The sequence below is a fragment of the Sinohyriopsis cumingii genome, chromosome 18 (assembly GCF_028554795.1).
Source record: "Sinohyriopsis cumingii isolate HCF-2022 chromosome 18, ASM2855479v2, whole genome shotgun sequence".
Classification (NCBI taxonomy): domain Eukaryota; kingdom Metazoa; phylum Mollusca; class Bivalvia; order Unionida; family Unionidae; genus Sinohyriopsis; species Sinohyriopsis cumingii.
The window spans coordinates 13,209,729-13,353,907 of NC_142978.1; the positions used below are offsets into that span (position 1 = coordinate 13,209,729).

Consider the following 144,179-nt stretch of genomic DNA (forward strand, 5'->3'; position numbering starts at 1 on the left):
AGGGCCTTTGGGTTTAGGTTAATGTATTCATTAACATAAATGGTACCGCATTGGTCTTCTTCTTGTCCTTAGGCTACGTCTCACTGTTGGTCCGTAAATCAGCACTCTTTTCAGGCATCCTTGTCTTTCAACGTAGATCCTACGTATCCACAGGCTGGTGTTTGTCCTGTGGACAATGGTCCACTTGGATCGGACATACATGAGCATGTCCGTCCTAAACATCATGGAAGACACAAGCATAGAAGATTGCACATCGGTCCACATCTTGAAGCGACGAGAACAAGTGAATCAATGCAGTGAACTGCGCTTATTTATAGGTACAGGAAGGATTGAAACGGATTGAATTCATTCACCAATCCGAACACGCGTTACAAAATTCAGTCAGCTCGCATCCAATCCGAAGAGAGCAGTCTGTGACGTCACGTGGTCTATATAGATTCGTTAGCGCTTGTGTGCAGTCAATCTATGCGACAGTGATTCAACATGACGGAAACTCAGAAAACGATCCATTGGGGTGCACCAGCAGGGGAGACTGCCCAAGGGAACCCGGACTTACTTTCAGAAGAGGTACATTGGGATTTTGTGGATTTTCTTACCTCGCAAGAATTTGTTCCGGAACCTTCGTTACCTTCTTCATTACCGCAAGTGGAGAATTTTAGACAGAGACAGAAAGAAGAACTGGAGAAATTTATGCAACGACAAAAGGAAGCGGAACAAGCTTTTCTCCTACAGCAACAGCAACAGCAACAAGAAGAGGTAAGAAAAAAACAACAGCAACAACAGCAAGAAGAAGTAGCAGCAAAGAAACAAGAGGGTGAAAATCAAACGGCTACGGTACTGTTGGACATTTTAGCGGAGTTAAGAAGTCTGAAACAAATGTATCAGACTTCTTTATCACGACCGAAGAGAATACGACCTTCCCGAGCTAAACACGCCAACCCTGTGACTAAGCCTGTCGTACCACCCTTAGTGATTTCAACCCAATCATCAGAAGTAGGCCTTGGCCGTGGCAAAGGCTTAAGGCAGTTAAAGTTGATTGGTTAAACTCACTCCTACACCATAAAGAAAAAAGGCCCTTTTCAGGGCCACCCACATTTCTCGAAAAGAAATACAATTTCAATTTGCCAATAACTCAAAAATAAACCCCACCCATTTTACCCTTATAGTACGTGTCTGTGTATGAGTCCGTGAGTGTAGCTTCTTATTTTAAAATCAAAACTCAAAGACACTTACCTTATATCATTCATGTATTCTTTTATCCATTTTTACAATCCAATTCACAATTCACCACAGAACACTTTAAAAAGTTCTTACACTTCTTCTTTCTCCTTATTTAGTCTCTCTGTTTTTTCAATTTCTTCACCGTTTTTTCCTCATTTTCTTCCTTTCTTCTTTTCTTCTCCTGTTTCTTTTCCTCTTTTAAATAGAATTGTCTTCTTTCTTCCTCTTCTTCCTCTGAAGAATCCCTCTCTTCTTTCGAAGAATCCCTCTCTTCTTCTGAAGAATCCTTCTTTTCTTCTGACTCCTCTTGTTTCTTTTTTGGGCAATCTGGAGACCAATGTCCTTTTTCTTTACAATAATAACAGGTATCTTGACTTTTGTCTTTTCTAGCCCCTGTTTTTTTTTTTTGACGGTCTGGACACTCTGAAGACCAATGCCCTTTCTTCTGACAGATATAGCAAGTATCTTGACTTTTATCTCGAAAGGAAGGAGAGTAGTCCGTCGGCTGGTCTGAAGAGAATTTTCTAATGACCCCTCGCAAAGCTCTGACGAAACGTTCCATCTGGGTAGTCTCTTCCATCGTTGTGCTCGGCTTGAGAGTGAAATGAATAGTGAAAGGACAAGACACACACCCTTTTTATATACGCTGGTTTGCCAAGACTATAAATTAGTCTATGGTGTTTAAACTTGAGTCATTTGACGTTTTGCACTCAAGATGAAACGATCCCATTCATTCGAGAAGAAAGAAGAAGAAGAAGAAAGTAAGAGGCAGAAACGTGATCTATCGCCTCGTACCAGGGCTGAAATCTTGGCACAAATTCATGCCAGTGATTTTGAAGAGGACATGAGTGAACCAGAATCCGAACCCTCTAAACCAAGTTCACCACCCTTAGTCAACCCTGAAAAGTACTATTCCATTCGAGAGACGGAAAAGCGCTCCTCTAGAAAATTTAGAACCACGGCTTACACCTACACGGTGAAGTTTAAAGATTTCAAGGCCGACGTACCCTTGGAGAAAGCAGAAGGGTTCATCACCGAGATGTGGGATTCTTTGCTCACCGCACTCAAGCGACAATGTCAAGCCAAAGAAGACGATCGCTTGACACTATCCATAGATCACGACGGTTTGAAATCCCCTGTTTGGATCGAGTTTAGCAGACCCGCAGAACTGACCCCTTCCAAAGTCATGGACAAGATACAACAGGTGCAACAATCTAATGACCAGTTTGACATCACCGATGGTAAAGCCACACTGAAAATGGCCCACGTCTCTTCTCCTCAAGGAACTGGATGCAAAAAGATGTTATTGGTGGACGACCTTCGCAACACCAAAAAGAGTCTCGTCCGAATTAACAACCCTCAAGACCAGATGTGTTTAGCCCGTGCCATCGTGGTGGGACGAACCTATGCCAACAAGAACGACACGGTAGAATGGAAAAGAACCTGGAAAACTATTCAACGATGCGATCGAGCCAAACAACGAAACGAAGCAGAACTCCTGTTACAACAAGCCGGACTGTCCAAAGACACACCCTGTGGCATTCCTGAGATGCAAAAATTGCAAGATGCCCTAGCTCCACGCTACACCTTGAAAGTGCACCCTCAAGAAATGCGTGGAACTCTGTTGTTTCGAGGCCAAGATTTTAAGGACGGAAAATACATTCATGTCTATCATCACGATGACCATTTCGATACCATTACCAGTATCACTGGATTCCTGGGATACGGTTATTATTGTGAGAAATGTGACTATGGTTATAACAATCGAGAGCAACACAAGCATTGTGGAATAAAATGCCCAGGATGTTTGGCCTCTCCACCCTGTCTGAGCGAAGGACCAGTGCCTTGTTCGACTTGTTTGCGCACGTTTGTCAGTCCTACCTGTTACCAACAACATCTGAAAACGCAAGGTTCACAGCAGAAATGTGCTTGTCAACTCTTGAGATTGTGCCCTACGTGTAGACAAGGCATACGTACCAATAGTACCAAGGCACACGTATGTTCAGGAAAAAAAAAATGTCACATTTGTCACCGCATCGTGGACTTGGAACACCAATGCTACGTGCAAAAATACCAACCCCCACCAGAGAAAGAGGACGGTCACAAGAAGAAAGGCAATTTCATCTTTTTCGATTTCGAATGTATGCAAGAGACCGGCATTCACATTCCTAATTTCTGCGTGGCTCATCGAGCGTGCGAGAAGTGCATTCAAGAACCTATCTTCAGTCATTCCCCTCACTGCAGCAAGATTCCCGGAGGGCGTGAAAAAATCTTTCGGGGACCAAACACGTTAGCCGATTTTGCCCAATGGGTCTTAGACCCCATCGACAAGACGTGGAGCCAAGAGGACATCGAACGTTACGGAGATTGTCATCGTCATGCCACGGTGATGGCTCACAATTTCTCCGGATACGATGGACAGTTTCTTTTGAGGTACTATGCGGAACAAGGCACCGAGCGTCCTAAAGTCACTTTGAACGGAGCCAAAATCATTTTCATGCAAGTGGGACAAGTACAGTTTAAAGATTCGATGAGTTACTTGGCCATGCCTTTGAGTCGAATGCCTAAAACGTTTGGAATGACAGAAATGGCTAAAGGGTACTTTCCACACTTTTTCAATACGGAAGCCAATCAACATGCCGTTCTACCCCATTTGCCTGAGGCTCACTATTACGACCCCGACAACATGCGTACCGAACAACGAGAAGCTTTCTACGCTTGGTACCAGGCTCATGCCTCCGACCCTTTCGACTTTCAGGAAGAAATGCTAAAGTATTGTCGTTCCGACGTGGACATTTTACGACGTTGCTGTGGAAAATTTCGAGAACTGTTCATGGAACACGGAGGGGTCGATCCTTTGAAAGAAGCTTGCACCATTGCCAAAGCGTGTTCCTTAGTGTACCGCCAACGATTCATGCCTGAAAACACCGTGGCTGTCATCAGTCCTCAAACGACCCACTATGTCAAGCGTCAATACTCTGTCAAAGCCCTACGTTGGTTACATTACTTGTGCGACAAGGAAGACAAATGGATTCAGCATGCCCGCAACGGAGGAGGCGAAAAGACCATCGGAACGTATTCGGTAGATGGCTGGGACTTAGAAAACCCCAAGATCGTGTACGAGTTTAACGGTTGCTTATTTCACGGATGTCCCGTCTGTTACCCTGACCGTGACACTAAAAATCAGTTTTTGCAACGAACCATGGAAGACTTGTACCAGGACACTTGTCAGCGACGCCTAAAGTTAGAACAGCAAGGATACCAAGTGGTGGAAATGTGGGAACACGAGTACGATCACCGTTTGAAAACCGATCCCGAGTTTAAACGCCTCGTGGAAAGTTACCAGTTCATGGACCCGCTGAACCCGAGGGATAGTTTGTACGGAGGAAGGACCAATGCCACCTGTTTGCTGTACCAAGCCGACGAAGAGAAAGGAGAAGAAATCAAATACTTGGACGTGTGTTCGCTGTATCCCTACGTGTGCAAATATTGTCGCTTTCCTGTAGGGCACCCGCAATTGTTGACGGAACACATTGACCTGAAAAACATTCGACAATACGAAGGCTTGATCAAGTGTAAAGTTTTGCCTCCCACGAACCTATACCATCCCGTCTTACCTCACCATTGTCAAGGCAAACTGATGTTTCCCGTGTGCCGTACTTGTGCCGAAACGTGCAACCAGGACCAACCTTGCCATCACAGCCAGGAAGAACGTGCCTTGACGGGAACCTGGGTCAGCGTGGAATTGTTCAAAGCTCTGGACATGGGATACCAACTGTTAGAAGTGTACGAAATTTGCCACTTTCCCAAGACACAACAGTACCACAAGGGTGACCCTACTCAGAAAGGCATTTTCGCCGACTACGTGGATGCCTTTTTGAAACTGAAACAAGAAGCCAGCGGCTATCCTTCCTGGTGTCACACTCCCGAAGACCAAATACAATTCAAAGAGAAATACTACGCACAAGAAGGCATCTCTTTAGACCACATCGAAAAAAACGAAGGCAGGCGATCGTTTGCCAAAGTGATGTTAAATTGCTTGTGGGGTAAAATGGCACAACGACCGTGTTTACCCAAGACGGAATATTTGACAGAACCTTCCCGCTACTTCCAGATGATTCACGACAAAACCAAATACATGAAACACGTGGACGTCGTTCGAGAGGATTTGATCTTGATCAATTACGAAGAAGATCTGGACTTTGTACAAGACGACCCTTTTGGAAATGTCATCATTGCGGCTTACGTGACAGCTCATGCTCGCTTAAAATTGTACGAAGCTTTAGAACTGTTAGAAGAACGCGTCCTGTACTTTGACACGGACAGTTGCATTTACATCCATCACCCGATTCAACAGCACCCTGACATCGAAGGAGACCGTTTAGGAGCCTGGACAGACGAGCATCCCGACGACAAGATTCTAAGTTTCGTCAGTGGTGGTCCCAAAAATTACGGCTACGAATACCGGGACAAACAAGGAGAAGTGCACACGACGTGCAAAGTGAAAGGACTGACTCTGAATCATCGTACCAGTCGAGTGGTCAACTTTGGGGTATTGAAAGAAGCCTTGCAATCGGGAGAGGATGGAAACTTTAAAGTGACCACCTATCAACCGAACAAGATTGTACGTTTACCCACTCACCACATCGTCAGTCGACCCTTGGAAAAAGTCTATCAAATTGTATACCAGAAGCGAGTGCGACTTCCCAATCTATTCACCTTACCGTACGGTCACGTCGGTATTGGTCTGTATATGAAAAGGAACCCTAGGCAAGATCGATAGTTCATTGTTCATTGAAGTAACTTACCATGTCGTTGACGAAGAAGAAACCAGATTGGTTAGGAGTCAAATGTTGGACATCACCGAGACCAGGGTTTTGAGGCTTGGACACAAGAGGTGGCCTAGTATGCACGAGAGTTATTCAAGGAAAAAAGTTACTTTTCAACCTGTGTTAGTGACGGTGCCAGAAGAACCCGTCACCCAGGACAGGACTGTCGTGGACAGGCCTGAAAGACCCTTTCGGGAGGACAATTGTGTGACCTTACCCCTACTATAGAACTGGTTAGAACTTTACCCAAAACATGTTGTACAGACACTTGTGTTTATTCCACGTTCATGGTTATCATGTGCCTTTTATTCTTGTACTTAAGCCTTTGGCTTTTATGCATTTTTGTCTTTCGTATTTATGTTTGAAACATTCAATAAACGTGTTCTGAAAAAGTATATAAACTCTTGTCTTGTTTGTTTTTCGTGTCACAAGTGACATTTCTCACACCATGGCTACCTCTGCTGTCTCTGCTCCCTCTTCCTCTACTGTCAAAGTCATCGACGAACACTTAGATCGTGCCAGTTGGGAGGCTTTGTATCTTCGCCATCCCTTTAACATGCTCATTGCTGGACCTAGCGGTTCAGGCAAAACCGAATTCGTCAAACGTTTGATCGAACATAAACATCATTTGATCGATCGACCCCCTCAACGAATTGTGTGGTGTTACAAAGAGTGGCAATCGGCGTACAGCCTCTTGCGAGAAAGTCAAGGCGATTCCATCGTGTTTGTGGAAGGCATTCCTAAAGAAGACGACGGCATCGTCTCTGACTCCCGTCTAACCCATTTGGTCATTTTCGACGACATGTTAGGAGAAGACGAAGAAGAAATTAAACTGTGGTTCACGCGCAAAGGGCATCACCGTAATGCCAGTGTCGTTTACATCACCCAAAATTTGTTTCAACAAAGTAAAGCCCATCGCACCATCAGTCTCAATGCGCATTACGTGGTCTTGTTTAAAAGCCCTCGAGATAAATCGCAAGTGCAAGTCTTAGCCAAACAGTTAGGAACGCCTTGGCTGACTCAGGCGTACGACGATGCCACTCAAACGCCACACGCCTATTTACTCGTCGATTTGAAACCTACGACTCCCGAGGATTTGCGATTTCGTACCCACTTGTTTCACCACTGGTGCCAAGACGGAGGGCCTGTCCTGTACACGTCTCCGTCCTCGACTTCATTTCACTCCCCATAAAAAAATCTATAAAAACCTCAGACCCTTTTTCGTCTGTCTCACATAGTGCGAAAATGACGTCCCTTCAGTCGCATCTTCCCGTCAAATTGATTCGTGCCTTGTATGGCATCAGTCGAGAAAAAAATCCACAAACACGAGCTCGTGTCTTAGAAGCTAGTCTCAAAGAAGTCTTACGATGGTTCACGGTGACGGCACGTCAATTACTCCAAAGAATCATTCAGATTCCTCATCAAACCAAACGCTTTTTCGATCGAAACAAAGTCGCTTTGGTCCAACTGGCCGATCCCCGCATCGACACTCAAACCAAAAAACAAATAATTTTGAAACCTGGAGGGAGCGGTACTCTAGGAGGGGTCATCATTCGCTCACTCTTAAGATGGGATCCTAATGCCCCCAAAGTTATACCCAAGACAAAAGTCCAACGAAGCCCCAAGAAGAAAAAGACCAGGTCCCCAAGGATAACTTCTCCAGTGGCAGGACCCTCCTCTGACCAGACACCACCACCACCCCGGAAAAAGAAAAGAAGCCCCCAGAAAAAGAAAAGTCCACAGAAAACTAGTCGCAAGAGAGGCACTTCGGCCAGGACGCAACCTTACACTCGCAAACCACGACCTGCCACGGCAGTGACTGCGTCTCTGGCAGTTTCACGTTTGTCCACTTCTCCGTTAATGACACCCAGAACTGAAGAGTACTTGGAGACGTTGATCACACCAAGAACTTCTCCGTTGATGACCCCCAAAAGAACTTCCCCAGTGGCAGGACCTTCCAATTTAGTGGCAGTGGCTGCTGCTCACAAAGTACCTTCTCCCAAAATCAAAGTTCAAGAAAGATCGGGCATGTTACAAAGTTTACTGGATTTGTCCAAGCCAGAACTGGCTCGATTTAGTCCGTTACGTACCCCTGCACGACGTGTCATGCCTGTCCTCAAACTAATACGACGTAAAGACAATCAGTGGCGACGCGTTCCAGTATAAAAAAGGCCTGTGACCAAGTCGGGTATCAGTGTTTTTTGGTGCTCCTGAAGACTCAAAGATGTCACCCTCCAGAAAACCCCAAGGAAAGAAAAGGAAAGGACTGCCACCACGTTTAGCCAAACATGGGGACATGTTATCTGTCCTGTCCAAAGCTTCTCCACCCCTACGAAAAAAACTCATTCAAACAGCCTCCAAAGAGGTCATCGATACCGTGTGCGAATGTTGTTTGAACGTTTTGAAAGGCACTATCCCTTTGTCCAAACACCAGAAACAATGTTTAGGCAAACATCGTCACGTTCTTCGCCAAATGGTTCAAAAGAAAATTCCCATTCGTCAAAAAAAGAAGATGTTAGTGCAACGTGGAGGTATTTTACCTCTCTTGTTAGGCCCCATACTGAAAGGAGTCTTGGGAACCATGTTGGGAGGACTGGTGGGAGCAAGATAAAAAGGCCTCGGAAGTCCCAAGATCTCAGAATTGACCCCTGACAACCCCATGGAAGGACGAAAACTAGCTTTAGTGCCTTACAAACGATGGATGGAATACCATCGGTGGCAAGAACAACACACCCCGCAATTACCTCCCAATCCCCATTTGAGCGAGATGTCCCAGTTACAACACGAATTGCAGTCCTTGATGGATCGCCAAGATTTGTCCGAAACAGAAAAATCGCAAAAGTACGGTCAACTCTTGCAACGACTGCAACTCTTTCACCAGAAAGCTTTAGACGAAACAGCTCTACCCACTCTGAAAGATTTTAAGACCTTGATGAAAAGTCCACCACCATCACCAGTACCAGTACCAGTACCACCAGTACCCGTGACCAAGACAGAAAAAGGAGAAGAAGAGGAAGGGTTTCAAACTCCACCAGAAAAAGTACGCAAGTTAACAACACCACCTACCTCCAGAATTGGATGGATTAAAAAGATGATGGCCACCCCTTCTTCCTCACAAGAGAAAAAGAAAGTGAAGACAGAAGTGAAGACAGAAGTGAAACAAGAACCGATATCCCCCGCTCAGACATCCTTCTCCTCTTCGACACCTATTGCTGGCCGCACACGCAAAGCATTGCAATCCAAGAAAATACCCCAAGAAAAAAAGAGTAGCATCCTCCAAGAGTGGGTGTCTTATTAACACACCAACCAACACAAAAAAATGGAAAAAGTCTTAGCCAGCATTTACTACGATCCCTCCCATCCTGCAGGTTACGCAGGAGTTCAAAAATTGTATCGTGCTGCCAAAACGCAACTGAAAAGTCTCCGTTTACCTCAAGTGCAACGATGGTTACAAGAACAAGCTACCTACACTTTACACAAACCCATTCGACGCAAGTTTGCCAGAAGTCGCACCCGAGTGGAAGGCATCGATCATCAATGGCAAGCCGATTTAGCCGATGTCTCTCATTTGGCCAGCTACAATCGTGGCTACAAATATTTGTTTTGTGTCATCGACGTCTTTTCCAAATTTGCCTGGGTCGTGCCCTTGACTTCCAAATCGAGCAGCGAGTTAGTGCGAGCCCTGCAACGGGTGTTGAAACAAAGCGGTCGTCACCCTCTTCGATGGCAAACGGACAAAGGCACCGAATTTCTGAACCAAGCTTTCCAAAAAGAATTAAAGAAACGTGACATTCATTTTTTTACCACCGAGAATCCCGAAACCAAAGCCAGCATCGTGGAACGTTTTCAACGCACTTTGAAAGAACGCATGTGGAAATATTTTACGCATCACCACACTCTGAAGTACATCGACATCTTACCGCACCTGGTGCAAGCGTACAACCAATCTTACCATCGAAGCATCGGACGTGCCCCGCAAGACGTGACTCCCGACAACGAAGTGTTGGTGTTTGAGCACCTGTTTGGTACGTCCCCGACGAGGGCTGTCCCCAAGAAAAGTGGAGAGTTGGCCGTAGGAGATTGGGTGCGCATTGGCAAAACCAAACGCACTTTCGACAAAGGTTACTTACCTAACTGGACGACCGAACTGTTTCGCGTCACTGGACGAGTGCATGGCCGTCATCCTGCCGTCTATAAATTGGAAGACATGAACGGAGATGTGCTCAAAGGCACGTTTTATTTGCCCGAGTTACAACGTGTCACCAAAAAAGAAGACGACGTGTACGACATCGAAAGCATTCTCGAACGCAGAACCCGTAAAGTGGGCAAACGACGTGTCAAAGAAGTCAAAGTACGTTGGAAAGGATATCCACCCAGTTTTGATTCTTGGATCGACGCTTCGCAAGTCATCGACTATAAAAAGAAGTGACCATCATGCCCTTTCACACACGAGACGCAGCTACGTCGACCACTCCTCCTTCACCTAGTTCTTCTGTGCAAGATTTACAAAAACAACCCTTGTGGGTGTGGTGTGGAGAACGTGTGCCTAAAACGCAAATCGTCTTTTTCTGCCAAATCTTCGTGGTGTATTGTGTCATCGGGGCAGCCATCGCCAATTTGAGTTTGCAACAAGGAGACAAACAATTGTGGACCATTTTATTGAGCAGTTGCATCGGTTACCTGCTTCCTAATCCCTCCCTGAAATTCACCTCGAACGGGAACCCCGGGAACCTTGTGTCCAGTGCCAGTGCCAGTCACCACTTCAATCACAACCAGAACCCCATTTTAGACGGAGACACGCCTCTGACGTCCAGTAACCCCTCGGACAGCCACAGAACTCTGGAATTATGAGTCACCAAAACCAATTTTACTTAACCTTACCCAGTGACAGTTCCATGGAGGTGTTTCCCAAGAACACGTTGTGCTGTTACACGGCCAAATTACCTCAAGCCATCCAGTTAGATCACGAAGCCCATTGGGAAGTGGCTTTAGTAGAAATGATTCACCCGACCCAAGTCCTCAATGTCCTTCCCAATCAAAATTTTTTTGATGTGGAAGTTCATGACGAGCAAATGCAACAGTGGATGGATAGCAATGTCAAGTATGACAAGAAAACCCGTACACAAAAGTACACCACCTATCACTTGTTCATTCCCCCAGGCTATTATTTTAGTGGTCAACATTTGGTGAGCACCATAACCTCCAGGTTTAATGTCGTGTTTCTGAAAGCTTTGGAGCATGTCAACAAAAATGTCACCATGGAGTACCACAAAGCAGCTCGTCGCTTCTTGATGAAATTTGAACGGAGTAAAATCCTGTCCATTTTATTTTGTCCTGAATTGTTTGACATGTTGGGCGGAGACATGGACATGAGAAAGACCATGATCAAGAAAAACGAATTACCCATCGTTTACGACAACGAGTCTTTTAGCAAGTTATTTCGTGCCCCGGTAGAACTGAACCAAGGACTGAATTTGATGTTCGTGTATTCCGATGTGGTGGAGTACAACGTGGTGGGACACACCTCCGTACCGTTACTGCGTGTCATTCCTTTCAAAGTGGATTCTGCCACGAACACTGACGAGGAAGGTGGAAACACTTACCACGTCCACCGCGAATTTGTCCATCCTCACTATTTGCCTGTCAGTAAGTCGTATTTGGACACGGTCAACATTGCTATAAAAGGAGATCTGGGACAAAATATTCCATTCACCAAAGGAAAAGTCACGGTGAAACTCCATTTTCGAAAACGGTTCTCTCACGACTCTTAAGTCATGTATCCAGTGTACCGAGGGGTTGCTCGACAGCGAGGACACGGTTTAGGAGATATGTTAAAATCGGCCTTTCGTTCGGTGGCCCCGGTGTTGAAACCGATGGTGACACGCGGATTGCACGCCTTGAAAGATGCGGCACTGACACAAGGCAAAGAATTTCTCCAAAATGTCATCATCGACAAACAAAACCCTAAAGAAGCCTTCATGAGGGCAGGCAAAAATGTCTTGCTGCAAACGGGCAAAGACATTTTAGGCCAACGAGAAACACCTATAAATGCCCTGCACGCTACCGAGTCAGGCATTCAGCAAGGACAAGGCAGAAAGAGACGACGAAGAAAACACCCTTTCACCAGACTTCAAGCGAGAAAGGCCAAGAAAAGAAGAACCATTCGAGACTTAGACGTTTTCGATTATTGAGAAAAGAGACAAAAAAATGATGCACCGAGAATCTTGCGCTTGTTCCAAGACGGAACTGGATCTGTTTGCCATGCCCCCCACGATGATGACGATGCAAGAATCCCAGTGGGTGGAATTTCACCCCGTCTCCTCACTGACCGATTCCGCTCCCATCGAGTTTGAAATCAAAGGACAGCCCGAAGATTACATCGATCTGAATAGCAGTTACTTGTACCTGAAAGTCAAAATTCTAGATAAGACTGGAGGTGCTATAGACGATGAAGCAGTAGCTCCCGTCAACAATTTCATGCATTCCTTGTTCAGTGGAGTGGACTTGTATTTGAATAACAAACTGGTCAGTAGCAGCATGGATACTTACCCTTATCGTGCCTACCTGGAAAATCTCTTGACGTACGGAATAGATACCAAGAACACTCATCTCAATGCCTGTGTGGTATGGGAAGCTGACGAACCTACCAAGTTTGAAATATTGGAAACTGATGAAAAGAAAGACAACAATGATGGATTTGTAGAACGAAGAAAGAGAATCACGGGAGCCGACACAAGTTTACAACTGATGGATCGTTTGCATTTGGACATGTGGTTGCAAGAAAAGTATTTGCTGAACGGGGTGGATGTCCGCCTGAGACTGAATCGTAGCAGTGCCGCTTTCCATTTGATGGCTGATAGTGAGGGTTACAAAACCAAAATCCTAGAAGCCAGACTCTACGTACGCCGTGTGGAAGTGTTACCTAAAGTGGGAAACGACATCAGTCAGACGTTGAGCAGAACGACCTCCAAGTATCCCATACGACGCGTGGAAGTGAAAACCTTCACCATTCCCAAGGGACAGCGATCCATGATCGAAGATCATCTGTTCCAAGGACAGTTACCCAAACGTTTGATCGTTGGTATCGTCGAGAATACAGCCTTCAACGGAGCTGCCGAAAAAAATCCTTTCTACTTTCAACACTTTGGTGTGTCCAAAATCGAAGTCAGTCGCGATGGCAAGACCTTGTGTACCCGACCTTTCGAACCTGACTTTAAAAAGAAGAATTACTTGAGATCGTACTTGTCCTTGTACGAAGCCACCGGACAGTTAGGAACCAATACCAGTCACGGTATTACGTACGAGGATTATGCAGGAGGCTACGCTTTGTGGGCTTTCGATTTCACTCCAGACCAAGGCAGCGACGAGGGACATTTCCACCCTATAAAATCCGGCCAGATTCGTGTGGAAATTCAGTTTAAAGACCGAGACCCTGATGAAACGGTGAACGTCATCCTGTATGCAGAATTCGATAATACCATAGAAATCAACAGTTTGAGAGAAGTCATCCTAGATTACTAGAAACCATGGAAGACTGTTATCCCTCTTTACCTAGTGGAGAAACTTTTAGTGTTGCATTGTTGTTAAAAAATGTTAGAGTTGTTGTTGTTTAGTGTTAAGTGATTTTTGAATAAAAAATGTTGTGTTTTGAAAAAATTGTTTGATGTTATATTGTTGGATTATTGTTAAAAATGTTAGAGTTGTTGTTTAGTGTTAAGTGATTTTTGAATAAAAAATGTTGTGTTTTGAAAAAAATGCCTTTGTCTTTTGTTTAGCTATAAGAATGTTGGATTGATGCTCTTTCATTTCTTACTATCCCTCTCATGACACTCACTGAACGTTGCGACTCAAAAACCGTGTGGGGGATGTTTTCCTTCACGTCCGCGCTTTGACTTTAAGAACCGGGGCAGTTTCCAGTCTAACCATCCATTGTCGACTCATCCTCCTAAGAAGATGTGCTCCAAACTAGCTAAACTCAACGAAGCCTACGTGAATTTGCATAGGGTCAGACACAGTCTGATACCGAAGCCAGAAGAAATAGAGAATGTGAGAATGTTAAAAATCACTGAAGACCTGATAGAAGAGCTCTTCAGAGAAGAAATGAACAGGGAAAAAGAAGAATGGACAGAGAAGTACAGACTTCAGAGACAGCAGCAACAACAACAACAAGAGCAGCAGCAGCAACCTGAAGCTGACAGAGGCTTTGTCGATTGTCGTATCGACACCAAAGAGTTCTTCTTCTCTTTCCGAAGAAGCAGACCTATCGCCAGAAAGTCTATCCTCAGAGGACATCGCATTCTTAGAAACTAAAAAGAATGCCATAGCAAACAAAAAAACAGCCCTTTTCAGGGCTACCCAATACTCTAGAAAAGAAATAACAATCGATTTGCCAATGTGTGTAGGTAGAGTAGTGTGAAAATAAACACTAACTCTTTTTTAAAAAAATGTGAGGGTATGTGTTTGTGTGTTTGTGTTTGTAAGTGGTTAAGTAAGTTGGTATGGATAGTAGATTAAAATGATGTCTTTTTTTTTTTTGGTGTTTGAGGTGTAAATTTGGGGTTAGATTGGATTGCTTTGCGTATGTGGATAGTCTATTGAAGTGATTTATAAAAAATTTTAAAATAGTGATGGGTAGCATAAAAAGTGAGTGAGTGTTTCTTTTAGGTCCGCGCGTTGTTTTATGGTCATGATGTAGGTAAGATCAATTTTATGTTTTTAGGGGATGTTTTCGTTCACGTCCGCGCTTTCACTATAAATTGAAACTCGTTCGGCAGTCCAGCTACCCTTGTTGATTGATCAACACCAAAAATGAACACGAGACTGGAGAAACTGTTGGAACTTCATGTGCATCTGGAATATGCCAGGCGCATATTAAATGAACTGGCCGCGGAAGCCATTGTGGAGGAGGGAAGGATAAGAGAGGAGGAGGAAAGAAGAAACAAAGAAGAGGAGGAGAGAAGATATAAAGAAGAGGAAAGAAGATACAAAGAGGAGGAGAGAAGATGCAAAGAAGAGGAGGAGGAGGAAAAGGAGAGAAGAAGAAGAAATTTCAGAATCCCAGAGAGCGAAAATTGGGATTCTGAAGCGACATATCCTGCCTCTGCTCTCTCCCCTCAAAAGGTAAAAAGTAATTGGGGGATAAGATGTGTATGCCGCGCCAGGCCTGGAAGGTGCCACCATTAACCAGGTGTCCATGAAGTTCCAAACAAAAAAAAACAGCCCTTTTCAGGGCTACCCAATACTCTAGAAAAGAAATAACGATCGATTTGCCAATGTGTGTAGGTAGAGTAGTGTGATTATAAACACTAACTCTTTTTTAAGATAGTGTGAGGGTATGTGTTTGTGTGTTGGTGCTTGTAAGAGCTCAGGTATGTTTGTGGGAATAGTAGATTATGGGTTTCTTTATTGTTTCTTAGCGTAGGTGAAGAGTATAGTTAGGGTTCTGTAAGCGCTCACGTACGATTGTGTGGATAGTAGATTATGGATTAGTTTATTGTTCTTAGCGTATGTGTTTGTGTGTTTGTGTTTGTGTGTTTGTGTTTGTGTTTGTACCCGCTCACGTACGATTGTGTGAATAGTAGATTATGGATTTGTTTATTGTTCTTAGCGTATGTGAAGAGTATAGTTTGGGTTTTGTAAGCGCTCACGTAAGATTGTGTGGATAGTAGATTATGGATTTTGTTTATTGTTTCTTAGCGTATGTGAAGAGTATAGTTTGGGTTTTTATTATATGAAATGAAAAAGTAGGGGGATGTTTTCCTTCACGTTCGCGCGTTGTTTGGTCATGATCTAGGTAAGATCAATTTTACGTTTTAGGGGGATGTTTTCCTTCACGTACGCGCTTTAAGTATAAGAACCCATAGTATTCGTCGTTCAAACCATTCTGCAAAGAATAAAAAAAGAAGATGGCTTCTAACCAAATGGACAAAATACAAACATTACAAGACGTTTTAGACAACTTAGGAATGATGGAGCAGATGTTGATAAGACTGGTTGAAGACCATTATTCCTATAGTCCCCATCGTGTAAAGATGGAAATTAATAACTTAAAAAAGGTAAAGGACAAGATTAGTGGTGTCATGAAAGAGATAAAGGAGGAGAAGGAGGATGAAGAGGAAAGAATAAGAATAAGCAAATGGAACGAAAAGATTGAAAAAGAAGAAGAAAATGAGAAGAGGAAGAAAGAAGAGGAGGAAGAGAAGAAGAAGAAAGAAGAGCAGGAGAAAAAGAAAGAGAAGAAGAGAAAGAATGTTGGAGATAAAATAAGAACTTGGTGGAGAAAAAGAAGAAATTAGAAGCAGAAGAAGAAAACCCACAGGCCCTTTTCAGGGCCAGCCATATTTCTCGAAAAGAGATAGCCTTTCCATTGCCTACCCCTTTTTTAAATTTAAATTTAAATTTAAATTTAAAAAAAAAAATCCCAAAAGCCCGAACTCTATTCCCCATGTTAATTTCCCCTTGTCGCTAGACAGACCCACACTATAGTTCCATGTTAAATTCCCCTTGTCGCTAGAGTGACCCACGATTTATTCCCATGTTAATTTCCCTTGTCGCTAATCTGACCCACGATTTTTCGCCATGTTAAATTTCCATTGTCGCTAATCTGACCCAGGGGTCTCTGTAATGCTAATTCCCATTGTCGCTAATCTATCCCCATTTACTACTCCTACAGTGAACAATATCCCAAGGGTGAAACAAACCCCAACTGACTACACACACACAAACACACACACACACACAAATGAGCGCAAAATAACTAAAACGTTTCCTTGACGGAGTTTTCTTTACAGTCAGATGGTTAAAAGGATCCCCTGGAAATGATTACAATGCAAGCGCTTCCGGGAAATTTGCTCCCTGGTCTCCCACTGGGGACACCATTCCACGGAACCATTATCCACCTCTTTGAGATGGAGATAAAAGAAATAAAAATAATTCCTGATTTTATTAAAAGAATTTACAGATTTCATATTTATTTTAAATTGATACAAATGTTAAATAATTAGAAATTTCACTGTTAGAGCAAATAACAATATAATTCTCCAATTCGAAACCATTTCATACAAATAACAATGATTGTAATTAATTAATTTAATTAAAATGACACTAGATACAGATTTTAAGCATTATTCTTGAAAAAATGAAGCAACAATTGTATATCAGAAACCAACTATATAAAATGGCTATAAATAGATCATGCTGACATTACATACTTTGGATTTATTAAATAGGACAGTAGGTAATGGAAATCTGCAGTGCTTGTAGTGATTGTGTTACCCACCATAAAATCGTTTAACAAAAGAAAGAATCAATATCATAATTCGATCTTAATTTTATGTATTGGGAACATTTGATACACACATGCAGGAGCTTCAAAATGATTTGCCTCCTGTTTTCCCACTAGAGACATCATTCCACGGAACCATTAATTACCTCTTTGCGATGTAGATAAAAGAAATTTAAAAAATTCCTGACTTTTTAAAATACTTTACCGATTTCATATTTACTTTAAATTTATACACATGTTAAATGATAAGAAATTCCACTGTTAGGGCAAATAACAAGATAATTCAGCAATTCGAAACCATTTCATACAAATAACAATCGGTTTTACTTAATTAAATTAATTGAAATGACACTTGATACAGATGTTAAGTATTATTCATGAACAAAATGAAGCAACAATTGTATATCACAAAACCGACTGTATAAATTGGCTATAAACAGATGATGCTGACAGAACATACTTTGGATTTATTAAACTCGATAGTAAGTAATGGAAATATACAGCAGTTGTAGCGATTTTGTCGCCCACCATAAAAACCGTTAGCAAAAGAAAGAAGCAATATCAAAATTCAATCTCAATTTTATGCATTGGGAACATTGGAATCACAGACTATCAGTTGTGTCATCACTAGAAATTGTTAGTGAATCTTTTAAAAATGCATTGATAATATACTATATGAATGTAAGAAATAAAAAAAAAACACTCATGTGTTTTCATAATATTTTAGCGATATCTATCTATAATTCCAGTCAATGACACATTAGGTTCGACAACATTACTTCTTCGAACCAATTCACATTATTTCGATTTCTTTGAGTTAATTCTCATATAATTAGTCAGACACCAATCATCACATTCTTTACGGCTGTATTTAGTACACCATCCATGTCTTCAAAGTTGCTTGAGAAGGTACATAATATTGTGTCATCTGTATACATATCCACGTCACTAGACCGAATCGTCTAATGTCGATCATTAATATAGAACAAAAGCACAATAAACATAGATCCCTGTAGCACAGCATGAAAACCTGTCTTAAGTGTTGATAAATTGGACCCAATCCAAACTTGATTAGTTCTCTTATTTAGGTATGACGCGAACCAGAGACGCATAACATCTTGACGTCTCTGCAGTCTAAAGTTTATGTATGAGTGGTCGATTGTTCACATCATCAATTAGCTTAATTTCATCTTCACTATTTCAGCCGTTTCATCGTTAATTTAAGCAGGACAGTGATACAGGAGTGGGAGACCTAAACTCAATTTAAAGGTCGATAAATCAGTACAGAGCTACATGTAAACGTGTTTCTCAAAATTGTTTTGAAACTGATGAAAGTACAAATATTGGTCAGGAGTTGTCACAGTGAGAAGCTGTACCTGCTTTATGAAAGATGTTCACCCTGGCCACATATGGAACATCGGGACAGATACTAGAGCTTAAGGCAAAGTTCATTATATGAGTACGTCATAAAGCGATGATGGAAGAACCCGTTTTGAGCATATTCAACCTTGCATTATCACGACTACTTGATTTCGTTACGTTCAATTCAATCACATCATTAAGGATTTTGTCGACAGTTACTTAAGGGAAATTAAATGTAGAATACTGCAATGCAAGCTCTCTTCAAAAAATCAGATATCATTTTAACTTAAAAAGCCAATTTAGCAGTGTTACTAACGATTGATATGCCTTTTCAATAGTGCAAGCAGGACCGTAGAGAGCGATCACGGGACCTGGGGTAAGAGACACCCAGGCCTCTCCTAGTGCTTGTTCAAACAAATCCCCGGTTACCCTCTCCCGCCCACCCACCCCAACTTTATATATATTGATTGATTGCTTTCTTGTTCTAATTAGCGATATCATTGTACATTTTGACGGCCTGTTGATTCTATAGAGCGCTGTATTCAAAATATCGCTTGCAAGCTAATTCTAAATAATGCTCTCGTTATAAAGATTGTATTGCATCCTTACTATAATCTGCGATATCATTATAAATGTATGTTGCTGTCTACTTCTAATTAGCGTTATCAGTATGAATATCAATTCTAATTTGCGATATCATTATAATTAGATATCGCAGTGATAATTCGAATTAGCGCAGTAAATATGCATAATATGTTGCTTTCTATTTCTAATTAGCACAGTCATTATAAATATCATATATAACTTATATATATTGAGATTTTTATCTTCGTAAACATCTGTTGCATGCTAATTCTAACTAGCGCGATCATGGTAAATATGTATTGTATTATTTCCTAATTAACACTGTATTTATGAATATGTGGTGCACTTTAAGTCTAATTAATGCTATGATTAACAATATATCATCCGCGCTAATTTTAATAAACGCTGTCATTAAAAGTATATGTGGCATGATAATTCTATTTAGCCTTATTATTATAAATATATATTGGGTTATAAATCTAACAAACCGCTATATTTTTTAAGCTGTATTCCATGAGAATTCTAATTGGCGCTATCATTATAACAAAAAAATTACCAGTATTTATGTTGATGTTAGATTTATTTATTTCAGCTTGCCAGTTATCACTTTTATATACTGGTCATTTTGATAGTAACTATGACCACCTGGAAGCTTAAGGGGTCTTCCCGTAAAGTAATAATCGGATGTCCTTTTGATTCACCCCATGCCACCAGTTTCCTTCGGGTCAGGCAAGTAAGTCAAGCATTTAGATCTGCTCTACCCTCATTTAAACAAATGCAATTTTTAACTCAACATTTGAAGATAATTGATAAACAGACCTTATTTATCGAATGATTGAGCCATACTTTTGAGGAACTATGGATGTACTTATTCATCACTATGTACAATGAAACCCGATGAAAGCACATATTTTAAATAAACTGGGATCCTTCCTGCTCGGGTCACCCCAGTAATTCAGCCATTAGCAACACATCCTGTGTACGTTGCTCTTCATTTGAAAAGACATTTAAAAAAAAAATAGTTTTAGTACGGGTGGGGTTCGAACCCACGCGGACATGCGTCCATTGGATCTTAAGTCCAACGCCTTAACCACTCGGCCACCGTACTGTCATGCCTAGGAAACTGGAGTGCAATAGTGAGTGACCAAAGTCGCCAAATAGAATCATTGTTCTGCATGACTAAATCAGTGTATGATTTACTAATTAAGAAGTAAATTGTTGCCACACAATTTAAAGCAAATCAACCTTTAGCTCAAGATTTAACAACAGTTGGTACTCAAACCTTGCTTAATCGCAAAAGCGTAAAACGACTGAGCCGTAATTTTGTGGAACTATGGATGTCCTATTCATCTCTATGTATAATCCTGATGTATGTCCTTATTTGCAATAAAGTAGCATGCTTCTTGCTTTATAGATGAATTCGGATCATTCCTGTAAGTCATCCATTACTAGAACAGAAAAACAAAACTAAATTGTGTTAGTACGGGTGGGGTTCGAACCCACGCGGACATGCGTCCATTGGATCTTAAGTCCAACGCCTTAACCACTCGGCCACCGTACTGTCATATCTTCTCGCCTCTTAAAAAAAGACACTAGATATAAGCATTAGATTTTATACATAAATGAGCTGTAAATATATGATAGGTGACAAATGTACAAGGTAAAGTCAATGTACGGAACTGTCATCATTTATGCATTCGAGCCTATGTCAGTTACAAATACTAATATGTACTAACGTCCGGAATATAGACTGAATAACACTAAGTCCAATATTGTATATTAAATTGAAAAACATCCATTGTAAAATCCTAAAAATACGCATTTCTCCCATCACGGCAGCCAATGTATATATTTAAAAAGAAAAATGAATTTTCCAAGTTTTCAACCACATAAAATGGAGAAAAAACCGAGATAAACAAGGAAAGAAATATATATTTCTTATTGACAATACAAACCTACAGTGAACAATATCCCAAGGGTGAAACAAACCCCAACTGACTACACACACACACACACACACACACACACACACAAATGAGCGCAAAATAACTAAAACGTTTCCTTGACGGAGTTTTCTTTACAGTCAGATGGTTAAAAGGATCCCCTGGAAATGATTACAATGCAAGCGCTTCCGGGAAATTTGCTCCCTGGTCTCCCACTGGGGACACCATTCCACGGAACCATTATCCACCTCTTTGAGATGGAGATAAAAGAAATAAAAATAATTCCTGATTTTATTAAAAGAATTTACAGATTTCATATTTATTTTAAATTGATACAAATGTTAAATAATTAGAAATTTCACTGTTAGAGCAAATAACAATATAATTCTCCAATTCGAAACCATTTCATACAAATAACAATGATTGTAATTAATTAATTTAATTAAAATGACACTAGATACAGATTTTAAGCATTATTCTTGAAAAAATGAAGCAACAATTGTATATCAGAAACCAACTATATAAAATGGCTATAAATAGATCATGCTGACATTACATACTTTGGATTTATTAAATAGGACAGTAGGTAATGGAAATCTGCAGTGCTTGTAGTGATTGTGTTACCCACCATAAAATCGTTTAACAAAAGAAAGAATCAATATCATAATTCGATCTTAATTTTATGTATTGGGAACATTTGATACACACATGCAGGAGCTTCAAAATGATTTGCCTCCTGTTTTCCCACTAGAGACATCATTCCACGGAACCATTAATTACCTCTTTGCGATGTAGATAAAAGAAATTTAAAAAATTCCTGACTTTTTAAAATACTTTACCGATTTCATATTTACTTTAAATTTATACACATGTTAAATGATAAGAAATTCCACTGTTAGGGCAAATAACAAGATAATTCAGCAATTCGAAACCATTTCATACAAATAACAATCGGTTTTACTTAATTAAATTAATTGAAATGACACTTGATACAGATGTTAAGTATTATTCATGAACAAAATGAAGCAACAATTGTATATCACAAAACCGACTGTATAAATTGGCTATAAACAGATGATGCTGACAGAACATACTTTGGATTTATTAAACTCGATAGTAAGTAATGGAAATATACAGCAGTTGTAGCGATTTTGTCGCCCACCATAAAAACCGTTAGCAAAAGAAAGAAACAATATCAAAATTCAATCTCAATTTTATGCATTGGGAACATTGGAATCACAGACTATCAGTTGTGTCATCACTAGAAATTGTTAGTGAATCTTTTAAAAATGCATTGATAATATACTATATGAATGTAAGAAATAAAAAAAAACACTCATGTGTTTTCATAATATTTTAGCGATATCTATCTATAATTCCAGTCAATGACACATTAGGTTCGACAACATTACTTCTTCGAACCAATTCACATTATTTCGATTTCTTTGAGTTAATTCTCATATAATTAGTCAGACACCAATCATCACATTCTTTACGGCTGTATTTAGTACACCATCCATGTCTTCAAAGTTGCTTGAGAAGGTACATAATATTGTGTCATCTGTATACATATCCACGTCACTAGACCGAATCGTCTAATGTCGATCATTAATATAGAACAAAAGCACAATAAACATAGATCCCTGTAGCACAGCATGAAAACCTGTCTTAAGTGTTGATAAATTGGACCCAATCCAAACTTGATTAGTTCTCTTATTTAGGTATGACGCGAACCAGAGACGCATAACATCTTGACGTCTCTGCAGTCTAAAGTTTATGTATGAGTGGTCGATTGTTCACATCATCAATTAGCTTAATTTCATCTTCACTATTTCAGCCGTTTCATCGTTAATTTAAGCAGGACAGTGATACAGGAGTGGGAGACCTAAACTCAATTTAAAGGTCGATAAATCAGTACAGAGCTACATGTAAACGTGTTTCTCAAAATTGTTTTGAAACTGATGAAAGTACAAATATTGGTCAGGAGTTGTCACAGTGAGAAGCTGTACCTGCTTTATGAAAGATGTTCACCCTGGCCACATATGGAACATCGGGACAGATACTAGAGCTTAAGGCAAAGTTCATTATATGAGTACGTCATAAAGCGATGATGGAAGAACCCGTTTTGAGCATATTCAACCTTGCATTATCACGACTACTTGATTTCGTTACGTTCAATTCAATCACATCATTAAGGATTTTGTCGACAGTTACTTAAGGGAAATTAAATGTAGAATACTGCAATGCAAGCTCTCTTCAAAAAATCAGATATCATTTTAACTTAAAAAGCCAATTTAGCAGTGTTACTAACGATTGATATGCCTTTTCAATAGTGCAAGCAGGACCGTAGAGAGCGATCACGGGACCTGGGGTAAGAGACACCCAGGCCTCTCCTAGTGCTTGTTCAAACAAATCCCCGGTTACCCTCTCCCGCCCACCCACCCCAACTTTATATATATTGATTGATTGCTTTCTTGTTCTAATTAGCGATATCATTGTACATTTTGACGGCCTGTTGATTCTATAGAGCGCTGTATTCAAAATATCGCTTGCAAGCTAATTCTAAATAATGCTCTCGTTATAAAGATTGTATTGCATCCTTACTATAATCTGCGATATCATTATAAATGTATGTTGCTGTCTACTTCTAATTAGCGTTATCAGTATGAATATCAATTCTAATTTGCGATATCATTATAATTAGATATCGCAGTGATAATTCGAATTAGCGCAGTAAATATGCATAATATGTTGCTTTCTATTTCTAATTAGCACAGTCATTATAAATATCATATATAACTTATATATATTGAGATTTTTATCTTCGTAAACATCTGTTGCATGCTAATTCTAACTAGCGCGATCATGGTAAATATGTATTGTATTATTTCCTAATTAACACTGTATTTATGAATATGTGGTGCACTTTAAGTCTAATTAATGCTATGATTAACAATATATCATCCGCGCTAATTTTAATAAACGCTGTCATTAAAAGTATATGTGGCATGATAATTCTATTTAGCCTTATTATTATAAATATATATTGGGTTATGAATCTAACAAACCGCTATATTTTTTAAGCTGTATTCCATGAGAATTCTAATTGGCGCTATCATTATAACAAAAAAATTACCAGTATTTATGTTGATGTTAGATTTATTTATTTCAGCTTGCCAGTTATCACTTTTATATACTGGTCATTTTGATAGTAACTATGACCACCTGGAAGCTTAAGGGGTCTTCCCGTAAAGTAATAATCGGATGTCCTTTTGATTCACCCCATGCCACCAGTTTCCTTCGGGTCAGGCAAGTAAGTCAAGCATTTAGATCTGCTCTACCCTCATTTAAACAAATGCAATTTTTAACTCAACATTTGAAGATAATTGATAAACAGACCTTATTTATCGAATGATTGAGCCATACTTTTGAGGAACTATGGATGTACTTATTCATCACTATGTACAATGAAACCCGATGAAAGCACATATTTTAAATAAACTGGGATCCTTCCTGCTCGGGTCACCCCAGTAATTCAGCCATTAGCAACACATCCTGTGTACGTTGCTCTTCATTTGAAAAGACATTTAAAAAAAAAATAGTTTTAGTACGGGTGGGGTTCGAACCCACGCGGACATGCGTCCATTGGATCTTAAGTCCAACGCCTTAACCACTCGGCCACCGTACTGTCATGCCTAGGAAACTGGAGTGCAATAGTGAGTGACCAAAGTCGCCAAATAGAATCATTGTTCTGCATGACTAAATCAGTGTATGATTTACTAATTAAGAAGTAAATTGTTGCCACACAATTTAAAGCAAATCAACCTTTAGCTTAAGATTTAACAACAGTTGGTACTCAAACCTTGCTTAATCGCAAAAGCGTAAAACGACTGAGCCGTAATTTTGTGGAACTATGGATGTCCTATTCATCTCTATGTATAATCCTGATGTATGTCCTTATTTGCAATAAAGTAGCATGCTTCTTGCTTTATAGATGAATTCGGATCATTCCTGTAAGTCATCCATTACTAGAACAGAAAAACAAAACTAAATTGTTTTAGTACGGGTGGGGTTCGAACCCACGCGGACATGCGTCCATTGGATCTTAAGTCCAACGCCTTAACCACTCGGCCACCGTACTGTCATATCTTCTCGCCTCTTAAAAAAAGACACTAGATATAAGCATTAGATTTTATACATAAATGAGCTGTAAATATATGATACGTGACAAATGTACAAGGTAAAGTCAATGTACGGAACTGTCATCATTTATGCATTCGAGCCTATGTCAGTTACAAATACTAATATGTACTAACGTCCGGACTATAGACTGAATAACACTAAGTCCAATATTGTATATTAAATTGAAAAACATCCATTGTAAAATCCTAAAAATACGCATTTCTCCCATCACGGCAGCCAATGTATATATTTAAAAAGAAAAATGAATTTTCCAAGTTTTCAACCACATAAAATGGAGAAAAAACCGAGATAAACAAGGAAAGAAATATATATTTCTTATTGACAATACAAACCTACAGTGAACAATATCCCAAGGGTGAAACAAACCCCAACTGACTACACACACACACACACACACACACACACACACACACACAAATGAGCGCAAAATAACTAAAACGTTTCCTTGACGGAGTTTTCTTTACAGTCAGATGGTTAAAAGGATCCCCTGGAAATGATTACAATGCAAGCGCTTCCGGGAAATTTGCTCCCTGGTCTCCCACTGGGGACACCATTCCACGGAACCATTATCCACCTCTTTGAGATGGAGATAAAAGAAATAAAAATAATTCCTGATTTTATTAAAAGAATTTACAGATTTCATATTTATTTTAAATTGATACAAATGTTAAATAATTAGAAATTTCACTGTTAGAGCAAATAACAATATAATTCTCCAATTCGAAACCATTTCATACAAATAACAATGATTGTAATTAATTAATTTAATTAAAATGACACTAGATACAGATTTTAAGCATTATTCTTGAAAAAATGAAGCAACAATTGTATATCAGAAACCAACTATATAAAATGGCTATAAATAGATCATGCTGACATTACATACTTTGGATTTATTAAATAGGAAATGGAAATCTGCAGTGCTTGTAGTGATTGTGTTACCCACCATAAAATCGTTTAACAAAAGAAAGAATCAATATCATAATTCGATCTTAATTTTATGTATTGGGAACATTTGATACACACATGCAGGAGCTTCAAAATGATTTGCCTCCTGTTTTCCCACTAGAGACATCATTCCACGGAACCATTAATTACCTCTTTGCGATGTAGATAAAAGAAATTTAAAAAATTCCTGACTTTTTAAAATACTTTACCGATTTCATATTTACTTTAAATTTATACACATGTTAAATGATAAGAAATTCCACTGTTAGGGCAAATAACAAGATAATTCAGCAATTCGAAACCATTTCATACAAATAACAATCGGTTTTACTTAATTAAATTAATTGAAATGACACTTGATACAGATGTTAAGTATTATTCATGAACAAAATGAAGCAACAATTGTATATCACAAAACCGACTGTATAAATTGGCTATAAACAGATGATGCTGACAGAACATACTTTGGATTTATTAAACTCGATAGTAAGTAATGGAAATATACAGCAGTTGTAGCGATTTTGTCGCCCACCATAAAAACCGTTAGCAAAAGAAAGAAGCAATATCAAAATTCAATCTCAATTTTATGCATTGGGAACATTGGAATCACAGACTATCAGTTGTGTCATCACTAGAAATTGTTAGTGAATCTTTTAAAAATGCATTGATAATATACTATATGAATGTAAGAAATAAAAAAAAACACTCATGTGTTTTCATAATATTTTAGCGATATCTATCTATAATTCCAGTCAATGACACATTAGGTTCGACAACATTACTTCTTCGAACCAATTCACATTATTTCGATTTCTTTGAGTTAATTCTCATATAATTAGTCAGACACCAATCATCACATTCTTTACGGCTGTATTTAGTACACCATCCATGTCTTCAAAGTTGCTTGAGAAGGTACATAATATTGTGTCATCTGTATACATATCCACGTCACTAGACCGAATCGTCTAATGTCGATCATTAATATAGAACAAAAGCACAATAAACATAGATCCCTGTAGCACAGCATGAAAACCTGTCTTAAGTGTTGATAAATTGGACCCAATCCAAACTTGATTAGTTCTCTTATTTAGGTATGGCGCGAACCAGAGACGCATAACATCTTGACGTCTCTGCAGTCTAAAGTTTATGTATGAGTGGTCGATTGTTCACATCATCAATTAGCTTAATTTCATCTTCACTATTTCAGCCGTTTCATCGTTAATTTAAGCAGGACAGTGATACAGGAGTGGGAGACCTAAACTCAATTTAAAGGTCGATAAATCAGTACAGAGCTACATGTAAACGTGTTTCTCAAAATTGTTTTGAAACTGATGAAAGTACAAATATTGGTCAGGAGTTGTCACAGTGAGAAGCTGTACCTGCTTTATGAAAGATGTTCACCCTGGCCACATATGGAACATCGGGACAGATACTAGAGCTTAAGGCAAAGTTCATTATATGAGTACGTCATAAAGCGATGATGGAAGAACCCGTTTTGAGCATATTCAACCTTGCATTATCACGACTACTTGATTTCGTTACGTTCAATTCAATCACATCATTAAGGATTTTGTCGACAGTTACTTAAGGGAAATTAAATGTAGAATACTGCAATGCAAGCTCTCTTCAAAAAATCAGATATCATTTTAACTTAAAAAGCCAATTTAGCAGTGTTACTAGCGATTGATATGCCTTTTCAATAGTGCAAGCAGGACCGTAGAGAGCGATCACGGGACCTGGGGTAAGAGACACCCAGGCCTCTCCTAGTGCTTGTTCAAACAAATCCCCGGTTACCCTCTCCCGCCCACCCACCCCAACTTTATATATATTGATTGATTGCTTTCTTGTTCTAATTAGCGATATCATTGTACATTTTGACGGCCTGTTGATTCTATAGAGCGCTGTATTCAAAATATCGCTTGCAAGCTAATTCTAAATAATGCTCTCGTTATAAAGATTGTATTGCATCCTTACTATAATCTGCGATATCATTATAAATGTATGTTGCTGTCTACTTCTAATTAGCGTTATCAGTATGAATATCAATTCTAATTTGCGATATCGTTATAATTAGATATCGCAGTGATAATTCGAATTAGCGCAGTAAATATGCATAATATGTTGCTTTCTATTTCTAATTAGCACAGTCATTATAAATATCATATATAACTTATATATATTGAGATTTTTATCTTCGTAAACATCTGTTGCATGCTAATTCTAACTAGCGCGATCATGGTAAATATGTATTGTATTATTTCCTAATTAACACTGTATTTATGAATATGTGGTGCACTTTAAGTCTAATTAATGCTATGATTAACAATATATCATCCGCGCTAATTTTAATAAACGCTGTCATTAAAAGTATATGTGGCATGATAATTCTATTTAGCCTTATTATTATAAATATATATTGGGTTATAAATCTAACAAACCGCTATATTTTTTAAGCTGTATTCCATGAGAATTCTAATTGGCGCTATCATTATAACAAAAAAATTACCAGTATTTATGTTGATGTTAGATTTATTTATTTCAGCTTGCCAGTTATCACTTTTATATACTGGTCATTTTGATAGTAACTATGACCACCTGGAAGCTTAAGGGGTCTTCCCGTAAAGTAATAATCGGATGTCCTTTTGATTCACCCCATGCCACCAGTTTCCTTCGGGTCAGGCAAGTAAGTCAAGCATTTAGATCTGCTCTACCCTCATTTAAACAAATGCAATTTTTAACTCAACATTTGAAGATAATTGATAAACAGACCTTATTTATCGAATGATTGAGCCATACTTTTGAGGAACTATGGATGTACTTATTCATCACTATGTACAATGAAACCCGATGAAAGCACATATTTTAAATAAACTGGGATCCTTCCTGCTCGGGTCACCCCAGTAATTCAGCCATTAGCAACACATCCTGTGTACGTTGCTCTTCATTTGAAAAGACATTTAAAAAAAAAATAGTTTTAGTACGGGTGGGGTTCGAACCCACGCGGACATGCGTCCATTGGATCTTAAGTCCAACGCCTTAACCACTCGGCCACCGTACTGTCATGCCTAGGAAACTGGAGTGCAATAGTGAGTGACCAAAGTCGCCAAATAGAATCATTGTTCTGCATGACTAAATCAGTGTATGATTTACTAATTAAGAAGTAAATTGTTGCCACACAATTTAAAGCAAATCAACCTTTAGCTCAAGATTTAACAACAGTTGGTACTCAAACCTTGCTTAATCGCAAAAGCGTAAAACGACTGAGCCGTAATTTTGTGGAACTATGGATGTCCTATTCATCTCTATGTATAATCCTGATGTATGTCCTTATTTGCAATAAAGTAGCATGCTTCTTGCTTTATAGATGAATTCGGATCATTCCTGTAAGTCATCCATTACTAGAACAGAAAAACAAAACTAAATTGTTTTAGTACGGGTGGAGTTCGAACCCACGCGGACATGCGTCCATTGGATCTTAAGTCCAACGCCTTAACCACTCGGCCACCGTACTGTCATATCTTCTCGCCTCTTAAAAAAAGACACTAGATATAAGCATTAGATTTTATACATAAATGAGCTGTAAATATATGATACGTGACAAATGTACAAGGTAAAGTCAATGTACGGAACTGTCATCATTTATGCATTCGAGCCTATGTCAGTTACAAATACTAATATGTACTAACGTCCGGACTATAGACTGAATAACACTAAGTCCAATATTGTATATTAAATTGAAAAACATCCATTGTAAAATCCTAAAAATACGCATTTCTCCCATCACGGCAGCCAATGTATATATTTAAAAAGAAAAATGAATTTTCCAAGTTTTCAACCACATAAAATGGAGAAAAAACCGAGATAAACAAGGAAAGAAATATATATTTCTTATTGACAATACAAACCTACAGTGAACAATATCCCAAGGGTGAAACAAACCCCAACTGACTACACACACACACACACACACACACACACACACACACACAAATGAGCGCAAAATAACTAAAACGTTTCCTTGACGGAGTTTTCTTTACAGTCAGATGGTTAAAAGGATCCCCTGGAAATGATTACAATGCAAGCGCTTCCGGGAAATTTGCTCCCTGGTCTCCCACTGGGGACACCATTCCACGGAACCATTATCCACCTCTTTGAGATGGAGATAAAAGAAATAAAAATAATTCCTGATTTTATTAAAAGAATTTACAGATTTCATATTTATTTTAAATTGATACAAATGTTAAATAATTAGAAATTTCACTGTTAGAGCAAATAACAATATAATTCTCCAATTCGAAACCATTTCATACAAATAACAATGATTGTAATTAATTAATTTAATTAAAATGACACTAGATACAGATTTTAAGCATTATTCTTGAAAAAATGAAGCAACAATTGTATATCAGAAACCAACTATATAAAATGGCTATAAATAGATCATGCTGACATTACATACTTTGGATTTATTAAATAGGAAATGGAAATCTGCAGTGCTTGTAGTGATTGTGTTACCCACCATAAAATCGTTTAACAAAAGAAAGAATCAATATCATAATTCGATCTTAATTTTATGTATTGGGAACATTTGATACACACATGCAGGAGCTTCAAAATGATTTGCCTCCTGTTTTCCCACTAGAGACATCATTCCACGGAACCATTAATTACCTCTTTGCGATGTAGATAAAAGAAATTTAAAAAATTCCTGACTTTTTAAAATACTTTACCGATTTCATATTTACTTTAAATTTATACACATGTTAAATGATAAGAAATTCCACTGTTAGGGCAAATAACAAGATAATTCAGCAATTCGAAACCATTTCATACAAATAACAATCGGTTTTACTTAATTAAATTAATTGAAATGACACTTGATACAGATGTTAAGTATTATTCATGAACAAAATGAAGCAACAATTGTATATCACAAAACCGACTGTATAAATTGGCTATAAACAGATGATGCTGACAGAACATACTTTGGATTTATTAAACTCGATAGTAAGTAATGGAAATATACAGCAGTTGTAGCGATTTTGTCGCCCACCATAAAAACCGTTAGCAAAAGAAAGAAGCAATATCAAAATTCAATCTCAATTTTATGCATTGGGAACATTGGAATCACAGACTATCAGTTGTGTCATCACTAGAAATTGTTAGTGAATCTTTTAAAAATGCATTGATAATATACTATATGAATGTAAGAAATAAAAAAAAACACTCATGTGTTTTCATAATATTTTAGCGATATCTATCTATAATTCCAGTCAATGACACATTAGGTTCGACAACATTACTTCTTCGAACCAATTCACATTATTTCGATTTCTTTGAGTTAATTCTCATATAATTAGTCAGACACCAATCATCACATTCTTTACGGCTGTATTTAGTACACCATCCATGTCTTCAAAGTTGCTTGAGAAGGTACATAATATTGTGTCATCTGTATACATATCCACGTCACTAGACCGAATCGTCTAATGTCGATCATTAATATAGAACAAAAGCACAATAAACATAGATCCCTGTAGCACAGCATGAAAACCTGTCTTAAGTGTTGATAAATTGGACCCAATCCAAACTTGATTAGTTCTCTTATTTAGGTATGGCGCGAACCAGAGACGCATAACATCTTGACGTCTCTGCAGTCTAAAGTTTATGTATGAGTGGTCGATTGTTCACATCATCAATTAGCTTAATTTCATCTTCACTATTTCAGCCGTTTCATCGTTAATTTAAGCAGGACAGTGATACAGGAGTGGGAGACCTAAACTCAATTTAAAGGTCGATAAATCAGTACAGAGCTACATGTAAACGTGTTTCTCAAAATTGTTTTGAAACTGATGAAAGTACAAATATTGGTCAGGAGTTGTCACAGTGAGAAGCTGTACCTGCTTTATGAAAGATGTTCACCCTGGCCACATATGGAACATCGGGACAGATACTAGAGCTTAAGGCAAAGTTCATTATATGAGTACGTCATAAAGCGATGATGGAAGAACCCGTTTTGAGCATATTCAACCTTGCATTATCACGACTACTTGATTTCGTTACGTTCAATTCAATCACATCATTAAGGATTTTGTCGACAGTTACTTAAGGGAAATTAAATGTAGAATACTGCAATGCAAGCTCTCTTCAAAAAATCAGATATCATTTTAACTTAAAAAGCCAATTTAGCAGTGTTACTAGCGATTGATATGCCTTTTCAATAGTGCAAGCAGGACCGTAGAGAGCGATCACGGGACCTGGGGTAAGAGACACCCAGGCCTCTCCTAGTGCTTGTTCAAACAAATCCCCGGTTACCCTCTCCCGCCCACCCACCCCAACTTTATATATATTGATTGATTGCTTTCTTGTTCTAATTAGCGATATCATTGTACATTTTGACGGCCTGTTGATTCTATAGAGCGCTGTATTCAAAATATCGCTTGCAAGCTAATTCTAAATAATGCTCTCGTTATAAAGATTGTATTGCATCCTTACTATAATCTGCGATATCATTATAAATGTATGTTGCTGTCTACTTCTAATTAGCGTTATCAGTATGAATATCAATTCTAATTTGCGATATCGTTATAATTAGATATCGCAGTGATAATTCGAATTAGCGCAGTAAATATGCATAATATGTTGCTTTCTATTTCTAATTAGCACAGTCATTATAAATATCATATATAACTTATATATATTGAGATTTTTATCTTCGTAAACATCTGTTGCATGCTAATTCTAACTAGCGCGATCATGGTAAATATGTATTGTATTATTTCCTAATTAACACTGTATTTATGAATATGTGGTGCACTTTAAGTCTAATTAATGCTATGATTAACAATATATCATCCGCGCTAATTTTAATAAACGCTGTCATTAAAAGTATATGTGGCATGATAATTCTATTTAGCCTTATTATTATAAATATATATTGGGTTATGAATCTAACAAACCGCTATATTTTTTAAGCTGTATTCCATGAGAATTCTAATTGGCGCTATCATTATAACAAAAAAATTACCAGTATTTATGTTGATGTTAGATTTATTTATTTCAGCTTGCCAGTTATCACTTTTATATACTGGTCATTTTGATAGTAACTATGACCACCTGGAAGCTTAAGGGGTCTTCCCGTAAAGTAATAATCGGATGTCCTTTTGATTCACCCCATGCCACCAGTTTCCTTCGGGTCAGGCAAGTAAGTCAAGCATTTAGATCTGCTCTACCCTCATTTAAACAAATGCAATTTTTAACTCAACATTTGAAGATAATTGATAAACAGACCTTATTTATCGAATGATTGAGCCATACTTTTGAGGAACTATGGATGTACTTATTCATCACTATGTACAATGAAACCCGATGAAAGCACATATTTTAAATAAACTGGGATCCTTCCTGCTCGGGTCACCCCAGTAATTCAGCCATTAGCAACACATCCTGTGTACGTTGCTCTTCATTTGAAAAGACATTTAAAAAAAAAATAGTTTTAGTACGGGTGGGGTTCGAACCCACGCGGACATGCGTCCATTGGATCTTAAGTCCAACGCCTTAACCACTCGGCCACCGTACTGTCATGCCTAGGAAACTGGAGTGCAATAGTGAGTGACCAAAGTCGCCAAATAGAATCATTGTTCTGCATGACTAAATCAGTGTATGATTTACTAATTAAGAAGTAAATTGTTGCCACACAATTTAAAGCAAATCAACCTTTAGCTCAAGATTTAACAACAGTTGGTACTCAAACCTTGCTTAATCGCAAAAGCGTAAAACGACTGAGCCGTAATTTTGTGGAACTATGGATGTCCTATTCATCTCTATGTATAATCCTGATGTATGTCCTTATTTGCAATAAAGTAGCATGCTTCTTGCTTTATAGATGAATTCGGATCATTCCTGTAAGTCATCCATTACTAGAACAGAAAAACAAAACTAAATTGTTTTAGTACGGGTGGGGTTCGAACCCACGCGGACATGCGTCCATTGGATCTTAAGTCCAACGCCTTAACCACTCGGCCACCGTACTGTCATATCTTCTCGCCTCTTAAAAAAAGACACTAGATATAAGCATTAGATTTTATACATAAATGAGCTGTAAATATATGATACGTGACAAATGTACAAGGTAAAGTCAATGTACGGAACTGTCATCATTTATGCATTCGAGCCTATGTCAGTTACAAATACTAATATGTACTAACGTCCGGAATATAGACTGAATAACACTAAGTCCAATATTGTATATTAAATTGAAAAACATCCATTGTAAAATCCTAAAAATACGCATTTCTCCCATCACGGCAGCCAATGTATATATTTAAAAAGAAAAATGAATTTTCCAAGTTTTCAACCACATAAAATGGAGAAAAAACCGAGATAAACAAGGAAAGAAATATATATTTCTTATTGACAATACAAACCTACAGTGAACAATATCCCAAGGGTGAAACAAACCCCAACTGACTACACACACACACACACACACACACACACACAAATGAGCGCAAAATAACTAAAACGTTTCCTTGACGGAGTTTTCTTTACAGTCAGATGGTTAAAAGGATCCCCTGGAAATGATTACAATGCAAGCGCTTCCGGGAAATTTGCTCCCTGGTCTCCCACTGGGGACACCATTCCACGGAACCATTATCCACCTCTTTGAGATGGAGATAAAAGAAATAAAAATAATTCCTGATTTTATTAAAAGAATTTACAGATTTCATATTTATTTTAAATTGATACAAATGTTAAATAATTAGAAATTTCACTGTTAGAGCAAATAACAATATAATTCTCCAATTCGAAACCATTTCATACAAATAACAATGATTGTAATTAATTAATTTAATTAAAATGACACTAGATACAGATTTTAAGCATTATTCTTGAAAAAATGAAGCAACAATTGTATATCAGAAACCAACTATATAAAATGGCTATAAATAGATCATGCTGACATTACATACTTTGGATTTATTAAATAGGACAGTAGGTAATGGAAATCTGCAGTGCTTGTAGTGATTGTGTTAACCACCATAAAATCGTTTAACAAAAGAAAGAATCAATATCATAATTCGATCTTAATTTTATGTATTGGGAACATTTGATACACACATGCAGGAGCTTCAAAATGATTTGCCTCCTGTTTTCCCACTAGAGACATCATTCCACGGAACCATTAATTACCTCTTTGCGATGTAGATAAAAGAAATTTAAAAAATTCCTGACTTTTTAAAATACTTTACCGATTTCATATTTACTTTAAATTTATACACATGTTAAATGATAAGAAATTCCACTGTTAGGGCAAATAACAAGATAATTCAGCAATTCGAAACCATTTCATACAAATAACAATCGGTTTTACTTAATTAAATTAATTGAAATGACACTTGATACAGATGTTAAGTATTATTCATGAACAAAATGAAGCAACAATTGTATATCACAAAACCGACTGTATAAATTGGCTATAAACAGATGATGCTGACAGAACATACTTTGGATTTATTAAACTCGATAGTAAGTAATGGAAATATACAGCAGTTGTAGCGATTTTGTCGCCCACCATAAAAACCGTTAGCAAAAGAAAGAAGCAATATCAAAATTCAATCTCAATTTTATGCATTGGGAACATTGGAATCACAGACTATCAGTTGTGTCATCACTAGAAATTGTTAGTGAATCTTTTAAAAATGCATTGATAATATACTATATGAATGTAAGAAATAAAAAAAAACACTCATGTGTTTTCATAATATTTTAGCGATATCTATCTATAATTCCAGTCAATGACACATTAGGTTCGACAACATTACTTCTTCGAACCAATTCACATTATTTCGATTTCTTTGAGTTAATTCTCATATAATTAGTCAGACACCAATCATCACATTCTTTACGGCTGTATTTAGTACACCATCCATGTCTTCAAAGTTGCTTGAGAAGGTACATAATATTGTGTCATCTGTATACATATCCACGTCACTAGACCGAATCGTCTAATGTCGATCATTAATATAGAACAAAAGCACAATAAACATAGATCCCTGTAGCACAGCATGAAAACCTGTCTTAAGTGTTGATAAATTGGACCCAATCCAAACTTGATTAGTTCTCTTATTTAGGTATGACGCGAACCAGAGACGCATAACATCTTGACGTCTCTGCAGTCTAAAGTTTATGTATGAGTGGTCGATTGTTCACATCATCAATTAGCTTAATTTCATCTTCACTATTTCAGCCGTTTCATCGTTAATTTAAGCAGGACAGTGATACAGGAGTGGGAGACCTAAACTCAATTTAAAGGTCGATAAATCAGTACAGAGCTACATGTAAACGTGTTTCTCAAAATTGTTTTGAAACTGATGAAAGTACAAATATTGGTCAGGAGTTGTCACAGTGAGAAGCTGTACCTGCTTTATGAAAGATGTTCACCCTGGCCACATATGGAACATCGGGACAGATACTAGAGCTTAAGGCAAAGTTCATTATATGAGTACGTCATAAAGCGATGATGGAAGAACTCGTTTTGAGCATATTCAACCTTGCATTATCACGACTACTTGATTTCGTTACGTTCAATTCAATCACATCATTAAGGATTTTGTCGACAGTTACTTAAGGGAAATTAAATGTAGAATACTGCAATGCAAGCTCTCTTCAAAAAATCAGATATCATTTTAACTTAAAAAGCCAATTTAGCAGTGTTACTAACGATTGATATGCCTTTTCAATAGTGCAAGCAGGACCGTAGAGAGCGATCACGGGACCTGGGGTAAGAGACACCCAGGCCTCTCCTAGTGCTTGTTCAAACAAATCCCCGGTTACCCTCTCCCGCCCACCCACCCCAACTTTATATATATTGATTGATTGCTTTCTTGTTCTAATTAGCGATATCATTGTACATTTTGACGGCCTGTTGATTCTATAGAGCGCTGTATTCAAAATATCGCTTGCAAGCTAATTCTAAATAATGCTCTCGTTATAAAGATTGTATTGCATCCTTACTATAATCTGCGATATCATTATAAATGTATGTTGCTGTCTACTTCTAATTAGCGTTATCAGTATGAATATCAATTCTAATTTGCGATATCATTATAATTAGATATCGCAGTGATAATTCGAATTAGCGCAGTAAATATGCATAATATGTTGCTTTCTATTTCTAATTAGCACAGTCATTATAAATATCATATATAACTTATATATATTGAGATTTTTATCTTCGTAAACATCTGTTGCATGCTAATTCTAACTAGCGCGATCATGGTAAATATGTATTGTATTATTTCCTAATTAACACTGTATTTATGAATATGTGGTGCACTTTAAGTCTAATTAATGCTATGATTAACAATATATCATCCGCGCTAATTTTAATAAACGCTGTCATTAAAAGTATATGTGGCATGATAATTCTATTTAGCCTTATTATTATAAATATATATTGGGTTATAAATCTAACAAACCGCTATATTTTTTAAGCTGTATTCCATGAGAATTCTAATTGGCGCTATCATTATAACAAAAAAATTACCAGTATTTATGTTGATGTTAGATTTATTTATTTCAGCTTGCCAGTTATCACTTTTATATACTGGTCATTTTGATAGTAACTATGACCACCTGGAAGCTTAAGGGGTCTTCCCGTAAAGTAATAATCGGATGTCCTTTTGATTCACCCCATGCCACCAGTTTCCTTCGGGTCAGGCAAGTAAGTCAAGCATTTAGATCTGCTCTACCCTCATTTAAACAAATGCAATTTTTAACTCAACATTTGAAGATAATTGATAAACAGACCTTATTTATCGAATGATTGAGCCATACTTTTGAGGAACTATGGATGTACTTATTCATCACTATGTACAATGAAACCCGATGAAAGCACATATTTTAAATAAACTGGGATCCTTCCTGCTCGGGTCACCCCAGTAATTCAGCCATTAGCAACACATCCTGTGTACGTTGCTCTTCATTTGAAAAGACATTTAAAAAAAAAATAGTTTTAGTACGGGTGGGGTTCGAACCCACGCGGACATGCGTCCATTGGATCTTAAGTCCAACGCCTTAACCACTCGGCCACCGTACTGTCATGCCTAGGAAACTGGAGTGCAATAGTGAGTGACCAAAGTCGCCAAATAGAATCATTGTTCTGAATGACTAAATCAGTGTATGATTTACTAATTAAGAAGTAAATTGTTGCCACACAATTTAAAGCAAATCAACCTTTAGCTCAAGATTTAACAACAGTTGGTACTCAAACCTTGCTTAATCGCAAAAGCGTAAAACGACTGAGCCGTAATTTTGTGGAACTATGGATGTCCTATTCATCTCTATGTATAATCCTGATGTATGTCCTTATTTGCAATAAAGTAGCATGCTTCTTGCTTTATAGATGAATTCGGATCATTCCTGTAAGTCATCCATTACTAGAACAGAAAAACAAAACTAAATTGTGTTAGTACGGGTGGGGTTCGAACCCACGCGGACATGCGTCCATTGGATCTTAAGTCCAACGCCTTAACCACTCGGCCACCGTACTGTCATATCTTCTCGCCTCTTAAAAAAAGACACTAGATATAAGCATTAGATTTTATACATAAATGAGCTGTAAATATATGATACGTGACAAATGTACAAGGTAAAGTCAATGTACGGAACTGTCATCATTTATGCATTCGAGCCTATGTCAGTTACAAATACTAATATGTACTAACGTCCGGAATATAGACTGAATAACACTAAGTCCAATATTGTATATTAAATTGAAAAACATCCATTGTAAAATCCTAAAAATACGCATTTCTCCCATCACGGCAGCCAATGTATATATTTAAAAAGAAAAATGAATTTTCCAAGTTTTCAACCACATAAAATGGAGAAAAAACCGAGATAAACAAGGAAAGAAATATATATTTCTTATTGACAATACAAACCTACAGTGAACAATATCCCAAGGGTGAAACAAACCCCAACTGACTACACACACACACACACACACACACACACACACAAATGAGCGCAAAATAACTAAAACGTTTCCTTGACGGAGTTTTCTTTACAGTCAGATGGTTAAAAGGATCCCCTGGAAATGATTACAATGCAAGCGCTTCCGGGAAATTTGCTCCCTGGTCTCCCACTGGGGACACCATTCCACGGAACCATTATCCACCTCTTTGAGATGGAGATAAAAGAAATAAAAATAATTCCTGATTTTATTAAAAGAATTTACAGATTTCATATTTATTTTAAATTGATACAAATGTTAAATAATTAGAAATTTCACTGTTAGAGCAAATAACAATATAATTCTCCAATTCGAAACCATTTCATACAAATAACAATGATTGTAATTAATTAATTTAATTAAAATGACACTAGATACAGATTTTAAGCATTATTCTTGAAAAAATGAAGCAACAATTGTATATCAGAAACCAACTATATAAAATGGCTATAAATAGATCATGCTGACATTACATACTTTGGATTTATTAAATAGGACAGTAGGTAATGGAAATCTGCAGTGCTTGTAGTGATTGTGTTACCCACCATAAAATCGTTTAACAAAAGAAAGAATCAATATCATAATTCGATCTTAATTTTATGTATTGGGAACATTTGATACACACATGCAGGAGCTTCAAAATGATTTGCCTCCTGTTTTCCCACTAGAGACATCATTCCACGGAACCATTAATTACCTCTTTGCGATGTAGATAAAAGAAATTTAAAAAATTCCTGACTTTTTAAAATACTTTACCGATTTCATATTTACTTTAAATTTATACACATGTTAAATGATAAGAAATTCCACTGTTAGGGCAAATAACAAGATAATTCAGCAATTCGAAACCATTTCATACAAATAACAATCGGTTTTACTTAATTAAATTAATTGAAATGACACTTGATACAGATGTTAAGTATTATTCATGAACAAAATGAAGCAACAATTGTATATCACAAAACCGACTGTATAAATTGGCTATAAACAGATGATGCTGACAGAACATACTTTGGATTTATTAAACTCGATAGTAAGTAATGGAAATATACAGCAGTTGTAGCGATTTTGTCGCCCACCATAAAAACCGTTAGCAAAAGAAAGAAGCAATATCAAAATTCAATCTCAATTTTATGCATTGGGAACATTGGAATCACAGACTATCAGTTGTGTCATCACTAGAAATTGTTAGTGAATCTTTTAAAAATGCATTGATAATATACTATATGAATGTAAGAAATAAAAAAAAACACTCATGTGTTTTCATAATATTTTAGCGATATCTATCTATAATTCCAGTCAATGACACATTAGGTTCGACAACATTACTTCTTCGAACCAATTCACATTATTTCGATTTCTTTGAGTTAATTCTCATATAATTAGTCAGACACCAATCATCACATTCTTTACGGCTGTATTTAGTACACCATCCATGTCTTCAAAGTTGCTTGAGAAGGTACATAATATTGTGTCATCTGTATACATATCCACGTCACTAGACCGAATCGTCTAATGTCGATCATTAATATAGAACAAAAGCACAATAAACATAGATCCCTGTAGCACAGCATGAAAACCTGTCTTAAGTGTTGATAAATTGGACCCAATCCAAACTTGATTAGTTCTCTTATTTAGGTATGACGCGAACCAGAGACGCATAACATCTTGACGTCTCTGCAGTCTAAAGTTTATGTATGAGTGGTCGATTGTTCACATCATCAATTAGTTTAATTTCATCTTCACTATTTCAGCCGTTTCATCGTTAATTTAAGCAGGACAGTGATACAGGAGTGGGAGACCTAAACTCAATTTAAAGGTCGATAAATCAGTACAGAGCTACATGTAAACGTGTTTCTCAAAATTGTTTTGAAACTGATGAAAGTACAAATATTGGTCAGGAGTTGTCACAGTGAGAAGCTGTACCTGCTTTATGAAAGATGTTCACCCTGGCCACATATGGAACATCGGGACAGATACTAGAGCTTAAGGCAAAGTTCATTATATGAGTACGTCATAAAGCGATGATGGAAGAACCCGTTTTGAGCATATTCAACCTTGCATTATCACGACTACTTGATTTCGTTACGTTCAATTCAATCACATCATTAAGGATTTTGTCGACAGTTACTTAAGGGAAATTAAATGTAGAATACTGCAATGCAAGCTCTCTTCAAAAAATCAGATATCATTTTAACTTAAAAAGCCAATTTAGCAGTGTTACTAACGATTGATATGCCTTTTCAATAGTGCAAGCAGGACCGTAGAGAGCGATCACGGGACCTGGGGTAAGAGACACCCAGGCCTCTCCTAGTGCTTGTTCAAACAAATCCCCGGTTACCCTCTCCCGCCCACCCACCCCAACTTTATATATATTGATTGATTGCTTTCTTGTTCTAATTAGCGATATCATTGTACATTTTGACGGCCTGTTGATTCTATAGAGCGCTGTATTCAAAATATCGCTTGCAAGCTAATTCTAAATAATGCTCTCGTTATAAAGATTGTATTGCATCCTTACTATAATCTGCGATATCATTATAAATGTATGTTGCTGTCTACTTCTAATTAGCGTTATCAGTATGAATATCAATTCTAATTTGCGATATCATTATAATTAGATATCGCAGTGATAATTCGAATTAGCGCAGTAAATATGCATAATATGTTGCTTTCTATTTCTAATTAGCACAGTCATTATAAATATCATATATAACTTATATATATTGAGATTTTTATCTTCGTAAACATCTGTTGCATGCTAATTCTAACTAGCGCGATCATGGTAAATATGTATTGTATTATTTCCTAATTAACACTGTATTTATGAATATGTGGTGCACTTTAAGTCTAATTAATGCTATGATTAACAATATATCATCCGCGCTAATTTTAATAAACGCTGTCATTAAAAGTATATGTGGCATGATAATTCTATTTAGCCTTATTATTATAAATATATATTGGGTTATAAATCTAACAAACCGCTATATTTTTTAAGCTGTATTCCATGAGAATTCTAATTGGCGCTATCATTATAACAAAAAAATTACCAGTATTTATGTTGATGTTAGATTTATTTATTTCAGCTTGCCAGTTATCACTTTTATATACTGGTCATTTTGATAGTAACTATGACCACCTGGAAGCTTAAGGGGTCTTCCCGTAAAGTAATAATCGGATGTCCTTTTGATTCACCCCATGCCACCAGTTTCCTTCGGGTCAGGCAAGTAAGTCAAGCATTTAGATCTGCTCTACCCTCATTTAAACAAATGCAATTTTTAACTCAACATTTGAAGATAATTGATAAACAGACCTTATTTATCGAATGATTGAGCCATACTTTTGAGGAACTATGGATGTACTTATTCATCACTATGTACAATGAAACCCGATGAAAGCACATATTTTAAATAAACTGGGATCCTTCCTGCTCGGGTCACCCCAGTAATTCAGCCATTAGCAACACATCCTGTGTACGTTGCTCTTCATTTGAAAAGACATTTAAAAAAAAAATAGTTTTAGTACGGGTGGGGTTCGAACCCACGCGGACATGCGTCCATTGGATCTTAAGTCCAACGCCTTAACCACTCGGCCACCGTACTGTCATGCCTAGGAAACTGGAGTGCAATAGTGAGTGACCAAAGTCGCCAAATAGAATCATTGTTCTGCATGACTAAATCAGTGTATGATTTACTAATTAAGAAGTAAATTGTTGCCACACAATTTAAAGCAAATCAACCTTTAGCTCAAGATTTAACAACAGTTGGTACTCAAACCTTGCTTAATCGCAAAAGCGTAAAACGACTGAGCCGTAATTTTGTGGAACTATGGATGTCCTATTCATCTCTATGTATAATCCTGATGTATGTCCTTATTTGCAATAAAGTAGCATGCTTCTTGCTTTATAGATGAATTCGGATCATTCCTGTAAGTCATCCATTACTAGAACAGAAAAACAAAACTAAATTGTGTTAGTACGGGTGGGGTTCGAACCCACGCGGACATGCGTCCATTGGATCTTAAGTCCAACGCCTTAACCACTCGGCCACCGTACTGTCATATCTTCTCGCCTCTTAAAAAAAGACACTAGATATAAGCATTAGATTTTATACATAAATGAGCTGTAAATATATGATACGTGACAAATGTACAAGGTAAAGTCAATGTACGGAACTGTCATCATTTATGCATTCGAGCCTATGTCAGTTACAAATACTAATATGTACTAACGTCCGGAATATAGACTGAATAACACTAAGTCCAATATTGTATATTAAATTGAAAAACATCCATTGTAAAATCCTAAAAATACGCATTTCTCCCATCACGGCAGCCAATGTATATATTTAAAAAGAAAAATGAATTTTCCAAGTTTTCAACCACATAAAATGGAGAAAAAACCGAGATAAACAAGGAAAGAAATATATATTTCTTATTGACAATACAAACCTACAGTGAACAATATCCCAAGGGTGAAACAAACCCCAACTGACTACACACACACACACACACACACACACACACAAATGAGCGCAAAATAACTAAAACGTTTCCTTGACGGAGTTTTCTTTACAGTCAGATGGTTAAAAGGATCCCCTGGAAATGATTACAATGCAAGCGCTTCCGGGAAATTTGCTCCCTGGTCTCCCACTGGGGACACCATTCCACGGAACCATTATCCACCTCTTTGAGATGGAGATAAAAGAAATAAAAATAATTCCTGATTTTATTAAAAGAATTTACAGATTTCATATTTATTTTAAATTGATACAAATGTTAAATAATTAGAAATTTCACTGTTAGAGCAAATAACAATATAATTCTCCAATTCGAAACCATTTCATACAAATAACAATGATTGTAATTAATTAATTTAATTAAAATGACACTAGATACAGATTTTAAGCATTATTCTTGAAAAAATGAAGCAACAATTGTATATCAGAAACCAACTATATAAAATGGCTATAAATAGATCATGCTGACATTACATACTTTGGATTTATTAAATAGGACAGTAGGTAATGGAAATCTGCAGTGCTTGTAGTGATTGTGTTACCCACCATAAAATCGTTTAACAAAAGAAAGAATCAATATCATAATTCGATCTTAATTTTATGTATTGGGAACATTTGATACACACATGCAGGAGCTTCAAAATGATTTGCCTCCTGTTTTCCCACTAGAGACATCATTCCACGGAACCATTAATTACCTCTTTGCGATGTAGATAAAAGAAATTTAAAAAATTCCTGACTTTTTAAAATACTTTACCGATTTCATATTTACTTTAAATTTATACACATGTTAAATGATAAGAAATTCCACTGTTAGGGCAAATAACAAGATAATTCAGCAATTCGAAACCATTTCATACAAATAACAATCGGTTTTACTTAATTAAATTAATTGAAATGACACTTGATACAGATGTTAAGTATTATTCATGAACAAAATGAAGCAACAATTGTATATCACAAAACCGACTGTATAAATTGGCTATAAACAGATGATGCTGACAGAACATACTTTGGATTTATTAAACTCGATAGTAAGTAATGGAAATATACAGCAGTTGTAGCGATTTTGTCGCCCACCATAAAAACCGTTAGCAAAAGAAAGAAGCAATATCAAAATTCAATCTCAATTTTATGCATTGGGAACATTGGAATCACAGACTATCAGTTGTGTCATCACTAGAAATTGTTAGTGAATCTTTTAAAAATGCATTGATAATATACTATATGAATGTAAGAAATAAAAAAAAACACTCATGTGTTTTCATAATATTTTAGCGATATCTATCTATAATTCCAGTCAATGACACATTAGGTTCGACAACATTACTTCTTCGAACCAATTCACATTATTTCGATTTCTTTGAGTTAATTCTCATATAATTAGTCAGACACCAATCATCACATTCTTTACGGCTGTATTTAGTACACCATCCATGTCTTCAAAGTTGCTTGAGAAGGTACATAATATTGTGTCATCTGTATACATATCCACGTCACTAGACCGAATCGTCTAATGTCGATCATTAATATAGAACAAAAGCACAATAAACATAGATCCCTGTAGCACAGCATGAAAACCTGTCTTAAGTGTTGATAAATTGGACCCAATCCAAACTTGATTAGTTCTCTTATTTAGGTATGACGCGAACCAGAGACGCATAACATCTTGACGTCTCTGCAGTCTAAAGTTTATGTATGAGTGGTCGATTGTTCACATCATCAATTAGCTTAATTTCATCTTCACTATTTCAGCCGTTTCATCGTTAATTTAAGCAGGACATTGATACAGGAGTGGGAGACCTAGACTCAATTTAAAGGTCGATAAATCAGTACAGAGCTACATGTAAACGTGTTTCTCAAAATTGTTTTGAAACTGATGAAAGTACAAATATTGGTCAGGAGTTGTCACAGTGAGAAGCTGTACCTGCTTTATGAAAGATGTTCACCCTGGCCACATATGGAACATCGGGACAGATACTAGAGCTTAAGGCAAAGTTCATTATATGAGTACGTCATAAAGCGATGATGGAAGAACCCGTTTTGAGCATATTCAACCTTGCATTATCACGACTACTTGATTTCGTTACGTTCAATTCAATCACATCATTAAGGATTTTGTCGACAGTTACTTAAGGGAAATTAAATGTAGAATACTGCAATGCAAGCTCTCTTCAAAAAATCAGATATCATTTTAACTTAAAAAGCCAATTTAGCAGTGTTACTAACGATTGATATGCCTTTTCAATAGTGCAAGCAGGACCGTAGAGAGCGATCACGGGACCTGGGGTAAGAGACACCCAGGCCTCTCCCAGTGCTTGTTCAAACAAATCCCCGGTTACCCTCTCCCGCCCACCCACCCCAACTTTATATATATTGATTGATTGCTTTCTTGTTCTAATTAGCGATATCATTGTACATTTTGACGGCCTGTTGATTCTATAGAGCGCTGTATTCAAAATATCGCTTGCAAGCTAATTCTAAATAATGCTCTCGTTATAAAGATTGTATTGCATCCTTACTATAATCTGCGATATCATTATAAATGTATGTTGCTGTCTACTTCTAATTAGCGTTATCAGTATGAATATCAATTCTAATTTGCGATATCATTATAATTAGATATCGCAGTGATAATTCGAATTAGCGCAGTAAATATGCATAATATGTTGCTTTCTATTTCTAATTAGCACAGTCATTATAAATATCATATATAACTTACATATATTGAGATTTTTATCTTCGTAAACATCTGTTGCATGCTAATTCTAACTAGCGCGATCATGGTAAATATGTATTGTATTATTTCCTAATTAACACTGTATTTATGAATATGTGGTGCACTTTAAGTCTAATTAATGCTATGATTAACAATATATCATCCGCGCTAATTTTAATAAACGCTGTCATTAAAAGTATATGTGGCATGATAATTCTATTTAGCCTTATTATTATAAATATATATTGGGTTATAAATCTAACAAACCGCTATATTTTTTAAGCTGTATTCCATGAGAATTCTAATTGGCGCTATCATTATAACAAAAAAATTACCAGTATTTATGTTGATGTTAGATTTATTTATTTCAGCTTGCCAGTTATCACTTTTATATACTGGTCATTTTGATAGTAACTATGACCACCTGGAAGCTTAAGGGGTCTTCCCGTAAAGTAATAATCGGATGTCCTTTTGATTCACCCCATGCCACCAGTTTCCTTCGGGTCAGGCAAGTAAGTCAAGCATTTAGATCTGCTCTACCCTCATTTAAACAAATGCAATTTTTAACTCAACATTTGAAGATAATTGATAAACAGACCTTATTTATCGAATGATTGAGCCATACTTTTGAGGAACTATGGATGTACTTATTCATCACTATGTACAATGAAACCCGATGAAAGCACATATTTTAAATAAACTGGGATCCTTCCTGCTCGGGTCACCCCAGTAATTCAGCCATTAGCAACACATCCTGTGTACGTTGCTCTTCATTTGAAAAGACATTTTTAAAAAAAATAGTTTTAGTACGGGTGGGGTTCGAACCCACGCGGACATGCGTCCATTGGATCTTAAGTCCAACGCCTTAACCACTCGGCCACCGTACTGTCATGCCTAGGAAACTGGAGTGCAATAGTGAGTGACCAAAGTCGCCAAATAGAATCATTGTTCTGCATGACTTAATCAGTGTATGATTTACTAATTAAGAAGTAAATTGTTGCCACACAATTTAAAGCAAATCAACCTTTAGCTCAAGATTTAACAACAGTTGGTACTCAAACCTTGCTTAATCGCAAAAGCGTAAAACGACTGAGCCGTAATTTTGTGGAACTATGGATGTCCTATTCATCTCTATGTATAATCCTGATGTATGTCCTTATTTACAATAAAGTAGCATGCTTCTTGCTTTATAGATGAATTCGGATCATTCCTGTAAGTCATCCATTACTAGAACAGAAAAACAAAACTAAATTGTTTTAGTACGGGTGGGGTTCGAACCCACGCGGACATGCGTCCATTGGATCTTAAGTCCAACGCCTTAACCACTCGGCCACCGTACTGTCATATCTTCTCGCCTCTTAAAAAAAGACACTAGATATAAGCATTAGATTTTATACATAAATGAGCTGTAAATATATGATAGGTGACAAATGTACAAGGTAAAGTCAATGTACGGAACTGTCATCATTTATGCATTCGAGCCTATGTCAGTTACAAATACTAATATGTACTAACGTCCGGAATATAGACTGAATAACACTAAGTCCAATATTGTATATTAAATTGAAAAACATCCATTGTAAAATCCTAAAAATACGCATTTCTCCCATCACGGCAGCCAATGTATATATTTAAAAAGAAAAATGAATTTTCCAAGTTTTCAACCACATAAAATGGAGAAAAAACCGAGATAAACAAGGAAAGAAATATATATTTCTTATTGACAATACAAACCTACAGTGAACAATATCCCAAGGGTGAAACAAACCCCAACTGACTACACACACACACACACACACACACACACACACACACACACAAATGAGCGCAAAATAACTAAAACGTTTCCTTGACGGAGTTTTCTTTACAGTCAGATGGTTAAAAGGATCCCCTGGAAATGATTACAATGCAAGCGCTTCCGGGAAATTTGCTCCCTGGTCTCCCACTGGGGACACCATTCCACGGAACCATTATCCACCTCTTTGAGATGGAGATAAAAGAAATAAAAATAATTCCTGATTTTATTAAAAGAATTTACAGATTTCATATTTATTTTAAATTGATACAAATGTTAAATAATTAGAAATTTCACTGTTAGAGCAAATAACAATATAATTCTCCAATTCGAAACCATTTCATACAAATAACAATGATTGTAATTAATTAATTTAATTAAAATGACACTAGATACAGATTTTAAGCATTATTCTTGAAAAAATGAAGCAACAATTGTATATCAGAAACCAACTATATAAAATGGCTATAAATAGATCATGCTGACATTACATACTTTGGATTTATTAAATAGGACAGTAGGTAATGGAAATCTGCAGTGCTTGTAGTGATTGTGTTACCCACCATAAAATCGTTTAACAAAAGAAAGAATCAATATCATAATTCGATCTTAATTTTATGTATTGGGAACATTTGATACACACATGCAGGAGCTTCAAAATGATTTGCCTCCTGTTTTCCCACTAGAGACATCATTCCACGGAACCATTAATTACCTCTTTGCGATGTAGATAAAAGAAATTTAAAAAATTCCTGACTTTTTAAAATACTTTACCGATTTCATATTTACTTTAAATTTATACACATGTTAAATGATAAGAAATTCCACTGTTAGGGCAAATAACAAGATAATTCAGCAATTCGAAACCATTTCATACAAATAACAATCGGTTTTACTTAATTAAATTAATTGAAATGACACTTGATACAGATGTTAAGTATTATTCATGAACAAAATGAAGCAACAATTGTATATCACAAAACCGACTGTATAAATTGGCTATAAACAGATGATGCTGACAGAACATACTTTGGATTTATTAAACTCGATAGTAAGTAATGGAAATATACAGCAGTTGTAGCGATTTTGTCGCCCACCATAAAAACCGTTAGCAAAAGAAAGAAGCAATATCAAAATTCAATCTCAATTTTATGCATTGGGAACATTGGAACCACAGACTATCAGTTGTGTCATCACTAGAAATTGTTAGTGAATCTTTTAAAAATGCATTGATAATATACTATATGAATGTAAGAAATAAAAAAAAACACTCATGTGTTTTCATAATATTTTAGCGATATCTATCTATAATTCCAGTCAATGACACATTAGGTTCGACAACATTACTTCTTCGAACCAATTCACATTATTTCGATTTCTTTGAGTTAATTCTCATATAATTAGTCAGACACCAATCATCACATTCTTTACGGCTGTATTTAGTACACCATCCATGTCTTCAAAGTTGCTTGAGAAGGTACATAATATTGTGTCATCTGTATACATATCCACGTCACTAGACCGAATCGTCTAATGTCGATCATTAATATAGAACAAAAGCACAATAAACATAGATCCCTGTAGCACAGCATGAAAACCTGTCTTAAGTGTTGATAAATTGGACCCAATCCAAACTTGATTAGTTCTCTTATTTAGGTATGACGCGAACCAGAGACGCATAACATCTTGACGTCTCTGCAGTCTAAAGTTTATGTATGAGTGGTCGATTGTTCACATCATCAATTAGCTTAATTTCATCTTCACTATTTCAGCCGTTTCATCGTTAATTTAAGCAGGACAGTGATACAGGAGTGGGAGACCTAAACTCAATTTAAAGGTCGATAAATCAGTACAGAGCTACATGTAAACGTGTTTCTCAAAATTGTTTTGAAACTGATGAAAGTACAAATATTGGTCAGGAGTTGTCACAGTGAGAAGCTGTACCTGCTTTATGAAAGATGTTCACCCTGGCCACATATGGAACATCGGGACAGATACTAGAGCTTAAGGCAAAGTTCATTATATGAGTACGTCATAAAGCGATGATGGAAGAACCCGTTTTGAGCATATTCAACCTTGCATTATCACGACTACTTGATTTCGTTACGTTCAATTCAATCACATCATTAAGGATTTTGTCGACAGTTACTTAAGGGAAATTAAATGTAGAATACTGCAATGCAAGCTCTCTTCAAAAAATCAGATATCATTTTAACTTAAAAAGCCAATTTAGCAGTGTTACTAACGATTGATATGCCTTTTCAATAGTGCAAGCAGGACCGTAGAGAGCGATCACGGGACCTGGGGTAAGAGACACCCAGGCCTCTCCTAGTGCTTGTTCAAACAAATCCCCGGTTACCCTCTCCCGCCCACCCACCCCAACTTTGTATATATTGATTGATTGCTTTCTTGTTCTAATTAGCGATATCATTGTACATTTTGACGGCCTGTTGATTCTATAGAGCGCTGTATTCAAAATATCGCTTGCAAGCTAATTCTAAATAATGCTCTCGTTATAAAGATTGTATTGCATCCTTACTATAATCTGCGATATCATTATAAATGTATGTTGCTGTCTACTTCTAATTAGCGTTATCAGTATGAATATCAATTCTAATTTGCGATATCATTATAATTAGATATCGCAGTGATAATTCGAATTAGCGCAGTAAATATGCATAATATGTTGCTTTCTATTTCTAATTAGCACAGTCATTATAAATATCATATATAACTTACATATATTGAGATTTTTATCTTCGTAAACATCTGTTGCATGCTAATTCTAACTAGCGCGATCATGGTAAATATGTATTGTATTATTTCCTAATTAACACTGTATTTATGAATATGTGGTGCACTTTAAGTCTAATTAATGCTATGATTAACAATATATCATCCGCGCTAATTTTAATAAACGCTGTCATTAAAAGTATATGTGGCATGATAATTCTATTTAGCCTTATTATTATAAATATATATTGGGTTATAAATCTAACAAACCGCTATATTTTTTAAGCTGTATTCCATGAGAATTCTAATTGGCGCTATCATTATAACAAAAAAATTACCAGTATTTATGTTGATGTTAGATTTATTTATTTCAGCTTGCCAGTTATCACTTTTATATACTGGTCATTTTGATAGTAACTATGACCACCTGGAAGCTTAAGGGGTCTTCCCGTAAAGTAATAATCGGATGTCCTTTTGATTCACCCCATGCCACCAGTTTCCTTCGGGTCAGGCAAGTAAGTCAAGCATTTAGATCTGCTCTACCCTCATTTAAACAAATGCAATTTTTAACTCAACATTTGAAGATAATTGATAAACAGACCTTATTTATCGAATGATTGAGCCATACTTTTGAGGAACTATGGATGTACTTATTCATCACTATGTACAATGAAACCCGATGAAAGCACATATTTTAAATAAACTGGGATCCTTCCTGCTCGGGTCACCCCAGTAATTCAGCCATTAGCAACACATCCTGTGTACGTTGCTCTTCATTTGAAAAGACATTTTTAAAAAAAATAGTTTTAGTACGGGTGGGGTTCGAACCCACGCGGACATGCGTCCATTGGATCTTAAGTCCAACGCCTTAACCACTCGGCCACCGTACTGTCATGCCTAGGAAACTGGAGTGCAATAGTGAGTGACCAAAGTCGCCAAATAGAATCATTGTTCTGCATGACTAAATCAGTGTATGATTTACTAATTAAGAAGTAAATTGTTGCCACACAATTTAAAGCAAATCAACCTTTAGCTCAAGATTTAACAACAGTTGGTACTCAAACCTTGCTTAATCGCAAAAGCGTAAAACGACTGAGCCGTAATTTTGTGGAACTATGGATGTCCTATTCATCTCTATGTATAATCCTGATGTATGTCCTTATTTGCAATAAAGTAGCATGCTTCTTGCTTTATAGATGAATTCGGATCATTCCTGTAAGTCATCCATTACTAGAACAGAAAAACAAAACTAAATTGTTTTAGTACGGGTGGGGTTCGAACCCACGCGGACATGCGTCCATTGGATCTTAAGTCCAACGCCTTAACCACTCGGCCACCGTACTGTCATATCTTCTCGCCTCTTAAAAAAAGACACTAGATATAAGCATTAGATTTTATACATAAATGAGCTGTAAATATATGATACGTGACAAATGTACAAGGTAAAGTCAATGTACGGAACTGTCATCATTTATGCATTCGAGCCTATGTCAGTTACAAATACTAATATGTACTAACGTCCGGAATATAGACTGAATAACACTAAGTCCAATATTGTATATTAAATTGAAAAACATCCATTGTAAAATCCTAAAAATACGCATTTCTCCCATCACGGCAGCCAATGTATATATTTAAAAAGAAAAATGAATTTTCCAAGTTTTCAACCACATAAAATGGAGAAAAAACCGAGATAAACAAGGAAAGAAATATATATTTCTTATTGACAATACAAACCTACAGTGAACAATATCCCAAGGGTGAAACAAACCCCAACTGACTACACACACACACACACACACACACACACACACACAAATGAGCGCAAAATAACTAAAACGTTTCCTTGACGGAGTTTTCTTTACAGTCAGATGGTTAAAAGGATCCCCTGGAAATGATTACAATGCAAGCGCTTCCGGGAAATTTGCTCCCTGGTCTTCCACTGGGGACACCATTCCACGGAACCATTATCCACCTCTTTGAGATGGAGATAAAAGAAATAAAAATAATTCCTGATTTTATTAAAAGAATTTACAGATTTCATATTTATTTTAAATTGATACAAATGTTAAATAATTAGAAATTTCACTGTTAGAGCAAATAACAATATAATTCTCCAATTCGAAACCATTTCATACAAATAACAATGATTGTAATTAATTAATTTAATTAAAATGACACTAGATACAGATTTTAAGCATTATTCTTGAAAAAATGAAGCAACAATTGTATATCAGAAACCAACTATATAAAATGGCTATAAATAGATCATGCTGACATTACATACTTTGGATTTATTAAATAGGACAGTAGGTAATGGAAATCTGCAGTGCTTGTAGTGATTGTGTTACCCACCATAAAATCGTTTAACAAAAGAAAGAATCAATATCATAATTCGATCTTAATTTTATGTATTGGGAACATTTGATACACACATGCAGGAGCTTCAAAATGATTTGCCTCCTGTTTTCCCACTAGAGACATCATTCCACGGAACCATTAATTACCTCTTTGCGATGTAGATAAAAGAAATTTAAAAAATTCCTGACTTTTTAAAATACTTTACCGATTTCATATTTACTTTAAATTTATACACATGTTAAATGATAAGAAATTCCACTGTTAGGGCAAATAACAAGATAATTCAGCAATTCGAAACCATTTCATACAAATAACAATCGGTTTTACTTAATTAAATTAATTGAAATGACACTTGATACAGATGTTAAGTATTATTCATGAACAAAATGAAGCAACAATTGTATATCACAAAACCGACTGTATAAATTGGCTATAAACAGATGATGCTGACAGAACATACTTTGGATTTATTAAACTCGATAGTAAGTAATGGAAATATACAGCAGTTGTAGCGATTTTGTCGCCCACCATAAAAACCGTTAGCAAAAGAAAGAAGCAATATCAAAATTCAATCTCAATTTTATGCATTGGGAACATTGGAATCACAGACTATCAGTTGTGTCATCACTAGAAATTGTTAGTGAATCTTTTAAAAATGCATTGATAATATACTATATGAATGTAAGAAATAAAAAAAAACACTCATGTGTTTTCATAATATTTTAGCGATATCTATCTATAATTCCAGTCAATGACACATTAGGTTCGACAACATTACTTCTTCGAACCAATTCACATTATTTCGATTTCTTTGAGTTAATTCTCATATAATTAGTCAGACACCAATCATCACATTCTTTACGGCTGTATTTAGTACACCATCCATGTCTTCAAAGTTGCTTGAGAAGGTACATAATATTGTGTCATCTGTATACATATCCACGTCACTAGACCGAATCGTCTAATGTCGATCATTAATATAGAACAAAAGCACAATAAACATAGATCCCTGTAGCACAGCATGAAAACCTGTCTTAAGTGTTGATAAATTGGACCCAATCCAAACTTGATTAGTTCTCTTATTTAGGTATGACGCGAACCAGAGACGCATAACATCTTGACGTCTCTGCAGTCTAAAGTTTATGTATGAGTGGTCGATTGTTCACATCATCAATTAGCTTAATTTCATCTTCACTATTTCAGCCGTTTCATCGTTAATTTAAGCAGGACAGTGATACAGGAGTGGGAGACCTAAACTCAATTTAAAGGTCGATAAATCAGTACAGAGCTACATGTAAACGTGTTTCTCAAAATTGTTTTGAAACTGATGAAAGTACAAATATTGGTCAGGAGTTGTCACAGTGAGAAGCTGTACCTGCTTTATGAAAGATGTTCACCCTGGCCACATATGGAACATCGGGACAGATACTAGAGCTTAAGGCAAAGTTCATTATATGAGTACGTCATAAAGCGATGATGGAAGAACCCGTTTTGAGCATATTCAACCTTGCATTATCACGACTACTTGATTTCGTTACGTTCAATTCAATCACATCATTAAGGATTTTGTCGACAGTTACTTAAGGGAAATTAAATGTAGAATACTGCAATGCAAGCTCTCTTCAAAAAATCAGATATCATTTTAACTTAAAAAGCCAATTTAGCAGTGTTACTAACGATTGATATGCCTTTTCAATAGTGCAAGCAGGACCGTAGAGAGCGATCACGGGACCTGGGGTAAGAGACACCCAGGCCTCTCCTAGTGCTTGTTCAAACAAATCCCCGGTTACCCTCTCCCGCCCACCCACCCCAACTTTATATATATTGATTGATTGCTTTCTTGTTCTAATTAGCGATATCATTGTACATTTTGACGGCCTGTTGATTCTATAGAGCGCTGTATTCAAAATATCGCTTGCAAGCTAATTCTAAATAATGCTCTCGTTATAAAGATTGTATTGCATCCTTACTATAATCTGCGATATCATTATAAATGTATGTTGCTGTCTACTTCTAATTAGCGTTATCAGTATGAATATCAATTCTAATTTGCGATATCATTATAATTAGATATCGCAGTGATAATTCGAATTAGCGCAGTAAATATGCATAATATGTTGCTTTCTATTTCTAATTAGCACAGTCATTATAAATATCATATATAACTTATATATATTGAGATTTTTATCTTCGTAAACATCTGTTGCATGCTAATTCTAACTAGCGCGATCATGGTAAATATGTATTGTATTATTTCCTAATTAACACTGTATTTATGAATATGTGGTGCACTTTAAGTCTAATTAATGCTATGATTAACAATATATCATCCGCGCTAATTTTAATAAACGCTGTCATTAAAAGTATATGTGGCATGATAATTCTATTTAGCCTTATTATTATAAATATATATTGGGTTATAAATCTAACAAACCGCTATATTTTTTAAGCTGTATTCCATGAGAATTCTAATTGGCGCTATCATTATAACAAAAAAATTACCAGTATTTATGTTGATGTTAGATTTATTTATTTCAGCTTGCCAGTTATCACTTTTATATACTGGTCATTTTGATAGTAACTATGACCACCTGGAAGCTTAAGGGGTCTTCCCGTAAAGTAATAATCGGATGTCCTTTTGATTCACCCCATGCCACCAGTTTCCTTCGGGTCAGGCAAGTAAGTCAAGCATTTAGATCTGCTCTACCCTCATTTAAACAAATGCAATTTTTAACTCAACATTTGAAGATAATTGATAAACAGACCTTATTTATCGAATGATTGAGCCATACTTTTGAGGAACTATGGATGTACTTATTCATCACTATGTACAATGAAACCCGATGAAAGCACATATTTTAAATAAACTGGGATCCTTCCTGCTCGGGTCACCCCAGCAATTCAGCCATTAGCAACACATCCTGTGTACGTTGCTCTTCATTTGAAAAGACATTTTTAAAAAAATTAGTTTTAGTACGGGTGGGGTTCGAACCCACGCGGACATGCGTCCATTGGATCTTAAGTCCAACGCCTTAACCACTCGGCCACCGTACTGTCATGCCTAGGAAACTGGAGTGCAATAGTGAGTGACCAAAGTCGCCAAATAGAATCATTGTTCTGCATGACTAAATCAGTGTATGATTTACTAATTAAGAAGTAAATTGTTGCCACACAATTTAAAGCAAATCAACCTTTAGCTCAAGATTTAACAACAGTTGGTACTCAAACCTTGCTTAATCGCAAAAGCGTAAAACGACTGAGCCGTAATTTTGTGGAACTATGGATGTCCTATTCATCTCTATGTATAATCCTGATGTATGTCCTTATTTGCAATAAAGTAGGATGCTTCTTGCTTTATAGATGAATTCGGATCATTCCTGTAAGTCATCCATTACTAGAACAGAAAAACAAAACTAAATTGTTTTAGTACGGGTGGGGTTCGAACCCACGCGGACATGCGTCCATTGGATCTTAAGTCCAACGCCTTAACCACTCGGCCACCGTACTGTCATGCCTAGGAAACTGGAGTGCAATAGTGAGTGACCAAAGTCGCCAAATAGAATCATTGTTCTGCATGACTAAATCAGTGTATGATTTACTAATTAAGAAGTAAATTGTTGCCACACAATTTAAAGCAAATCAACCTTTAGCTCAAGATTTAACAACAGTTGGTACTCAAACCTTGCTTAATCGCAAAAGCGTAAAACGACTGAGCCGTAATTTTGTGGAACTATGGATGTCCTATTCATCTCTATGTATAATCCTGATGTATGTCCTTATTTGCAATAAAGTAGCATGCTTCTTGCTTTATAGATGAATTCGGATCATTCCTGTAAGTCATCCATTACTAGAACAGAAAAACAAAACTAAATTGTTTTAGTACGGGTGGGGTTCGAACCCACGCGGACATGCGTCCATTGGATCTTAAGTCCAACGCCTTAACCACTCGGCCACCGTACTGTCATATCTTCTCGCCTCTTAAAAAAAGACACTAGATATAAGCATTAGATTTTATACATAAATGAGCTGTAAATATATGATACGTGACAAATGTACAAGGTAAAGTCAATGTACGGAACTGTCATCATTTATGCATTCGAGCCTATGTCAGTTACAAATACTAATATGTACTAACGTCCGGACTATAGACTGAATAACAGTAAGTCCAATATTGTATATTAAATTGAAAAACATCCATTGTAAAATCCTAAAAATACGCATTTCTCCCATCACGGCAGCCAATGTATATATTTAAAAAGAAAAATGAATTTTCCAAGTTTTCAACCACATAAAATGGAGAAAAAACCGAGATAAACAAGGAAAGAAATATATATTTCTTATTGACAATACAAACCTACAGTGAACAATATCCCAAGGGTGAAACAAACCCCAACTGACTACACACACACACACACACACACACACACACACACACAAATGAGCGCAAAATAACTAAAACGTTTCCTTGACGGAGTTTTCTTTACAGTCAGATGGTTAAAAGGATCCCCTGGAAATGATTACAATGCAAGCGCTTCCGGGAAATTTGCTCCCTGGTCTCCCACTGGGGACACCATTCCACGGAACCATTATCCACCTCTTTGAGATGGAGATAAAAGAAATAAAAATAATTCCTGATTTTATTAAAAGAATTTACAGATTTCATATTTATTTTAAATTGATACAAATGTTAAATAATTAGAAATTTCACTGTTAGAGCAAATAACAATATAATTCTCCAATTCGAAACCATTTCATACAAATAACAATGATTGTAATTAATTAATTTAATTAAAATGACACTAGATACAGATTTTAAGCATTATTCTTGAAAAAATGAAGCAACAATTGTATATCAGAAACCAACTATATAAAATGGCTATAAATAGATCATGCTGACATTACATACTTTGGATTTATTAAATAGGACAGTAGGTAATGGAAATCTGCAGTGCTTGTAGTGATTGTGTTACCCACCATAAAATCGTTTAACAAAAGAAAGAATCAATATCATAATTCGATCTTAATTTTATGTATTGGGAACATTTGATACACACATGCAGGAGCTTCAAAATGATTTGCCTCCTGTTTTCCCACTAGAGACATCATTCCACGGAACCATTAATTACCTCTTTGCGATGTAGATAAAAGAAATTTAAAAAATTCCTGACTTTTTAAAATACTTTACCGATTTCATATTTACTTTAAATTTATACACATGTTAAATGATAAGAAATTCCACTGTTAGGGCAAATAACAAGATAATTCAGCAATTCGAAACCATTTCATACAAATAACAATCGGTTTTACTTAATTAAATTAATTGAAATGACACTTGATACAGATGTTAAGTATTATTCATGAACAAAATGAAGCAACAATTGTATATCACAAAACCGACTGTATAAATTGGCTATAAACAGATGATGCTGACAGAACATACTTTGGATTTATTAAACTCGATAGTAAGTAATGGAAATATACAGCAGTTGTAGCGATTTTGTCGCCCACCATAAAAACCGTTAGCAAAAGAAAGAAGCAATATCAAAATTCAATCTCAATTTTATGCATTGGGAACATTGGAATCACAGACTATCAGTTGTGTCATCACTAGAAATTGTTAGTGAATCTTTTAAAAATGCATTGATAATATACTATATGAATGTAAGAAATAAAAAAAAACACTCATGTGTTTTCATAATATTTTAGCGATATCTATCTATAATTCCAGTCAATGACACATTAGGTTCGACAACATTACTTCTTCGAACCAATTCACATTATTTCGATTTCTTTGAGTTAATTCTCATATAATTAGTCAGACACCAATCATCACATTCTTTACGGCTGTATTTAGTACACCATCCATGTCTTCAAAGTTGCTTGAGAAGGTACATAATATTGTGTCATCTGTATACATATCCACGTCACTAGACCGAATCGTCTAATGTCGATCATTAATATAGAACAAAAGCACAATAAACATAGATCCCTGTAGCACAGCATGAAAACCTGTCTTAAGTGTTGATAAATTGGACCCAATCCAAACTTGATTAGTTCTCTTATTTAGGTATGACGCGAACCAGAGACGCATAACATCTTGACGTCTCTGCAGTCTAAAGTTTATGTATGAGTGGTCGATTGTTCACATCATCAATTAGCTTAATTTCATCTTCACTATTTCAGCCGTTTCATCGTTAATTTAAGCAGGACAGTGATACAGGAGTGGGAGACCTAAACTCAATTTAAAGGTCGATAAATCAGTACAGAGCTACATGTAAACGTGTTTCTCAAAATTGTTTTGAAACTGATGAAAGTACAAATATTGGTCAGGAGTTGTCACAGTGAGAAGCTGTACCTGCTTTATGAAAGATGTTCACCCTGGCCACATATGGAACATCGGGACAGATACTAGAGCTTAAGGCAAAGTTCATTATATGAGTACGTCATAAAGCGATGATGGAAGAACCCGTTTTGAGCATATTCAACCTTGCATTATCACGACTACTTGATTTCGTTACGTTCAATTCAATCACATCATTAAGGATTTTGTCGACAGTTACTTAAGGGAAATTAAATGTAGAATACTGCAATGCAAGCTCTCTTCAAAAAATCAGATATCATTTTAACTTAAAAAGCCAATTTAGCAGTGTTACTAACGATTGATATGCCTTTTCAATAGTGCAAGCAGGACCGTAGAGAGCGATCACGGGACCTGGGGTAAGAGACACCCAGGCCTCTCCTAGTGCTTGTTCAAACAAATCCCCGGTTACCCTCTCCCGCCCACCCACCCCAACTTTATATATATTGATTGATTGCTTTCTTGTTCTAATTAGCGATATCATTGTACATTTTGACGGCCTGTTGATTCTATAGAGCGCTGTATTCAAAATATCGCTTGCAAGCTAATTCTAAATAATGCTCTCGTTATAAAGATTGTATTGCATCCTTACTATAATCTGCGATATCATTATAAATGTATGTTGCTGTCTACTTCTAATTAGCGTTATCAGTATGAATATCAATTCTAATTTGCGATATCATTATAATTAGATATCGCAGTGATAATTCGAATTAGCGCAGTAAATATGCATAATATGTTGCTTTCTATTTCTAATTAGCACAGTCATTATAAATATCATATATAACTTATATATATTGAGATTTTTATCTTCGTAAACATCTGTTGCATGCTAATTCTAACTAGCGCGATCATGGTAAATATGTATTGTATTATTTCCTAATTAACACTGTATTTATGAATATGTGGTGCACTTTAAGTCTAATTAATGCTATGATTAACAATATATCATCCGCGCTAATTTTAATAAACGCTGTCATTAAAAGTATATGTGGCATGATAATTCTATTTAGCCTTATTATTATAAATATATATTGGGTTATAAATCTAACAAACCGCTATATTTTTTAAGCTGTATTCCATGAGAATTCTAATTGGCGCTATCATTATAACAAAAAAATTACCAGTATTTATGTTGATGTTAGATTTATTTATTTCAGCTTGCCAGTTATCACTTTTATATACTGGTCATTTTGATAGTAACTATGACCACCTGGAAGCTTAAGGGGTCTTCCCGTAAAGTAATAATCGGATGTCCTTTTGATTCACCCCATGCCACCAGTTTCCTTCGGGTCAGGCAAGTAAGTCAAGCATTTAGATCTGCTCTACCTTCATTTAAACAAATGCAATTTTTAACTCAACATTTGAAGATAATTGATAAACAGACCTTATTTATCGAATGATTGAGCCATACTTTTGAGGAACTATGGATGTACTTATTCATCACTATGTACAATGAAACCCGATGAAAGCACATATTTTAAATAAACTGGGATCCTTCCTGCTCGGGTCACCCCAGTAATTCAGCCATTAGCAACACATCCTGTGTACGTTGCTCTTCATTTGAAAAGACATTTTTAAAAAAAATAGTTTTAGTACGGGTGGGGTTCGAACCCACGCGGACATGCGTCCATTGGATCTTAAGTCCAACGCCTTAACCACTCGGCCACCGTACTGTCATGCCTAGGAAACTGGAGTGCAATAGTGAGTGACCAAAGTCGCCAAATAGAATCATTGTTCTGCATGACTAAATCAGTGTATGATTTACTAATTAAGAAGTAAATTGTTGCCACACAATTTAAAGCAAATCAACCTTTAGCTCAAGATTTAACAACAGTTGGTACTCAAACCTTGCTTAATCGCAAAAGCGTAAAACGACTGAGCCGTAATTTTGTGGAACTATGGATGTCCTATTCATCTCTATGTATAATCCTGATGTATGTCCTTATTTGCAATAAAGTAGCATGCTTCTTGCTTTATAGATGAATTCGGATCATTCCTGTAAGTCATCCATTACTAGAACAGAAAAACAAAACTAAATTGTTTTAGTACGGGTGGGGTTCGAACCCACGCGGACATGCGTCCATTGGATCTTAAGTCCAACGCCTTAACCACTCGGCCACCGTACTGTCATATCTTCTCGCCTCTTAAAAAAAGACACTAGATATAAGCATTAGATTTTATACATAAATGAGCTGTAAATATATGATACGTGACAAATGTACAAGGTAAAGTCAATGTACGGAACTGTCATCATTTATGCATTCGAGCCTATGTCAGTTACAAATACTAATATGTACTAACGTCCGGACTATAGACTGAATAACAGTAAGTCCAATATTGTATATTAAATTGAAAAACATCCATTGTAAAATCCTAAAAATACGCATTTCTCCCATCACGGCAGCCAATGTATATATTTAAAAAGAAAAATGAATTTTCCAAGTTTTCAACCACATAAAATGGAGAAAAAACCGAGATAAACAAGGAAAGAAATATATATTTCTTATTGACAATACAAACCTACAGTGAACAATATCCCAAGGGTGAAACAAACCCCAACTGACTACACACACACACACACACACACACACACACACACAAATGAGCGCAAAATAACTAAAACGTTTCCTTGACGGAGTTTTCTTTACAGTCAGATGGTTAAAAGGATCCCCTGGAAATGATTACAATGCAAGCGCTTCCGGGAAATTTGCTCCCTGGTCTCCCACTGGGGACACCATTCCACGGAACCATTATCCACCTCTTTGAGATGGAGATAAAAGAAATAAAAATAATTCCTGATTTTATTAAAAGAATTTACAGATTTCATATTTATTTTAAATTGATACAAATGTTAAATAATTAGAAATTTCACTGTTAGAGCAAATAACAATATAATTCTCCAATTCGAAACCATTTCATACAAATAACAATGATTGTAATTAATTAATTTAATTAAAATGACACTAGATACAGATTTTAAGCATTATTCTTGAAAAAATGAAGCAACAATTGTATATCAGAAACCAACTATATAAAATGGCTATAAATAGATCATGCTGACATTACATACTTTGGATTTATTAAATAGGACAGTAGGTAATGGAAATCTGCAGTGCTTGTAGTGATTGTGTTAACCACCATAAAATCGTTTAACAAAAGAAAGAATCAATATCATAATTCGATCTTAATTTTATGTATTGGGAACATTTGATACACACATGCAGGAGCTTCAAAATGATTTGCCTCCTGTTTTCCCACTAGAGACATCATTCCACGGAACCATTAATTACCTCTTTGCGATGTAGATAAAAGAAATTTAAAAAATTCCTGACTTTTTAAAATACTTTACCGATTTCATATTTACTTTAAATTTATACACATGTTAAATGATAAGAAATTCCACTGTTAGGGCAAATAACAAGATAATTCAGCAATTCGAAACCATTTCATACAAATAACAATCGGTTTTACTTAATTAAATTAATTGAAATGACACTTGATACAGATGTTAAGTATTATTCATGAACAAAATGAAGCAACAATTGTATATCACAAAACCGACTGTATAAATTGGCTATAAACAGATGATGCTGACAGAACATACTTTGGATTTATTAAACTCGATAGTAAGTAATGGAAATATACAGCAGTTGTAGCGATTTTGTCGCCCACCATAAAAACCGTTAGCAAAAGAAAGAAGCAATATCAAAATTCAATCTCAATTTTATGCATTGGGAACATTGGAATCACAGACTATCAGTTGTGTCATCACTAGAAATTGTTAGTGAATCTTTTAAAAATGCATTGATAATATACTATATGAATGTAAGAAATAAAAAAAAAACACTCATGTGTTTTCATAATATTTTAGCGATATCTATCTATAATTCCAGTCAATGACACATTAGGTTCGACAACATTACTTCTTCGAACCAATTCACATTATTTCGATTTCTTTGAGTTAATTCTCATATAATTAGTCAGACACCAATCATCACATTCTTTACGGCTGTATTTAGTACACCATCCATGTCTTCAAAGTTGCTTGAGAAGGTACATAATATTGTGTCATCTGTATACATATCCACGTCACTAGACCGAATCGTCTAATGTCGATCATTAATATAGAACAAAAGCACAATAAACATAGATCCCTGTAGCACAGCATGAAAACCTGTCTTAAGTGTTGATAAATTGGACCCAATCCAAACTTGATTAGTTCTCTTATTTAGGTATGACGCGAACCAGAGACGCATAACATCTTGACGTCTCTGCAGTCTAAAGTTTATGTATGAGTGGTCGATTGTTCACATCATCAATTAGCTTAATTTCATCTTCACTATTTCAGCCGTTTCATCGTTAATTTAAGCAGGACAGTGATACAGGAGTGGGAGACCTAAACTCAATTTAAAGGTCGATAAATCAGTACAGAGCTACATGTAAACGTGTTTCTCAAAATTGTTTTGAAACTGATGAAAGTACAAATATTGGTCAGGAGTTGTCACAGTGAGAAGCTGTACCTGCTTTATGAAAGATGTTCACCCTGGCCACATATGGAACATCGGGACAGATACTAGAGCTTAAGGCAAAGTTCATTATATGAGTACGTCATAAAGCGATGATGGAAGAACCCGTTTTGAGCATATTCAACCTTGCATTATCACGACTACTTGATTTCGTTACGTTCAATTCAATCACATCATTAAGGATTTTGTCGACAGTTACTTAAGGGAAATTAAATGTAGAATACTGCAATGCAAGCTCTCTTCAAAAAATCAGATATCATTTTAACTTAAAAAGCCAATTTAGCAGTGTTACTAACGATTGATATGCCTTTTCAATAGTGCAAGCAGGACCGTAGAGAGCGATCACGGGACCTGGGGTAAGAGACACCCAGGCCTCTCCTAGTGCTTGTTCAAACAAATCCCCGGTTACCCTCTCCCGCCCACCCACCCCAACTTTATATATATTGATTGATTGCTTTCTTGTTCTAATTAGCGATATCATTGTACATTTTGACGGCCTGTTGATTCTATAGAGCGCTGTATTCAAAATATCGTTTGCAAGCTAATTCTAAATAATGCTCTCGTTATAAAGATTGTATTGCATCCTTACTATAATCTGCGATATCATTATAAATGTATGTTGCTGTCTACTTCTAATTAGCGTTATCAGTATGAATATCAATTCTAATTTGCGATATCATTATAATTAGATATCGCAGTGATAATTCGAATTAGCGCAGTAAATATGCATAATATGTTGCTTTCTATTTCTAATTAGCACAGTCATTATAAATATCATATATAACTTATATATATTGAGATTTTTATCTTCGTAAACATCTGTTGCATGCTAATTCTAACTAGCGCGATCATGGTAAATATGTATTGTATTATTTCCTAATTAACACTGTATTTATGAATATGTGGTGCACTTTAAGTCTAATTAATGCTATGATTAACAATATATCATCCGCGCTAATTTTAATAAACGCTGTCATTAAAAGTATATGTGGCATGATAATTCTATTTAGCCTTATTATTATAAATATATATTGGGTTATAAATCTAACAAACCGCTATATTTTTTAAGCTGTATTCCATGAGAATTCTAATTGGCGCTATCATTATAACAAAAAAATTACCAGTATTTATGTTGATGTTAGATTTATTTATTTCAGCTTGCCAGTTATCACTTTTATATACTGGTCATTTTGATAGTAACTATGACCACCTGGAAGCTTAAGGGGTCTTCCCGTAAAGTAATAATCGGATGTCCTTTTGATTCACCCCATGCCACCAGTTTCCTTCGGGTCAGGCAAGTAAGTCAAGCATTTAGATCTGCTCTACCCTCATTTAAACAAATGCAATTTTTAACTCAACATTTGAAGATAATTGATAAACAGACCTTATTTATCGAATGATTGAGCCATACTTTTGAGGAACTATGGATGTACTTATTCATCACTATGTACAATGAAACCCGATGAAAGCACATATTTTAAATAAACTGGGATCCTTCCTGCTCGGGTCACCCCAGTAATTCAGCCATTAGCAACACATCCTGTGTACGTTGCTCTTCATTTGAAAAGACATTTTAAAAAAAAATAGTTTTAGTACGGGTGGGGTTCGAACCCACGCGGACATGCGTCCATTGGATCTTAAGTCCAACGCCTTTTTTTTTTTTTTTTTTCTTTCTTTATTTAAAAAACGCTTTGTACAGTATATAAGTTAAAAGTATACAGTCAGTATGTACATAGTAGTTTGTAATGCTATATTACAAAATAATGGTTCTACAATAGTATTTTGTAATGCTATATTACAAAACAATGATTCTACAATATTATTTTGTTAAGCTATGTTACAGAACAATGATTCTAAAATTTTATTTTGTAATCCTATAGTACAAAAACAATGATTCTACAATGCAATAAACAGTTTATCCTCTTCTATTCTCATTAAAGGATTATCTTTTACAAAATACTTCGTAATCAAAGTCTGATTTTTGTCTTTGTAATGTTGATACGCATATAATATATATTTTCTAGTCAAATATTGGAACAATCTTTCGATGTCTATTTGTTTCCCTAATAACGACATAATGTTTCTTCTTTTGTAAATGCACAATCGAGCAATGCTCAGAATGTAGTTCAAAAAATAACTATTTACTAATTTTGTTTCTTTGTTATATCCTATCATGAGCATTTGTTCAAAAGAAGTGCTATTGAGAACACCAACTCTACAATTTTTAAAAAGAATCTCAACTATATATACAATATAATTCTTAAAAGAGCTTAATTCAGGACATTTCAAAAACATGTGAAATAAATCCTCTGTTTCCAACTGGCACACTGGACATAAGTCATTATCAATTTTGCCATAGTATTTTAGTCTCTCTTTTGTAAATATTCGATTGTGCATTATTCTGTAATCCAAATCTATACAATCTGGGGTCTTGAAAGGTAGGTGTATCAATTTCCAGTATTTATGCTTTTCCAAACTAAATATCTTACTCCAAAAGGAAACAGAAGCTGGTTCTTGAAAAATCAACGTACATAAAAGCTTGTAAAAAAGTTGTGTTGTACATAAACAGAGGTCATATAATTTTGTATCAACTCTGAGAAACATATTATTTCTCCCATTGGTTACAGTGGGTTTTGACTCTGTTGCAACAATATTTCTCCAGCCTAATGGTATACTTTCTATTATGCAATTATAGTCTTTTTTATCTTATCTGTTTTGATCTCAGAATTTGATTTGTATATCATTTCTTGAATAGCTCTATAAGGTAATATTCCAGGTACAAATTCATATGTAATATCCTGAACAATAACAATTCCTAATTCTATAATTTCTGCGAAATACAACGTTTTACCAGCACATGTAATATTAGGATTTAAAAAGAGAGGTTGTTCAAAAACATTCCTCACATCAATATTTGTATCGATATTATTTCTAAGTTTTTCCCATGCATGAAACATTTCTCTGTAAAATATAGGTAGGGTATTCAATTGTTGCTTATTTAAAGACATGAGAAACAACTCTTTGGTCAACCTCATGTTCAGGACAGTAGATAAAAAGTGATCAAAGGTATTTTTCCACATAGCATGGCAATTCACATCAAAGTATCTTTTTAAAAATTTTAGTCTGAATGCATACATTTTCATCTTTATATCAGTTAACTGTAGTCCGCCATTTCGCTTATCACCAATTATTGTATAATAGTGAACCAAATGAGACTTTCCTGACCAGATAAATCTGAGAAATAATTGCTTCAATTCATCAGCAATCATATCAGGAAGAGGCTGAACTGACACTATGTACAATACTCTAGAAACTAATAAGTTATTAACAACTGTTACTTTTCCTTGTATTGTCAAAAATCTCTGTGACCACAGTTGCAATAAGTTTTTAATTTTAGACAATCTATCATTCCAGTTCAGTTGCTCACATAACTTTGCACATTTTCCAACATAAGCTCCCAAAATTAAGATGACTTGATCACACATTTGAATTTGTAATTGTTTGCAATAATCATCAGTAAGTTTACCAGATCCAATACACAGAAGTTCTGTCTTTTCCTTGTTCACCTTTGCACCAGATCCTTTACAATACAAGTCAAGTACATTAAAAGATTGATTAATGGATTGTGTGTCCGCTAATGTCAAGGTTGTATCATCTGCATGTTGAAAAACTTTACTTGTATTACTAGACAGTGGGAGTGGAATACCTTTGATAGTGGAATTTGCTTTGATAGCGAGTCCTAAGGGTTCTGCTGCTAATACATATAACATTGCTGATATAGGACAACCTTGTCTGACTGAATTTTTAATTAAAAAGGGTTTCGTTAGATGACCATTGCATTTAACACTACTTTTAATTTCATTATAAAATATCTTTATCCACTGAATAAAATTGTCACCAAAACCGAACTTTCGTAAAACAGAAATCAGATATGAGTGGCAAACTCTGTCAAACGCTTTTTCTTGATCAATTTTTAAGATATATCCCTCAAGATTGTCTCTCTCAACCATATCTATAATATCTCTTACAGTGACTATAGTATCAGCAATATCTCTCCCAACTATACAACATGTCTGAGTTTGAGAAATAATTTTGGGTAATACCATTTTTAAACGTGTAGACAAAATCCTTGCCAAAATTTTATAATCTACATTAAGTAAACTGATAGGACGCCAATTTTGCAATCTTCTATTATCCCCCTTATTTTTATAAATAAGTGATATAACCCCAAATCTCATTGATCTCGACATAATATTGTCATTCTTAACACTCTGAAAGATGTGCAACAGAATATCATATATACAATCATAAAATTTACAATACCACTCTACTGTCAATCCGTCCGGGCCGGGGCTTTTATTTTTAGCCATCCTTTTTATAGCTGTATGTATTTCATCAACTGTTATTATGGCATCACACATATCTTTATCCTCATGAGATACAGAACAGTTTACAAAATTTAAAAGTGAATCAGTACAATTATCATCAACAGTTACCGAAGAATATAAATGACTATAAAACTGATGTATTTCATCTAAGATCCCGCTTGTATTTGAAATAATTACACCATCATCATCAATCAATTCATTGATTACATTTTTGTTGTGTCGATATTTCTCAAGATTTAGAAAGTATTTAGTATTTCTATCGCTTTCAATTGCCCATTTCGCCTTAGATCTCAAAATAGCCCCCCGACAAAAATCAGTTTCATAGTCACTTAGCTGATGTTTTAGTTCTTCATATTTGTTAATGTCATATGATTCTTTATTTGCGACTTTTTCTGAAAATGATTTTAATTTATTTTGCAATGTAAAGTATTCTTGTAATCTTTCCTTATTTCTTCTTGTACAGTATACTTGGGAAAATTTTTTAATTTTGTATTTTACATTATCCCACCAAATGAGTGGTTCCCTGAAATACATTTCGTCAGTTTTTCCTTCGGTAAGAATTGATTTCACTCTTTGTACATATTTTTCCTCAAAAAGAACATTGTTGTTTAGTATCCATAATCCGGGCCCTGTTTCCACTTTGCAGGTATTTAGTTTAAGGTATACAAAAGAATGATCACTAAAGGATGTATCTGCATAATAAATATTTTGCACATTGGAATGCAATTTTGAGGAAATCAAAAAATAATCTATTCTACTCTGCTTCATTTCGCCTAGTACAACTTGTTTTCTGGAGAAACTACGAGTACTAGGATTTCGTGATCTCCATAAATCGGTAATATTCCTATCATGAATAATTTTATAAAGTTCACGCACTGCTACATCATCAATATGTAAGGCTTTGTTATGTCGATCAATACCTGCTAAAGTTGTATTAAAATCACCAGCCAGGATAGTGCTATCACTAGTACTGTTATGTAAATATGTATTTAGCTTCATGAAAAAGTTAAACCTTTCCTTCACAACATTTGGAGCATAAATATTGATTAAATCAATCACTTTATCATCAATAGCTATTTTAAGATGTAAAATCCTACCCTTTTCAATAATTTCTTGTGTCACCTGATTTCTCAATTCTCTCACTACTAAAACAGCAACACCTGCCCTCCTATTGTCTGCATTACTATAAAATATGTCACCATTCCAAATCTCATTTTCTCTAACACTTTCAACAAACTCATCATCCCAAAAGGTTTCTTGCAATAATAAAATATGGCCTCTTTTCTCTTTAAATATTTCTAAAACAGACTTTAGTTTATTCAAATTACGCAAGCCATTTACATTTAGAGATACAATATTTAAAGCCATGATTATGATGAGTGTATTGAAAGTATTAAAAAATGTTGAGTGTTTGATCATTTCTTAATAGGTGTTCGTCGCATGTTATTCAATTTCATGTTAGGTACTGGATTAAACCTTCTCCTTCCCCTTTGTACTACTTTGAAATTTTCGATATTAGTACCGTTTTCTTGACATGTACGTGATTCGTTTGATCTTTCAACAACGTCTGCAGCCATCTTCCTGTCATCATCTGAATCTGTCCCCGATCCATCTCCAATTGTATGATTGTTGTTTACTTCCTCTATTTCTACATTGGTCATATCAACTCCACTTCTTTCTTTTTCTTCCCCACTTTCTCCACTCTCATTATCTTTTTTTGCATTCTCAATTTCTTCTTTATCATCTTCGTCACTCGGTAACTCCAATATGTCTTCCCTCGTATCATCATCAACTTGCGAATGAATGCCTGCAATGGCCTCTCTGTAACACATACATGTTTGCGCCTCTTTGTGGCATTTGTCGCATATCCTGCATGTACACATAAGAGGAAAACTTCCACAACTATCACATCTTTGCCTTGTGCAATTTTTTGCTACATGGCCTTGCTCCCCACACTTGTAGCATACAAAATCAGGGCAGTCTTTTATAACATGTCCCGGATCTAGACATCTAGAACATACCTTAACTTGATTATCATGTAATACTCTAAAGTATTGTTGACCATTAACAGTCTGAAATTTCAGACTGTAAGGCAAGGATTTTACCTGCTGTGGAAATTTACATTTGACATAACGAGTCCCATCAGCCACACTAGTTCCAGGATAATATCTGCGTTGAATGGGAGAAAGAAGTTCTACTCCGTATTCACCGAGCTTCATACTTATATCATCATCATTGATGTATGCTGGTAAATGAAGAATTGACACTATAATAGTGTCTGAATATAATAGAGTACAATCAAAGTGTTCACTTCCAATATCAATTCCACACAAGGTATTATATGCTACTTCCTTGCTCGGTAGTGTGACCTCATACAAATTTGCACCTTTGGGCACAACTGCATAGACCGACATATCTCCGGTTAATTCTTCTACACTTCTAACAATATCACTTGCCTTTATTTTCTTCACATCCTTTACATCAATCACCACGGTACATTCTTTCCCAAAACGAAGAGAAGCTCCTGTCTGTCTATCAATGTTACTCGACATGCCATTCTTATTGTTAGCTATTCCACTGGTGTCATTAGAGTGTGAGTCAGCTCCTTGTGCTGCACGTGCAGCACGACCAGGCTTTGTATTCATTGTCACAGAAAATAATATATTGTGTGGTGGATAAAGTTATCCACACACTCAAAATATATCTCACTTATATATGAATGCGATCACACAAATCTTATCAACGTACCTGTAACAAATTAAAACAGCAAAAATGTCTATTAAAGGAAAAAAACTGGAAAATTCACGGAGCGATCATCAAACGTGTTTTCCTTCTGATGTCATAACCGGAAGTCCCCCACAGCCGAACGCCTGCCACCGTACTGTCATGCCTAGGAAACTGGAGTGCAATAGTGAGTGACCAAAGTCGCCAAATAGAATCATTGTTCTGCATGACTAAATCAGTGTATGATTTACTAATTAAGAAGTAAATTGTTGCCACACAATTTAAAGCAAATCAACCTTTAGCTCAAGATTTAACAACAGTTGGTACTCAAACCTTGCTTAATCGCAAAAGCGTAAAACGACTGAGCCGTAATTTTGTGGAACTATGGATGTCCTATTCATCTCTATGTATAATCCTGATGTATGTCCTTATTTGCAATAAAGTAGCATGCTTCTTGCTTTATAGATGAATTCGGATCATTCCTGTAAGTCATCCATTACTAGAACAGAAAAACAAAACTAAATTGTTTTAGTACGGGTGGGGTTCGAACCCACGCGGACATGCGTCCATTGGATCTTAAGTCCAACGCCTTAACCACTCGGCCACCGTACTGTCTTATCTTCTCGCCTCTTAAAAAAAACCCACCAGATATAAGCATTAGATTTTATACATAAATGAGCTGTAAATATATGATACGTGACAAATGTACAAGGTAAAGTCAATGTACGAAACTGTCATCATTTATGCATTCGAGCCTATGTCAGTTACAAATACTAATATGTACTAACGTCCGGACTATAGACTGAATAACAGTAAGTCCAATATTGTATATTAAATTGAAAAACATCCATTATAAAATCCTAAAAATACGCATTTCTCCCATCACGGCAGCCAATGTATATATTTAAAAAGAAAAATGAATTTTCCAAGTTTTCAACCACATAAAATGGAGAAAAAACCGAGATAAACAAGGAAAGAAATATATATTTCTTATTGACAATACAAACCTACAGTGAACAATATCCCAAGGGTGAAACAAACCCCAACTGACTACACACACACACACACACACACACACACACACACAAATGAGCGCAAAATAACTAAAACGTTTCCTTGACGGAGTTTTCTTTACAGTCAGATGGTTAAAGGATCCCCTGGAAATGATTACAATGCAAGCGCTTCCGGGAAATTTGCTCCCTGGTCTCCCACTGGGGACACCATTCCACGGAACCATTATCCACCTCTTTGAGATGGAGATAAAAGAAATAAAAATAATTCCTGATTTTATTAAAAGAATTTACAGATTTCATATTTATTTTAAATTGATACAAATGTTAAATAATTAGAAATTTCACTGTTAGAGCAAATAACAATATAATTCTCCAATTCGAAACCATTTCATACAAATAACAATGATTGTAATTAATTAATTTAATTAAAATGACACTAGATACAGATTTTAAGCATTATTCTTGAAAAAATGAAGCAACAATTGTATATCAGAAACCAACTATATAAAATGGCTATAAATAGATCATGCTGACATTACATACTTTGGATTTATTAAATAGGACAGTAGGTAATGGAAATCTGCAGTGCTTGTAGTGATTGTGTTACCCACCATAAAATCGTTTAACAAAAGAAAGAATCAATATCATAATTCGATCTTAATTTTATGTATTGGGAACATTTGATACACACATGCAGGAGCTTCAAAATGATTTGCCTCCTGTTTTCCCACTAGAGACATCATTCCACGGAACCATTAATTACCTCTTTGCGATGTAGATAAAAGAAATTTAAAAAATTCCTGACCTTTTAAAATACTTTACCGATTTCATATTTACTTTAAATTTATACACATGTTAAATGATAAGAAATTCCACTGTTAGGGCAAATAACAAGATAATTCAGCAATTCGAAACCATTTCATACAAATAACAATCGGTTTTACTTAATTAAATTAATTGAAATGACACTTGATACAGATGTTAAGTATTATTCATGAACAAAATGAAGCAACAATTGTATATCACAAAACCGACTGTATAAATTGGCTATAAACAGATGATGCTGACAGAACATACTTTGGATTTATTAAACTCGATAGTAAGTAATGGAAATATACAGCAGTTGTAGCGATTTTGTCGCCCACCATAAAAACCGTTAGCAAAAGAAAGAAGCAATATCAAAATTCAATCTCAATTTTATGCATTGGGAACATTGGAATCACAGACTATCAGTTGTGTCATCACTAGAAATTGTTAGTGAATCTTTTAAAAATGCATTGATAATATACTATATGAATGTAAGAAATAAAAAAAAACACTCATGTGTTTTCATAATATTTTAGCGATATCTATCTATAATTCCAGTCAATGACACATTAGGTTCGACAACATTACTTCTTCGAACCAATTCACATTATTTCGATTTCTTTGAGTTAATTCTCATATAATTAGTCAGACACCAATCATCACATTCTTTACGGCTGTATTTAGTACACCATCCATGTCTTCAAAGTTGCTTGAGAAGGTACATAATATTGTGTCATCTGTATACATATCCACGTCACTAGACCGAATCGTCTAATGTCGATCATTAATATAGAACAAAAGCACAATAAACATAGATCCCTGTAGCACAGCATGAAAACCTGTCTTAAGTGTTGATAAATTGGACCCAATCCAAACTTGATTAGTTCTCTTATTTAGGTATGACGCGAACCAGAGACGCATAACATCTTGACGTCTCTGCAGTCTAAAGTTTATGTATGAGTGGTCGATTGTTCACATCATCAATTAGCTTAATTTCATCTTCACTATTTCAGCCGTTTCATCGTTAATTTAAGCAGGACAGTGATACAGGAGTGGGAGACCTAAACTCAATTTAAAGGTCGATAAATCAGTACAGAGCTACATGTAAACGTGTTTCTCAAAATTGTTTTGAAACTGATGAAAGTACAAATATTGGTCAGGAGTTGTCACAGTGAGAAGCTGTACCTGCTTTATGAAAGATGTTCACCCTGGCCACATATGGAACATCGGGACAGATACTAGAGCTTAAGGCAAAGTTCATTATATGAGTACGTCATAAAGCGATGATGGAAGAACCCGTTTTGAGCATATTCAACCTTGCATTATCACGACTACTTGATTTCGTTACGTTCAATTCAATCACATCATTAAGGATTTTGTCGACAATTACTTAAGGGAAATTAAATGTAGAATACTGCAATGCAAGCTCTCTTCAAAAAACCAGATATCATTTTAACTTAAAAAGCCAATTTAGCAGTGTTACTAACGATTGATATGCTTTTTCAATAGTGCAAGCAGGACCGTAGAGAGCGATCACGGGACCTGGGGTAAGAGACACCCAGGCCTCTCCTAGTGCTTGTTCAAACAAATCCCCGGTTACCCTCTCCCGCCCACCCACCCCAACTTTATATATATTGATTGATTGCTTTCTTGTTCTAATTAGCGATATCATTGTACATTTTGACGGCCTGTTGATTCTATAGAGCGCTGTATTCAAAATATCGTTTGCAAGCTAATTCTAAATAATGCTCTCGTTATAAAGATTGTATTGCATCCTTACTATAATCTGCGATATCATTATAAATGTATGTTGCTGTCTACTTCTAATTAGCGTTATCAGTATGAATATCAATTCTAATTTGCGATATCATTATAATTAGATATCGCAGTGATAATTCGAATTAGCGCAGTAAATATGCATAATATGTTGCTTTCTATTTCTAATTAGCACAGTCATTATAAATATCATATATAACTTATATATATTGAGATTTTTATCTTCGTAAACATCTGTTGCATGCTAATTCTAACTAGCGCGATCATGGTAAATATGTATTGCATTATTTCCTAATTAACACTGTATTTATGAATATGTGGTGCACTTTAAGTCTAATTAATGCTATGATTAACAATATATCATCCGCGCTAATTTTAATAAACGCTGTCATTAAAAGTATATGTGGCATGATAATTCTATTTAGCCTTATTATTATAAATATATATTGGGTTATAAATCTAACAAACCGCTATATTTTTTAAGCTGTATTCCATGAGAATTCTAATTGGCGCTATCATTATAACAAAAAAATTACCAGTATTTATGTTGATGTTAGATTTATTTATTTCAGCTTGCCAGTTATCACTTTTATATACTGGTCATTTTGATAGTAACTATGACCACCTGGAAGCTTAAGGGGTCTTCCCGTAAAGTAATAATCGGATGTCCTTTTGATTCACCCCATGCCACCAGTTTCCTTCGGGTCAGGCAAGTAAGTCAAGCATTTAGATCTGCTCTACCCTCATTTAAACAAATGCAATTTTTAACTCAACATTTGAAGATAATTGATAAACAGACCTTATTTATCGAATGATTGAGCCATACTTTTGAGGAACTATGGATGTACTTATTCATCACTATGTACAATGAAACCCGATGAAAGCACATATTTTAAATAAACTGGGATCCTTCCTGCTCGGGTCACCCCAGTAATTCAGCCATTAGCAACACATCCTGTGTACGTTGCTCTTCATTTGAAAAGAAATTTTTAAAAAAATAGTTTTAGTACGGGTGGGGTTCGAACCCACGCGGACATGCGTCCATTGGATCTTAAGTCCAACGCCTTAACCACTCGGCCACCGTACTGTCATGCCTAGGAAACTGGAGTGCAATAGTGAGTGACCAAAGTCGCCAAATAGAATCATTGTTCTGCATGACTAAATCAGTGTATGATTTACTAATTAAGAAGTAAATTGTTGCCACAATTTAAAGAAAATCAACCTTTAGCTCAAGATTTAACAAGAGTTGGTACTCAAACCTTGCTTAATCGCAAAAGCGTAATACTTTTACGAAGAGTTTTACTTCGTAAACTCTAAGTCAATCCTCTTCTAAATTCCGAGAGAGAGAGAGAGAGAGAGAAGAAAGGAAGGAAGTTCAAGTCATTAATGTAGTGTCACTCGATGATGAAGACGTGACTACATTCTTGGGGAATTTAAGGTACTAGGGATCGAGCTGCAAAAGACAGAGCCTGCTTGAGTTTCTGGCTAGCAAAACTTTATTGAAATACTCAACATATAAACTTACATTTCAATATCAAACTACAACAAGCTCAATTTTCGAATATAAGAAATACATATAAAACTACGATATTCTTTCACTTACCAACATCATACTTGTATAATATCTGCCGTTTAGAATGTAATACAGATAATTAAATATCGAATAAATTCACGATAGCAAAAGAATCTAAAATTCAATATTTCAGACTAATACCGTGATTGAAATATATTTTACTGAATTTATTCTAAAAAGTCAACATATTAAATTCTATTATATAAAGAGTATTTTATTCCTAAATTAACTATTACTGAGTATGAAGTTGGTAGCGAACGTTGCTTTTACTAAAATCAATAATATAGTTATAAGTAAATATAAGTTCTTCAAACAATTAAACTTTCCGATACATTATATTAAGGAATAGCAAGAAAATATTTAAATAATCTAATGTTTAAACATACCGATGTTAGGTTAACATCTTAACACTAAAATTTCTTATAACACTAAAAAGTCTTATACTATGAAAACTGTACATAGACGGTTATCTTACCTGCAAAAGACAGAGCCTGCTTGAGTTTCTGGCTAGCAAAACTGGTGTCGACCCGCGGCTGGGCTTAATATACCCGCTTTCTTAAGACAACGCCAAATATGGCGTGTTCTTTAGCTCTTGCGTTTGGCCAGAATCTCAAAGCGAGGCTTCGTAGTCTCTTACAGATTATTGTCTAGGTCTATGTACATTATTACGTAAGTACTTCTGCAAGATCAGCACATTTGCCCTCCATGAGAATTTTTGGAATCTGTCTAGTTCGCTATTTTTATAACCTGATGAATGTACTTCTCTTTCTGCTGAGTCTGAGATACAAGTAATGTTTTGTATAAGACAGTTCGTACTTGATCATAATAGCGTAATCATTGTTGAATAGTAGTATATAATTGTAACACGAATAAATAGATTAAATCTCAATATATTTAAGTAGAACATTACTTTCAGTATGATTTATCAACTTACTTCTAATACAATTTAATCAAAACTTACTCTTAACACAATTTAGAGGAATTTCCAATCTTATTACTTGTACTGAAAAATTCTGTCCTAATAATACCCTCCGGTTCATTTGAGCCGAGTCCTCGAGGCTCGAGAAAAAAAAATTACATTCATAAATAGAAGGTAAAAGGTGACAGATCAAGACATTCAATAATAAAATGTTGTGAAATATATTGTAAATTCAAAAATACATGAGAAAAACACAGCAAACACAGAATAAAATACAAAATATACAATGAGAAAAACAATGCAACTATTCATAAAATATCAAAAGGTACAATGAGAGAAGAACAAAAACACTGCAAAATATTCAGTAAAATACAAAATTGCAATGAGAAAACAAATCACTGCAAGGTACTCAGTAAAATTAAAAAATACAATAAGAAAAATCACTGCAGAATACTCGGTAAAGTACATCAAATGCAATGAGAAAGGTCACTGCAACATACTCAGCATAGTTTGAAGAGATACAATAAGAAAAATCACTGTAAATAATCACTGTACAATATTCATTAAAATTGAAAATACACTGAAACAAATCACTGCAAAATACTTAGTAAAATACAAAAATTACCATGAGAAAAATCATTGCAACGTACTTAGTAAAATACAAAGATACAGTGAGTAATTTAAAATACTCACGAAAAAGCATCAGATAACAAAAATGCAATAAGGAGTATTTTGTTTTTCTTTCTTCAAAATATTTAATAAGATTCTCAATATAATGGATGGAACATTTGACAATATCTGTTAGAAATCACCTTTTATTTTCTTATTTTTTTTGTTTTTAAAATAAATGCAATAAGGAGATCATGGCACGACATTAAATAAAATTTCAAATAACGCTGACCAATATTAGTAGAAATTCTACGCAAACTACTTCTACCACTAGGCTTATTAGACGATTATCGCCGTGACAAGAGGATTCCCAGACGGTTACCGTCGTAGACATCCACAGACTGAGGGTATTTGTCTGTGTACTTTACTAAATAACAGAAACCCTAAGATCTGTATTGTTTTTTTACGGTGTATCTTTGTTGTGTGTAGAAGTCGTTTGTTTATTCTTAAGTGCTAAATATGAAGGTAGTGCGGAATGTTGAGGGAAGATACGTATTCTACCTCGAAGAACAAGTTGGGGTCTATAACTATTAGGATCTGGTCGACAGCGATCTGTACGATGCTGAGTGCACCGGGGACACACACAGCTTGGTCTTACTCTTTTAGTCAAATATACTTTTATTTTTTTTTTTTTTATTTTTTTTTTTTTTTTTTATTTTTTTTTGTAACCCATCAAGAAAAAACGGTAATATTTTCCTGTTAGGAAGTAAGACTTGGGCACATATATGTGTATTTACGGTAAAATAGTGTAAGGTGGTAAGAGAGGGTGTGATTGAGGAGAACATTCCGAAATACTTCCGTCCGAGCGTTGTGGAAACGCAATGTCATGGTGTGTCCAAATAACGTGAGCACAGAAGGGTTGGCTAAATATTGAACGAAGTTTGTATGCGGATACGATGTCGATGCTGAACGAGGTTGGCATGGTTAGTTCAGCGTTACTGTTCACTTTGGTGAGCTTAAAACCTGTCCATGTGACATGCAATCGAGGTCGAAGGTAACCTGTGACATGAAGGTTATCAATCATCGATGGTCCAGTAATGTTCCAATATGAGGGACATAGGCTAAGCTGAAGAATATCTACCATCACACATTGAACTCCCGTAGTTATTTCAAGACGAAGTTTAGTTCGTGCATTGGACTGTGAAATCCATTTATAAACTTGGACCAGGGCAATTACAAACGTCATGATGGAAACTGAAAAGATCCAATGATCCCATGTGAGGACATCAGAAACAGTAGTAAACCAATCAGGGGAAGAAGTCGTAGGTGCAATGGTATATTGGAAGTGGACTGTAGATTGTGCTTTTGTCGTATGTGCAAGTAACAGTGCAGTTGACAATGCTCTAAAACGCCATATAAGCCAAACAATCACCAAGGTGTTAAGAATCGACAATGAAAAACTAATTATAGTCATAATGTGTAGAGAATCAAACCAAGAATCATTGTCAATTGAAATTTCTCCACTTAACATTGTTTCTGCCAAGGACGAAAAGATCTTTTGATCTGTTTTAGCGCGTGCGGCTACCTTCTTAAGATTTAAACCAATTTCCTTATCTGTAGCGAAAAATTGTGACATTTGGTGTTCGTACAATTTGAATTCAGGCAAGGAAATAGTCAAAGGATTGTCAAAAGATGTGTTACCTAAGATGGCTGCTAAGTGTGTAGAATTGAAGAATTGTTGTAAAAGTGCTAAATTAATTGGGTGAAGTTGAGTAACTTCTGTCGAATTGTCAGTACAAGTAGTGATATGTCCGTCGTAAGTCATCGACGTGGTAACAACTGCGCAATGACATGGGATGTTCATAATACAAAAACTACAACCCTTAATAACTCGACGTTGATTTTGACATTCTAATATTATTTCGTCTATGAGGTAGACTAATATTTGGTTTGAAGAAATATCAAGAATATGTGGTACAACACGGTTTGTCATAAAACGAAAGTTACAAGTCTGATGGATATTAGCCTTATCATCCAAAAATAGACTATTGACACATTCAGGCTGAGACAATGGTTTAAGTGTAGGACGGATATTACAGTGTAAAATGTCCTTACCGGTACATTGATTTAAGGACGATAACGCTAGTGTTGTGTAAAATTGATGGTCATCAGATACTAACATTATATCAGGTAAATCAAGTAATTGTGTAACGTGTGTTGATGATGCGTTAATTGGGACGGGAAACGATTGAATTCGATACGTTTCGAATGGTCGCTGTCGGGACGAGATAGGAATCTGTAGCGCAATATATAGGTCGCGATCTTTACGCGTTGCTATAAATGACCCAAACTGATAATAGTAACGCGGATCTTTCGGCGTTATGGAATATCCTGGATAATCGGTAGATATAATGGTCTCGATTTGATTGATTGATTCTGCTAAAACATGAGGTGGAATCAGTACGGCGGGTAACTTGTCTGCTGCCAATTCTACTGTTGCTAACTGTAATTTCTCTAATTCGTGCCTAATTTGCTGAGATTCCAGCATTTGCGCGGCAATGACTTCTTCCGATTTCTGATATTGTTGACGTATATTTTCTTCATTCTCTACCATCGCTTCCTCTAATAATAAAAGCGTTTGCGAGTTGCGACCAATAGCCTTTAACATATTATTGAATCGATTATCGACTTGTGAAATATAGGAGGAAAAATCACCTCCATGTCGAGCAAGAGCACCGAGAATTTTATTATTCTGTCTTGTCAGCATATTTATGTGACTTGCTAATGTGGCAACGTCTCCCGTTGTAGCCAGACCGAATAGGTTTTTACCTATTTCACCAATAAAGGGCAAAATTGCTCTTTTTGACACGTTTGAAGACTGAAAAACACTTTCTGGTATTAACTCATTAATTAATGAGATTGTTGAGTTAAACTGTGCATTCATTGTAATACGTATTGCATTTAATTGCTGGAGAAGAGCATTTTTGAAGTTACATCGTACATTTTTAACACAATATTCTATAGGTTCGACTGAAATGTTTTCTGGAAGCTGTATTTGAAAGGTGTGGATCCACTTATCAGCTGAACAATATACTGGTGAGAGAGACTGGAAGATAACTCCATAGTTCAATCTTTGCTCATCCACTGCAGACCCTGGATTCAGAGTCAGAAGAAGCAGTCCTATAACCCAAATCCACATTCCACCCATACCTTTAAAGAAAAAGAAGAAGTTTGAGAGATTTGCCGGCGAGAGAAGAAAAAGGAATAGAAGGCATGAGAGACTGATGGAATGGTGAAAAGGACTAGAATTATCTCTCCCAGTTAAGAAGAAATTTCCTTCTGAATTTCGTATTGAATTCAATGACGAAATATTCGGCCAAGTCGTTTACGACGTGTATTTGATTGTGTGCGTGTTCTGTGAAATGCTTCTTTTAATGCCTGAGAAACATTCTCTGTTGGTTGCCATGATGGTGTGGACCCATCGGTCCACTTGACCAGATAATGTTTCTTTCCAGAAATCCATTTAGATTTCAAAAGTTTATCAACTGAGTACCATTCTGTACCATTGTCAGTTGGTGCTTGACTATTGCTCGTTTGATCATGTCGTGGCTGAATCGACTGAGGGGGTGCGTTAGCTGCTTGTGGGGTTAGCGGTCGATAATCCCTTGGGTCTTTATAATACTTAAGCCTGTTGGCGTGTACTAATGATTTCATTTCCTTATTGTCGGAACAACGGCGTAATCTGTAGGTGTTATTCGGACCTAATTGAGTGATGTAATATGGGCCCTCCCATCGGGGGTAAAGCTTTTTTGACAACCCTACCGGTATGTGTGCGATTTGTAGGTGTACATAATCTCCAACACGAAAGGGCGGTTCCTTTGCTTTCTGGTCAAACTTCTGTTTTGTTGTATCTTGCTTTTCGCGGGTGTTTGCTTTAGCTAATTCTTGAACTACTTTTAATCTTTGGATTAACTGATCTATGTATTGTTGTGTTTGTTTCTGGACAGTCTCTTTAGGTGTAAGAGACACATCTAAAGGTAAAGTCATTTCCTTACCAAATACTATGTAATAAGGCGAATAACCAGTTGAGTTGACAGCTGGACTCATTCGGAATGCCATCATTATGCTGGGCAATAGCGACGGCCAATCATCTTGTTGTTTACTGCAGTACGCTCTAAGTGATTGACTAATGGTGCTGTTCGTTCGTTCGCACGCGGAATTAGTTTGAGGGTGATATGAACTGGTATGGTGACGTGTTACTTGAAATAGTTCACAGAGTGCTAATACAATTTGGGACATAAAGTTTCGTCCCCGATCACTGACAAGTGTTCGCGGTGCACCATAACGTGTGAATATTTCATTATACAAAACATTGGCGATGTCCGTTGCTGTTTGTGTACGTAAGGGAAAGGCTTCACACCAATGTGACAAACTATCTGTCACCAATAAGATATACTGGTAGCCTTCCTTACTTTTTGGCATGCACAAAATGTCCATGTGCCACCGAGAAAATACGTCTTCCGGAGGCAATGGGTGCAATGGAGCCTTTCGAGCATTTGTGTCCCGTTTAATGAGTTGACATTGAGAACATGATGTAATGTAATCATAAACATTTTGGTACATTTTAGGCCAAAAGTATTTTTGTTTGATAGCTTGATATGTTCTTTGGACACCTAAATGACAACCTCCTGCTTTTGAATCGTGATAAGACAGAAGAACATCTTGTCTCAAATTTGTTGGTAAAGCAACTTGTTTTATGAGTTGATCTGATGAAGTTTTGTGTTTTGCTCGAGGCTGGAAAAAATGATATAAGACACCATTGACGAGTTCATACTGACTTGCTTCATACGGAATAGCTTTTGCGCGACGAGTATTTTCTGGTAATATTCCTTGCTCTAAGTAAACATACATGTCCTTGAAATCAGGGCACTCGCGCTGAAATTGAGCAATATCTGGTGGTTCTGAAGGGGAATCACTGAGTGTAGTGTCATTTGTGTGTACTGCGGATAGAGTTGGAATATCTTCGTTTGTGTAGTAAAATGTAATTTCTGTTAATTCTTTTTGAATACTGTAAACAGCTGGCTCAGATTGAGTAGTCTGTGTGTCTATGTAATCTGGAGATTTCTCCGCTTCCCTGTAAGTGTTATCAGTTTGTTCGTAGTGTCGACGTGAGAGTGCGTCAGCATTTGTGTTTTTATGTCCTGGAGTGTACACGATGTCAAAGTCGTATTCTTGCAAGCGAAGTGACCAACGAATTAATCTACCTGAAGTGTGTTTAACTGTCTTAAGCCACACTAATGCTTTGTGATCTGTAATGACAGTGAATTTCTGATGGGATAGGTAACATGATATGTTCTGATACCTTCCAAAACAGCTAAACATTCTTGTTCTGTAACTGACCATCGTTTTTCAGCGTCTGTTAAAGCTCTACCACCGTAAGCTATAACATGTTCTTTGTCATCTGTCCCTATTTGAGACAAAATATACCCTAGAGCGGTGCCGCTAGCATCACATGTGAGCCTAAATGGTTTGTTAAAGTCAGGATAAGCCAAGATAGGCGCTGAAGTCAAAGCTGTCTTAAGAGTTTCAAATGCCTTTTGACACTTATCTGTCCAATGGAATGAACTGTCCTTTGTCAACAATTTATTTAATGGTGCTGCTATGGTAGAATAACCGTGAACAAATTTTCTGTAGTAGTTGCACAAACCTAGAAAACTCCTAACATCTTTCTGTGTTTTAGGAACAGGAAATTGTGTAACTGTATTTATTTTAGATTCATCTACCTTGATACCTTTTGTTGAGAATTTATGACCAAGATAAACAACTTCAGATGCTGCAAATACACATTTTGATGGCTTAAGCGTCAAGTTTGATTGCCGCAAACGTCCAAATATAAGCTCTAGATGTTTGAGGTGTTCTTCAAATGAATTTGAAAAAATAATGATGTCATCTATGTATGCAAGACATGTTGACCATGGTATCCCTCTAAGAACATGACTTAAAAGAACACAATAGGTGGCGGGGGCATTTCTGAGTCCATACGGCATTACATTCCATTCGTAAAGACCACGTGATGTTATAAAAGCACTCTTATGTTTTGATAGTGGGTCCATAGAAATTTGCCAAAATGCTGAATTTAAATCTAAAGTACTGAAAAGACATGGCTGAGTTTGTCCTACTGCATCGATGACGTCTTCTAATCGAGGGAGGGGGAAGGTCATCGGTTGTGTCACCTGATTAAGTTTCCTATAATCAATAGCAAAACGATAGTCACCATTTTTCTTTTTGACCAATACAACTGGGGATGCATAACTAGATGAACTAGGTTCAATTAATTGATGTTCTAATAATTCTTCTACCTGTCTATCAATTTCCTTATTGATGTGTGGTGCCGCACGGTAAGGTTGACAACGAACTGGCATAGAGTCACCTGTTTCTATTCGGTGTGTGAACACATTAGTATTGCCTAACTCATTTAAGTTTACTGCGAAAACATCCCTATGTTGATTCAAAAACGAATGAAGTTCTTGTTTTTGATTTTCTGTTAAATCTGAAGAGTGTAAGTCAAAATTGATTGGTTCTTGTGATTTGTTAGACTGCGTATTCATGATATTAGGTGTGTCATTGCTATCAGAAGTGTCCTCATTAATGGTAAATATTGTTTGCGGGTGTAGTACATCGACGCATGCTAATACTGTATTGGCACGTACTTGCATTGGCATTGGAGTTGGGTTAATAATTTGTAAAAAGTTCTTTTTAGAAACTGTTAAAAGTGTTCTAGCTGGAATAATTGTAGAGTTTGACATACTGTAAGTCGGTTCTAGTAAAACAGGCGTTCCCTTGGGAATTTTACTGATACTTACTGCAATTGTACTGACTGAGTTAGGTTGGATCACTGTGTGTTTCGTGGCGCGTGCCAAACCAGCCTGGTTATGAATCAAATTTATGGTTACCGTATCGTCTAACAAAGAGAGCGTTTGTCTATCTAAATTCACGACAGCTTTGTGTTTAGTCAAAAAGTCAATACCTAAAATAATTGAATGATTTAAGTTAGGTACTACATAGAATGAGTGAGAGAAGCGTATGCCTCCTATTTTCAAATTAAGTTGAACCAACCCTGAAACACTATGACGTTCACCTCCGGCTCCAATAATTTGAGAAATGTTTGAGTTTTGAAACTGACTAGAGTTTACTCCTGTACGATAAAGAAATTTTAAATTGATGGCCGAGATTGTTGCGCCTGTATCTGCTAATGCATTTGTTGGTTTGTCTCTAACAAAAATTGGTACTAGATTTTTGTGAATAGGTGTGACTAGCGTGATTTGTTGCTGTTGGTGATACTCACGACAGGTTTGTGTCCTCCCGTGAGATACGTATCCCTATTGTTTTCGTGTCGTCATGCACACACGTGATAGATGTCCTATCTTGCGACAAAAATAACATTGCACATTGCGTGCACGACAGACTGCTCTTGACGTACATTGTCCGCCACAGCCAAAACAAGGGTTGAGAGGACGGCCTTGTGGTTTGGGCTGGTAGCGCGAACCACGTGATGATTGAGATGTGTAGCTAGTGTCATTGTATTTGTTTGGAAACGTCGGTGGTTGTACTGGAAAATTTGTGTTGCGTTTGTAATACATACCGCGCTGTTGGTAGTGTGAGTTCTGAGGGCTAAATTGCTGTTTTGTGGTGTCAGCGAGTGCGTGAGATTGAGAGTATGCATTGATGTACTGGTTTTGTATTGAATTCGAAACTTTTACTTCGTCTTTGAGTTGTTTTACTTCATCTAAAAGTGTGTTAAATGCAGACAGGTCAGTGTTATCAGTAGTGGCCATAGCTTTCTCAGCTAAAACTGCTGCTTGGCGTAAATTTGCCATATCTGTTGGATTTTGGGTCATTACAATCCTTTTTATGGAAGGTTTCAATCCGTTCAATGCCACTGCTAATAAAACTTGATCTGGAATTGTTTTGTTAGTTGCAATTTGAAGAAGGCGACTTAGATAGTCCATAACTGATTCAGAAGACCCTTGCTGAGTTTGCAAAATTGATAAATCTAAAATGACATCGTCATTGTGAAATCTAGCCTTAAATGCAGTGACTAGGTTGTGCCAATTGGTTATGTCATTTTCTGGTAATGTATCATACCAAATTTTAGCATGCCCTTGAAGGTGAAAGGGAAAAGCATTCAAGATCTTTGCTTCTGATAGTTCATAAAACTTAGCCCATTGTATAAAATGATTTAACCATTTAACAGGATTCTGAGATTGATCTCCATTAAAAACTTCTAATTTAATAGATGAAGACATACCTGTTTCTGAGAATCTGTTTCCAAAAATCGTACCACTCCTAGAATAATATTCAGGTGGTGTTAAAGTAACGTGTCCTGTGTTAGACGGCTGAGCCGTTAATGTTCTATCTTTTAGCACAGTCGGTAAAGTTGGTGTAAAGTCTAATGAGTTCGCAGTAAAAAGAGTACTTTTAGGGGTCACGAGCACCGGTGAGACTGTGTCCAACACTGAATCTAGGTGGCTGGGGCTCCCAAATGATGTTGTGGCACACTCGGCTGGGCGCTGGGTCACTAGTACTGGAGTGGTCGTTGGCGTTGTTAGGTTGGTAGAATCTGAATCGGACGTAGGTTGGATCGCTGGTGCTATGGTAGGTGTAGTCAGGGTACTTGTAGAGCTTGTGGAAATCGTTTGTGAGGTGGTCAGAGGTGGGTAGATTGTCAAGGGCGATGTATAGATGGCTGCTGCACCGTCTAGCAGAAGTGACGTCGATGGAATAAGGCGGTTATCATGTGGAAGTAGTGGCGCTGTCGCTTCTGGGGTTAATGTGGCGTAGTTGGGTGGTGTGAAATCTGACGGCCTCAGGAGCTGTGTGGCGATTCTGTTTCTTAAATTGTAGTTGTGTGGGGTGGCACCTTTGTTCATGATATTCTCTCTGCAATTTGTTCTCCACCAGCTTTTACGAAAAGTTTTGCTTCGTAAACTCTAAGTCAATCCTCTTCTAAATTCCGAGAGAGAGAGAGAGAGAGAGAAGAAAGGAAGGAAGTTCAAGTCATTAATGTAGTGTCACTCGATGATGAAGACGTGACTACATTCTTGGGGAATTTAAGGTACTAGGGATCGAGCTGCAAAAGACAGAGCCTGCTTGAGTTTCTGGCTAGCAAAACTTTATTGAAATACTCAACATATAAACTTACATTTCAATATCAAACTACAACAAGCTCAATTTTCGAATATAAGAAATACATATAAAACTACGATATTCTTTCACTTACCAACATCATACTTGTATAATATCTGCCGTTTAGAATGTAATACAGATAATTAAATATCGAATAAATTCACGATAGCAAAAGAATCTAAAATTCAATATTTCAGACTAATACCGTGATTGAAATATATTTTACTGAATTTATTCTAAAAAGTCAACATATTAAATTCTATTATATAAAGAGTATTTTATTCCTAAATTAACTATTACTGAGTATGAAGTTGGTAGCGAACGTTGCTTTTACTAAAATCAATAATATAGTTATAAGTAAATATAAGTTCTTCAAACAATTAAACTTTCCGATACATTATATTAAGGAATAGCAAGAAAATATTTAAATAATCTAATGTTTAAACATACTGATGTTAGGTTAACATCTTAACACTAAAATTTCTTATAACACTAAAAAGTCTTATACTATGAAAACTGTACATAGACGGTTATCTTACCTGCAAAAGACAGAGCCTGCTTGAGTTTCTGGCTAGCAAAACTGGTGTCGACCCGCGGCTGGGCTTAATATACCCGCTTTCTTAAGACAACGCCAAATATGGCGTGTTCTTTAGCTCTTGCGTTTGGCCAGAATCTCAAAGCGAGGCTTCGTAGTCTCTTACAGATTATTGTCTAGGTCTATGTACATTATTACGTAAGTACTTCTGCAAGATCAGCACATTTGCCCTCCATGAGAATTTTTGGAATCTGTCTAGTTCGCTATTTTTATAACCTGATGAATGTACTTCTCTTTCTGCTGAGTCTGAGATACAAGTAATGTTTTGTATAAGACAGTTCGTACTTGATCATAATAGCGTAATCATTGTTGAATAGTAGTATATAATTGTAACACGAATAAATAGATTAAATCTCAATATATTTAAGTAGAACATTACTTTCAGTATGATTTATCAACTTACTTCTAATACAATTTAATCAAAACTTACTCTTAACACAATTTAGAGGAATTTCCAATCTTATTACTTGTACTGAAAAATTCTGTCCTAATAATACGACTGAGCCGTAATTTTGTGGAACTATGGATGTCCTATTCATCTCTATGTATAATCCTGATGTATGTCCTTATTTTCAATAAAGTAGGATGCTTCTTGCTTTATAGATGAATTCGGATCATTCCTGTAAGTCATCCATTACTAGAACAGAAAAACAAAACTAAATTGTTTTAGTACGGGTGGGGTTCGAACCCACGCGGACATGCGTCCATTGGATCTTAAGTCCAACGCCTTAACCACTCGGCCACCGTACTGTCATATCTTCTCTCCTCTTAAAAAAAGACACTAGATATAAGCATTAGATTTTATACATAAATGAGCTGTAAGTATATGATACGTGACAAATGTACAAGGTAAAGTCAATGTACGGAACTGTCATAATTTATGCATTCGAGCTAATGTCAGTTACAAATACTAATATATACTAACGTGCGGACTATAGACTGAATAAAAGTGGGTCCACTATTTTGTATTAAATTGAAAAAGAGCTAATAACATCATCCTTAAAATATATATTTCTGCCATCTCGGCTTCAAATTTATATATTTAAAAAAACAATTAATAATTTTCCAAGTTTTCAACCACACAAAATGAAGAAAAAAACCGAAGGAAAGAAATATATTTTTCTTATTAAAAAAAAGAAACCTGCGATGAGCAATATCCTAAGGGTGAACCAAATCCCAACTCCCTGCACACACACACACATATACACATGAGCGCAAAACAACTGGAACGTTTCTATGACGGAGTTTACTTTACACTCAGATGGTTAAAAGGATGCTCTGGAAATTCTTACAATGCAGGAACTTCCGGCGAATTTCCTCCCTGGTCTCCCATTATGGACACCATTCCACGGAACCATTATCTATCTCTTTGAGATGGAGATAAAAGAAATAATAATAATTCCTGATTTTATTAAAATAATTTACAGATTTCATATTTATCTTAAATTTATACAAATGTTAAATGATTATATATTTCACTGTTAGAGCAAATAGCAGTATAATTCAGCAATTCGAAACCATTTCATACAAATAACAATGATTTTAATTAATTAAATTAATTAAAATGTAACTAGATACAGATTTTAAGCTTTATTCATGAAGAAATGAAGGAACAGTTGCATATGAGAAACCCAACTGTATAAAATGGCTATAAATAGATCATGCTGACAGAACATACATTGGATTTATTAAACAGGATAGTAGGTAATGGAAATATACAGTGCTTGTAGCGACTGTGTTACCCACCATAAAAACATTTAACAAAAGAAAGAATCAATATCAAAATTCAATCTTAATTTTATGCATTGGGAACATTTGATACACAGATGCAGGGGCGTCCAAGTTATTCGATCCCTGGTCTCCACCTAGAGGCACCATTCCACGGAAACATTATTTACCTCTTTGGGATGTTGATGAAAGAAATAAATTAATTCCTGTCTTTTTTTTTATATACTTTACATATTTCATATTTATTTTAAATTTATACAAATTTTAAATGATAAGAAATTCCACTGTTAGGGGAAATGACAATATAATTCAGCGATTCGAAACCATTTCATACAAATAACAATGGGTTTTAATTTATTAAATTAATTAATATGACACTAGATACATATTTTAAGCATTATTCATGGGGAAAAAATGAGCAACAATTGTGTATCAGAAACCCAACTATATAAAATGGCTATAAACAGATGATGCTGACGGAACATACTTTGAATTTATTAAACAGGATAATAAGTAATGGAAATACACAGTGGTTGCAGCGATTTTGTTACCCACCATAAAAACAGTTAGCAAAAGAAAGAATCGATATCAAAGTTCAATCTCAATTTTATGCATTGGGAACATGGGAAACACAGATTATCAGTTGTGCCACCACTAGAAATTGGTAGTGAATTTAAACAAATGCAATTTTTAACTCAACATTTCAAGACAATTGATACCCAGACCTTATTTATCGAATGATTCAGCCATACTTTTGAGGAACTATGGATGTACTCTTCATCACTATGCACAATAAAACCCGATGTAAGCACTTATTTTGAATAAACCGGGATGCTTCTTGCTCGGGTCACCCCAGTAAATCAGCCCTTAGCAACACATGCCGTGTACGTAGCTCTTCATTTAAACAGAAATAAAAAGAAATAGTTCTAGTACGGGTGGGGTTCGAACCCACGCGGACATGCGTCCATTGGATCTTAAGTCCAACGCCTTAACCACTCGGCCACCGTACTGTCATATCTTCTCGCCTCTTAAAAAAAGACACCAGATATAAGCATTAGATTTTATACATAAATGAGCTGTAAATATATGATACGTGACAAATGTACAAGGTAAAGTCAATGTACGGAACTGTCATAATTTATGCATTCGAGCCAATGTCAGTTACAAATACTAATATATACTAACGTCCGGACTATAGACTGAATAAAAGTGGGTCCACTATTTTGTATTAAATTGAAAAGCAGCCATAATAACATCCTTAAAATATATATTTATGCCATCACGGCAGCCAATTTATATATTTTAAAAAAACAACTAATAATTTTCCAAGTTTTCAACTACATAAAATGAAAAAAAAAACCGAAGGAAAGAAATATATTTTTCTTATTAAGAAAAGAAACCTACAATGAACAATATCCTAAGGGTGAACCAAATCCCAACTCCCTGCACACACACACACACACACACACACACACACACACACATATAAGCGCAAAACAACTGGAACGTTTCTATGACGGAGTTTTCTTTACACTCAGATGGTTAAAAGGATGCCCTGGAAATTCTTACAATGCAGGAGTTTCCGGCGAATTTCCTCCCTGGTCTCCCATTATGGACACCATTCCACGGAACCATTATCTATCTCTTTGAGATGGAGATAAAAGAAATAATAATAATTCCTGATTTTATTAAAATAATTTTCAGATTTCAAATTTATCTTAAATTTATACAAATGTTAAATGATTATATATTTCACTGTTAGAGCAAATAGCAATATAATTCTCCAATTCGAAACCATTTCATACATATAACAATGATTTTAATTAATTAAATTAATTAAAATGTAACTAGATACAGATTTTAAGCCTTATTCATGAAAAAATGAAGGAACAATAGCATATGAGAAACCCGACTGTATAAAATGGCTATAAATAGATCATGCTGACAGAACATACATTGGATTTATTAAACAGGATAGTAGGTAATGGAAATATACAGTGCTTGTAGCGACTGTGTTACCCACCATAAAAACATTTAACAAAAGAAAGAATCAATATCAAAATTCAATCTTAATTTTATGCATTGGGAACATTTGATACACAGATGCAGGGGCGTCCAAGTTATTCGATCCCTGGTCTCCACCTAGAGACACCATTCCACGGAAACATTATTTACCTCTTTGGGATGTAGATAAAAGAAATAAATTAATTCCTGTCTTTTTTTTATATACATTACATATTTCATATTTATTTTAAATTTATACAAATTTTAAATGATAAGAAATTCCACTGTTAGGGGAAATAACAATATAATTCAGCGATTCGAAACCATTTCATACAAATAACAATGGGTTTTAATTTATTAAATTAATTAATATGACACTAGATACATATTTTAAGCATTATTCATGGGGAAAAAATGAGCAACAATTGTGTATCAGAAACCCAACTATATAAAATGGCTATAAACAGATGATGCTGACGGAACATACTTTGAATTTATTAAACAGGATAATAAGTAATGGAAATACACAGTGGTTGCAGCGATTTTGTTACCCACCATAAAAACAGTTAGCAAAAGAAAGAATCGATATCAAAGTTCAATCTCAATTTTATGCATTGGGAACATGGGAAACACAGATTATCAGTTGTGCCACCACTAGAAATTGGTAGTGAATTTAAACAAATGCAATTTTTAACTCAACATTTCAAGACAATTGATACTCAGACCTTATTTATCGAATGATTGAGCCATACGTTTGAGGAACTATGGATGTACTCTTCATCACTATGCACAATAAAACCCGATGTAAGCACTTATTTTGAATAAACTGGGATGCTTCTTGTTCGGGTCACCCCAGTAAATCAGCCCTTAGCAACACATGCCGTGTACGTAGCTCTTCATTTAAACAGAAATAAAAAGAAATAGTTCTAGTACGAGTGGGGTTCGAACCCACGCGGACATGCGTCCATTGGATCTTAAGTCCAACGCCTTAACCACTCGGCCACCGTACTGTCAAATCTTGGAAACTGGCGTGCAATAGTGAGTGACAAAAGCCGCCAAATAAAATCATTGTTCTGCATGACTAAATCAGTGTATAATTTACTAATTAAGAAGTAAATAGTTGCCACAATTTAAAGAAATTCACATTTTAGCTCAAAATTTAACGAAAATTGGTACTCACACCTTGCTTAATTGCAAATGCATAAAACGACTGAACCGTAATTTTGAGGAACTATCGATGTCCTATATATAATCCTGATGTAAGTACTTATTTTTAATACAGTAGGATGCTTCTTGCTTTATAGATGAATTCGGATCATTAATGTAAGTCATCCATTACTAGAACAGAAAAACAAAACTAAATTGTTTTAGTACGGGTGGGGATCGAACCCACGCGGACATGCGTCCATTGGATCTTAAGTCCAACGCCTTAACCACTCGGCCACCGTACTGTTATATCTTCTCGCCTCTTAAAAAAGACACCAGATATAAGCATTAGATTTTATACATAAATGAGCTGTAAATATATGATACGTGACAAATGTACAAGGTAAAGTCAATGTACGGAACTGTCATAATTTATGCATTCGAGCCAATGTCAGTTACAAATACTAATATGTACTAACGTCCGGACTATAGACTGAAAAAAAGTGGGTCCACTATTTTGTATTAAATTGAAAAGCAGCCATAATAACATCCTTAAAATATATATTTATGCCATCACGGCAGCCGATTTATATATTTTAAAAAAACAACTAATAATTTTCCAAGTTTTCAACTACATAAAATGAAAAAAAAACCGAAGGAAAGAAATATATTTTTCTTATTAAAAAAAGAAACCTACAATGAACAATATCCTAAGGGTGAACCAAATCCCAACTTCCTGCGCGCACACACACACACACACACACACACACACACACACACACATATAAGCGCAAAAACAACTGGAACGTTTCTGTGACGGAGTTTTCTTTACACTCAGATGGTTAAAAGGATGCCCTGGAAATTCTTACAATGCAGGAGCTTCCGGCGAATTTCCTCCCTGGTCTCCCATTATGGACACCATCCCACGGAACCATTATCTATCTCTCTGAGATGGATATAAAAGAAATAAAAATAATTCCTGATTTTATTAAAATGATTTACAGATTTCATATTTATCTTAAATTTATACAAATGTTAAATGATTATATATTTCACTGTTAGAGCAAATAGCAATATAATTCTCCAATTCGAAACCATTTCATACAAATAACAATGATTTTAATTAATTAAATTAGTTAAAATGTAACTAGATACAGATTTTAAGCCTTATTCATGAAAAAATGAAGGAACAATTGCATATGAGAAACCCAACTATATAAAATGGCTATAAATAGATCATGCTGACAGAACATACATTGGATTTATTAAACAGGATAGTAGGTAATGGAAATATACAGTGCTTGTAGCGACTGTGTTACCCACCATAAAAACATTTAACAAAAGAAAGAATCAATATCAAAATTCAATCTTAATTTTATGCATTGGGAACATTTGATACACAGATGCAGGAGCGTCCAAGTTATTCGATCCCTGGTCTCCACCTAGAGCAGCAGGGAGGGCGAATCCGACATTTTGTCCAATCGTCATTTGGCTTAATTAATGCTTTCTGCACTCAGCGGATCCGGTGTCGTCAGCGCCTGGTAAAAAAAAAACGACGTCGTCGTCGGGGGGATCGTCCAATCGTCATTTGGTTTAATTAATACCTTCTGCGCGCCGATCCCAGTGTCGTCAGCGTCCGGTAAAAAGCGCGACGACCGCGTCGATGTCATCGCCCCCCCTGCTGCTAAGTGGCTATTTACAATGATTTTACAAACAGAGTGATCACTAACTCCTCCTCTTGTAGATCAATTAGGTTATTTGACTGATCGGTAAGTTTAAAATTAATTCTTGTTAAAAACCGATTATGGCATCGCATATAGACTTGATTAATCGGACTCTCAACGATTAAAAATCCGGGAGGGGCTGTTGGTGAAAATGAATAAAGGATATACCCCTGTTGAGCCTGATTTGATTGCTTGGTATTCACCTGGTAACTCCCTTCGATAACATCACACACTAGATTGATTGCTATCACAGACGTAATATTTACGTTGTATGGAGCAATATGCCTACCATCCTCTCCGTTATCGTGTCTGAGGATAGTTGATGGGGCGAGAAAATCATTAAGGGATTTTCTTAGTTCTGGTGCGTTGTATCCTGGAAACTTGAAATCGGGTAAATTGGCTTCTGTGATATTATACTCGGTTAGGAATTTTTGTTTATTATCATCGCTGTTAGCAGATATTGTTTTAACGATTCGTTCATTAATATATTCCATTTCTGATACAAGTTGATTTAACACCTCAACGTGTTTTCGTGCTTTTGTTTTTCGTAGCTGTTCTAGTTGTGATCGGTAATTACGATTAATCTCGGCAAACGCATCAGTGATATCATTTAAACTAACTGTGACCACGGCGGATGATTCAGGAGTTTCCTTATACGGAAAATACCATTGTATGGTATTCCTGTTTTGAAATATAAACCTGCTGGGTAATAACGTGTTTTTTATAATAGACAAATCATCTCGATAACTGGGATTAGTCTCATGATACGATTGCGCATTCGTGTGCAAGTCCGCGGGGATTTCATGAGGTGGATTTTCAGGCCATCCTAGTATGGTTCTTATTGAACTGTTATAAATATCAACCATATACCCCGGTGTGCTTATTTCAGTCGTCGACGATAACGTCGGTTCATGAACCGTAATAGCTATTTTTGATTCCTTTGTGGTAATCGATTTTATCCTGCGTTGAAATTCTTTATTGATTTGTTCTATTTGGTATGACCCAGTTGGTATTGAAACAGTTTTCCAGTCTGGGGTCCCATCGGGCTTATTTGTCCATGCAAAAACCAGCGAGTTATTAGGTTGTTGTCCGTTAAATGCTTCCTCTCGGATATTAGGCCAACTGTGATATACTCGCAATTTTGCCAGCGCTATTTCCTTTACTGGAACCGATGATGGGAAGTTCACATTGAATTCGGGTTTCGTTGACGTTATCGATATCATACTTGTTTGTACCGGAGTGGTGTTCTCCGCGATCCGTTGAAGTAATTGAAACCCTTCGGGGTTCAGCGACATTATTATTATTCGCTGCTTTTAGTGTTTAATTTCAACACCGAATATCAACAACCTGCTTGTTTTCAGAAGAATGTTTTAAGCCCATTGAAGTGGTTTCAGCGACGTGGTTTCCGGCTTCCAGTTGAAAATTTTCGATTTTTGACATCGCGGAGCCATACAACTGGACCATCGTGGAGAATTCAACATCGGATATGAACGAATTATCGATCGACAACGAGATCAACCCGGATAATTTCGAGTACGCGTCGGATACTATTTGATGTTTTACTGTATACTCGTTGAGTTTTTTTTTGAGAACACGATGATATCTTTCTAGTGATTGCGTTGGCGACTCCAGCAATTGTTGTCGCCGCGGAGATAGCGATTGGAACAGCGATCGGGGCTATCATGGTCACCGTGGATAAAATGACACCGGTACCAGCTACTATACCGGACACCGAGTACACGGCCACGTCGATGGTGGTTATTTTTCGGCGGTATTTTTTTATTTTTGCGCGGTATTGTTCGGAAAGCGTTTTCAAGTTCGCGGAGAACTCTTTTACGGTATCGAATCGATATTGATGTGACGTCGGTGATACCTTTGATTCAATTACCTTGGTGGTCATTTTTATTCTAAAAGAACTATTGTTTTCAATTACTTACTTAGATCCACTACAAATTCCACATACCATGTAATGTTTGTCCTAAATAGACCGCTATCAACGGCTCTAATTATAAACCGTTCGGTTGTATCCTTGTCAACGATTGTTGATATTGTATTGTTAAACCCGGATGAACTCGACGATGATATACTGAACTGCATCGCTGAAATCAATGTCAATCGATAAATGCCCTTAACAGTTGCGGTGATATTTACTGTATTATGCGTAGGAGTCCAATCGAATGATCCATGCCGAATTGTGTATACTGTGTTGATGGCGTTCTCATGAGGGATTTTTATTTTTTCGAGTTGCTCTGTCATTCTAGGTAGTCTGTCTTTAATCGCTTCAACATCAGTTTTGATCGTTCCTATTTCCCGTGTATTCTCGGTTATACTTTTTCTGTTCGCTGTAACATCAAGTTTGATTGTTCCTATTTCATATACATGCGCGTCTATACTTTTTCTGTTCGCTGCAACATCAGTTTTGATCGTTCCTATTTCCCGTGTATTCTCGGTTATACTTTTTCTGTTCGCTGCAACATCAGTTTTGATTGTTTTTATTTCCCCTCCATACGCGTCTATACTTTTTTTGTTCGCTTCAACATTAGTTTTGAGCGTTACTATTTCCCCTCCATACGCGTCTACATTTTTTTTGTTCGCTTCAACATTAGTTTTGAGCGTTACTATTTCCTGTGTATGCGCGTCTACATTTTTTTTGTTCGCTCCAACATTAGTTTTGATCGTTCCTATTTCCCCTTCATGCGCGTCTATACTTTTTTTGTTTGCTGCAACATCAGTTTTGACTGTTTCTATTTCCCCTGTATGCGCGTCTATATTCCTTTTGTTCGCTGCAACATCAGTTTTGATTGTTTCTATTCTCCATCCATGCGCGTCTATATTATTCTTGTTCGCTACAATATCAGTTTTGATCGTTCCTATTCTCCGTTCATGCACGTCTATACTAGTTCTGATCGCTGTAATATCAGTTTTGATCGTTCCTATTTCCCCTCCATACGCGTCTATACTTTTTTCTTCGCTGCAACATCAGTTTTGATCGTTCCTATTTCCCCTTCATACGCGTCTATACTTTTTTTGTTCGCTGCGACATCAGTTTTGATCGTTTTTATTTCCCCTCCATACGCGTCTATACTTTCTATGTTCGCTGCAACATCAGTTTTGATTGTTCTTATTTCCCCTGTATGCGCGTCTATACTTTTTTTGTTCGCTGCAACATCAGTTTTGATTGTTCTTATTTCCCCTGTATGCGCGTCTACATTCCCCTTGTTCGCTGCAACATCAATTTTGATTGTTCTTATTTCCCCTGTATGCGCGTCTACATTCCCCTTGTTCGCTGCAACATCAGTTTTGATCGTTCTTATTTCCCCTCCATACGCGTCTATACTTTTTTTGTTCGCTGCAACATCAGTTTTGATTGTTCTTATTTCCCCTGTATGCGCGTCTACATTCCCCTTGTTCGCTGCAACATCAGTTTTGATCGTTCTTATTTCCCCTCCATACGCGTCTATACTTTTTTTGTTCGCTGCAACATTAGTTTTGATTGTTCTTATTTCCCCTGTATGCGCGTCTACATTCCCCTTGTTCGCTGCAACATCAGTTTTGATCGTTCTTATTTCCCCTCCATACGCGTCTATACTTTTTTTGTTCGCTGCAACATTAGTTTTGATTGTTCTTATTTCCCCTGTATGCGCGTCTACATTCCCCTTGTTCGCTGCAACATCAGTTTTGATTGTTCCTATTTCCTGTGTATGCCCGTCTACATTTTTTTTGTTCGCTTCAACATCAGTTTTGATTGTTTTTATTTCCCCTGTATGCGCGTCTATATTCCCTTTGTTCGCTGCAACATCAGTTTTGATTGTTTTTATTTCCCCTGTATGCGCGTCTATATTCCCCTTGTTCGCTGCAACATCAGTTTTGATTGTTCTTATTTCCTGTCCATACGCAGTGATATCATTTATAGTTGTTGTAATCTCATCCAGCTTGGTATTTTTTTTACCAAAGAATTTATCAAAGTTGTCATCGATCCTGTTAACATTTTTTCGTAACGTGTAAAATTGGCCCGACAGCGTTGTAAACTCCGAAATAGTAGTTTTTATCCCTGCAAGATTCGGTTCGGTTACCGTCGGGGTCCCAAAAAAACTAGCGGTAGTGAGTTGTATATCGGTGACAGATTTTTTCACCTCGGTGACAGATTTTTTCACCTGCGCGTCAAGTTCGGTCACGGATCTATCCAACCTTATAAAACCGTCTTGGACTAATGTTACCCTATTTGTTATCGTCGATAGATGTTCACCCGGTTTGAGTCGTCCGTCGCTGGTATACAGCGCGATAGCGTTCTCGGCGGCATCACGCTGTCGTGTTAAAACGTCATCCAGCGACACATTACTGGATTTCAATTTACCCTGGCGGTCTTGAAATACAACTATTTCGCCCGGGTCAACACTGGTTAGATTTAACGTATCGGCGATTTCATCCTCGATTAGTTTTTTTATGTCATCGGTGGCGGGCGTTTCCGTGGACTCTTTCAGCGCCGAGATAGGTCGTCCCCAAATATCAGTCATCGTTATTGTAAAAAAAAACGGTGTTTTTAATTTACCCGCCGGGCCTCTACGACCCCACTAGTGTATTCGTTTACAACCACATGAGGTGGTTTCCGCGATGATGAAATCGCCACGAGTACGTTCAATACCTCACGGCCACATATCGGTGGGTCACTTAATCGCTGTGTTGGCAGCGTGGAATAAAAAACCGGGGCTGAACACGCCCGGATATACCGCATGAACACGTTCGGCGGGGCTAACCCGTATGAATCAAAATAGACGATCGCACGCGGATCAATCGCGTATGCAACCCAATGAGTTCCCGCTCCGGAGGATTTATCGAGGTTAATTATGCCGGTTTCAATATTCCTTGGTGCCGCCGGTAATTGATCCCTCATAAAAACACCTCTGAAGTTTTTTATCGCTAACGCGTCTGCGGCATCTATTAAATCAAAATTAGACATAGGAGTCATTGACTCTTGCGTTAATAAACGGTTCCCGGTAGTCTTAGACCCTTCCCCGAGTACCATGAATACGGGGTTCCCGGTAGTCTTAGACCCTTTCCGGCCACGGATCGTCCTTGTTTCTTTTTTTTATAGCCTCTCCCGGTTGCCTTTTTCAATGCCATTCCCGCCGCGGTACCAACGGCCCCCAACGCCGCCGCCTTAGCCACTGCTGGTGCGGCCGCGGCAATCAACGCTGGAATCGCAGCTAACAGCGGAAATATCCCACCGGTCTTTTCCATGTTTTTAATCGCTGCGGCCGAAAAATCTATTTGAATACCTCGCTGTTTCCTCATTGCATCATTAAAATGTTTTATTTGACGCGCCGTCAACGATATCTTATGATTACCACCTGCCATCTGCGACGGCTTTAGCGTTATTGTGGTCCCGCATTGTTTAGCCGACTTTGATCGTAATTTCTTGACTTGACCATCAGTTAGTGTAACGCCGACAACACTATACGACATTTTATTGTAAACGCGTTTGTGTTTTCAATTACATGTTTTCCACTGGCGCATCAACGATTCTCATTCGTCCACCAACACCTTCTAGCAGCATTGATTTATCGCTGAGAATGACAGCAACCGCTCTATAATTGGCACCACCCGGGGCTATACGAGCTCGGAAGTGTATATCAACGACGGATTGTCTCGTTAAATCAAGATGTTCCAACGAAAAATAATAAATCGGATACAGGTTTTTAAAATCGAGTTGTGATATTTGCAAACCAGTGTCGACGTTTTGATCACGACCCATATATGACAGCAATCGATGATACACACGTGCGATATGGTTGTCACCGTAATTAAGCTGTATATCCTCGGATGGTTCCTGTTGTCCGTTTATTCTCAGCGAAACATCCCTGACTCCTAATTGATCAAATATCATATGGCTGTGTTCTTGATTGCCCAATCGATCTTTATTCTGTAGCGCTATAAATATATGACGTGGGGCTGAAACACCCTGTTTTGATGCCAAGTGCCATGTAAATGTATCAGCGACATTATCCTCTTTAGCATCAGTTGTTACCGCTAGCCAACTCAATAATGATTTTCCCCCCTGTTCCATAAATGATAACAATCGTGCTTCCGTGGTAACTGATGGAGTCAACACCGGCATCCACAATGCTATTTTAGTTAAAACGACTTTACCGTTAGTGACGCCAGCAGCACGCCATATTGCATTGTTATCATCGCCCCTTCGCGCTAGCACGATTGTATGCTTAGCCCCATAGATAACTTTTCTGACGTTTCTACAAAATCCGAATATGTGATGGAGTGGAATCGCGCATGAACACTGTCGGCGTGGTCCTTGCAACATCCCTACTCGTGTTGCGAATCCTAGATTGAAATCACTGTTAACACTTCTTATAATAGTGAAACCAGCGCCTGGTCTTGTCCTGCGGTCTGGGTTGGCTGCTTCAGCCTGGTCAACTGCGTTATCTCTTGCCGTCAGCACGTTAATGTACTGAATGTGATCAGCGTTATCAGTGGTGTCCTTTGCGAACATCATAGATGGGCCCGCCGATCTTGTATAATCATCCGAGTATCTTGCTGACCCAATTATCGTCGTTGCAACATCAACCTCGCGTTCTATTGATTCAATTTCTCGCCCGTCAATAAGATATCTGGCACTCTCAAATAACGCCATGATACCGTTGTTGACAAAACCAACTCGAACACGAGGGTCATCTGCGTATGGTGCATTATCGGCAACATTTGTCACGAGTTCTCCCTCGATTTCGATAAACGCTTCACACGGCAAAAAGTATTTACTGGTATCTTGGACTTGAAGTTCAATTCGCGATCGTAGGTCGGCTTGTGGTGGTTGATAGGAATAAAATTGATAATCACGGACAGAATCATCCCTGCGCACTGGGGCATCCATATCAAACGCGGGATCAGCGGTTCGCGCAAACATTTTATTATTATCATGTGAGTGTTTTCAATTGAAATCCATCAACGTCGTTTTCGTCGTAAATTCTTTGAATTCTATTTAAGACCACTTCCCGCTATCGCGTTCATGAGCGCGTTGGTTGTTGCATCGGCGGATGACTGAGCCGCCAACGACTCTAGTTTTTCTTCCACGGCGTTATTTATTACTTTACTGACATTTGCAGGCATCACTGTCGTTGATGGCATCACCGGTGGTTTCTGTTTTCTTTTTCTCACCAACGACATTAGTTTGTCCTTTGCTGCAGAAAACGCCTTTCCGGCAACATCTCCAATAGCACTAATACCCCTATCACGAATAACATCAATAGCCTTCATTCCTAATTGTTTGGCTAACGGCGCTACTTTTGGAGCCATTCTTGTAAATAACCCCGCAATGGTGCTACCGAGACCATGTCCATAGTACGCGCGGTAAACAGGCAATCGCGAGTTTACCACGTAGACGAGTACTGGTTTATCATGGTTGTAGTGTACGATCATCTTTATTATAAAAACACCAGTTTTCCAATTAATCATCCACGAGCTCGTCTATGAGCGTTCGATATACATTAATGTCCATGATACCGCCTGCAAATAACCGCCTGCAAATATCAGTGGCCTCATTGATTATTTCCGGAGAGTTATTTCCGGCTCGTTTTCCTCCGATTAGTACTTCCAGCCGTGATATATCACTGAGAACACTACCAGGACAAGCGTTTTCAACCACACCGCTGTATCCTTTTCCCTTTTTTGGTTTTGTACTTTTTACTTTCTTGAGGAATGCTTTGTAATTGGGATCACCACGTGGTACTGCATCTTTATATTTACTTGCTAAATACACCATTCTTGCCCAATCCTTTAACTCCTTTACATTTTCCTCGTAACCGCTATTGATATGCTTCTTATCTCGTGTACCCTTAGCAAAATTTGTAACAGTAAAATCAACTAATTCTTCCTCGCTGTCGAAGCCTTTAATTTTATCTATTGTGTTCTTTTTAAGTACATTACGGGGCATATTCTCCCCTTTCGGTATTTCTCTCGGTATTTCTTTCGGTATTTCTTCTTCTGGTTCTTTCGCAGTAGCACCTAGTTCTTCTTCATCGGTCATTGTAACATAGGGTTCTTGTGGGTCCGTTATAGCGAGTGGTGGTGGCCTCTCCCTCCGTTGGTGTGTTATTTCCGCAGGAAGTGTTTCTAAAGACCTTTTTGTTTGTTCGGTCTGAGCCGCTATCTTTTCAAGTACGCCAAGCAGTGGCGCCTTTTTCTTTCTTTCTTCGTCGGAAATATCCCCGTATATCGCTGTTTTCACGTCTTTGGTTGCACTCGTTATCGGAGCAAAGAGTTGTTCACTTCCAACAGTAAAATCAGTTTGTAGTTGCTGCCGCGTTTGAAGTTGTTCTCGGACCCTGTCTCGTAACGGTATGAACTTTTTAAGCGCCGCTAGCCGCTCTCTGGCTAACCGAGTAGTAAGTGATTCACCTACCATTATTGCAATTGCGGAGCAATCTCTAATTTCCCGCCGAGTGTGGCAGGAATGGGGGGGGGATATGTATACATTTAATGTGCCATCGGGGGCTCCACGGAGTTTTCGTCTATAATCCTTCTAATGTTTTTAATCTTACTGGAAATCTCCCGGCGTCGTTCATAAACACGTCCAAGTTTTTTCGTATTATTTCAACGGCAGTGAATAGTCCAATGAATGCATTTACGTCATTGTGGTACAGGTTTTCATTAATCGTATGTTGTAATCGTTTTATAAAAAAGTACTCGCGGGCCAGGGTAAAACGCCCCCGTTTCGATTGTTCGTTAATAATCTCATAATCGGATAATATTTTTTCGCTGTTGAGACCATAAGATAATTCAATTCCTTGATTTTTTAATTTTGAAATCTCGGTTAATATATTATTGATGTCTTCGATATTCATATTCTTATAAAACATCTTATTTTTAAATAAAAAAAAATTTTACAAAATGAACCCTGCGCATCAATCCCGAGGTGTGTTATTTAGTATGAAGTATTACAGACAATTCATCATGGTGACCTTGTCACTCCCTGATATAATCGGAGGATTTGTGTACGAAAATCGAATTCTGTGTCCGGTCCTTTTTGAGATCGCTGTTTGATATATTCGTTCTGCAACAAATCGTACTGAGGCGATACAAATGTCGAAATATTTTCCTGCCTCATTCATCGACTGAAATATTTTTTCCTCGTGCGTTGATGTATTAAACGATTTGACACCCTTTGCTTGCTTTGAGCACTTACCAGTTTGGCCTTTTTTAATATTTTCGCTCTGAGAGATAGCTTGCAAATTACGCAGTCTGTTATCTCGATAATTAGAATTAATGTGATCAACAACGAGACCATCCTTGATCAATCCGTGGAAGCATTCATAGATAATTCTGTGACAGAGATGGTTTTTCCCTCCAGCACTAAATATCAAATACCCCTGATTATTTTTCCATCCAACTGGTTTTTTTAGTCTACAATTTCTAACAACGCCGTCGCGAGATGCCTCGTAATTAACGAGCACAGGATGAGGTAGAAATTCTTGGTTCATTTGTATAATAATACTACTTGTCTAATTCATTATTTGGTTTAATTATAAACTTTCAATGTAGTCTTAAGGAGTTTTGATGATTTTGTCTTTGACGGAGTCAGCGGTGGGGTCAATGACGGTGTTTTTTATTCGTTTACCGTAATAACGTTTTAACTCTCTGTATCGCTTTCCGGCACAACTGACACACAACTGCGATTTTCCTCTTACACCAACGTGGCAAACCAAGCACGGGAGGGGGCCAAGAGAACCATTACGAACGCTTTGTAAATGATACCCGCAGAATTCACCTCTACATGATTTATTGCACGGGGTTGTCGACCCAATCATCAACCATTTGCAGTGATTCATTATACTATATTCTTTCATTTAAATACTTGTTTTAATTATATGGAGGAGTTTGAGAGATTAGCAGCAATTAAGCCCTGGAAAAATATTAGGTTTAATCTCGACAGAGTCCTCAAGGACGCACCAAAAGCGTTAATAAACGATAGAACCCTGTTAAATAAAATACGTGATTGTATCAATGAATTCAAGCGCGATGGTGCATCTCATAGTTGGTCAACATTTCGAATTGACGGCGTTGTTGATGCTACCATGAACGACAAGCGCGCAGCAACGATAATATCACAACTTGACGGTAAAAAGTATTTCTTCAGAGTAAAATTCATTGTCCGGGTGGAATCAGGTAATTGGATCATACGTGATAAATTTGAACCAGTTCTCAGCGACAAGAAAACAGTCATTGTTAGCCGCGACTCCAAGCCGGGGCTGTTAACCGGAATTGACAGACCATACTATAAACGAGCGTATCCTGAAACAGCAGTTGTTTATGGAATATACCCGTTAAATAAGAAACCTGATATCGGAAAACTAGCGCCGATGAAACAGTCAACGGGGATAAATTGTGTAGCAGAACGAGTAATAGAGCATTTTGCAAATGCGTGTCGAGGAAATAAACTGACTGATTTACGACGTAGCAAAATCAACCAGTGGGAGGAGACAGTGCGCGAGCGAGGAGCAACCATTAGCGACATAGCGAGATTAGAAACGTCGTTGAGATTTCCAATAACCGTTACAACGATAACCGGCGAAGTATTATACGAATCGAAGTATAAATCAAATGGAGCCCCAATCAAAATTATTGATCATAACGAACACGCATGGACGTCCGCGATCACAGTATATCCACGGGATAGAACAGTAAAGTATATCTCGGGGGAATTCCTGGGAGAGGACGGTTTTCTCGCGGAGAGGAAACTATTTGATGCTATTGCCTACTTGTGTAAAAACGACCCTGTGTCAGTGTGGTTACTTCGCAGCGCTGAAAACGATGCGGATACCTTTGATCAGTTTGTAAGACCAAACGGTGAATTATATCGCACTGAAGCGTTTCACAACAAGATGAAAAAAACCGCCATGGAATTTGAAGAGCATGATGAACAACTGCTAACAAATTGTTTTACGATTCCATCGGTTGCGGCTCATGTTGCAGCAAGGAAAAATGCGTGGAGTCCAACACGCAAGGAATTTCTACCGGATGTACAATCCAGTTGTTTGGAATACTATCACGGTGGACTATGGAACACTGGATACAACCGCGACGCTATGATCTCGGTTGATATGGTTGCCTGTTATCCAGCGAGTTTTCTCGGGTATGGATCCGCCGCTGAGTACTTTAAACGATTTGGACACCCCAGACATGAAATGACTCGTGTTGCTATTAATGGACCACTGCCTGATTTTGATTTAACCGGATTCGCTCGCATAGTATCATTTGAATTCGCAGCAGGACTTCATCGCTGTTGTTATATTTGGATCGGTAGACACATGGCTGAAAAGAAGTGGTTGCCAATAGCGCTGCTACGGTATATGATTGATTGTAAAATGCTAGTTTCGTTGATTGTCAGTGACGCAATTATATCATACCGGGCGCAGACTGAAGTCTGGTTACCAGAACCGGAGCGTCTAGATAGTATAATTGACGAATCCAGAAAACAGACTGATGCCGACGAGGAATATATCATCGAATGGTCCAGGAGGATATTTAACCAACGAAACCGCGAGGCAAAAGATCTCGGTAGAAGAATAATCGGTAAGTTCACACAAGGTAGAAAAAACTGCGACTACAAACGATATTGCTCACGGCTGATTATAGATGACGCAGAATATGATTTCGTAATCAAGGACGCAGTGGCGAAAAATAGATACGTGAACTGCAAAACAGCTTTCTTGTCCAATGGAACAAGGTTGGGTACAGTTGTTACTTACAGCGATGGAGACAGCCCGGCATACCCGCATTTGAGGGCGTCTATGCTGGGTTACGCCGCTATCAATTTATTTTCGATGATAAATAGATTTCCCGACACCGCGGTTAGAGTTGCGATTGATTCATTTTACATTGACGTAAAGTATAAGGGAAACATAGCCGAGTTTATTAGTCCGGACGAGAGTTGGGGTACATGGAGAATTAAAAAAGAAATACGACGCGATTATTCCCCGTCAGCAGATGTCACCGTTGAGAACAACTACTTACGCGGTGATAATCTATCAGAATGGTCTAATGCACCACCGTGTTCTGATCCAATTTGTAGACATAAAACAGTTTATTTAAGCGGCTGTGGCGGGTCGGGAAAAACGACTCGGGCAATTGAATTATTTCGAACGCGGACAAGTATAATCGTGCTTACACCGACCCATAGACTAGCGCGAGAGATAAAACAACAAAATGTTGACGCCGTTACTTATCACAGCTTTTTTCAATACAGCGGTGGTGAGTGGACTCCTGATCGAATGGGTGAAAAATTTATTCCTGAGGTTATCATCTGGGATGAGATATGTACTGTTTCGTTAGATGTTTTACAAGTGTTTCTTGAGTGGTTGCTGCGCGCGAATACAGCGGTGATAATGTGCGGAGATCATGGCCAACCACCACCATTTGTCGGCGAGGGCCCACATGATTGGTTAAAGGGTTTTGTGGACTATTATGAAGAAACCGATACTGATTACCGAGCACTTGATGAACAACTGCGTGAGGTTAAAAAATTAATCAGATTACAGCCGGATAGAATTCAATGTGAAATAATCCGCGAGGTGATTCCGTAAACGCCGTTAAATGAATTCTGGGAAACATGGAGACCAAATGATTTGATTGTAACGAGTAGAAAGATAGTCAGAGACACACTTCAGCAAAAGTTGTTTACGTTGCATAAGGAAAAGTTTCCAACGCGTCCAGTGCCGTTATGTTATAGACCCGCGGATACACGGCGGCAGAACATTGAAGTTGAAATCCCGGGCCCGACAGCGTCAGGGACAAAAAAACAAATTCTCGTGCTGAATGATATCGTGCTCGTTGATATCAGCGTCGTCGAGGGCGCGCTACGTGCTGATAAATCCCGGTGGACGCTAGGATACGCAACAACAATACATTCCTCGCAGGGACTAACCATCACGGACACAATTGTTTGGATGGTTGATAATCGCATCGAATGGTCAAATCTAGTCTATCTTGCAGTGTCCCGAGTACGGAGGATAAATCAGCTTCGAAGAATTGTTATTGACGAAGCCAGTGACGGAGTCACCAACGACATCATCGATGCAAGCGTCATTGATAGAAAACTCTCGGGTTACCGCCAACAGGATAAAAAAAAACAGCGGCGTTTTGATATTGATGCCGAATTAATAATTGCGTTACGACAACAACAGAATAATCACTGCGCGAGTTGTAATTGTGTAATGCGCTGGCGTTATTCGGATAAAGACGCTCGCCAATTTACCGTGGACAGGATCGATAACAGTCTCGGTCATGTTAAAAACAATGTGAGGTTGACCTGTCTTGAGTGCAATAGACGCAACGGCGCTAGTTAAGACCACACGGGGGCAATTGAGTATCGTCAGGTATCACTTGTAGTTGCTCGCGTGTAAACCCCCGCTGCGGGCCAGTTGAATCCAGTCTATAGATCGGTGGTCTATTAGTTGATCGTGTTATCGTTGATATGTTATGTGTGGTAACACTCCAGATAGGATCAGTAGCTCTTTTTTTACCGCCTTCAAGCTCTCCTGGTTCATATAGATATCTAACAGTGACATCGCCGAGAATCGGCTTCGAAACGCTATCTATTTTTGATCTTCCGGGTATATACTTTTTTTTAATCGCGTCGCTGGGCTTCATGTTGATTGCTCGGGTAATCTCGTTATTTAACGCTGCAATTACGCCTGGCAACCTTTTGACCCATTCACAAGATCGTTTTTCTTGGATGAATTCCTTCGCGTATTGATACCCAAATAACCGTTCAGCAAAAGTCCGATTGAATCGTTCAACAATTGCCTGATCACGATGTAGCGCAGTATGACCTCGTCGTACTGCGACGCTATGATGTTTTAGCGTTGATAAAACAGCGCCGCGAAATTCACTACCAGGATCAACTTGTAATAGATTTGGCCAGCGCAGAGGACCTCTTCGATAAATCCGCCCAAACGCATCGGCTACTTCAGTTGCTGACTTTGTTTTTAACGGCTCCGCTTGTTTGTATCGACTCACAACATCAACTACGGTTAGCGCGTATTTGCAACCGTTGTCATGCGGCAGAAATAGTATATCAGCCTGATGAACTTCATTAGGTACGCTGACATCAAAGCGCGAGAAGTTGATTTGTTTAGGCGGTGGTAGATAAATTTGCCATATAGTCTGTTTGGATAACCAATTATCCGCAGTGGCCTTTGTTACTTTTGCAGCGCTTGCAAGCTTACCAATTGCGGCCTTCCCCTTCCAGTATCCTCTCGGAGAATAATAGATGGATTCCATGTTGTTATTATAAACGCTAGCGTTTTCAATTACCAGCGCGAGAAGCTCCGCCTCCAATCATTAATTTACCTTTCATAGCCGATTTTACCAACCATGAGGCCAATTTTTCCTTGAAGGATTTATCAGGAATAGCATTTAACGCGTGAATTAATTTTACATCCGCGATATGACGCTGTTGCAGATCGCTACTTTTGTAGTAAGCAACATCATGAGCATGACACGCCTTATCGATAGCGTTTATTGGATACTCACCGAGTTTGGGCTGATTTTGATCATCGAGTCTGATATCTAATCGCGTTCCGGGGCCACAGTAGCTATATCCTGGGAGGTGCTTTTCTCCTGGATACTTTGCCCACGGTGTTCCGGGGAGTTTTGATAACTTGGCTGCAATATCACCTCCTCGCTTTTTTTAAAAACATCCCGGGTCTAATAGAAATAAATCTAAATTTCTTTATACCGCATTGTACACACTTACCAGTAAGTGCCGATCTGTTATTTTTTGTTGTAACGGTTGTCATATCATTTGTGCCAGTACGCGCTCTACACTTCACACAATATAGATCCATAATTTATTATTATAATATGAATGTAATTGATTTTTCGGCGACTAAAACAAGAGAACCGGTTAAGCATGTTGCGGCGCTACCAAACTCTATCCGGATGATTATCATCGGACCATCTGGATCCGGCAAAACACAATTGCTACTCAATTTAATAATGAGATGGATGCAGTGGGATAAGTTGTATTTAATCGCCCCTAGCGTAGATGATCAACGATGCTACGAGGTGTTAAAAGATTTTAACGAGAATGCATCAGAGGTTGCAGGAGAAAACGTTATTGAGTTTATAACAGATATCGATGAAGCGCCAAGCATCGATGATATCGATGGAAGCGCTAACAATCTAGTCGTGTACGATGATGTTATGTTAGACAATCAAAAATACCCAGCTAGGATATTTTCCAGAGGCAGGCATAAAAACACCGATGTGATATATGTCACTCAACGGTATACTCAAATACCAAAAGTGATCAGAGATAACTGTAATATTCTTGCTGTATTCAACGGCGTTGATACACACACGCTACGAAATATTTGGCAGACATGGTGCGGCGGTGACATGGACTTTAATGTTTTTCGAAACTTTTTTAGTCATGCTCAGTCGACCCCACATGGATTTGTAACGATAAATTTACATGATCCTCGGACACGATATCGTATCGGACTTGACCAAATATTCGGTTAAATTGTAAAATCATTGTAAATAGCCACTTAGCAGCAGGGGGGGCGATGACATCGACGCGGTCGTCGCGCTTTTTACCGGACGCTGACGACACTGGGATCGGCGCGCAGAAGGTATTAATTAAACCAAATGACGATTGGACGATCCCCCCGACGACGACGTCGTTTTTTTTTTACCGGGCGCTGACGACACCGGATCCGCTGAGTGCAGAAAGTATTAATTAAGCCAAATGACGATTGGACAAAATGTCGGATTCGCCCTCCCTGCTGCTCCTAGAGACACCATTCCACGGAAACATTATTTACCTCTTTGGGATGTTGATGAAAGAAATAAATTAATTCCTGTCTTTTTTTATATATACTTTACATATTTCATATTAATTTTAAATTTATACACATGTTAAATGATAAGAAATTCCACTGTTAAGGGAAATAACAATATAATTCAGCGATTCGAAACCATTTCATATAAATAACAATGGGTTTTAATTTATTAAATTAATTAATATGACACTAGATACATATTTTAAGCTTTATTCATGGGGAAAAAATGAGCAACAATTGTATATCAGAAATCCAACTATATAAAATGGCTATAAACAGATGATGCTGACAGAACATACTTTGGATTTATTAAACAGGATAGTAAGTAATGGAAATACACAGTGGTTGTAGCGATTTTGTTACCCACCATAAAAACATTTAGCAAAAGAAAGAATCGATATCAAAGTTCAATCTCAATTTTATGCATTGGGAACATGGGAAACACAGATTATCAGTTGTGTCACCACTAGAAAATTTAAACATTCATTGATAATATACTATATGAATGTAAGAAATAAAAAATCACTAAATGTGTCTTAGTAAAATATTAGCGATATCTAACTATAATTCCAGTCAATGACACATTAGGTTCGACAACATTACTTCTTCGAACCAATTCACATCATTTTGATTTCTTTGAGTTGATTCTCATATAATTAGTCAGACACCAATCAACACATTCTTTACGGCTGTATTCAGGTCAACATCCATGTCTTCAAAGTTGCTTGAGAAGGTACATAATATTGTGTCATCTGCATACATATCCACGTCACTAGACCGAATCGTCTAATGTCGATCATTAATATAGAACAAAAGCACAATAAACATAGATCCCTGTAGCACAGCATGAAAACCTGTCTTAAGTGTTGATAAATTGGACCCAATCCAAACTTGATTAGTTCTCTTATTTAGGTGTGACGCATAACATCTTCACATCTCTGCAGTCTACATTTTATGTACGAGTGGTCGATTGGTCATTGTATTGTTGTATTCAATTTTAGATTTCGATGGAATTATTTGCTTAAAGTATTATTCTCTGGAATTACATAGTGTTCAATAATATTCTCTGACATTAACTTAGAATTATAATGAATTCAGACAAGGACATCTTTGATTTTATTATTGTTATTAATTGGCAGACTATTAGCATATGATCACACTTCAGGACACTGGTACAGTAGTACATTCAAGACCACAGGCACGCCAACACTTTCAACGATGGATGTTATTTCGAACACCGCTGGAATTTAAGTAGAACTTTCTTCGTTAGGACGGGTGATATAACTTTTCTGTCTATTTGGGATTTATTTTTCAGTACTGTAAGCTTCAAATTTTCACCTTGTATTCTAGAGAAACATTAGTTACATTTTACTTGTTGGTTTTTGCTCTTTTCTATTACTAAGTTTAACACGATAGAATCGTAATAATAGCGATCTATGTATTGATAACTATTAGAAATGAGCATCCTATTTTACAGGATTCATCACTATGAATGTAATTTCTCTCTTTCCCTCTATCTCCCTCCATCTCTCTCTCCCTCTGTAATACACACACACACACACACACACACACACACACACACACACAGTGACATACACATTTTTAAAAAGGATATAATTTATCATTCGAATGCACGTTAATTCAAATTAGCGCTATCATTATAAATGTATGTTGCTTTCTACTTCTAATTAGCGCTACCAATATGAATATCAATTCTAATTTGCGCTATCATTATAAATAGATATCGCAGTACTGATTCAAATTAACGCAGTCATTATAAATAATATTTTGCTTTCTATTTCTAATTAGCACAGTCATTATAAATATCATATATAACTTATTTATATTTAGATTTTCATCTTCGTAAACATCTGTTGCATGCTAATTCTAATTAGCGCGATATTGGTAAATATATATTGTATTATTTCATAATTAACGCTATATTTATGAATATTTGGTGTATTTTAATTCTAATTAATTATGTGATTAACGATATATAGTGCATGCTAGTTTTAATAAACGCTATCATTATAAATATCTGTGACATGATAATTCTATTTATCGTTATTATTATAAATATATATTGGGTTCTAAATCTAATTAACCGCTACATTTTAAAGATGCATTCCATGATAATTCTAATTGGCGCTATTATTTTAAATTTTTTTTTACCAGTATTGATGTTAGATTTATTTATTTCAGCTTGCCGGTTATCACTTTTATATGCTGGTCATTTTGATAGCTGTTGTTGTTGTTGTTGTTGTAGGTTTTAACGGCATTTTTCAACACAAGATACATGGCGGCCAGTATTAATGATGGAGGAAGAACCCGGGCAAACCCCATAAAGAACCACCGACCCACGAGAAGCTACTGGCAAGCTTTCTCACAAACCCACATTGGCCGAACCCGAGACTCGAACCCATGCAGACAGTTATATATAATACGTGAAAAATGTGAAAAGTAAATGTCAAGTTAGAGACTTGTTGTAATGTATGCACTCGAACCTACGTCAGTTACAAATACTAATATATACTAACGTCTGGAATATAGACTATGAAGAACAATATGGAACCGAAAATGGCATCTCAGCCTTCACAGCAGCCAATGTATATATTTAAAAAAATCAACAAATACGTTTCCATGGTTTCAACCACATAGAATGGAGAAAAGAGATAACAATGAAAGAAATATATTTTTCTTGAAATAAAAAACATGCAGTAAACAAGATCACAAGGTTAAACTAACCCCACCTCCATCAACACACAAATGAGCGCAAAACAACTTTTACGTTTCCTAAAAAAAAAGCAACAAAAAAAAGAAGCAAGTAATCAACAAAAGAACCAATATTGAAATTAAATATCAAAGCATTTTATGCATTGGGAACATTGGATTCATAAATGTCAAATAGATATCAGTTGCATCATCACTATAAATAGTTGGGGCATCTTTTAATAAATTCATTGATACTATATTATGGGAATGTACGAATTAATTGTTTCGGGAATTGTAATTAAACACTATTTGCCATTCTCTAACTAGAATTCATTACGTCGTGGTGAGAAAAAAAAAGAATTAAAAATCCTTAAATATTGACTTTGATTGATGTTTCATTAGAGACTGACAATAATTTAAACACATCACCATGCGATGAATATGTTGATGACAGTAATATTCCTCCGAAAAGACCAACGCTTTAACCACTGAAGCAGTCCGCTAAGCAACAAGACGTATTCAATAAGTGATGTATTAATTATGTATCTCATACGTTGCTCATTTCGATATATGTAAATGAAAATCTGTTGTCTATGTCTTGTCGAAGATATGAATAAATCAGCGTTCATCCCACCTATTTCAGCATTTTATATGTATGAAATATAACCATAAAAAATAAAAATGGCAGATGTAATTGTCGAAATTACTGGTTGACAAGTTTGCCGTAATTATCGAATGTGGTGCTAAGTAATTTCCGCCTAGTATCCTTCATTTGCCATCTTACTGTATGAAAACAGTGTGCGATCGTCAGTTAAACTGCATCGACTGTTTCTTTCACAACTCGTTGTTGTCATATGATGTGATCATCAAGGGATATAAAAAAAAATCTACAGCAATTTCTTTTAATTTTGCTATTGTTATCGACACACTTTTTGATTTACGGTTTATACTGAGATGTGTTTCATTCCTAAAATTGCATTCTCAAAATCGTGCTATTATACAAAATACCCGCATGTTTTTTCTATACACTGTTTTAGAAGATATCAAATCAAATCATACGTTATATAACCTGAGGTTATTACTTTGATCTGAACAAGTATCTTATCTTTTTTCGATATTATCGCTGCAAAAGTAATCGAATTATGTAACACCTCTAACAGCAATATGAATCTATTACATCTTCTAGTTAAAAATATATAGACCTAAGTTATTCATATTAATTATTTTGTCAAACTTAGGGGACAAAAGGATTTTGTCAAACTTAGGGGACAAAATGATTTTGTCAAACTTAGGGACAAAAGGATTTTGTCAAACTTAGGGGACAAAAGGATAAATTTTTATGTTCATGATACCTCTCAGTACGTCGCTTTTTATACTTCTTGATCCGTGGAACCAATATATGTTTATGCCTGTCATATTCTTTGACTTTGTGTTCTTTGAAGAATTCATCCCAAGATATGTATATGCCATGGCATTTCATTCTAAAAGGTAAAACTATTGACTTGCTATTATTATTATATTATATCAAATCAATTATACAAGTTTACCTCAACCATCTAAGATGTAGTTGGACTTTATTGTCATAGAGAATATCTTTTTCCTTTTCAGAAACATTTCAATAACTTTTTAACGCGTCAGCTTTCGATGTATTTATTGTGAAAAACAATTAAATACTTTTAAATACATTTTCTTAAATATTTTTGCTTTGAAATATAATTGTATCAGTGTAAAGAGGCAGTAGCAAACCCCTGTAACGTCCGACTGGATGCAAACTCACGATGCCTTTCTTCTTGACTTTTCTAAGGACTCCATTGACCGTAAATACAGTGTAGATGGCTGTATAAGGTATTACGGTACCAATTGTTTTTCCATACACCTCAATGCCAATGTTTTGTGAACTAAATATACTTTCTATCCTACCTTAGCATGCATGTCACACACTGTCATAGAGAACAATGTTAGATTGTAAATTTGACAGGGACAAAACCAGGTACTCCACTGAATTTAAGAGAGATAACTCTTCTGGAACTTGACAGGGGTAAGAGTTATCTAGTCACACCAGACACATTTTCAGTCATGTGTACCACATTTAAAAAAAAATCATAAAAAATACAAAATATGATCTAGATATGAATAACATAACCTTACATGTTGCCAAGTGGCTCAACATTTTTTTTAAGCCTAACAGAAAGTACAACTCTGTCATAATGCATCAATCACAGCTCGTTCTGATGTTTATTTCTAAATACAGTGTTCCCTACACCTTAAGCTCCAACCACCTGGGGTTGTACAATTGGTACCGTTATACCTATAGCCAACCTTAATTATTTTTCAATAATCTGTGATATAGCTCGGGACTGTACAAGTAACAAGTGTACTTTGTCTCGCTTGTCAAAAACAATTGTATTAGGTACCAAGTTGTGTCTTATATTAATGTGTATGTAATGGTTTTTGAACTATTTCAGCTGCTGTTTTCATATTTGTGCTTTATTACCAAGCTACATTTTGGGAATAAAATGAAATGTTTTAACCATGAGTTGTGTTTTATTCATATCAGCACTTACTGAACTTTACATGGGTGATATGGGATAAATCACATTTTATCATATTATGTAATAACTAGGTCAAAGGTCAATGTACCAAATAGTATGTACCTCTCCTACTTCGAAAAGTACAATTTACCTAAAATAAAGGACTTTTTATTTGTTTGGTAGATAAAGAACTTAACATCAGATACAGGTGGACATGACCCAATTTTATTATAAAGTACAAGCTTTGAACACTTTACACTGTCTGCAGATACATGAGGCTACTAACCTCCAGTCCTCCCACAATGGTCTACATACCCATCCTCTTTGTAACGTAAATAGTAAAGCTTCCCTCCTTTGTGTTGTGAATAAAATTGATGCCCATCAGTCACCAAATATAGTAGATTACAGCTTCTAAGTGGTTATGTTGAATTGGGGGTGACATTTGGGGAATAAAGTACAGAAAAATGACAAATATAAACACTAAGTATAGCGCGTCAAATGGAGTTAAAAACAGGAGGAAAGTGTATATCTAAAAGGGAGATGTAGCTTATGATAATGGAATTAAATGAGACAAAAGCAGCAATGAGAAAAATTAGAAGTGAAAGTCTGATTACCTTACCTTTGACAAATATATGAGGACAGGGTCCCAAAGGTCCCAGGACAGTCCGAAGGCACCAGTGCTATGACACCCCTTACCGGCACCCAAATTTCAGGTGTTGTAGTGTTGATTCCCATCTTACATAAAAGGATGAATAATTTACTTAATATAGATACATATAATGTAGATTTCTTTTACAGAAGAAATTAACAATAATGGGTTTAAGTTAGGCAGAAAAATACCTAAACCAAACAAAATATATATTATCAGTTTGTAAATTTGTAAACTTTACTTTTGAGAAATTATTAGATTGCTTCTACTTAAATTTGCATCAATATAATACTTCACAAATTTCCTATTTTTATTTTCATAAGCAATCACTGAAAATGAGAGTTTTTTTCTTGAAATGTTATGTCTGGTGAAAAAGGAGATAACTGAATAAAATACATAAGGTATGGTATTTTTTATTTCCTCCAATATATTACCGTGTAATACAGATGAATTCATGAACGACATTTATTAACTTCAATGCAAATAAATTATCCAAAAGTACATTTTTGATAAAGTGAGAACCTAACAGTCAGATTCCTATATGTAGTGGAGACCTCAAGAGTGATGTAATTTTGTTTTCTGAGATGAGGCGGATCTTTTATATCACATAGTTCATGCTCTCTACAAAGCCGGCATGTAGAGTACAGCCTTCCATAACCATGCAGATATGATCCCATGCCAATATGGATTCTCGCGATGACTTGCAAAGTTTGAATAACGTCATGGACTTGAATGGAAGGAATGGGCAATGTGTGACTAAAATGGTTAGCACTCAGTAGTGTTGGACCTAATATGAAAATTCCACAAGAACAGTTGGACAGAAATAAATAGAATTAATTGAAAGTCAATAGTAGATTATAATTTAGCTTATACAAGTGTCAAATGGAAATACTGACTTAAAGAAACTGCTTTTGCCTGTCAGTTTTCCTCCAACTTCAACGAAAGGGGATGCAAGAGAACTTATCTAAATAAACTGCATGAACAATTTCAAGGCAGAAAAGTGTACAAAAGTGAAATATTAAAGCAGGACAATTAAAATTAAAGTGGGAAGGAATACCATATCTTTACTAAATTACCTAAAATTAATCATACCAGAATATCCTATATGATACAAGTGAAATATCTACATGTAAACCTAGAGTGTTCTCTATCCTGGTTTTTGGCATGCCTTACGAAAACAAGATAGTTGTTGTTTTATACATGATTTATCATGTTTTGCAGGTAAAATAGTCAATATTTGGCCCAAATCAACTATGTATATATATATATATATATATTGTTTGTTCGACATTACTAACTGATTTGGTTTCTGTGAGGACGTGAATGGCTGATCAGGCAATTTGTGCTCTGAACTGTCTGTGGCAAACTTCACAATAGATGTGAACAGAGGACGTGTTGAAGATCTAAGATTTATCAAGCTAGTGCTTCAGCACTGACTGAGCAGTTCTTTACCGTTTAAAGTATGTAATTCCAGTATGGATGAGATTCCGCCAGATGGACCGATCCTATGTGCCATCTTCCAAGACTCAGTGTCAATGTCGAAGTTTTTCAAGGAGGAGTTGAGGAAAAATTGAAGGTTTCTTCTGACCACCATGAGATCGCTTTCTCTCCTTCAGCTTATCGTAAAAGATCTTATTTGGTAGTCATTCCAGTGACATCGTGGTGACATGGACTGCCCAGCTCAACTGTGATTTCAACACCAGAGCGTGGATTCTTGAAATGCTTGCCAGTGTAAGGACCTCAGTCTCTGGGGCCTTGTTCTGCCATTTGATCATCAGCAGTTGCTGCAGATAGCCCATGTGAAAATGATTCAGCATCTTGGTATGGCCTCTGTATACTGTCCAGATTTCGAAAGTATACAACAGGGACGGTAACACAATGGCTTTGTAGACCTTAAGTGTTTTTGTTGTAGACTGATACCTCTGTGCTCCCACACATTTGCACATAATCTGCCAAAGGATGTACTTGCCTTAGCAATTCTCTTGTTGGTTTCATCACTAACGTTGACTGCACGTGAAAGTGTGCTGCCAAGATAAGGGCACTTGCCAACTGCGACGAGGGCATGCCCATTTAATGTTGTGGTAGGCGTTAATTAGGCTTTCCTGGTGCAAATTGGTGTATCCTCTCTGTCTTATAGATATTAATTGTGAGAATAAAATTGTCACAAGTTGAAGAGAAATGGTCCAGAGTGTATTGCATGCCAAACACAGATTTGGCATTCAGGAAACATACGTCAAAACAGTAGAGGAGATCACGAGCAGTCACGTCCTGTAACTTTGTGTTCTGTAGTTTCCTCAAATTGGAGAGCTTGCCATCAGTCTGGTACAATGGTCACGGAAGCATAGGTAGGCATGGCAGCGGAGATCATACTATAGAGGGTTGGGGCCAACACGCGGCCCGCTTTACTTCATTAGTGACTGGGAATGGTTCAGATTACTCGCCGTCATCCACAACACAACGAGCAAGCAATCATATAATTGTGGAGCCATTATGATGAATTTCTCTGCGTAACCAAACTTTGTCATGATCTTCCATAGGTCTCCACGTCTCACTGTGTAAAAGACTTTTGTCCGATCGATGAATGTCATGTACAGGTTGGAGTTCTGTTCCTGGCATTTCTCCTGGAATCGACGAGCTGCAAACATATAGTATGTGGTCCTTCGTGCTTTCCTGAAGCCATACAAACTTTCTGTCAGTTCTTTTGATTGATGTGACGCACAAGACAAATCGTCAGAATTCTAGCAAATATTTTGCCGGTTACGGACAGGAAGGTGATGCCCCGATGGTTGTCGCAGAATCATATGTTACCTTTCCGCTTGCACAAGTGGACGACAGCTGCATCCTTGAAATCCTGGGGTATAGTTCCAGAGTCAACATTGCCGGAAGAACTCAGTGAGTTTCTGTGCCATATGTGAGCCTCTGACTTGTAATTTTCCTTTGGTATTTAATCTGATCCAGTTGCTGTGCCATTTGACAGTAGGCCAATAGCTTTCACTGGTTGAGTTAACATTGGATGATCAATAAGTGATATATTGATTTCCACTTTGGAGAGTTGATCAGTTGCCTCCTATGTGATAAATGACTGATGACTGAGAACGTTGCTGAATCTGAATAGTTCTGTCCATATTTAAAGTATATTTTCTTTGTCAGCGAAGCAGCAAGGCGCTGTCAGCACTCGGTATTGGAGACGTTCACGATTACTGTGGCACGTATCATAGAAGTTTTTGATGTCATTCCTAAATCTCATTTGTTTTATTGCTCAGCCATGCGTCTTGCAACTCTCTGAGTTCCACTGGACAGTCCTCTTGACACTGTAGAAGGCTGCCTCCTTACACGAGGAAGTGCTATCTTTTAAACAGGCCTCTGTTACAGAGTATTCTCATTCAGAAGTCTCTGTATTACAGCATCATTCTCATTCAACCAATTTTGATGTTTACTTACGGTGGGACAGAGGGTTTTGGATACAGTTGAGTACACATCGTCTCCGAAAGGTGCCCAGTTTTCTTCAACATTCTTGGAAATTATTTTTATTGTATCCTCTTGTCTGATCAGTTCTACAACAGATGCATGTTTTACATTTTCCAGTCACGAATAGTTATGCAGAATTGAGCTCATTCTCCTGTGCATACCTGTTTCAATCCAGTGACACCACATTGTCGAAATGTCTGGGGACAAGTCCGGATCCAGTGTATGAACATCAGTTCCTACTGTACCTGGCTGATGCCCTGCGCTTTCAACGCAGCTTGTCATCTGTCTTCAAAGCGTGGAGATGAGCATAATTGCTCGTACGCATGATCCACCAGAAAGAACATACCAGAAAGAGCTAGGTGTAGTTGTCCATTCTGGGTGAACAGGTAGTACCGTCTAATGTTATCTACGGTAGAAGTAATGCCCATACTGACACACAAATGCATGTATGTAAACAGTTACGTTTATACGCTGTCAATGAATTTACCGTGTATGATGATGAATTTGATCTGTGTGTGTGTGCGTGCGTGCGTGCGCGTGCTTGTGTGTGTGTGTGTGTGTGTATGTGTGTAAATGGATTTCCCGTAATTGATGATGCTGAATTGGACATTCGTATATAAAGTGCCAATGGATTTACCCTGTATTAGGAATTTACCTTGCACGATGATAGAGATTGGATGAACGTTACGTCTTGTGTCAAGGGTGAATAATGGTGAATTAGATGTAAAATTATCAGAACGATCATCATAACATACTGTATTGAACTTACATCATTAAAAACCCTCTTAAAATAGATGTAAAACTACGGGACATTTAATTGATATTGCGCATACAAGTAAACAGAAAAGCGTCGATCCATTGACACGTGTTGCACTGTAAGAGGTCAAATTGTAATTGATTATATGTTGGTGTAATTTAAACATTTATCTATCACAGATGATATTGGGATATTACATCAGACAAAATTATCAGCGTATGTGCCTTTTTGTCTCAGCAATCAATCCAGAAAATCTGCCGACGTACCTCTTTTCAACATTTATTTCACAACAGATGTTACTTCAGTTGCAATCTTTTTACCTAGATCGTCTATCTAAGAATGTACATCAAACTTATCAAAATCATTCTCAGATATATTGTCATGCTAAACACAGAATTCGTCAAATATTGATTTGAGATAAACGAAACGATCGTCAATATGTAAACAATGGATTGATGTTTGCTTTGTTTATTGATATGTTATTAACTGTTTTAGGTTTAGCCTCGCTATAATACATATTTTTTCTCTTTTTATTACACGAAGGGTATATATATATATATATATATATATATATATATATATATATATATATATATATATATATATAAAGACTACAAATCATATGATGAATAACAATCCTTTTAAGTGCACTGGATCCAGCAAGGGATCACGTGTGTCAGGGATTGATTTAGATAAATGTAATAAACTGACAACGAACAGTGCGAAACTAGTATATAACTTGCTTGAGCGCTTTAGACTCTCTAAAGAGTCTTTTTCAAAGGCAAATACAACACATAAACAAGACAAACGAATAAAACAGAAAAACGGTTATGTTTGCGAATTTATACATGGCTGTTTCTACAGGAATTAAACATTTTAACTTTATTATGTTTCAACTAGTTTATTTCAGCTTGTTGCTGATATATATATATATATATATATATATATATATATATATATATATATATATATATATATATATATATATATATATATAAAGGTGTATCTAGAGTATATATTTTTACTTCGTTTTAGTGCGTTCATTCCGCAACGAAGTTCGATCGATTGCACAGATTTATTTACTACTTTATTCATCATCTTAAATATGGCGTGAGCTGATTGGCTGCACTTCAAGTTGCACGTGTTTAACGCAAGTGCCTAGAACCGACATAATCCTTTGACTAACCTATCACCCTTTGACTAGTAATTTGTATCCTGACAAATACAACAAATATAAACAACATTTTTAATAGAAGTGCAAAGTAATTTGAGGGATTAGGTTAAAGTTTGAGAAATTATAGGTATGCGTTTTTATGTATAAATGTAAAAATCTAATATACATGTGCGTGATATGTATATATTTAGTTCTGATAGACTAGGAGCAAACTATTTATTGTTGCTTATTTAAACTTTGATAATACCAGCAAGTCAGCCACTGGCAGCCTCGAACACTTTTAAAATAGACGGCTTTTGTGATTTTAATTGTAAATCTTAGCTTATTCCTTTTGAAGTAGACACTATTTAGAATTCTGAACTAAAAGTTTTAACCTAAACATGTCACACTATATACCTTTTATGATTTGTCACGAAATATTTTATTATCGTTTTTCACATGCTGTACGGCGCAATTCATTAAACCAGGGGTGGGCAAACTACGGCCCGCGGGCCGCATGCGGCCCGCCAGTGGCTTTCATGCGGCCCGCCAAGGGTTTTCATGCGGCCTAGGAACAAGTCATCATTCGCACTGACTCTGTTTATGTTACTCTGTTTATCAAATAAAAGTGCTTCTTTTGAAGTTTAAGTTTTCAAATATTAACAACATATTAACAACTGAAAATTAATGATGATGTTATTTAGAAAAACCTAAAATTATTTTACTTAATGAACTATGCGGCCCGCGACAAGGTGTAAATTTGTGTATGCGGCACTTGCACTGGAAAGTTTGCCCACCTCTGCATTAAACAATATTTTATAGAACGATAAAGAATATAAGAAACCATCACAAATTAAACTTTCGTTCAGATCTATAACTTAAAGTGCAAAAAATATAACTAAATATGAAGTACACGAAATACTATTTTAGATACCGTATATATCATCTTATAAAACGAGTCCAGCTGCGAACTATTCAGACCCAGATCTGCCGTCGTATAGTGTGCCGACAATACTCAGTAGAACAAGCAACATATACCCTGATATACAGGTGCATTATGCTACGGCAGATCAGGATCTTTGCTGGTTGCATTTTGAATCGACTTATGCGCGAGTGAAGACAGTATACCTGCTTTGAAAGTTTGTAATGAAAAAATACACATCATAATTAGTAATATGGTAAATGGAAGAAATAAATGAAAATCAATTACGTGCAGACTCTTCCAGAAAGATTACATTAAAAATTACGCATATTTAAAAATGCCGCCAGAGTACAGCTTAGAAAAGCCATGGTAATCATTTAGATCTTTCGTAATAGCGCCATCTGTTGGATAGCTTTATGGTTCTTCTTCTATATTGTATTTAGGAAAGTACACCAACTGTGTATCACTTCAAAATGTAATCTGAGCGTATTGTGATTTCCTTTTTTACACATTGGGGTCTAATTGACGTCAGCTAGTTCTCATGGTGTTTTGACGTCTGCTAGTTCTCGTGATGTTTTTCACATCATCTTAGTCATTTTGTGACATGTAAAAAACCAGATACTTTTAATTCTTTTAAAATCGTCATCTTACCTTTCATGTTAGATGTATAAGCCAATGAATTTCCATAATTTTCTCAAAGTTAAAACTGTTCAATTGTGTTATTATTTTGTATACCCTTCAAGTTTACCTAAGACATAACGTCTGGGTGCAAGAAAAACTAGGATTGTTTTGACATGTCGATGTGTCAATGGTCAGTAGCAGTTGCTTGGGTTGAGGGTAACCCCTGTAACGTCTGAATGGATGCAAAATTACGATTGCTTGGGGTATTATTTATTTTTATATTGTTTAGGTCTGTAGGTATCATGCATATAGAGTAGGTAACTGTATAAATAGCTCGTTGGAAAAAAATAAAATATTTTTAAAGATGTTGGACGCACTTACCAGTGGATAACATTACCGTATTGGTAGGCTACATGAAATTCTCTCCAGTACCTAATCATGTCTTCTATCATAAATTATATATTTTTGAAATGTTCCAAATATTAAAAGGGTCTAGAAGTACTGCATAAAAGGCCTATTTTTACAATTTAGTCTCTGGCTGTGATGGCTATATTTACAAAGAGAATTCCCATATATCAATTTGGGAATAATACGGTAAAAAATTGCGTCTCTTTGCAGACTGTTTACGTCAAACAGATTAATAGAATATATGTTGGGACATGGAAATCACAGTCAAGGGGTTATATTATTTGTCTCCCCACGAGGCTATGCAGAGAGACCCTAAGTACACAAGTTCGACGCATGAGAAAATAGAAGACAAATAAACATTTGATATTATTACTGTATTATTACATTTACTGAAATGATGTCATATCAAAATAACAATTAGTAATTAATATCTTTTATACGATTAACTTTTAACTTTTAGCAGGTAGGCAATCGATAAGACACTGTGCAGGACAATAAACCTACAGTTCTTAGTGTGTAGTTACGTTCCTGGAAATTTATAATTTCTGTCCTGGAAATATGGCAAGTGTTATTATCACGAGTACAGTCATATGCTGCATGGAAATCTTCTTGTGGAAAAGCGTGTGAATCACTCTCGTTAGTAAGTGCGAGAGTTTTCATTTGCAATCACATTATTATGTTTGATTCCGCTGGGAACTGTGGATGATTTACAAAGTTAAAAGAGACCAGTTTGACGTAAAACATTTCTGGCTTTTGCCGGCTTTGTAGTAGTTCTTGAGAGAGTTTTAGATTTTTGTAGTCAATGATGTATATGCTGTGAGTATGTGTGTGTGTGTGTGTGTGTGTGTGTGTGTGTGTGTGTGTGTGTGTCCAAATGTTTTGTATGGTGTGTTACCAACGTTGGAGACACCTTAAGCTGTTTTGTGAGTGAATTTATGTTTGTTATATATCTGTTGTTGTTGTTGTTGAATTTTTATAATAACTCGATCAGACACAGCAGAAGACAACACAAATTTCTTCTTTTTTTAACTAGCGCGTGGACACCATGACAGACGACCGGAAACTGCTAGATTTCTCTATCCCATGGGTGAAAATGGGATAGCCTCGGATGACTCATCTTAGTTGAAGAGTTCAAGAATTGCGTCCATTGTGACGTAAAGCTCCATCTTAATGAGCAAAACGTCGTCACTGTAGAAAATGATGCTTGTACATCTGACGAGTATTCCTTGACTCACAAAATGTATTTTGTCAGAAAGTCTTCCACTAAGCATGTTATTGGCAAGAAGCCATTTCAGTCTCAAACGAGCACTTCCAAATCTCAAATTGGCACAACTTTTTGGAATCAAATTTCTAATAAGGCTGATCAGAAATCCTTACCTCATCCTTAAGAAGAAAGGGGGCGTTTTTTTCTGATTGATATAAATTGAAAATAGCCAAAAGTATCAAGACAGACCTATTCCATAGACTCTTATTTCTAAGAGGTCAAGGTCACGGTCATATATTGAAAGTTGTACACTGTTTGCCTTGTTCTGAGAAGTTTTCTTCTAATGATAGTGTTCTTATTCAGGGAGTAGAGTGCGGCTTTGTTAATGTTCCTCTTCATTGTGTAACTTTGTGATCATACTTTGTTTCAGAAATCGTGACGGTCGGAACAGTGACGTCTTTACCCATTCAATTTTCACTAGGCAATGACCTAGCTGGAGATAAGGTTGTGGTTAATCAATTTTTAACTGACAAGACTTGTTTGGATATGAGAATTGATCCTATTGAAACAATAAATCCCTGATTTATGCACAGCTTGTGCAGTCACTAGAGCTATGTCAAGGAAAGCTTTTAAAAATGATGTTGATCAGGAAAGTATTCCTTTAACTGACACATTTACTGGTCAGTCTTTTGTAGAGGTCATATTTGCTCCTGACATTGATCAATCAAATGGTATTGATCAAAGTGGTCCTCATTTATGGCTCATTCTTTTTATTCTAATTCGGGTGATATCTCCTGTTTGTTCGTGTGAAGAGAGGTCAGTGAGATATCAATTGTTGTTCTTGAGTCGTATAGACAGAAAATTCTTAGTCTAGGCCATGAAACTCATTTAGCTGGTCATTTAGGGATCAATAAGACTTATCACAAGATCTTGAATGACTTTTATTGGTAAAACAATTGAAAACGATGTTTGTTAATATTGAAGATCTTGTTACACTTGTCAAATAGCAGGAATCAGAAATTACTAGCAAATCAGGCTCATATGCAACCTATTTTCGATGAACTAATAAGCACAACAATGGTGAACAGTGTCGGTCGCTTAACTGTAATCAATACTTGTTCACTCTAATGTGTGCGTCCACAAGATTCTCAGAGTGAATTTCTTTGAGGTATATGCAAATAAAACAATAGTAAAAGCTTTGATAAAGTATTTTACGCAATTTGGTTTCCTCAAATCTGTCCAATGTGAACAGGTGTCAAATGTTATGTCTTGAATATTTCAGCAAGTTATGCATGAATTAGGTAATCAGCAATTTAAATCTTCGCGCCTATCAATCTGAAAGCAAAGGGGTTTTAGACAGATTTCATCAAAGTTTTAAAAATATGAATGGGTTATATTGTTTTGATGCTGGAAAAAAAAATGGGAAACGGGTGTTTATTTACTGCTGATTGCTGTTAGAGAATCATTTCAAGACTCTTTAGGATATAGTCTTTTGGAACTAGTTTTTGAACATACTGTCTGTGTACCATTGGAGTTTGATAAACTGGCGCCAATGAAATTTTCAAAAATAAACTGTGTAGCTGAACGAGTAATAGAACATTTTACAAACGCGGCCCGTGGAAACGGTTTAACAGATAAAAGACGTAAAATAATAAACGAGTGGGGCGAAACAGTTAAAGATACCGGTGCGTCTATCAAAGATGTCACTGAGTTAGGAAAAAGATTAAAATTCCCAATAACCGTAGCAACGATAATAGGAGAGATTTTGTATGAATGAAAGTATAAATCAAAAGGAGCTTCGATCAAAATTATTGATCATAACGCGCATGCATGGACTAGCGAAGTAACAATATTTCCACGAAATCGAACTGTTAAATTTTATGATGATAACATGTTTGATTTTATTAACAAAATAAGTAAAAACGATCCTGTGTCAGTGTGGTTATTTAAGAGCTCAGATGATGAAAAATATGATCAATTTGTGCGACCTAACGGTGAAATATATCGTAAAGAATCCCTCCATGAAGAAATGAAAAATCTTGCTCAAAGATATTCAGAAAACATTGATGAGTTGCTCAGCAACTGTTTTACTGTTCCATCTGTTGCAGCTCATGTTGCTAGAGAAAAAAACTCGTGGAAACCAACCCGAAATAAATTTCTTTCGGATATACAATCAAGTTGTGTCGAGTATGGCCACGGCGGATTGTGGAACACCAAATATAATTACAACGATATGATATCTGTTGATACGGTTGCGTGTTATCCAGGAAGTTTTCTCGGATACGGAGATTGTTCTAGTTATTTTGCAAGGTTCGGTCATCCAACACATGAAATGACGCGAGCATCGATAAATGGACCATTACCGGATTTTTATCTAACTGGATTTGCTTGTGTTGAATCATTTGAGTTTGCTATGGATCTTCATACGATATGTTATGTTTGGTTTGGTAGACATTTCTCAGAAAAACGCTGGGTACCAATAGTTTTATTACGATATATGCTCGATTGTGCGATATTGGTATCGTTGGTAGTTAGTGAGGCAATTATATCATATTAGAAACAAACCAAGGTTTGCTTACCACCGGGGAAAAATATCAGTCTCGATGAGGTCATTAAGGAATTTAGAGAAAAATGTCCTGACGCTTTCGAGGATCATATCATCAAAGAAGCTCCTAGAATCCTCGAGATTAAACTCAATAATAGCGATAAAACAACAAAGGATCTTGGAAGAAAAATAATAGGAAAGTTTACTCAAGGTGGTGCATATGATCATAAACAACGTCATGCACGATTAACACTGGATGATACCGAATACGATTTTATAGTTGCTGATGCAGCAGCGAGAAATATATTTATAAACCGCGTAGATGTTTATTTATCAAATAAAACACGATTAGGTACGATTGTAAGCTATATGGATGGAGAATCGCCTCAGTATACACATTTAAGATCATCGATGTTGGACTACGTGAGCATAAACTTGCTATCTATGATAAATAATTTTCCTGATACCGCAGTTAGGGTTGCAACGAATTCGTTCTATATTGATAAAAAATATGCAACTTTGTTGGATGATTTTACGGACGATGATGCACCGTGGGGTTCATGGAGAATAAAGAAAGAAAATATACTTGATTATTCAGAATCAGCAGATGTTACGATCAAAGATGATTATTATAAAAATCAACGATCAAATATATCATCGAGAACTTCGTTGTTACCATCGGTATATGATCCAATAGCTAGATATAAAACGATATACATAAACGGACCGGGTAGTTCTGGTAAAACCACTCGAGCGATTGAACTATTTCAGAAATCAGATATGATCGTGCTGACACCAACACATAGACTCGCGCGAGAGATGAAACAACGTGGAGTACAATCATGTACAGCTTTTTCCGATGGAAGGGTGATACATGGACATCTTTAAGGATGGGTGAGAAATACATTCCAAGGATCATCATTTGGGATGAAATATGCACGGTGCCGTTAGAAACATTAAAAACATTTCTAGATTGGTTGTTAACAAGAAATACTGCTGTAATAATGTGCGGCGATCATGGTCAACCACCACCGTTTGTTGGACCATCTCCACATGGATGGCTAAAGAACTTTGTCGATTATTACGAAGAAATGAATGATAATCATAGAGCATTTGATGCAACGTTGAAACAGTTTAAAAAATTAATCAGACTACAACCGAATAAAATTCAGTGTGAAGTAATGTGTGGAATAATTTCAGAAACACCCATGAACGACTTTCTACAAACGTGGCGACCAAATGATCTGATAGTTGCAAGTAGAAAAATAGTTCGTGATACACTTCAACGAGAGTTGTTTCAGTTGCATAAAGAAAAATATCCAACATTGCCAGTTCCATTATGTTATCGAACAGCAGATACGCGACGACAAAATATTGACGTTAATATACCAGGACACTTGACAGAGTCAAGGAAACAGAATCTTGTGCTGAATGATATTATCACAGTTGATATCAACGCTGTTGAAGATGCTCTACGTGCTAATAAATCCCCGTGGACGCTTGGATACGCAATGACGATTCATTCATCTCAGGGATTAACTATTACTGATACAGTTGTTTGGCTCGTCGATGATCATATCGAATGGTCGAACTTAGTTTATCTTGCATGTCTCGAGTTAGAAAAATATCTCAGTTGAGACGAATCGTCATGGACTCGTCAGTGATTAGTGATGACCTCGATAAATGTCGAGGTGACAACGATATAATAAGAAAAAAAATTGCTGGTTATAAACAATCTGATAAAAAAAATAAACGCGATTTTGATCTCCACGTCGAATTTATCAACACATTGAAACAACAACAGAATAATCATTGTGCAAGTTGTAATTGTGTAATGTTATGGCGGTATCTAAACAATGATCCAAGACAATTTACCGTAGACAGAAAAGATAACAGTCGCGGTCATACACGAGAAAATATCATGTTGACCTGTCTTGAATGTAATCGACGTCGGGGTGCTAGTTAAGTGATCGCGGTGGTAATTGTGTATCCTCGGGAATTACTTGTAATTGTTCACGTACAAATCCACGTTGAGGAGCAGTTGAATCCAGCCTGTAGATTGCGGGTCTACCTGAGGATCTAGTTACGGTGGATATCTTATGTGTGGTAACACTCCAAATAGGATCAGTCGCTCTTTTTTTACCACCTTCGAGTTCACCGGGCCCGTATAAATACCTGACAGTGATATTACCTGATACTGGCTGTGCTGAAAGATCACGTCGTTGTGTAGGTATATTTTTTTTGGTAATTGCATTAATAGGTTTCATGTTGGCTGTTCGAGTGATCTCATTATTTAACGCTGCTATCACACTTGGTAATCTTGCAACCCATTCACGAGATCTCGTATCCTGAATAAATTCCTTCGCGTATTGATATCCAAATAACCGCTCAGCTAGCGTTCGATTAAATCGTTCAACAATTGCATGATCACGATGAATTGCAGTATGACCTCGTCGTATTTTGGTATTATATTGTTTCATCAGCGATGATACTGGACCAAGAAATTCCTTGACAGGATCAACCTGTAGCAGCTGTGGCCATCGAAGACCACCTCGTTGATAAATTCGTTTAAAAGCATCGGCTACTTCAGATGCTGTCTTCGTTGATAGCGGTTCTGCATCTTTATATCTACTTGCAACATCAACAACGGTTAGCGCGTATTTGTACGTTTTTCTACGTACAGTATCATGTAGTAAAACAGAATATCAGTTTGATGAACTTCATTAGGAACACTAACATCGAAATGTGCAAATCGAATTTGCTTAGGTGGTGGTAGGTAAATTTGCTATATTGCCTGTTTGGATAACCACGCTTTAGCAGTAGAATGTTTAACAGCTGCTGCATCAGCAAGTTTACTAATTGCTGCTTTACCTTTCCAGTATCCTCTTGGAGAATAATAAATCGATTCCATTTTTATATATTACCAGCCTCTAGAGCTAATTTACCTTTCATCGCGGATCTTACTAAGCAATTAGTTAATTTTTCTTTGATATTTTTATTTTTTATCGAATTTAGTGCATGAATTAATTTCACATCTGCAATATGCCTATGTTGTAGATCATTGCTTTATACGCAACATCATGAGCATGACATGCTTTATCAATAGCGTTTATTGGTTCCTCGCCTGGTTTTGGTTGATCTTGATTATCGAGCCTGATATCGAGTCGAGTACCAGGACCGCAATAATTATATCCTGGTAGATGTTTTTCTCCTGGGTATTTAGCCCACGGAGTTCCCGGTAACTTTGTTAATTTTGCTGCAATATCACCTCCGCGTTGCTTTTTTTTTTTACTTGACTTTGGCTTTAGTTTTTCACCTGACTGCACTGACTTGTCAGTAGAGATAAATTTGAATTTCTTTGTACCACACCGCGTACACTTACCCGTAACTGCTGATTTGTTATTTTTTGTGGTAATAGTTGTTAGTGTATCCGTCGGTGTACGCGTCCTGCACTTTACACAATATAAATCCATAGATATTTTATATAGCATGGATATAATTGATTTCTCAGCGACAAGAAAACGAGAACCTGTCAAGCATCATCCTGCGTTACCGAATTCCATCAGAATGATAATAATAGGACCATCTGGAAGTGGAAAGACACAGTTGTTACTTAATTTATAATGGGATGGTTAAAGTGGGATAAATTGTATTTGGTAGCCCCGTCAGTTGATGATCAACGATGTTATGATGTGCTCAAGGATTTTAATTAAAACGCGCGATTACTGGATGACGATGTTATCAAGTTTATAACTGATATTGATGAAGCACCATCAGTAGATTCCATAGACTGATTTATTAATAATTTGGTTGTATACGACGATGTGATGCTAGATAAACAAACAAACCCAGCTAGAATATTTTCTCGAGGTAGACATAAAAACACTGATGTCATTTACATTACTCAACGATACACACAAATACCAAAAGTGATCAGAGATAACTGTAATATTTTAGTTGTGTTTAATGAAGTTGATACACACACGATGAGAAATATTCATCAAACTTGGTGCAGCGGTGACATGGATATAATTAAATTTAAAAACTTATTTTCACGAGCGCAAGCTACTCCGCATCAATTTATAACAATAAATCTGCACGATCCTAGAACAAGATATCGTGTAGGTCTTGATAAAATATTTGGATGAATAACAGCAGAGAGGGTGGGTGGGACCTCGGCGAAGACGTAATTTGCGCAAAACGCGTGCATAATAAACTAGAAAAAATCACCAACGACAATGGAGTAATATTAATTAGACAAATTCCGGAGAGATTTTCTCAGTAAAGTGTCGACGCTTTTTTAAAATCTGTCGACGCTTTTTATTTTTCGATCGTCCGTCCAACTTCAACGAAAGGGGATGCAAGAGAACTTATCTAAATAAACTGCATGAAAAATTTCAAGGCAGAAAAGTGTACAAAAATGAAATATTAAAGCAGGACAATTACCTAAAATTAATCATACCAGAATATCCTATATGATACAAGTGAAATATCTACATGTAAACCTAGAGTGTTCTCTATCCTGGTTTTTGGCATGCCTTACGAAAACAAGATAGTTGTTGTTTTATACATGATTTATCATGTTTTGCAGGTAAAATAGTCAATATTTGGCCCAAATCAACTATGTATATATATTGTTTGTTCGACATTACTAACTGATTTGGTTTCTGTGAGGACGTGAATGGCTGATCAGGCAATTTGTGCTCTGAACAGTCTGTGGCAAACTTCACAGGAGATGCCGTTTGATCAACAGAGGACGTGCTGAAGTTCTAAGATTTATCAAACTAGTGCTTCTGCACTGACTGAGCAGTTCTTTGCCGTTTAAAGTATGTAATTCCAGTATGGATGAGATTCCACCAGATGGACCGATCCTATTTGCCATCTTCCAAGACTCAGTGTCAATGTCGAAGTTTTTCAAGGAGGAGTTGAGGAAAAATTGAAGTGTTTCTTCTGACCACCATGAGATCGCTTTCTCTCCTTCAGCTTATCGTAAAAGATCTTATTTGGTAATCATTCCAGTGACATCCTGGTGACGTGGCCTGCCCAGCTCAACTGTGATTTCAACACCAGAGCGTGGATTCTTGAAATGCTTGCCCGTGTAAGGACCTCAGTCTCTGGGCCTTGTTCTGCCATTTGATCATCAGCAGTTGCTGCAGATAGCCCATGTGAAAATGATTCAGCATCTTGGTATGGCCTCTGTATACTGTCCAGATTTCGAAAGTATACAACAGGGACGGTAACACAATGGCTTTGTAGACCTTAAGTGTTTTTGTTGTAGACTGATACCTCTGTGCTCCCACACATTTGCACATAATCTGCCAAAGGATGTACTTGCCTTAGCAATTCTCTTGTTGGTTTCATCACTAACGTTGACTGCACGTGAAAGTGTGCTGCCAAGATAAGGGCACTTGCCAACTGCGACGAGGGCATGCCCATTTAATGTTGTGGTAGGCGTTAATTAGGCTTTCCTGGTGCAAATTGGTGTATCCTCTCTGTCTTATAGATATTAATTGTGAGAATAAAATTGTCACAAGTTGAAGAGAAATGGTCCAGAGTGTATTGCATGCCAAACACAGATTTGGCATTCAGGAAACATACGTCAAAACAGTAGAGGAGATCACGAGCAGTCACGTCCTGTAACTTTGTGTTCTGTAGTTTCCTCAAATTGGAGAGCTTGCCATCAGTCTGGTACAATGGTCACGGAAGCATAGGTAGGCATGGCAGCGGAGATCATACTATAGAGGGTTGGGGCCAACACGCGGCCCGCTTTACTTCATTAGTGACTGGGAATGGTTCAGATTACTCGCCGTCATCCACAACACGAACGAGCAAGCAATCATAGAATTGTGGAGCCATTATGATGAATTTCTCTGCGTAACCAAACTTTGTCATGATCTTCCATAGGTCTCCACGTCTCACTGTGTAAAAGACTTTTGTCCGATCGATGAATTTCATGTACAGGTTGGAGTTCTGTCCCTGGCATTTCTCCTGGAATCGACGAGCTGCAAACACATAGTATGTGGTCCTTCGTGCTTTCCTGAAGCTATACAAACTTTCTGTCAGTTCTTTTGATTGATGTGACGCACAAGACAAATCGTCAGAATTCTAGCAAATATTTTGCCGGCTACGGACAGGAAGGTGATGCCCCGATGGTTGTCGCAGAATCATATGTTACCTTTCCGCTTGCACAAGTGGACGACAGCTGCATCCTTGAAATCCTGGGGTATAGTTCCAGAGTCAACATTGCCGGAAGAACTCAGTGAGTTTCTGTGCCATGTGTGAGCCTCTGACTTGTAATTTTCCTTTGGTATTTAATCTGATCCAGTTGCTGTGCCATTTGACAGTAGGCCAATAGCTTTCACTGGTTGAGTTAACATTGGATGATCAATAAGTGATATATTGATTTCCACTTTGGAGAGTTGATCAGTTGCCTCCTATGTGATAAATGACTGATGACTGAGAACGTTGCTGAATCTGAATAGTTCTGCCCATATTTAAAGTATATTTTCTTTGTCAGCGAAGCAGCAAGGCGCTGTCAGCACTCGGTATTGGAGACGTTCACGATTACTGTGGCACGTATCATAGAAGTTTTTGATGTCATTCCTAAATCTCATTTGTTTTATTGCTCAGCCATGCGTCTTGCAACTCTCTGAGTTCCACTGGACAGTCCTCTTGACACTGTAGAAGGCTGCCTCCTTACACGAGGAAGTGCTATCTTTTAAACAGGCCTCTGTTACAGAGTATTCTCATTCAGAAGTCTCTGTATTACAGCATCATTCTCATTCAACCAATTTTGATGTTTACTTACGGTGGGACAGAGGGTTTTGGATACAGATGAGTACACATCGTCTCCGAAAGGTGCCCAGTTTGCTTCAACATTCTTGGAAATTATTTTTATTGTATCCCTTGTCTGATCAGTTCTACAACAGATGCATGTTTTACATTTTCCAGTCACGAATAGTTATGCAGAATTGCACTCATTCTCCTGTGCATACCTGTTTCAATCCAGTGACACCACATTGTCGAAATGTCTGGGGACAAGTCCGGATCCAGTGTATGAACATCAGTTCCTACTGTACCTGGCTGATGCCCTGCGCTTTCAACGCAGCTTGTCATCTGTCTTCAAAGCGTGGAGATGAACATAATTGCTCGTACGCATGATCCACCAGAAAGAACATACCAGAAAGAGCTAGGTGTAGTTGTCCATTCTGGGTGAACAGGTAGTACCGTCTAATGTTATCTACGGTAGAAGTAATGCCCATACTGACACACAAATGCATGTATGTAAACAGAGTTACGTTTATACGCTGTCAATGAATTTACCGTGTATGATGATGAATTTGATCTGTGTGTGTGTGCGTGCGTGCGTGCGCGTGCGTGCGTGTGTGTGTGTGTGTGTGTGTGTGTAAATGGATTTCCCGTAATTGATGATGCTGAATTGGACATTCGTATATAAAGTGTCAATGGATTTACCCTGTATTAGGAATTTACCTTGCACGATGATAGAGATTGGATGAACGTTACGTCTTGTGTCAAGGGTGAATAATCGTGAATTAGATGTAAAATTATCAGAACGATCATCATAACATACTGTATTGAACTTACATCATTAAAAACCCTCTTAAAATAGATGTAAAACTACGGGACATTTAATTGATATTGGGCATACAGGTAAACAGAAAAGCGTCGATCCATTGACACGTGTTGCACTGTAAGAGGTCAAATTGTAATTGATTATATGTTGGTGTAATTTAAACATTTATCTATCACAGATGATATTGGGATATTACATCAGACAAAATTATCAGCGTATGTGCCTTTTTGTCTCAGCAATCAATCCAGAAAATCTGCCGACGTACCTCTTTTCAACATTTATTTCACAACAGATGTTACTTCAGTTGCAATCTTTTTACCTAGATCGTCTATCTAAGAATGTACATCAAACTTATCAAAATCATTCTCAGATATATTGTCATGCTAAACACAGAATTCGTCAAATATTGATTTGAGATAAACGAAACGATCGTCAATATGTAAACAATGGATTGATGTTTGCTTTGTTTATTGATATGTTATTAACTGTTTTAGGTTTAGCCTCGCTATAATACATATTTTTTCTCTTTTTATTACACGAAGGGTATATATATATATATATATATATATATATATATATATATATATATATATATATATATATATATATATAAAGACTACAAATCATATGATGAATAACAATCCTTTTAAGTGCACTGGATCCAGCAAGGGATCACGTGTGTCAGGGATTGATTAAGATAAATGCAATAAACTGACAACGAACAGTGCGAAACTAGTATATAACTTGCTTGAGCGCTTTAGACTCTCTAAAGAGTCTTCTTCAAAGGCAAATACAACACATAAACAAGACAAACGAATAAAACAGAAAAACGGTTATGTTTGCGAATTTATACATGGCTGTTTCTACAGGAATTAAACATTTTAACTTTATTATGTTTCAACTAGTTTATTTCAGCTTGTTGCTGATATATATATATATATATATATATATATATATATATATATATATATATATATATATATATATATATAAAGGTGTATCTAGAGTATATATTTTTACTTCGTTTTAGTGCGTTCATTCCGCAACGAAGTTCGATTGATTGCACAGATTTATTTACTACTTTATTCATCATCTTAAATATGGCGTGAGCTGATTGGCTGCACTTCAAGTTGCACGTGTTTAACACAAGTGCCTGGAACGGATATAATCCTTTGACTAACCTATCACCCTTTGACTAGTAATTTGTATCCTGGCAAATACAACAAATATAAACAACATTTTTAATAGAAGTGCAAAGTAATTTGAGGGATTAGGTTAAAGTTTGAGAAATTATAGGTATGCGTTTTTATGTATAAATGTGAAAATCTAATATACATGTGCGTGATATGTATATATTTAGTTCTGATGATAGACTAGGAGCAAACTATTTATTGTTGCTTATTTAAACTTTGATAATACCAGCAAGTCAGCCACTGGCAGCCTCGAAACTTTTAAAATAGACGGCTTTTGTGATTTTAATTGTAAATCTTAGCTTATTCCTTTTGAAGTAGACACTATTTAGAATTCTGAACTAAAAGTTTTAACCTAAACATGTCACACTATATACCTTTTATGATTTGTCACGAAATATTTTATTATCGTATTTCACATGCTGTACGGCGCAATTCATTAAACTAGGGGTGGGCAAACTACGGCCCGCGGGCCGCATGCGGCCCGCCAGTGGCTTTCATGCGGCCCGCCAAGGGTTTTCATGCGGCCTAGGAACAAGTCATCATTCGCACTGACTCTGTTTATGTTACTCTGTTTATCAAATAAAAGTGCTTCTTTTGAAGTTTAAGTTTTCAAATATTAACAACATATTAACAACTGAAAATTAATGATGATGTTATTTAGAAAAACCTAAAATTATTTTACTTAATGAACTATGCGGCCCGCGACAAGGTGTAAATTTGTGTATGCGGCACTTGCACTGGAAAGTTTGCCCACCTCTGCATTAAACAATATTTTATAGAACGATAAAGAATATAAGAAACCATCACAAATTAAACTTTCGTTCAGATCTATAACTTAAAGTGCAAAAAATATAACTAAATATGAAGTACACGAAATACTATTTTAGATACCATATATATCATCTTATAAAACGAGTCCAGCTGCGAACTATTCAGACCCAGATCTGCCGTCGTATAGTGTGCCGACAATACTCAGTAGAACAAGCAACATATACCCTGATATACAGGTGCATTATGCTACGGCAGATCAGGATCTTTGCTGGTTGCATTTTGAATCGACTTATGCGCGAGTGAAGACAGTATACCTGCTTTGAAAGTTTATAATGAAAAAATACACATCATAATTAGTAATATGGTAAATGGAAGAAATAAATGAAAATCAATTACGTGCAGACTCTTCCAGAAAGATTACATTAAAAATTACGCATATTTAAAAATGCCGCCAGAGTACCGCTTAGAAAAGCCATGGTAATCATTTAGATCTTTCGTAATAGCGCCATCTGTTGGATAGCTTTATGGTTCTTCTTCTATATTGTATTTAGGAAAGTACACCAACTGTGTATCACTTCAAAATGTAATCTGAGCGTATTGTGATTTCCTTTTTTACACATTGGGGTCTAATTGACGTCAGCTAGTTCTCATGGTGTTTTGACGTCTGCTAGTTCTCATGGTGTTTTTCACATCATCTTAGTCATTTTGTGACATGTAAAAAACCAGATACTTTTAATTCTTTTAAAATCGTCATCTTACCTTTCATGTTAGATGTATAAGCCAATGAATTTCCATAATTTTCTCAAAGTTAAAACTGTTCAATTGTGTTATTATTTTGTATACCCTTCAAGTTTACCTAAGACATAACGTCTGGGTACAAGAAAAACTAGGATTGTTTTGACATGTCGATGTGTCAATGGTCTGTAGCAGTTGCTTGGGTTGAGGGTAACCCCTGTAACGTCTGAATGGATGCAAAATTACGATTGCTTGGGGTATTATTTATTTTTATATTGTTTAGGTCTGTAGGTATCATGCATATAGAGTAGGTAACTGTATAAATAGCTCGTTGGAAAAAAATAAAATATTTTTAAAGATGTTGGACGCACTTACCAGTGGATAACATTACCGTATTGGTAGGCTACATGAAATTCTCTCCAGTACCTAATCATGTCTTCTATCATAAATTATATATTTTTGAAATGTTCCAAATATTAAAAGGGTCTAGAAGTACTGCATAAAAGGCCTATTTTTACAATTTAGTCTCTGGCTGTGAAGGCTATATTTACAAAGAGAATTCCCATATATCAATTTGGGAATAATACGGTAAAAAATTGCGTCTCTTTGCAGACTGTTTACGTCAAACAGATTAATAGAATATATGTTGGGACATGGAAATCACAGTCAAGGGGTTATATTATTTGTCTCCCCACGAGGCTATGCAGAGAGACCCTAAGTACACAAGTTCGACGCATGAGAAAATAGAAGACAAATAAACATTTGATATTATTACTGTATTATTACATTTACTGAAATGATGTCATCAAAATAACAATTAGTAATTAATATCTTTTATACGATTAACTTTTAACTTTTAGCAGGTAGGCAATCGATAAGACACTGTGCAGGACAATAAACCTACAGTTCTTAGTGTGTAGTTACGTTCCTGGAAATTTATAATTTCTGTCCTGGAAATATGGCAAGTGTTATTATCACGAGTACAGTCATATGCTGCATGGAAATCTTCTTGTGGAAAAGCGTGTGAATCACTCTCGTTAGTAAGTGCGAGAGTTTTCATTTGCAATCACATTATTATGTTTGATTCCGCTGGGAACTGTGGATGATTTACAAAGTTAAAAGAGACCAGTTTGACGTAAAACATTTCTGGCTTTTGCCGGCTTTGCAGTAGTTCTTGAGAGAGTTTTAGATTTTTGTAGTCAATGATGTATATGCTGTGAGTGTGTGTGTGTGTGTGTGTGTGTGTGTGTGTGTGTGTGTGTGTCCAAATGTTTTGTATGGTGTGTTACCAACGTTGGAGACACCTTAAACTGTTTTGTGAGTGAATTTATGTTTGTTATATATCTGTTGTTGTTGTTGAATTTTTATAATAACTCGATCAGACACAGCAGAAGACAACACAAATTTCTTCTTTTTTTAACTAGCGCGTGGACACCATGACCAATGACCGGAAACTGCTAGATTTCTCTATCCCATGGGTGAAAATGGGATAGCCTCGGATGACTCATCTTAGTTGAAGAGTTCAAGAATTGCGTCCATTGTGACGTAAAGCTCCATCTTAATGAGCAAAACGTCGTCACTGTAGAAAATGATGCTTGTACATCTGACGAGTATTCCTTGACTCACAAAATGTATTTTGTCAGAAAGTCTTCCACTTAGCATGTTATTGGCAAGAAGCCATTTCAGTCTCAAACGAGCACTTCCAAATCTCAAATTGGCACAACTTTTTGGAATCAAATTTCTAATAAGGCTGATCAGAAATCCTTACCTCATCCTTAAGAAGAAAGGGGGCGTTTTTTCTGATTGATATAAATTGAAAATAGCCAAAAGTATCAAGACAGACCTATTCCATAGACTCTTATTTCTAAGAGGTCAAGGTCACGGTCATATATTGAAAGTTGTACACTGTTTGCCTTGTTCTGAGAAGTTTTCTTCTAATGATAGTGTTCTTATCCAGGGAGTAGAGTGCGGCTTTGTTAATGTTCCTCTTCATTGTGTAACTTTGTGATCATACTTTGTTTCAGAAATCGTGACGGTCGGAACAGTGACGTCTTTACCCATTCAATTTTCACTAGGCAATGACCTAGCTGGAGATAAGGTTGTGGTTAATCAATTTTTAACTGACAAGACTTGTTTGGATATGAGAATTGATCCTATTGAAACAATAAATCCCTGATTTATGCACAGCTTGTGCAATCACTAGAGCTATGTCAAGGAAAGCTTTTAAAAATGATGTTGATCAGGAAAGTATTCCTTTAACTGACACATTTACTGGTCAGTCTTTTGTAGAGGTCATATTTGCTCCTGACATTGATCAATCAAATGGTATTGATCAAAGTGGTCCTCATTTATGGCTCATTCTTTTTATTCTAATTCGGGTGATATCTCCTGTTTGTTCGGGTGAAGAGAGGTCAGTGAGCTATCAATTGTTGTTCTTGAGTCGTATAGACAGGAAATTCTTAGTCTAGGCCATGAAACTCATTTAGCTGGTCATTTAGGGATCAATAAGACTTATCACAAGATCTTGAATGACTTTTATTGGTAAAACAATTGAAAACGATGTTTGTTAATATTGAAGATCTTGTTACACTTGTCAAATAGCAGGAATCAGAAATTACTAGCAAATCAGGCTCATATGCAACCTATTTTCGATGAACTAATAAGCACAACAATGGTGAACAGTGTCGGTCGCTTAACTGTAATCAATACTTGTTCACTCTAATGTGTGCGTCCACAAGATTCTCAGAGTGAATTTCTTTGAGGTATATGCAAATAAAACAATAGTAAAAGCTTTGATAAAGTATTTTACGCAATTTGGTTTCCTCAAATCTGTCCAATGTGAACAGGTGTCAAATGTTATGTCTTGAATATTTCAGCAAGTTATGCATGAATTAGGTAATCAGCAATTTAAATCTTCGCGCCTATCAATCTGAAAGCAAAGGGGTTTTAGACAGATTTCATCAAAGTTTTAAAAATATGAATGGGTTATATTGTTTTGATGCTGGAAAAAAAAATGGGAAACGGGTGTTTATTTACTGCTGATTGCTGTTAGAGAATCATTTCAAGACTCTTTAGGATATAGTCTTTTGGAACTAGTTTTTGAACATACTGTCTGTGTACCATTGGAGTTTGATAAACTGGCGCCAATGAAATTTTCAAAAATAAACTGTGTAGCTGAACGAGTAATAGAACATTTTACAAACGCGGCCCGTGGAAACGGTTTAACAGATAAAAGACGTAAAATAATAAACGAGTGGGGCGAAACAGTTAAAGATACCGGTGCGTCTATCAAAGATGTCACTGAGTTAGGAAAAAGATTAAAATTCCCAATAACCGTAGCAACGATAATAGGAGAGATTTTGTATGAATGAAAGTATAAATCAAAAGGAGCTTCGATCAAAATTATTGATCATAACGCGCATGCATGGACTAGCGAAGTAACAATATTTCCACGAAATCGAACTGTTAAATTTTATGATGATAACATGTTTGATTTTATTAACAAAATAAGTAAAAACGATCCTGTGTCAGTGTGGTTATTTAAGAGCTCAGATGATGAAAAATATGATCAATTTGTGCGACCTAACGGTGAAATATATCGTAAAGAATCCCTCCATGAAGAAATGAAAAATCTTGCTCAAAGATATTCAGAAAACATTGATGAGTTGCTCAGCAACTGTTTTACTGTTCCATCTGTTGCAGCTCATGTTGCTAGAGAAAAAAACTCGTGGAAACCAACCCGAAATAAATTTCTTTCGGATATACAATCAAGTTGTGTCGAGTATGGCCACGGCGGATTGTGGAACACCAAATATAATTACAACGATATGATATCTGTTGATACGGTTGCGTGTTATCCAGGAAGTTTTCTCGGATACGGAGATTGTTCTAGTTATTTTGCAAGGTTCGGTCATCCAACACATGAAATGACGCGAGCATCGATAAATGGACCATTACCGGATTTTTATCTAACTGGATTTGCTTGTGTTGAATCATTTGAGTTTGCTATGGATCTTCATACGATATGTTATGTTTGGTTTGGTAGACATTTCTCAGAAAAACGCTGGGTACCAATAGTTTTATTACGATATATGCTCGATTGTGCGATATTGGTATCGTTGGTAGTTAGTGAGGCAATTATATCATATTAGAAACAAACCAAGGTTTGCTTACCACCGGGGAAAAATATCAGTCTCGATGAGGTCATTAAGGAATTTAGAGAAAAATGTCCTGACGCTTTCGAGGATCATATCATCAAAGAAGCTCCTAGAATCCTCGAGATTAAACTCAATAATAGCGATAAAACAACAAAGGATCTTGGAAGAAAAATAATAGGAAAGTTTACTCAAGGTGGTGCATATGATCATAAACAACGTCATGCACGATTAACACTGGATGATACCGAATACGATTTTATAGTTGCTGATGCAGCAGCGAGAAATATATTTATAAACCGCGTAGATGTTTATTTATCAAATAAAACACGATTAGGTACGATTGTAAGCTATATGGATGGAGAATCGCCTCAGTATACACATTTAAGATCATCGATGTTGGACTACGTGAGCATAAACTTGCTATCTATGATAAATAATTTTCCTGATACCGCAGTTAGGGTTGCAACGAATTCGTTCTATATTGATAAAAAATATGCAACTTTGTTGGATGATTTTACGGACGATGATGCACCGTGGGGTTCATGGAGAATAAAGAAAGAAAATATACTTGATTATTCAGAATCAGCAGATGTTACGATCAAAGATGATTATTATAAAAATCAACGATCAAATATATCATCGAGAACTTCGTTGTTACCATCGGTATATGATCCAATAGCTAGATATAAAACGATATACATAAACGGACCGGGTAGTTCTGGTAAAACCACTCGAGCGATTGAACTATTTCAGAAATCAGATATGATCGTGCTGACACCAACACATAGACTCGCGCGAGAGATGAAACAACGTGGAGTACAATCATGTACAGCTTTTTCCGATGGAAGGGTGATACATGGACATCTTTAAGGATGGGTGAGAAATACATTCCAAGGATCATCATTTGGGATGAAATATGCACGGTGCCGTTAGAAACATTAAAAACATTTCTAGATTGGTTGTTAACAAGAAATACTGCTGTAATAATGTGCGGCGATCATGGTCAACCACCACCGTTTGTTGGACCATCTCCACATGGATGGCTAAAGAACTTTGTCGATTATTACGAAGAAATGAATGATAATCATAGAGCATTTGATGCAACGTTGAAACAGTTTAAAAAATTAATCAGACTACAACCGAATAAAATTCAGTGTGAAGTAATGTGTGGAATAATTTCAGAAACACCCATGAACGACTTTCTACAAACGTGGCGACCAAATGATCTGATAGTTGCAAGTAGAAAAATAGTTCGTGATACACTTCAACGAGAGTTGTTTCAGTTGCATAAAGAAAAATATCCAACATTGCCAGTTCCATTATGTTATCGAACAGCAGATACGCGACGACAAAATATTGACGTTAATATACCAGGACACTTGACAGAGTCAAGGAAACAGAATCTTGTGCTGAATGATATTATCACAGTTGATATCAACGCTGTTGAAGATGCTCTACGTGCTAATAAATCCCCGTGGACGCTTGGATACGCAATGACGATTCATTCATCTCAGGGATTAACTATTACTGATACAGTTGTTTGGATCGTCGATGATCATATCGAATGGTCGAACTTAGTTTATCTTGCATGTCTCGAGTTAGAAAAATATCTCAGTTGAGACGAATCGTCATGGACTCGTCAGTGATTAGTGATGACCTCGATAAATGTCGAGGTGACAACGATATAATAAGAAAAAAAATTGCTGGTTATAAACAATCTGATAAAAAAAATAAACGCGATTTTGATCTCCACGTCGAATTTATCAACACATTGAAACAACAACAGAATAATCATTGTGCAAGTTGTAATTGTGTAATGTTATGGCGGTATCTAAACAATGATCCAAGACAATTTACCGTAGACAGAAAAGATAACAGTCGCGGTCATACACGAGAAAATATCATGTTGACCTGTCTTGAATGTAATCGACGTCGGGGTGCTAGTTAAGTGATCGCGGTGGTAATTGTGTATCCTCGGGAATTACTTGTAATTGTTCACGTACAAATCCACGTTGAGGAGCAGTTGAATCCAGCCTGTAGATTGCGGGTCTACCTGAGGATCTAGTTACGGTGGATATCTTATGTGTGGTAACACTCCAAATAGGATCAGTCGCTCTTTTTTTACCACCTTCGAGTTCACCGGGCCCGTATAAATACCTGACAGTGATATTACCTGATACTGGCTGTGCTGAAAGATCACGTCGTTGTGTAGGTATATTTTTTTTGGTAATTGCATTAATAGGTTTCATGTTGGCTGCTCGAGTGATCTCATTATTTAACGCTGCTATCACACTTGGTAATCTTG

General features: G+C 36.6%; 27 non-coding genes across 27 annotated transcripts; all 27 read right to left on the reverse strand.

The window, feature by feature from the left end:
* Nucleotides 1-20,306: 20,306 nt before the first annotated feature.
* Trnal-uaa (transfer RNA leucine (anticodon UAA)) lies at nucleotides 20,307-20,389 on the reverse strand. Its single transcript has one exon. It is a non-coding gene; the product is annotated as a tRNA-Leu (tRNA).
* Nucleotides 20,390-20,759: 370 nt separating this feature from the next.
* Nucleotides 20,760-20,842, reverse strand: Trnal-uaa (transfer RNA leucine (anticodon UAA)). The gene has a single exon. It is a non-coding gene; the product is annotated as a tRNA-Leu (tRNA).
* Nucleotides 20,843-24,829: 3,987 nt separating this feature from the next.
* Nucleotides 24,830-24,912, reverse strand: Trnal-uaa (transfer RNA leucine (anticodon UAA)). The gene has a single exon. It is a non-coding gene; the product is annotated as a tRNA-Leu (tRNA).
* A 370-nt stretch (nucleotides 24,913-25,282) lies between these two features.
* On the reverse strand, nucleotides 25,283-25,365 carry Trnal-uaa (transfer RNA leucine (anticodon UAA)). Its single transcript has one exon. It is a non-coding gene; the product is annotated as a tRNA-Leu (tRNA).
* A 3,985-nt stretch (nucleotides 25,366-29,350) lies between these two features.
* Trnal-uaa (transfer RNA leucine (anticodon UAA)) lies at nucleotides 29,351-29,433 on the reverse strand. The gene has a single exon. It is a non-coding gene; the product is annotated as a tRNA-Leu (tRNA).
* Nucleotides 29,434-29,803: 370 nt separating this feature from the next.
* Trnal-uaa (transfer RNA leucine (anticodon UAA)) lies at nucleotides 29,804-29,886 on the reverse strand. The gene has a single exon. It is a non-coding gene; the product is annotated as a tRNA-Leu (tRNA).
* A 3,985-nt stretch (nucleotides 29,887-33,871) lies between these two features.
* Nucleotides 33,872-33,954, reverse strand: Trnal-uaa (transfer RNA leucine (anticodon UAA)). The gene has a single exon. It is a non-coding gene; the product is annotated as a tRNA-Leu (tRNA).
* A 370-nt stretch (nucleotides 33,955-34,324) lies between these two features.
* On the reverse strand, nucleotides 34,325-34,407 carry Trnal-uaa (transfer RNA leucine (anticodon UAA)). Its single transcript has one exon. It is a non-coding gene; the product is annotated as a tRNA-Leu (tRNA).
* Nucleotides 34,408-38,392: 3,985 nt separating this feature from the next.
* Nucleotides 38,393-38,475, reverse strand: Trnal-uaa (transfer RNA leucine (anticodon UAA)). Its single transcript has one exon. It is a non-coding gene; the product is annotated as a tRNA-Leu (tRNA).
* A 370-nt stretch (nucleotides 38,476-38,845) lies between these two features.
* On the reverse strand, nucleotides 38,846-38,928 carry Trnal-uaa (transfer RNA leucine (anticodon UAA)). Its single transcript has one exon. It is a non-coding gene; the product is annotated as a tRNA-Leu (tRNA).
* Nucleotides 38,929-42,915: 3,987 nt separating this feature from the next.
* On the reverse strand, nucleotides 42,916-42,998 carry Trnal-uaa (transfer RNA leucine (anticodon UAA)). The gene has a single exon. It is a non-coding gene; the product is annotated as a tRNA-Leu (tRNA).
* A 370-nt stretch (nucleotides 42,999-43,368) lies between these two features.
* Nucleotides 43,369-43,451, reverse strand: Trnal-uaa (transfer RNA leucine (anticodon UAA)). Its single transcript has one exon. It is a non-coding gene; the product is annotated as a tRNA-Leu (tRNA).
* A 3,985-nt stretch (nucleotides 43,452-47,436) lies between these two features.
* Nucleotides 47,437-47,519, reverse strand: Trnal-uaa (transfer RNA leucine (anticodon UAA)). Its single transcript has one exon. It is a non-coding gene; the product is annotated as a tRNA-Leu (tRNA).
* A 370-nt stretch (nucleotides 47,520-47,889) lies between these two features.
* Nucleotides 47,890-47,972, reverse strand: Trnal-uaa (transfer RNA leucine (anticodon UAA)). The gene has a single exon. It is a non-coding gene; the product is annotated as a tRNA-Leu (tRNA).
* A 3,995-nt stretch (nucleotides 47,973-51,967) lies between these two features.
* Nucleotides 51,968-52,050, reverse strand: Trnal-uaa (transfer RNA leucine (anticodon UAA)). Its single transcript has one exon. It is a non-coding gene; the product is annotated as a tRNA-Leu (tRNA).
* Nucleotides 52,051-52,420: 370 nt separating this feature from the next.
* Trnal-uaa (transfer RNA leucine (anticodon UAA)) lies at nucleotides 52,421-52,503 on the reverse strand. The gene has a single exon. It is a non-coding gene; the product is annotated as a tRNA-Leu (tRNA).
* Nucleotides 52,504-56,492: 3,989 nt separating this feature from the next.
* Trnal-uaa (transfer RNA leucine (anticodon UAA)) lies at nucleotides 56,493-56,575 on the reverse strand. Its single transcript has one exon. It is a non-coding gene; the product is annotated as a tRNA-Leu (tRNA).
* A 370-nt stretch (nucleotides 56,576-56,945) lies between these two features.
* Nucleotides 56,946-57,028, reverse strand: Trnal-uaa (transfer RNA leucine (anticodon UAA)). The gene has a single exon. It is a non-coding gene; the product is annotated as a tRNA-Leu (tRNA).
* Nucleotides 57,029-57,398: 370 nt separating this feature from the next.
* On the reverse strand, nucleotides 57,399-57,481 carry Trnal-uaa (transfer RNA leucine (anticodon UAA)). Its single transcript has one exon. It is a non-coding gene; the product is annotated as a tRNA-Leu (tRNA).
* Nucleotides 57,482-61,472: 3,991 nt separating this feature from the next.
* Trnal-uaa (transfer RNA leucine (anticodon UAA)) lies at nucleotides 61,473-61,555 on the reverse strand. The gene has a single exon. It is a non-coding gene; the product is annotated as a tRNA-Leu (tRNA).
* Nucleotides 61,556-61,925: 370 nt separating this feature from the next.
* Nucleotides 61,926-62,008, reverse strand: Trnal-uaa (transfer RNA leucine (anticodon UAA)). The gene has a single exon. It is a non-coding gene; the product is annotated as a tRNA-Leu (tRNA).
* A 10,041-nt stretch (nucleotides 62,009-72,049) lies between these two features.
* Nucleotides 72,050-72,132, reverse strand: Trnal-uaa (transfer RNA leucine (anticodon UAA)). Its single transcript has one exon. It is a non-coding gene; the product is annotated as a tRNA-Leu (tRNA).
* Nucleotides 72,133-76,120: 3,988 nt separating this feature from the next.
* Nucleotides 76,121-76,203, reverse strand: Trnal-uaa (transfer RNA leucine (anticodon UAA)). The gene has a single exon. It is a non-coding gene; the product is annotated as a tRNA-Leu (tRNA).
* Nucleotides 76,204-88,665: 12,462 nt separating this feature from the next.
* Nucleotides 88,666-88,748, reverse strand: Trnal-uaa (transfer RNA leucine (anticodon UAA)). The gene has a single exon. It is a non-coding gene; the product is annotated as a tRNA-Leu (tRNA).
* A 1,905-nt stretch (nucleotides 88,749-90,653) lies between these two features.
* Nucleotides 90,654-90,736, reverse strand: Trnal-uaa (transfer RNA leucine (anticodon UAA)). Its single transcript has one exon. It is a non-coding gene; the product is annotated as a tRNA-Leu (tRNA).
* Nucleotides 90,737-92,657: 1,921 nt separating this feature from the next.
* Trnal-uaa (transfer RNA leucine (anticodon UAA)) lies at nucleotides 92,658-92,740 on the reverse strand. Its single transcript has one exon. It is a non-coding gene; the product is annotated as a tRNA-Leu (tRNA).
* Nucleotides 92,741-93,098: 358 nt separating this feature from the next.
* Trnal-uaa (transfer RNA leucine (anticodon UAA)) lies at nucleotides 93,099-93,181 on the reverse strand. Its single transcript has one exon. It is a non-coding gene; the product is annotated as a tRNA-Leu (tRNA).
* Between the last annotated feature and the right edge of the window lie 50,998 nt (nucleotides 93,182-144,179).